Raw genomic sequence first — 121,896 nt, forward strand, 5'->3', positions numbered from 1 at the left:
CCCCACCCCCCACCACCACCACAGCTGCCCTGTCAATGATCCACATTCTGTGTTTGATATGATGCTGGTCGCGCAATGCGCGCGAGCGAAATTTTGGGGCCTTTATTTGAGTGCATAATAGTTTTTGGAGCATAAACAAAATATGTAAAATAAACAGCCATTTTCCAATTGGTAAAACCTTGTCTAGTGAAGGTGATGTATTTTTGTCTCTTAATTTTTCAGCCCCATCCTTACGTTTCTTAGCATGGTTTTCCAAATTAATTATAAACATTTAAAACTGAAAGCTTGCAGCCAAGGAGCTCTCCACCTTTATTACTCATTTAAAAACTATTTGATCAATCGAATATAAAAGCATCATAGAATGTACAGTAAAGTAACATCTAGCTGGCGTCAGTTATTTCAAATGCATAGATAATGTTTAACAGTAAAATCTAAATTTAGTTTGCACCTAACATATTTAAGTGTGCTAAAATTAGCAATAACGTCAGCTAGTTCGAGGTGTATGCATAGGCTAACTATAAGTTAGCAGCACATTTCCCGTATTTAACAAAAATTAAACATGGACTTACCTGAAAGTGATGCACGGGCATCATCTTGCAGTTTATTTGTTTTTCTGCCCCTGACTCCTGTTGTCTTTTTGAGGCCATTTTCGAAAAGTTTACCTAGCCTACTGTCAACGTTCGTCAGGCCACTGAGATAGGAAAGGGCACCCACGGCGAGCTTGGAAAGTTGAATGTGTATTTGATTTTTTGTGGGGTGGGGTGGGGAGGGGCACCATCGTAACATTTTTGAGCAATTAAATATATCTCTTGTTTTGCCTGTTTTGTGATATACATGCCTAAAACGTGCGTAATATTTATATAGGCCTACTGAAATAATATCGGCATTATAATTAGGCTATAATAACTATGATGATTTTTCAGGACTTGGTGCCCTACGCACAGCGCGTAGTGCGCGTTATGGGAGCGGCGGCACTGAGAATATCTGTTGAATATCGAACTTCAAACCAACTTTACCACGGTCATTCACCAGCCTAAAATACAATACAATCAAATCAGCTCTGTCCATGACTGCACCTTTAGAGTGCTCTGGGTATGTGCCACACACTACCCGCATAGGCTACATCGTTATCCCCAAAATAGCATTTCGTGGGAACGATTTAGTATTTCGTGGGAACGATGTAGTATTTCGTGGGAACAATTTAATTAAAAAAATTTCGGATGTCATGTCTGGGGCTCCGTACTTAACAGCATTCTCACAATAATAAATATAGTTGCAAGCAGCAATGGCAGATTCCTCCTTGAAAGTTGCCAAATGTTGTAAAATTGACATAATAGATAGTTACACTGGGATTAACCAGAAGACTTGAATTTCTGTCAGAATTCTTTTTTTTTTTGTACCTCTGACTGGATTTGAACCCGTCACCCTTCACACACACTGCGTCTCATTCTACTAAGCCATTCACAGACTTAGACTTTTTATCAATTTGTTTTTGTATCAGAAAAAGACATTTCTCCAATAGCACCCATTGTCAGATTTAATTAATGTTCAAACAGCTGTTATTTTGTCCGATTTATATATGGGACATAAAAATGGGACTGGGTTGCTGTTTACTCGTAGTGCTTTAAAAAGGTGGCTTGGGGTGCCAAAACTTGTCATGTAAGGGAATTTCAAATCAACAGCCAACAGGCTGAACAATCAATATACTTCATTCAAGCTAATTCGGGTCCGTATTAAGAACTGCTTGCGTCAGGGCCAGGGGCGTGGTTGCTGTGACCAACAAGAGAACAGAATCATACATTCTCTGACAGAATCCTTTGACCGCCATTGTTGTAAGTTTTTATAATTCATATGTCAGCTTAACAGTACATGTAAATCAGCATCTGAATTAAATGTGACGAGAAATGGGCAGAGCAGTTGCTGATTTTATTGATGAAACGGTTAATTTGTACATTTGCTCCGACTTTTCGATAGCCTAGCTAGCATTGCAGTACAGCGCCATCTACTGTTCTGGCGGGGAAGTGCTTTCAGCACGCAGAGCCGTCGGAGTAGTAAAAATTCTACCAAATCGTCCAACTCCGTGCGTGCGTCTGTCCATAACGGAGGTGGAGAGGTATAAATCGGCCTTTATTGATGCATAGTGGACATTACATAAATACACCCCTTTCAGCCATTTTGTATTTGATTCAACTGTCTTAAGTACCATTTTTAAATATGTCAATGATACATATCTGTACAAAATGTCAAGTCTATTTGACCTTCTTTGTAAGAAGAGATCTATTTTGAAGGTTTTCCCAATTTATCACTGTACAGGAAAATCCATCATGGTGGACCTTATGGGTCCTGAGGCTGTTCCTCATGAAAAACCAGGCATGCACCCCAAGTTTCAGAATAATTGGAGCAATGTGGTGGAATGTAATAACTCTGAAAAGTGGACATTTGGGCGTGGCCTGTGGCGCCCCCTATAGTCTGATGTGGGCCAGTCTGTGTTTGGGCCGTAGTTTTGGCATGTTGTATCAATATGCCAAATTTCATGTTCATGAGATAAATTACAAGAATAACTAGAGAAGGTACAATTTCTGGGGAAATTGTAGGTTGTTCTTGCTTGCGTCGGTTGCAGGTGGGTCCGTTTCCCTTCTGGTGATATTTTCAAGCATTTAGCCTACTCAATATTGCATAATTCATTAAGACCACCCTTTGAAACAAGGAACCCCCTTTGAAACAAGCTACTGTAACAACGTTGTCACTGGCAGTATTTCAGATGGAATTGCGATTCAAATAGTACCGTCTGCTAAGTAAGGGATAATGTATAGAACGCCGGTCATTATCGGGAAAATAAGCCCTTTGCGTCGGGTGCTGTTCGCCCTGTCGGGGCTTATTTTCCCGATAATGACCAACGTTCTATACATTATCCCGCTTATTACACGGCTACTTGCCAACCAAAATTACTTAACACAGTGTGTCTTCAAATCAGCTGACGTCGCTAAGCAACGGAGTATGCCGGGGTTGAAAAGTTACCAGACTACTTGCGGAGTGCTACAAAAGACGTGAATCTGAGGCAAAAAGTCCACTTGTCTTGACAGCGGTCAGTTATTAATAACTGAAAATACTACTATTACTCTTTCTAGCATGGCTGCCGCCTAAAAGACTAGGCGGTCTCACGGGCAACCCGCACTGGCTCAAATTACCAAGACTTTAACGACCTAAATAAAAAATCAGAGATTGCCAAATGGTTGGGATTTTTGGGGGGTGGTATTTTTCACTCGTAATACAAGCTCCAATTTGCATGCTAGAACGTCTGTCACGTTGTATCCATGCGTCGTTGCTAACGTGTGTTGACGTGGTGACGTAGCTAGCGCAGATTACCCTTCGTTGACTAAAGGCACTTTGTTGCTACAAAAACGTTGTAACCTCCTACACTGTGCAATGGAACGTAAATCCCAATGCAACCAACTCAATCGCTACCAAGACGAAACTTTTGACACCTACATTGTCTATGTAGTCCAAATATTGACTGATTCTTAGGGGTGGGAAAATAAACAATAATAATAAATAAATATATATGAGAGAGAACAATGGTTTGTGCTCGCCGAACGCAAGAACACCCCATTAATAATCATAATAATAATACCAACAACTACAATAGGGTTCCTCCTGACGGAGGAAGCCTTATAAGATATATGCGAGAGAACAAAGGTTGTGCTCTCGCTGAAGGCATGAGCACACCCAATTACATTTTAAACAAACACTTTTTTAAAGTTTAGCGGTTGTCAACATTTCTAAAGCAGCTAATAGCAGCACTATTCTTGCACTCTCAGAAGTTAAGTGAATATAACTACTTCTTGGTTGAATGAACGATGAGAAATATAATACGATGAATGTGATTTGTTCTTGTGAATGTTGAATTTGATCTTAACATGATATAGTTAGGTTAGATTATTAGGAGGATTGTTAGGAGACAAGCCACCATGCAGGCAAAATATCTACAGGAAGGGAAGACAGAAGACAGGACTGCTTACAATATGGTACCCACCACTGATTTGGCATGCAATGCTGATGATGGTACACAGTGACAAAGTCTGGTGAGGGTACAAATTACAAAAAGTAAGTGACTGACTGCCTTACAGTAAGGGGTCACGCTAGACTGGTTTCTACATTACAATGAATGATGTGACACCACAGAACACAACAGATCAAGGGCAAAGTGGTGTGGTTAACCTGTTCGTCAACCTGCGCCGTCAGGGGGAGGTGATCGAACAGGTCTGTGATGTATTTCCACACGTTGGCATTGCCATATTGCGCCTAAGGCACTCGTCATAGAAGCCGTAAACTTGAGTGATCTGTCTGCTCTCGTGGTTCCCCCGCAATATTGTGATGGGTTTTTGGTACCGCACCTGTTGAACCTAAGAAAATACTTAAATGGGCGTCAAACCTTGTTCTTGACAAGCTATGTCAAAAAAAGCCATGCTGCCATTGGAAGACATTTTGATGAAGAGAAAACAAACACAAAAGAACAGGCAAGTTCTGAATTAAGAATGGCTGGAGTAAGCATGTTTGAAATATAGTTTGGCTTTTGGTCACTTGACAATTTTTTTTAATTATAGCTTGAAGCAGGAATGGTATTGAGGATTATAGGGGCCAAAAATAAATACATAAATAATTAAATGCTTAAATACATGAATAAATATAATATATATAATTATATATTACAATGCTTCAATAAATGCTTCATTAAATGACTCATTTTGACTCAACTAAATGCCTAATTGACATTCAACATGTACAATTAAATACATAAATGTTACATATATTTATGTATTAATTTGTTCAAATGTATTTATTTATGCTTTCATTTATCCACGGTGTAACTTGCAGCATTAATCTGTCATCATCTATCAAAAGTCAGGGGGTGGGTCAAAGTCTCTGATTGGTCAATAGTAGTTGCAATACTATCTCTGTGAGGATAGTGAAGTCTCATAAATGTCTGTGTCAGTCAGGGTTGATGTCATTCCTCTTCTTTCAGGGACCACCTCAATCTTATCTAAGAAAGCATGGGAAATGGAATTTGTCTCTGTCTGTTCAGCTACATCCAAGGAAGTATGCAAGGAAGTATATGCTAATCAAAGCTCCACACAGAGCCATTTGTAAGGAGCACATTTGCATAATTTGCACAATTGTCACAGCTGCTGTGTGGGAGAGAGGAATAGCATTGTTGGAGACAAAAAGTAAAAACACACTAAATGTGTTTCGAGCTACAAATTAATTTTCTTCTGTTGGGTGTTTAGGCATTGACAAAAGCCATCAAATCTTAATGACTTTAAAGCTTTGTTTATACCCACATTAGGCTACATCAATTATGTATTTGTGTGTCAGTGAAGAAACGTTTACATTTATATATATATGAATGTAAAGCATTTATTTTGCTCTGTAAGCCAGGGCGGGAACAACGGTGGCGAGCGCATGCATGATTCATTTGCAGTCTGGATGCGGACTGTGTGGGTGTGCAGCTGGGACTGCTGCTTGAGTCTATTGTGAGACTGACCACCTGTGAGTGCTTTGGGACGCTGTGGAGCTCACGGCAGCACCCGGTGTTCATTGAGGACAGTACTTCAAAACGATACGTGTTTTCATATCAGTCTCCAAAATACCAGCAAGTCTCCAACAACACTTGAAAAAGTTGCAAGATAACAACTGAGCAACACTGAAGAGCAGAGGCAAAAGCAGTAGATTTTTTTGGATGCAGAAAGTTACACCGTGGATATTAAAGTATAAATAAATAAATGTTAACAAATAAATACAAACAGTGCCTTGCAAAAGTAATGACCGCCCTTAGTATTTTACCTATTTTGTTGCCTTTTAACCTGGAATTTAAATGGATTTTTTTGGGGTTTGTATCATTTGATTTACACAACATGCCTAACACTCTGAAGATGCAAAATATTATTTATTGTGAAACAAACAAGAAATAAGACAAAAAAACCCTGAAAACTTGAGCTTGCATAACTACTCCCCCCCCAGGGAATATTTTGTATAGACCCACCTTTTGCAGCAATTTCAGCTGCAAGTCTCTTGGGGTATGTATCTATAAACTTGGCACATCTAGCCACTGGGATTTTTGCCCATTCTTCGAGGCGAAAACTGCTCCATCTCCTTCAATTTGGATGGGTTCGTCCGGGTTTGTCCGCTTGTTTACAGCAATCTTTAAGTCATACCACAGATTCTCAAATGGATTGAGGTCTCCTTAAATTTTGACCAATTTCCCAGTCCCTGTCGATGGAAAACATCCCCACAGCATGATACTGCCACCAGCATGCTGCACTGTGGGGATGGTGTTCTCAGGGTGATGAGCAGTGTTGGGTTTGCGCCGGACATAGCGTTTTCCTTGATGGCCAAAAAGCTAAATTTTAGTCTCATCTCACCGGAGTACCTTCTTACATATGTTTGGGGAGTCTCCCAAATGCCTTTTGGTGAACACCAAACGTGTTTGCTTATTTTTTTCTTTAAGCAATGGCTTTGTTTGGCCACTCTTCCGTAAAGCCCAGCTCTGTGGAGTGTACGGCTTAAAGTGGTCCTATGGACAGATACTCCAATCTCAGCAGTGGAGCTTTGCAGCTCCTTCAGGGTTAACTTTGGTCTCTTTGTTGCCTCTCTGATTAATGTCCTCCTTGCTTGGTCTGTGAGTTTTGGTGGGCGGCCCTCTCTTGCCAGGTTTGTTGTGGTGCCATATTTTTTCCATTTTTTAATAATGGCTTTAATGGTGTTCTGTGGGATGTTCAAGTTTTGGATATTTTTTTATAACCCAACCTTGATCTTTACTTCTCCACAACTTTGTCCCTGACCTGTTTGGAGAGCTCCTTGGTCTTCATGGTGCCCCTTGCTTAGTGGCACCCTTTGCTTATGCTGGGGACACACGAAACAATTTTTTAAATCTTATAAGATTTTCAAACTGAGAGACCACAAGCATGAGGACAAAAAATCCTAGATTTAGCCGTTTTGCTCCTACAGTGTGTGGTGTGCCATGATTTGACAAAGACAGCACACCACACACAAACAGATTTCCAACCAGTGTCCCGACTGTTAGCACAACTAATCTCGTGAAACCTGTCGAGATTTAACAATAAGCATGGCGGACGATATGCAGGAATAAATTGCGATGATAGTGTTTGGAATGATTTTCACAGAAAATTCACGGCAAAAAAGAATAGGGTTTGCTGTTGCCAAAAATAAATTCCATTTCACTTTGTGCTGCGCCGTGACTCTGTTTGTTATGCTTCCGTCTTCTCTCAGCTTGCTTTCTGATTGGATATTGTTTCGTTTCACGTGATAAACTCGGCGTATGTCGTCAGGGTTCCCCCCACACATCAGGATTTCTGATCGTAAATATTCAACATGTTGAATCAACATGTTAAATATTTAGGATTCGCGATCGAGGCGCCTTCGACGTCCTAAAATAATCTGTAGAACCGTCAAGATAATCGGGACGTTACCTAGGATTGTCGGTAGGGGCGAAATAGGCCCAATTATCCTGTAGTGTGTCCCCAGCATTAGTGGTGTTACAGACTCTGGAGCCTTTCAGAACAGGTGTATGCACTGAGATCATGTGACACTTAGATTGGTGGACTTTATTTAACTAATAATGTGACTTCTGAAGGTAATTGGTTGCACCAGATCTTATTTAGAGGCTTAATTGCAAAGGGGGTGAATACATATCAGGCATAAAAACGGGTCAGGGGTGAAAAAGATGAGAAGGATATTACCACTGTAAGGTGCATGCTCCCCCATAAAAAAGATTTAAATATACCATATTTTAAATCTGATGCATTTTGAGATACTTTTCTGATCTGATGCATTTTGAGATACTTTTTTGCCAACCTGGGGGGAGCTGGAGAAACGTAACTTAAGTCAAAAATGATTATTGCCTCCTTTCTAAGTATTATGCAAGCCATGTCATGCTAGCCTGTCACTGGGTCTAACATTTACAGTATATGAGGCACAATGTGGTAAGGGCACCACAAATGGCTTAATGCATAACCCCCACAAGAGACGGCGGACATGCTGGAACTTAACTTGTTTGCTCTTCCATCATGATTGACAGCCAATACAAGTACCAGCGTACTTTGAAGTCAAAATGGGTATCTGCTACACAAATTGCGTACAGGTTGGCAGGTCTGCTTATTGATAGAACAGCAGGGACGGACTGGGAGTAAAATAGGCCCTGCACTTTGATCCAGACCGGCCCACCAGAACCGGTCCCGTGCACGCCACCACAGCGAGCGCCCTGCAAATGCATGCAAATTCTGTGCCTGTTGTGATGCTAGTTAAGGACTTCCATGGTTAATGCGAGTGCACAAGCGAATATTTGGGCAAAAAATCGTTTTGGGAGCTTGAAACAAACAAACAAACATAGCCGTTTGTCCAATTGGTAAAACATTGTCGAGTGAAGGTAATTACTAGCTTTCGATCTGTCAGTGTCACTGTTATGTGTAAGCAGCACTAAGGGCTGCATACGTTCATTTGGAACTTTCCACCGGAGCTTTAACTAGTTGGCTAACGTTGCGTTCTCTCCTGCTGTGTTTAATGACTCAATTCATCAAGCTGTAGCTAACGTTAACTAAGTCTATGTCAACAGATCTCCTGGGTAACTTAACTTAGATATACCAGAAAATCTAAAAATGATTGAAACCATCATTCACCATATTCAGTCAGGTAAATTGCGGAGGCCAGGAGTGCTTTCAGCTTATGATGGTGGTCTGCACTGGTAATGCATTAAGGCCCTTTGCATTAATATTTCCATGCACTCGCGCTCCCATCTGACACGAGCAGCTGTTCGCAGTTCATTGAATAAGAATACCAGCCCCCCACCCCCCCAAAACTATTTCTCATCGAATCTACACGATTCACGTAGGTCACCTGTTTTGGTTTCAAAACAGCAAATTTCGCCGAAAGGTGAGGGATTTTCATGTCTGACATATGCACGCACCACTTTTACGTTATGTATTTTTTTGATATTTTTTTTTCACTTCACCAATTTGAACTATTTTGTGTATGTCCATTACAGGAAATCCAAGTAGAAATCCATTTTAATTCCAGGTTGTAAAGGCAACAAAATAGGAAAAACGCCATGGGGGGTCAATACTTTTGCAAGGAACTGTATATTTATACACACAAATACATGTAACATCTATATATTTAAAGTCTCATTTAATTTACAATTTATAAGTCAATTAGGCATTCAATTATATAATTTGTCATGTATTTATATATTTAGAATTTCAAACTCGATACCAATAACCAGAAAAATACTCAATACAATTTTCGATACCACAGGGGAAAAATGACCAAACATGAGGCATCTAGTTTTTATATACACATTAGAACAATACAACCGATAACATCAATGACAACACTATTTTTAGGTTGTCTAACGTAGTGCAAGAAAAAATACAGTAACATAACTAAGGTATATGACAAAAATATATAGATTAAAAAAGGCAACAATTTTTAGGTAAGAACCACCTAAACTAGTGAAAATACGTTTGACGTTTATTACCTAATGTTTTCAGAGTAAATTGTTGGATTTTTAGACGAGGCCCTCATTCATCAACATCACCTAGGCCTACATGTAAATGTTCAGAGGCCTGTTCCATAAAGCGAGTTTACCGAATAAGCCAGACTTATGTCAGTTTGTCGGACTCATTTCTTGTTCATTCGGTTCCATAAAGCTAGCTCAACGTAGTTCGAACTCGGTTACTATGGCAACTTAGGCTACGAAACTAGTCTGGTCAGGGTCAGACTAACTGTCAAGCTTAGCGTGACTTGGTGCTTAACCAGACGTCCCTGTAACACTGACCCAACGGGAAGACAATGATTTACCACGTATATTCTCATTTTCTTATTCTCATCAGTTCAACATTGATAGAAAATCAACGTAAATAGCCTACATAGGCTACAACATTTAGCCTAACGCATTAAACAATGATGAATAATGCTTTGATAGGCTACACACCATAGCCGTTAAATGTATGGATGTTAGTTTGTGATTTCAAATGTTTAGGCATCAGGCATAGGCCTACATCTCAATCTAAATTATCTGAGTATAATTATCATAGCAATATAATTGTTAACAGTAGCCTACAATTGCAAAACAAACCTAAATCCGCCCCCCATTTCCCCGACACAAAACCCATGTTAAAAAGTTAGCACTAGGCTCTGGATAATGTTTTAATTAATAGTAGGCTATTTATTTTAAACAATGTCAAAAAAGTCAATTAGATTAGTTTAGAGGGTATTTTTTAATCAACGAAGGTCTACGTTCACAATGTCAATCATGGCGTGTCATTTTACATTGATTGAAGCGGTGGATGAGGGAGCTGTCATAGTACAAGGCTTAAAGGGGACGTTCTTTCTGGAAGAAGTCATGTGGCAGTGTGCATTGCTTTTGCCGTGGTGGATTGTATGATCCATGTTTTACCTCTCGGGCTGTTAAAAAATAGGGTGCACGCGCAATTAGCTTGACTACGTAAATCTGATTTGAATTAGTAGGACTGCGTGAGCTGAAATTGGCCTTTATGGAACCGCTTAAGCCCCGCTTGACTAATTAAACTTATTCAAGTCTGGTTTATGACTTTAAGTCTAGTTTTTTTGAGCGGCCTTTATGGAATAGGCCCCAGGTGTCACTCAATATAATAACATGTTTAGGATCACTAAATTAAAAAGATTATTGTTGAGTTGTGGGCATGTCACGCATGATGTGATCTGCATCACGGTGCAGCCGGTTTTCCCAAGGCTACTTATAGCGCGGATGGGGGGTTAATGGTCCCTTAATGATTGCTAGATGCCACTTCTAACACAAAGCCAAGGCAAGGTCGGAAACTGAAGTGTCTTTCGTCCAACTGTCATTCATTTCTGTGTTGATAGTTGATGACCATTCCATTAGAATGGTTGTTGTCCAGCCCTTAAATCATTCAGCAACATTTTATTTATTATAAAGGATGTCACACACATTAAGGGTTGGACTGCAGTTGGTCTCTAAATGCAGTGTTTCCCACACAGACTAATTTGTGGCGGTGCGCCACAGAATCAACACTGGCCGCCACATATTGCGTTTCGTCAAAACAATTTTTTAAACACAATTTAGGTTTAAACACTAAACTTATTCGTTCATTTTCTTTCCATGCTCTCCCTCCGTCTCTCACGCTTCTTTCTCACATACACACACAGTTACAACTTTAGCACACGTTAGCAACGATGCATACATACGTCGTTCTAGTAAGACAGCTATATCAGCGAGTCACTTACCCAGCGTCATGGAGCAGTTTAATTAGTTATTTAGCACTAGTGTTGATACTTGCATATGCAGAATGTGAAATGAAACCACCGTGAGAAGACTACTTCAGCTGCCAAGAACAGACACGAGGGAGCAACAACACTTTCAGACAATTCAGTGAGTGAGGATTAGCCCACGGATGTAAGGTCTGATTAAGATATTTTCCTTAGCCAATTTAAAAGGAATATTTATTGCATCAATACATTAGCGATGAAGAGAGAAATGGACATTGCAATTAGATTACAATAACATGTGTATTTTTTTTGACAGTTTAATTAATTTACTATTGTGGTTTCCTGAGCTTGCATTCAACTTATATTTCAATGGCATTGTTTCTAATTAGGCCATAGGTAAGACAAAGAACAACGCATAGCTGCTATTAATGCGGACTTAGAAATACATAAAATAAAGAGCCAGAAGCCAGCTTCTGACACTGAACAAGCAGTGAGGCGATCGGAAAGAGAGAAACATCCAACTGAAAAGGGGCTTGAGTACATAAAAGTGCTAAAAAGCAAAGAAGGTTTATGCTCATAAGTTGATAAAGGTTTTGATGCAGATGCAATAAAAGAAACACTCTTGAAGTTGCTCCGGAAAGAAGATGCCAGGTCAATTTATGGGTCAACTGTATCAAGAGCTGGCGTGGATAGCTTACCAGGTAGTCAGGTGTCAATAAAGAAGGCAGAAGTTGCGGCACGCTTGGCATCTAGACGTGCTGAAATAAGCAGAGAAACAGAAATAGCCACACAAAGGAAAGAAGTGCTAGCCCAGCAAGAGAAACGATGGAAGATCAGAGGGATCTTGAAGCTATGGAGGCTGAATACAATGTTTATGCTGAAGAGGAATCAAAACTGATTGCTGAAATAGGAGGAAATAGAGAAAACCCCACTTTGTCTCCACATCAGCTTCCAATACCGCATAACAAAGCACCGTATGCCTATGTCTCGACAGTCATTTTATCATCTGAAAGAAAATTTGAGCCAAAAATGAATTAAGTTTTGCTAGTTCAAGCCTTAAAAGAATCTCTGGTAATGACAAGACTTCCTGCAACATGAAGAAAGTCCTGCCCAAGTACTATCAGCACATTGGGCCTCATTCACCAATATCTTCCTAAGTTATTTCTTAAATTGTTTCTTAAAGTTCCTAAGGCCCCGTTTACACGGAAGAAAAACGCAAATATTTTCATGCGGTTTGGCCTTTCATTCACACGAAAACAGAGTTTTTATCACGGAAAACGATCATTTCTAAAATCTCCGGCCAAAGTGGAGATTTCTGAAAACGCCGTTTTTGTGTTTGCGTGTGCACTAGCTTAAACACCTTTTTAGGTTCTCAAATGTCACAGTATGGGACTAAAAAAGCATCACATCATGTGAGCGTCCTGTTTAGTCAGTCTGACTAAAATTAGACTAAAATGCTCAGACTTATAGTTGACTGAAACTTCACTAGACTAAAAAGAGTATGAACGTGACTAAAACTAATAAAAACTAAAATGACAGCTTGACACAAAGACTAAAACTCAACTTAAAACAGGCCGTGAACGTACGCTGGAGAGGAAAAAACTTGGAAGGACTGTTTTGGATCCCATGTCTGCGTCGCCGAACTGGCACTCCCACTCGCTTTCCCCTTCTACGGCGTTTCACTGCATGAGCAAAGCCTAGCGCGGCACTGGCTAGAATACCTACTAAATCTGCCGCTGGAAGCAGAAAAGTGGGACATAAGTCCACAGGAGTTGTGGTCCTTATGTTTAGAAGTCCCGCTCTTGTTAGAGAACCCCGGGATTCTTGGCATAACACTCATTTAACAGACAAAACGAGACAAAACAGAGTGCACCTAACACCTGGCATTTTGACTCATGGTTTTCAAACCTTATTGGGTTCAAGATGACATCACTCTGAAGTACCATCAACAATTTCACCTTGTGTTACGCACTACCCCCGTTAGGGAGGGGAAGCTACGCCCCACTGCTCAAGAACCCCCAGTGGTCAGAAAAAGAGGCATGGAGTCGCGGTGCAAGCAAGGGCACAGACACAATGTCACCGTTCAGAAAAAAGGGCATTTATTGGCCACGGCGATAGTAGGGAGAAGGGGCTGGACGGGACCAAAGCAAAGAAAATAATATATAGTCCACCCTTACCTGTCCTGACTACCAACCAAACAATACTGACTAGCTGGCGCTCGAGCAGAACGCCCTAAACAAAATACAGGGGGGTGGTCCGCCCAGATCTAACCTGGTGTGTTTAGACAAGGAAGTTAACCTGCGGGTGATGTAAGCCCAGGGCGTCTTGCCTAAAACACAAGGTGCCTCCCCTCCTCCCTGGGAAGACAAAAGAAATAACAAAAAAAAGATTATCAAACAATCAAACAACAGTGAATTACAGTACAACACAAAACAGTTATCATCTAACGGGTCTCTCAGGTTTCCACAACCTTCACAACCAGCGCAGCCAAACACACCAAGAAAGAGTTCTCCAAAAGACAAAAAGGCCGCCCATTGTCGAGACAAACAGTGATAGATATACAGCTGAGGGGACGACGGGATTGGACAACGGACAACAAGAACCAGCTGGACAATGGGTAACGGGAGGGAGGAGTCGTTGGTTGATGAGCGGTAATGAGGGCGATGGGCGCCACCTGTAGAGACTGGAAACAGAGCAAAACAAACACACACAAAACACATGACAGGACTGGGGACGTAACACCTTGGTATGTCAAAATATGATTGAATTTGAGTAGTTTAAACTTTGGCTGAATCTAACAACTCTTACCACAGAAGAAACAACTTACTTTTTTATACAGTAACTGAACATGACAACATGCAACACTGAGAATTGCTCAATGGACTGGGACAATGACCTGCAAAGTATAAGGTTGTAGGTTTGAATCCAGTCTTAAATTTGATCTGTTTTGTTAAATAGGACGACATCATTATGAAATACCATGCACAATTTCATGGAATTCCACTTTGAAATGTCAACCGTTTCTTAACCTTTGTCCCAAAGCTAATACTCTGCCCTTTCTACTCATACATTCTCAACAGTCGGTGTGTGGCAGAGAGGATAGAGAGGCTCCCCTGTAACCTTATGCTCATGAGTTCAAATCCCCATTCAGCCTATTGTAGTTGGCCCAACATTAAGTCGTTTTTCTCTCGTTGTCCAACTCTTGACCTTCTATAATGTAAATTGTTATAATCTTTTTTGCGGAGGAACCCGCATCACTGCTTGCAGCTATATTTAGGATTCCTCCATGAGGAGGAAACCTATTGTTAATGTAGGTTTTATTATTATTCTAGTACCATGGGAGTCAATGGAAGCCCTTAGAACCATATGGTAACTTATTGTGAAATTTAGCACACTCATTAAGGACAGTCCCTTCTTTATTCACACCAAGTTTCATGTCTCCCATTAGACCACTCTAGCGCCACCAATGGGTCAAAGTTGGACTGGTGTTTACACATGCAACTTTTGAACCATATGACCGATTTTCAAAAAATGAGGTACCATTGGATTACCTGGAGTTCAACACACCCTATGGCGTCAATTTCCGGTTATAAAGATTTTCCACCATTTCAGGTTTTATCAAAAACCTTTGAAAGCCTACACCTACAATTTCTCCCAATCTTCCCCAGAATTGGCACACACCATCATCAGAGCAACCCTCACTCAAAAATTACTTTTATATTGGATTTTCAAAACAGTTTGTCCGGTACAGCCAATCAAAATCTGCAACAAAGCAACCAAACAGGAAATTGGATCAAATCTCTGCAAATCTTTGTGATGTCAACACCAAACTTGGTAAGAAGACTCGGAACCCTCTTCTGAGGATGTCCACACAATTTGGTGTCACCTGATCACTGGGCGTGGCCGCAGGAAGCAAAAATTTGTTTTGGCCAATAACTATTGATTTGTTTGCCTTTATAAAGTGATTCCTTTGTCTCATGATATCTTGGGACATCCCGTGTGTGACTCTTAATAATTTGTGATACTAGCCGAATTGATGTGGCTGCTGCTTGTAGCTATATTTAGGGTTCCTCCGGTAGGAGGAAACCTATTGTTTTTGTTAGTTTTATTATTAGGGTTCCTCCGGTAGGAGGGAACCTATTGTTATTGTTGGAATTCTTATTATTATTTTTGTTCTCCTTGCGCCCCAATATCTCAAAAAGTCCCCAGTCATAAATGTTCTAATTTGGCACATTGATTCTACATCCAAGTGGGTACCCCCACACCAAATATGGGCCACATCAGACCATGGGGGGCGCAACAGGCCACGCCCAAAAGTAAAATTTTCAAAGTGATGGCATTTCCACCATATTGCTCCAATTCTTCTGAAACGTGGTGTGCATACCTAATTTTTCATGAGGAACCATGAAACCAAAACCCTCAAGGACCCATAAGGTCTGCCATGATGGATTTTCCTGTACAGTGATCATTTTGAAAAACATTCAAAATTCCTCTTCTCTTGAACCAAAGGTCTAATTGACTTGACATTTTGTACAGATATGTATCTGTACAAATCATTGACGTATTTAAAAATGTTACTTAAGGCAATTGAATCAAGTACAAAATGGCTGAAAGGGGTGTATTTATGTAAATGTCCACATTGCCTCAATATGTTTGTGTCACTAAATCAAATGTCATTTTGACTGATGGTTTTTCAAACTTTATTGGCTTTGAGATTACATCATTCTGAAGTAGTATCATGTGCAATTTCATGCAATTTGACATTGAAATGTAGACAGTTTCTTAACCTTTGTCCCAAAGCTGACCAAAGGTAATATTCTGCCCTTTCTATTCATAAAATGTCAGGACCAAATCTGACAATGCTTGCCATTGGAGAAACGGCTTCTTTTATTATTCAGTTATTGAAATTTGTGTATTCCATGCCTGGGAATGGCTCAGTTGGCTGAGATGTTGTGCTGGTAAGCAAAGGTTTGAAAGTTCAAAACCAGTCAGAGGCATAGTTTTTTATTGTGACAAAATGGTTTCTAGTCTTCCGATCAATCCTCCGGTTGTAAAACATAGTAATGCGTGTTTATTCGAGCCCATCACAACACTCTGATCATTTGTTTAGCGAGACTGTGTAAACCACTGCAAAATAAGCCAGGTTCACCACAGTAGCTAGCTACTTGTAGTCTATGCATGGAAGTGTCAGATTCACAACCGAGAAATCTCTAATGAAGTAAATGGATTGTTCAGGTGGATCCCTTGCCTGTTGCGCAAATTCATTTCAGTAACCTGAGCCAGGACACATCGCCACTGTTGCTAGGCTTGATTTGAAATTCCCTTCCATGACTAGTTATGGCACTCCAAACAACCGTTTTTTTTTACTATGAGAAAGTTATTCTATACTGCAGCAACCCAGTCATCCTGTTGTCCCGTTTTAATAGGAAATTTACAAGACAATATGGCTATTCATAAACACTCCGCAATTGATTCCGCAATTGATTCCGCAATTGTAGCAGAGAGACTGACTTGCAACCTCATGCTCTTGAGTTTGAATCTCCATTCAGCCTGTTGTTGTTGGTCAAACATGAAGTAATTTTGCTCTCTTGTTGTCAAACTCTTGATCTTCTACAATGTACATTTGTATTATTATTTTGCCGTTTTGCGGAGGAACCCGCATCGCTGCTTGCAGCTATATTTGTTGCTTGCTTTTTCCACAGGTACACTCTTGCACGTTTGAGGTTCTTGCTGTTTAATTGTAAATTGTCTAACTACATGCTCTTATTGTTCTTCCCTTTGGGACTTATTTGATTTCACAATGTATGCTACATGTTTTGCTACCCGCAATGTTTTATATGTCATTGTTATGATCAGTGACCTGCGCACTTTTGTAAAACTCTCTCTTGGAAGTCGCTTTGGATAAAAGCGTCTGCTAAATGCGTAAATTCAATCTAAATGAATATTGTATATTATTTGTATATTAGGAGGTTTACTATATTTTAGTTTATCATAGATGTAATCTATGTTCTGTGTACTTCTAATCTGTGTAATCTATGTTATATTATGCCAGGTTGCTTTGCGTTGTCTTGTCCTAAGAATTTCAAATCAAATATATTTGTATAGCCCTTTTTAGACGCAAGCATGTCACAGAGGACTTCACATACGCTCATAGAACTGCCCCTCAACCAACCTAAACCCTCAAGGAAGACAAGGAAAAACTCCCAACGGGAGAAAAAATGGAAGAAACCTTGGGAGGAGCAATTCAGAGAGGGATCCCCTCCTCCAGAGACGGTTGGTAAGAGAGAGGAGCAGAACACAAGCTAAACATAGTCATACAATTTCAATGGGTTTTGAAACACAAAAATCCATTGTTCGGCTTTATAGACGTTGGATGGGACCGGTGTTGGCCGTCATGGAACCTGGGTTCTGGTAGACGACCTGGCCCAGCGTTGGTAGACCAACGACCAGGCAGCTCCTGACAGCTCAAACCCCCCACACCACAGGGGATGTGTGGGGGGAGGGACAGAGAGAGGAGAGCAGGGATTAGAAAATGCCAGGCGCAGCTAACAGTTACAGTCGTAATAGAATGAGATCCCCACCGGTCAAGTGTGGACTAGTGCAGCAATTTAACAAAGCTAAGAGGGAATTTGATGCAGCCCCACACACCAAGACAGCGACAGCCCCCCTCGTTTGGAACATGAAATCTGTTCCGGGGGAAACAACTCTAAAATAGGTTATATTTATACGAATAAGGATGAAAACAACCAGTCCCCCGTTGTCTCCAACAATTAAACTATAACAATATACAGCAACGGAACTATAACAGTAACAATATATAATAACAGGTTTACTTTATTTGTAACATCTAAATGGGCAGTGTGAACATAAGCTAAAATTACAATTTAAAAGTTACATGTGATACACACAATCAATTCATCATAACAATTTCAGTGCCCAGTCTGACCCTGTGTTGTTCTGTGCATCAAACAATAAATACTTGAACTTGAACGTATCCCAGTTTGTGTTCCAATTTCCACTGAGCTTCATAACGGCGGCAGGGGGAATGTTCGCTGCCATGTCTAACCGACGCTGGCAACACTGAAGCTAACTAGCAAACTCACTCGAGCTAGGCTCAAGTCTGGTGAAATTATATACTTTTTTTTTTTTTGTAAACTAGGTGACACCAACAGTTGACTCTAATCAGTGCCGCGGCTAGCCATTTTGGTGCTCTACGCATAATTCCTTTATGATGCCCCCCCCCCACCACCACCACCACAGCTGCCCTGTCAATGCATCCACATTCTGTGTTTGATATGATGCTGGTTACGGAGTTAATGCGAGCGCGCAATGCGCGTGAGCGAAATTTTGGGGCCTTTATTTGAGTGCACAATAGTTTTTGGAGCATGAACAAAATATGTAAAATAAACAGCCATTTTCCAATTGGTAAAACCTTGTGTAGTGAAGGTGATGTATTTTTGTCTCAATTTTTCAGACCCATCCTTACGTTTCTGAGCATGGTTTTCCAAATTAATTATTAACATTCAAAACTGAAAGCATGCAGCAAAGGAGCTCTCCACCTTTATTACTCATTTAAAAACTATTTGATCAATCGAATATAAAAGCATCATAGAATGTACAGTAAAGTAACATCTAGCTGGCGTCAGTTATTTCAAATGCATAGATAATGTTTAACAGTAAAATCTAAATTTAGTTTGCACCTAACATATTTGAGTGTGCTAAAATTAGCAATAATGTCAGCTACTTCGAGGTGTATGCATAGGTTAACTATAAGTTAGCTGCACATTTCCCGTATTTAACAATAATTAAAATGGACTTACCTGAAAGTGATGCACGGGCATCATCTTGCAGTTTATTTATTTTTCTGCCCCTGACTCCCCTGACTCCTGCCCCTGACGCCATTTTCGAAAAGTTTACCTAGCCTACTGTCAAAGTTCATCAGGCCACTGAGATAGTAAAGGGCACCCACGGCGAGCTTGGAAAGTTGAATGTGTATTTGTTTTTTTTGTGGGCTGGGTGGGGGGGCACCATCGTAACGTTTTTTGAGCAATTAAATATAACTCTTGTTTTGCCTGTTTTGTGATATACATGCCTAAAAGGTGCGTAATATTTATATAGGCCTACTGAAATAATATCGGCATTAAAATTATAATAACTATGATGATTTTTCAGTTGGTAATTTTTTGGTGCCCCCTCAGGACTTGGTGCCCTACGCACAGCGCGTAGTGCGCGTTATGGGAGCGGCGGCACTGACTCTAATTTGCGGAAAGCATGGTTAGTTATCCGACTCTGACACCATGTTTGAACGTTAAATGATGAGACAGAGGCATTGATGCGAGTTCCCAGTCTTATTCAGCACATTGCCGACATCCGGGTATCTGAAGCACACAGCTAAAACACAGGAGTTGCAGTAATTAACATTTACCAACGGATGATATCACTTACCATCTTACACCCATAACAAGAACCTCCAAGTCGATTTTTAAAATCAGGGAGAAATTCAAGGAGATGGACGACATCAAATTAATTCTCAAAGTTGAAAAGCACAGGGAGTTGTATGACCCCCAGCATAAATTTTGACAAAGACAACTGTTACAAACCCTCCCCAGATGTAAGCGGCCTAGGGCGGGGAGAGGATGCAACGCTGCAACCCCAATAGGTATCTGGGAAGTGAGACCGGGTAACAGGGAACACTGGACACAGGGATAAATAAATGTTCAAAGGTTTATTGGCCGAGACACAACCCCGACAAGGGTACAAAGGGGACGGAGAGCGTTGCCAAAGAAAAGAACAAAGTAAAACCACCCTGTCTGCCTATCCACGAACTAACTAAACTAACTAACTGAACAGAAGTACAAGGGGTGGCACCCGCTCCTTACCTAAAGTTTCTCCAACAGGTAACTTCCTACGTGAGGGGAAATGTAAACCCATGGTTAGCTTGCCTGTCCCCTTTGTTCCCTGCCAGGGGGCCAAAAGAAAAGCTACACCGAGTGTAGACTGAAACTAAACTAATTCTGATGTACAAACCAAACAAGAGAGAACCAACACGAACGAACTGAAGTCAGAAACAGCACACAGACACGACATCAAACAGTACACTGGCACGGGGTCTGGCAGCCTCTCCCTTTCCCAGTCAAACAGCGCGGCCTCTTAAGCGGTCCCTCGATTGGCTGCGTGGAGGATGATAGGTCGTGAGCGGGGTACGGGACTGGCCAATCAGCACGCGCCTGAAAGGAGGAGGGAGAGGGGAGGGGACAAAAAGAGACAACAAACAGAATCACAGAACAGTACACAACAGGGGACGTAACAACAACTTAGAGAAATATCAATGCTGGGATGTTGTTGGGGCGGCTGTTGGAATAACACGTTTCCTAAATAAAGCCTATGCCATGTTTATGTACCATGTCAGCATTATATGTGCATGTACATGTACTTATAATAATTTTGGAAGATTATGCTGAGAAGTACATGACCTTATTAAGCTGTCATTTTAATTTTATGTATATGCATGTCTGTATATTTATATATTTAATTTTTTACATGTTCAAATAAACTACTACTAACTAAATACACTACTACTAACTAACATTGAAAACGAAAAGCTCAGAGTAGCTGAAAGGCTTGGTGACCGGCGCAGAGAAATGCACGTCTGGTGTGAACAGCCTTGAGCCAGTCGTAGCCGATCGTGATGCTTCCAGGCGCTTCGCAGCCAGTGTGCCTCAGGCGTAAGACTGTTGCACAGCAAGTATTGAATCGTGCTGTGGTGTGCATCATACATTTAAGCAATTTAAGACTTACATGTAGAGTGCAAATTATACAATGACAAACCGGGGGGTCAACTTTCCCCGACCTGTTGTTTTTACCTCTTTTGGGGGGTCCAAGTCTGAATTAGGGGGGTTGACCCCCCGTAATTAGCACCCTGCTTGCATGTACAGTAAAGGTCGGTGTACGTGAGTTTAGTTCCTTATCCCATCAAAACGGAACAAGCAGGTATAAGAAATGTTTGTGAATCGTTTTGTTGTTATTTTGTTATCTCGTTTTTTACACATAAACCGTAAAACGACTTGATATTTCGATTTTTCTCACGTGGGTGGAGCTAAACGTGAAATGCATGTCATCGGCCAAATGTATTGTCAGCACTACTTCCTTTTAAGTAGAAGTTTCCCCTTTAACTTGATCAATTACACAACCCCAATTCCCAAAAAGTTGGGACGTTGTGAAAAGTAAAATAAAACAACCTTTGGTGCCTTTCCAGATGTGCAAGCTGACCCTTCTATAGGCCCTAATGCATCCCCATACCAGAAATTAAGGCAAAGTGGGTTCTTCTTTGCATCATAGAGCTTTAACCTGCTTTTGTGGATGGCACGACAAACTGTGTTCACAGACAATGAGTTCTGGAGGTGTTTCTGTGCCCATGCAATAATTTCCATTACAGAATCATGCCTGTTTTTTATGCAGTGCCTGAAGATCACAGGAATGCAGTATTTATTTTTCCCCTTGTCCCTTACATAGATATGTCTCCAGATTCTCAGAATTATTTAAGTATGTGCAACTCCACACCTATGTCTCCACAGCCCAATTCCCTTGACTGTAGGAGATTTACCCTGGTGTATGGGTTTCGGTCATATACCTTTCACCGCCACACAGAGAAAAAATCTTCAATTGGGTTGAGAAAAGGGCTGTATGGTGGAAGGTAAACATTTACAGTAAAAAATGCTGGTTGATGTTGAACGATTCTTGTATATAGACACTACTGTGAAAGCTGACATTGTCCCAAACCACCATTAGAAACAATTGTGAACAGTTTGGATTCATTGTGTTTTACAGATGACAACTGTGTTGTAGTTGTGTTTACTGTTTGCCCCTTGTGTTTACCATTTTGCAGCACAAGTGCATCACAGTGCAAAATGTGTTTAGTGAATGAAAATGTGTTTAGAGTTTTGCCAAAAGAGTGTCTCATTTGACAAATTGGTTTAGTTCACTGAACATTTGATTTAGAGAATGGGGTTAGTGTTTTAGCAATTGTGAAAAAGGGTTAGGGTTAGAAAACTGTAAACTGCATGTTTAAATAGAAAAAATAGAGACATTGCTTATTTTGGGACGGTGTAAAAAAGATACGAAAGGTAGTGTGACAAAAGGTGTGTACGTGTGTGTGTGGATGTGCCTCAAGATAATTGTTCCTCTCCCAGTCAACATTTTGTTCACACACACACTACTCTGACCGGTGATGTCAGCTGCGGGGGAGGGGCTTGCTTTATGTGATTTGTTTGCACAATACCTCACTTCCTTAGTAGCTGCCATTGCTGCGAGAGAGGGAAATACTGAGAAAATAAAAGGGAGAGAGAGATTGTGTCTGTAAAGACTGTGTGTGAGAAAGCTGGGAAGGAGGCAGGGAAATAAGAACATTTTGAGGAGCTAGGAGTGAAGTGAAGATATCTGTTGTCGGGACTTCAACTAGAGAAGGCAGTCCCAATTCCAGCCATATGGCTCAGTCAGCTAACAGTGTGGACCAGGATCCGGCCAGCAAGAGGCTCCACTCAAGGTAGGACCTGAGGGGGATGGTAGAGTGGGAGGCAGAGGCTTAGCCCAAATGGAAGTGGGGATAAGCATAGGGTTAGCAGAGGAGAGGGAGACAGGGAGTGGCTAAGGGAAACGTGGCTGCTGGCTACCTGCCTTAGTAGTCAGTTGGCTAAGGAAGCTAGCAAAGTCAGAAATCACTGTCTGGGACATACAATATAACAGCCACAGCTTAAGACCCAGGTATTGCTCCAGCCATATTCCTGATTTAAAGGATCCTTTCTGGCCTTGGTCCCAGGGATTTCTGACTTTCTGCCTGTGGCTGGGCTTCCTAAGTGAATGTGCAGACTGGTGGAAGCAATGTAGAAGGCTGACATGGCTGGGATACTGAACAGAGCCTCTCAGCTGGCTGCAGTTTCATGAAAAGGCTTTCAAGATTTGATAGACATTCACATATTAACAGATGTACGAAGCATACATGGATACACACACTCATGGGTTCTTCACACATTGTGTGGACACAGACACATAACCTCCCATTCCCCCACCCCACACGCATATCCACACAGACACAAAGTTCACAAAGTGAGAGGACCACAGCAACAGTGTGTGAATTGGAGGATTGTATAGGTTACACTCTGTGTCCTGCTTTTCGATCTGTCTTCAGACTTACCTCAAACTTCTTATTGTGGGTATTGCTAAAGTTAACACAAACCCAGAATACGCTAAAAGCTTTTATCGTACTGCTGTACTTAGGTTAATATCATACTGTCTAAATTGACATTTGACAAAACAATGTCCAGGTCCGAATGAATTACACTTTTATTGACATAATTAGACAAAGTCAGTAATGTTTATCTTTGGGTGCCATTTCAATACCAGTAATGACTTAAAAACAGTCGTTAATTGACAAATCACTCATAACATATTAACCATTCTCATGATTTAATAGCAGCAGCAGGAATGTTAATGACATTTTACAGTATATTTCATATACAGTATGTTCCATAAAGCAAGTTTACCGAAAAAGCCAAGCTTATGTTAGTCAGTCTGACTCATTTCCAGTTGATTCTGTTCCATAAAGGCAGTTCAATTTAGTTAAAATTCAGTTACCATGGAAACTTATGCTGTGAAACTGTCAGGCTTAGCCCGTGTTGGTGCTTAACCAGACCTTCCTCTAACACTGACCTACACTATATGGATATATATATATATATATATATATTTTGTATCAGTTTAATATAGAAAAATAAAATAAATAAATAAAAAATGTAATACATTAAACAGTGATGAACAATCATTTCAAAATTATACAAACCTACATTAGACATTGTTACAAAGCCTACGTTAAACTTATGGTTGGTAGTTTGTGTAGGGTTGCCAACCGTCCCGAATTGTCCGGGACATCCCGAATTATGGGTGATTTTGATGTGTCCCGTCAGGGACAGCTCCAGTCCCGTATTCCAATCACAGCCTCGCCAGCCAATAATAGGCTACTGTACACGTGTCAAAACTCACACAAACGTTGCTATAGGACACGTTGCTTGTTGGTGACAATAGTTGGTTTAGGCATAAAGGTTTTCAGTGTCTGTGGCATATGGTTAGAGTCTAATGCTATTTCAAGAAAACAACATGAATTTGGAGAGAAACTTGTAATAATTGTCTTGACTATTACTATGAACAATACATACAAGCAAGTACAGTAGTGGTTTGCTAAAATTACACTGAAATGAGTAGGTTTATGGTATGGCTAATGAAACATTGCGATTTCCTTTATTGTCGGTCAGCTGTTGGCGCAGGCGCATAGAAAGTGTCCCTCATTTGGGATTGAGGAAGTTGGCAACCCTAAGTTTGTGACAGCGTTGTAGTTATGACCACCTAAACCGAGACCAAGTGATGACCATGACCAGAGTGTATCGAGACCGAGACAAGACCAAGACTTTGAGGGGTCGAGACCGAGTCAAGACCAAGGGCGAGACTGGGTCAAGACCAGACCACTCAAAATACACAATCAGTAGGGTTTGTAGTGTGCTTATGGCCAGGCATATGTTTTTTCTTCTTCTTTATCTTAGAGGCGCATTAGTACTCGGTTTCTGCTTTCACATCTCTCTTTCACCCAGGTGAAGGAGCGAGGTACTGCAGCGTTTAACTTATCATTATGAAGTCGGGAGATGTATGCAGCTGACATGAGTAAACGTTGATAACTTTATATTCATCAATAGCTACATTGCTTTATGTGGCCTGGCTTTTATGACAAACTAAATCTGGCAAGCAAATGAAATTAACGGCTGTCGACCATGCGAAGTTGACGTCACGCCGCGTTGAATTCTGGGTAAATGGCAAGACCGTTTTGTTTGGGCACCATCTCATGAGGTCAACGGACATACAACATACATCAGTGGGCATCCTGATCAGCACATTTAGAGGCATCAAACATTTCCGCGGAGGGCCCCTCTGTATTGATCCGAATGAGGTCATCGGTGGAGGATGGGTTCAAACCTTCAGTTTTTTTTACAGTCAATGGTTCAAACTAATCATTCATGGAAAATGTAGTTTTTATGTCATATTCGCAACGGTCGGCGCTCTTGGTTTTCAGCATGCCCTGCGGCAGACAGAAGGGACTTAGTTGGGGGTTTAATTTTGTTCACGGAAGCATTGTTTAAGTTTCTATTGTTGAACTCTTGTATTTATTTTGATATGTGTAGTGTTGAAAGGTAGTTTGCTTAGTTTGATTGTTCACAGTGAGGGTGAAGGTTAGCTAGCTAGATTGTTAGCCAGGCTGTTACAGCGCAGGGCAGATGCAGTAGGCTATCGCAGGATGCAGCTTATGAGGTTTATTGTTAGTTGAAAGGAATAAACGTTTCCCATTGCAAATAATGGTTCGAGTATTTTCAACTGACAGATGCAATACATACATTTTTTTTTAACTTGCTCGCACCCGTGCGCCTAAATATTTTACTGTGCTTGCACACATATTTTTGGGCGCACTGTAGTAGAGCCAATATGTATGATTATTTAAGGGAAATCATGAGAAAACATTTCACACACATTTCATGCATCAAGGTTTACAATAATCTCTGTCCGTAGGCTACATCTTCATTTTCAACCACTTTTATTACAAGATAGAGGACAACTTAGTGCATATGAAATATACATAATTGTGGCCAATGTAGAACAGCACCGAGATTATAAATATATTATTTGGATAGAAAGATATGACCCTTCTAGTGATTAGTGGATAAACCGTAATTCTCCATAACTAAAAAGGTTTGACTTTCTTTGACAATCCAATTGTCCAAACAAGATATTTAGCTTAAAGGATAGCCTACATGTAGTGTAGCTAGCTAATGTTTATTTAGCAAGTTTCACATAAATCTGCAAACAACGAGGCATACAGGCTGTATGGCTCGACGCTAAAATGTTTAGGCAGATGCTACATCTCTCTCAATTTGAATTATCCCAGTACAATTATCATAGCTACATAATAGTTAAGAGCAGCCTACAATTGCAAAACAAACCTAAATCCATACATCTATCCTCCATTTTCCCAACAATAAAACCATGTTAAAAAGTTAGGCTACTGGATAATGTATTGGTTAATAGTAGGCTATTTATAAAACAATGTCAAAAAAGTCCATTTATATATGTTTAGAAGGTGCATGTTTTTTAATCAATAATTGAATCAATGGTTTGTAAGGACTTCGACCTACGTAGCCTATCGTTAATGTCAATCATAGCGTGTCATTTTATTTTGATGAATTATTTTGATGAAGTGGTGGAGCTGTCATACTATGGGCTTAAAGAAAACATTCTTTCGGGAATGTGGTCGTGAACATTGTGTTTTGCCGTGGTGGATCAATAAGATCCATGTTTAACCTCTCTAGCTGCTTAAGAATAGGGTGCACCCGCAATTATGTTGACTTCTTGAATCTGACTTAAATTAGTTGCAGTGGCGACTGGTGAAAATTATTTGAGGTGGGGCTGTGAAATATTCAGTCAATTCAGTAACCATCCTAATACAATTGAACACAAACTGCAGGATACAAGTGCTCTGTGATATAGTAATTATTTAAGTAATGCACACAGCTATAGGCAAATGTCCACATTTGTGGACAATAAATATTATTGTTACACTCAGTTCAGAAATATTAAAAACCACAGACATCTGGGCTAGGGTTGCCAACCGTCCCGAATTGTCCCGGACATCTCAAATTATGGGTGATTTTGATTTAGCAACGGGACAGCTCCAGTCCCGTATTCCAATCACAGCCTCGCCGGCCAATAACAGGCTACTGTAAATGCGCCAAAACTCACGCAAACATTGCTATGGGATTTATACGGTTGTTGCTTATTGGTGACAGTGTGTGTGAACTGGCCACTGGTGAGCATTGTCCAATTTTGTTTTGAAACATTAATGTTAATAATAATTAATGTTGTAATATTAGGAAACATAACACAACTATTACTGTAAGACTAAATATTAATGATGTATAGGTGAATTTAACACAATCAATTATCTTTGATAGAATTTTCGCTCGCCTGTTGAGTAATTTTGATGTCAGGTTGATCTGGGCCAAGACCTTTTAATACTATTTCCTCCACTAAAGTTCTCCTCTCAAAAGGACTTTGGAGAAGATATCTGACAGAATTTGAGAATGGCTGAAGTCCGGTGTCTTGAGTCATTATTTTCAATAACGTATCGTAGGCCCTTGCACAATCACTGTAGTATCTACTTGGGGCAATTATTTCAGCGCCCTTTAGGCATCATTTTCGAGAACGTTGATTGGCTAAATATGTGTTGCTATGGTATATCTTGCCAGCAACGGTCAGCAATTCACTTATCGCCAGCAGGTTGGTTGGCGCTCGATGGGCGATTTTTCTATCGCCCAAGATGTTTGAGCATAAAGAAAATTTATCCCAGAACAGAATGTTTATATAAATATATACAACACGTTACTGTGTCTTTTTTTTCTTTTTTTAAACACTTTATTTATTGTGATTTTTACCACTTTACAGACAATACATTTTAGAAGTTATATGATCTAAAATTATATTACAACAACAATTGACATCTCACATGACAAATGACAGCCATACCTAAGGGAACAAGAAAAAAAAAAAAAAAGGACAAAACAAAACAGCATTCCAGTATTTCGGTATATGAGTAGGGCAGATCAATAGTGACAAGATATACTACAGTGACAAGATATACTACAGTGACAAGATATAATACTATATATATTTACAGTTCTAGGCCAGGTAACATATTTACATGTTGTATAAAAGGATCCCATGTTTTATGAAATTTCTTCATTGAGCCATTCAGTGTACATCTTATTTTTTCAAGTTTTATGTTTTGCATCATGTCTCTTATCCATTGACTGTGTTGGAGGCTTTGGATCTTTCCATTTAAAAAGAATGGCACGCTTAGCCAATAATGAGGAGAAAGCAATGACCCGTTGTAGGTTTGCTGGTGGATTGGATTCTTCTGAACACGGTGTGATACCAAAGATGGCAGTTGCAGATGATGGCTGAATATGATACTTATATATTTAGGAAATTGTTTTGTAATAGGAATCCCAGAACTCCGTAGGTTTTGGGCAAGACCATAACATATGGCCGTTGGTCGCAGGGGCCTGTTTGCATCGGACACACAAAGGGTTTACATCTGGAAATATTCTTGCAAGTCTAACTTTTGAATAGTGTAGACGGTGCAAGACTTTAAACTGTATTAAGGCATGTCTTGAGCAAATAGACGTGGCATGTACCCTAAAAAGAGCCATCTCCCATTCTTCATCAGAAAGTGTTACCCCAATATCATTTACCCATTCCTCCCTTATATGTGATACGGAGGGACTCAGTATGTTCATGATCTCTGCATAAATCATTGATACTCTACCTCTTTTTAACAAATTAACCTTTAACAATGAGTCCAAGCAGGATAAGGGAGGGAGGTTTGGAAAGTTAGGAAATTTCTTACGCACAAAATCTCTGATTGTAAGTAGCGAAAGAAGTGAGCATGTCAGTTCATATTTTGCGGATAGCTGTTCAAAGCTGGCAAAAGTGTTTTCAAAATAAGGGACCTTCCCTTATGCTATGTATACCTTTGTCATGCCAGATCTTGAAGCCATTATCTAACATAGAGGGCTGGAAAAGATGATTATTTGTTATTGGAGAGTGGATAAAGATGTTTTGGATGCCTAAGCATTTTTTGAATTGTTTGAGGATGCGCAAAGATTGATTCACAATTACATTCACATTATTCACTATTGTTGGTAAAGATGCACAAAGTAAAGCAGGAAGTGAGTGTGGCCTACTTGTAGCAAGTTCAATTTGAAGCCACGCAGGGGCTGTGTCATCCCACTCCTTAAGCCATAAATAGATAGCATTTAAATTAGCAGCCCAGTAATATGAACGGAGATTTGGCAGGGACAATCCACCACAGGCTTTAGGTCTCTCCATAAATTATTTTCTTATACGTGCAGCTTTACTATTCTAAATAAAAGAAGATACTGACTGGATGAAGGCTTTAAAAATGACATTGGTATGAATATAGGTATAGCTTGAAATAAATAAAGGTATTTTGGTACTACATTCATCTTTATAGAATTTACTCTCCCAATAAGGGATAATGGTAGAGTGGACCACCGCTGAATATCTTTTTTGGTCGGTTCCAGAACAGAAGCAAAGTTGTTTTTAAATAAGTGATGATAGGACTTGGTAACTTTTACAGCTAGGTATGTAAATGAGTTAGCTGAGAGCTTAAAGGGTAAGTTGGGATATATTTCAGCAGTTTTATTAATAGAAAAATATTCACTTTTGTTATAATTAAGCTTGTACCCTGATATTTTTCCAAAATGTTCAAGAACATCAAGGACTTCCGGTATACTGGTAACAGGATTGGTGACATTTAATAATAAATCATCAGCATATAATGAGACAGTATGTGTTAGGCCCCCACGCACAATACCCTCTATTTTACCATTGTTTCTTAATGCAATTGAAAGTGGCTCTATAGCTAGAACAAAAAGTAGTGGACTTAAGGGGTCACCTTGTTTGGTTCCTCTGTGTAGACCAAAGTAATCAGAGGAGATTGAATTGGTAAAAACTGAAGCAGTAGGGTCAGTGTATATTAATTTGATTAGCTTAATGAAATTTTGGACAAACCCAAATCTATGTAGTGTATAAAAGAGATAGTCCCACTCGACCCTATCAAATGCCTTTTCTGCGTCAAGAGACTGCTTCAGGGACTATTTTATCAGACTTGGTGTAAATGATTTTAAACAGGCGTCTCAAATTAAAATAAGACTGCCTGTCTTGAACAAATCCAGTCTGATCATATGAGACCAAATCCGGTAGGACTGACTCAAGACGGAGGGCAATTACTTTGGAAAACACTTTACCATCACAGTTTCTCAAACTGATGGGTCTATAAGATGAGCAGTCAAGTGGATCTTTGTTTTTCTTAACCCTTGTGCTGCCTTCGGGTCACATGACCAAAAGGTTCATAACGAACCATCGTTGTGTTTACTCAATTTTACCCAAAACAAAAGCAAATAAAAATAATTTTATTTTAACCTTCGCAATGTGGGGGGTCTGAGACAGCCCAACGGTTAAAAGAAAATGTTTCACTTTGTTTTTGTATGCGGTAAAGTTGTTGCAAACGACGGTGGGTCCCAATGACTTTGGGTCAGAATGAGGGTTAAGTAGTAGCGTAATGGATGCTTGTCGGAGTGTGGGTGGGAGGACTTTGGTTTCTAATGCTTCCTCATACACTGAAAGAAGGAGAGGTGCTAGTTGATCCTGGAATTTTTTATAGAACTCCGTACAAAACCCGTCTGGGCCAGAAACCTTCCCACTTTGTAAAGACATTATTGCAGTGATGATTTCTTTCTGTGTGAGGGGCTGATCTAAGTGTGCCTTATAGTCGGGATCAACTGTGGGTATGTTTAAATTGGAGAAAAAGGCATCAAATTGGTGTTGATCTGGTTTTAAATTTGATGAATATAGTTTTGAGTAAAACTCTTTAAATTGGTTGTTTATAGCTTGGTGGTCTTCGCTTAGTAAACCATCAGACAGTCTAATTTGTGGTATGATATGAAATGCTGCTTTCTGACGAAGCTGGCCTATAGTTTAGAAGGTTTATCCCCCTCTTCATAAAATCGAATACGGGACCTTGAATATCAGCCTTTCTGCCTCATTGGTAGATAGAAGATCTGCTTCAGTTTGTAAGCTGATTCTTGTTTTGACCAAGTCAGGGGTGGGGGACGTTGATATCTGGTTATCCAAAGTCTTAATTCTGGAGGATACATCTATAATAGTATTATGGTGTTTTTTTCTAGTGCGTGCATTGTGAGAAATGATCTGTCCTCTAAAATATGCCTTAAGTGCTTCCCACAGAGTTGAGGCTGATATGTCATCTGTTCTGTTGGTTTGCAGGTAGAAATCTATTTGTTCTGATACAAACTCAACAAAGTCAGAGTCAGCCAGCAAGAGTGGATCAAGTCGCCATGACCGCCTGGACCTCTGAGATAGAAGTTTTACTGTCATACCTACAGGGGCATGATCAGAGATCATAATTGAGTGATATTTGCATTCGGTGATAACATTTAGAGGAAAAGGATCAACTAGAAAAAAGTATATTCTTGAAAATGATTTGTGTACATTGGAAAATAAAGAATATTCCCTTTTAGAGGGATTTTTAAATCTCCATGGGTCGATCAGTTTATGTGAATCTATGAACGCTTGCACTGTTTGAGCTGACCCATGTTGCGTCCATTACTAGATTGTAATCACCAGACAAAATAAGATGATGACTGTCAAGATTGTCAAGAGCTAAACATCCTCTCAAAAAAACAATGGTCATCAAAATTAGTAGCATATATACAAACTAATATGACGGGGATATGAAATAGCTTTCCCACAACCATTACATATCTACCATTTGGATCAGAGGTGGTGCTTGTTGCATCAAATTGAATATTCTTATGAATAAGTATGGCTGCTCCTCTACTTCTGCCATCAAATTTTGAATGAAACATTTGTCCCAGTCTCTATGAATCCTAATATGATCCCTGTTGCGTAGATGAGTTTCCTGTAGCATTGCTATGCCTACCTCCAGATGTTGCAAGTGTGAGAAAACCTTCTTCCTTTTAACATTGTGATTAAGACCCTTTACATTCCAACTTGTAATGTTTACATCCCTGTTGCCTAGAATTGCATTGGAGGTATTACGTGTCATTGCAAGTAAACTTATCAAATATACCTGTGTCTATCCTACTCGAATGGTATAAGATAATGGATGCACAAAAAAATACATATATACACACACAATTACACTTAACACATAGTAAACAGAGCCCTAAAGCCTGACAATGGCATCCCCCCCTGAAACACATTAACTTTTCGCAAACTCTCATTAGCAACTCTCCTGCTATTAAACAAGCAGTCTAAAGTTTGTGAACCTTTATGTTTGTAAAAAAAATTAGGTAATGCCCTCAGACATACTATGAACATGAAACTATACGGTGTAGAGGGAAAAGGACTGTCCATCATATATTGTATAGATACATTAATGGCGGATAGGTCATTGAACGTATAGTTAGAAAAAGGGACTCTAGTGGTTCTTTCGCCCTTATGCAAGTTGGTCAGATATAGTTCATAATCATTCTGGATTTGACTCGTCACCTTGATTATCCTCGCCCGGAGTGGAGCGTGAAGGAGATTGGGCAGCGATGTGATCGTTGATGTATGTGTGCCTCTATGGGGTCGGTGAACTTCATACGCTTCTTGTCGTGGATGAACTGCAGTGTGGCTGGAAAGTACAAACCAAATTTGATGTGTGCTGCATGGAGCATCTGCTTGCAATCGGAGAAGGCTGCAGGACGTTTGTTGATGTCCGGGCTGAATATATGAATTATTGATCCATTGTAGGTAAGCGCACCTTTCTCTCGCGCAAGGCGCAGGATCTGCTCTTTGGTCTGGAAGTGATGTAGCTTTACAATGAATGGTCGGGGTTTGTCGCCATCTCGCGGTTTAGAAGCAATAGACGCCCTGTTTTCTTCTCGGAATGAGTTGATGGAACCCTGGATTATTACACCAACAGCTTTTGCTAGCGCATCCAGTTTTGGAATTAGGATCCTACGAGTTCGTCGTGTTTCTTGAGGTTGACCGACTTTCTCTGGAGTCTTTAGGAGTCTTGTACGGCATTATATAGATATCAAAAGTTTGGTGTACAAAATATTCGAGTCTAAGTATTTGTAAGGTTCACAAAATATTAATTACATTTAGGATTTTGCAGGAGCTGCGGAAGACACGTCTACTCTCGAGGCATGCTCAACAGCGCCCCCGTTGCTGTGTATTTTTAACAGTCATGCTTAAGGATCCTGTAAAGTAGATTTGAAAATGAGTTTTAAGTTCATCACACCACAGAAGAATGCGTTGTTACAGTTTTTCACAATTGTTAACACACGTTTCTCAAAACAATAATGTCTTTCTCAAAACTGCACACACAAAACTGAAAACCTCACACACAAAATGCTAAACCTGACACTCCCTTTGCAAGATGACTCTTTGCCATCAAATCTCGCAAAACAATTGTGAAAAATTTAAATTACTATGTCTTTGCATTGTACCAGCTGAGTAACAGAATGCAACCGTCTGTGATCTGATGGAGGTCGCTGTGATGTAGATGGGTCAGGTTTTAGCTCCGCCTATACAAAACCTGAGCTGAAAACGGAAGAGAAACTGTACAATGGCAGAGAATGTCTAATATAGAGAGAACTGCCACTCTCGGGAAACTTCCAGGTTCTGAACTGGTTGAAATTCCATGTGAGGGCGCTAACGAGCGAGTGCAGAATAAATGGAGGTCTATGGAGCGGTACCCCTCAAAATCCACTTTTCTCAGGATATAATTTTTTGTCCAGTAATTTGAATTCTGAATTCGAAAGGGGAGGCCAAAAAAATACACACTGCCGGGTTTTAGATTTTTTGAAAGTCGCCTTTCTGTTCTAAAAAGCTTTTGAAAATGTCATTGACGTCATACACATCATACGACCAGAGCTATTGCTTGACGGCAAGCTCTGGTCACTTACATTTTTCTCTCAGGGCATCGACAACACAGCTGACAGGTTAGGCTCTCTCTGTCAATACACATGCTTGAAAGAGTTTTGGCTTGCTAATGTTGTTGCTAATGTTGCTAATGCTCCGACATTCTGATTCCGCTTCGGATGCCATCAAGCGGGAGCTCTGGTCGTATCAGTCCTTTACTAACAAATCAGCATTCAGTAGCAGAATGCTAGCGTGTTATGGGCAACAACGACTCACCATGTAAGAAATCAAAAGGACATAAGTACTCGTTCATTGAATTTTCGACCTATAATCCATGTTGAACATGCACAAACTACAATCAAATCTGAGATTTTTTAACGACACTCAGGCGAAAGACACAAATTTAGCCGTTTAGCTCCATAGACTCCCATTCAACATGCACTCGCTCGCGATCACTCCCAGTGGAACTCTGGTGGACTTGCAGCCAAATTCGGTACAATGGGGTTTAATAGGGAGTGGCAAGGCTCTCCTTAAACAGGCTCTGACAATGGTCTCCACACTTCAGTGCGACCAAGTTTTCGTGCTTTGCACATGCTTTCAGGAACTAATTTCACACATGTGTAATGTACTGAGAAGCCAACCATGGAATTTGCTTTGCAGGATCTTTAAAATTAATAGTTATTGTATATTACATGAAAAACAAAAATGTAAAACACTTTTCACCAGGGAGGGCGGCGCCCTTGCGCCCTCTATTGACCAGCCGCCACTGATTGGATTTTGTGAACAAGAATTTGCCTTTATGGAACCGCTTTAGCCCCGACTGACTTATTAGGTTAATTCAAGTAAGCTTTGGGACTTTGTTCAGCTTTTTTTGAGCGGCCTTCATGGAACAGGCCTCAGGGATAACTCCCCATTCCTTGAGCCTGTATAATGATGACATGGAAGGGACTTGCTAGGAATGTTAATGGATGCTGAGTTGTAAATGAACATTCACAGGGGCCTGCAAGGTCGTCACACTTTAGGGACTCGCTCACCTTGAAGCAAACTAACTGAAGTTTGTTTCCATCACATGGACTTTTGTGATATCCATACTTTCTGTTTGTTTGAGTGTGTTTGTGTGCAAGTGCAGGTCAGTCCTTCACAACATCAGCAAGGTGAGTAAACATCAGGGTATTGTCTGAAGCAATATTTTCCTCTCAATATTCAATAAATGCTGCATTTCTTTCATGTATGTGCCGTTTCTGTGAGACTGACTGACTGTTCCACATCTATCTTTCTTTGTTGTCAGCACACATCAGACACAACAATACCAGAGGACAGAGATACAACTCTAAAGAGCTGCTTCAACCATTTTCTGTCATTAAGACAATACTGCAGATCACTATTTCTTAACCTAAGTAGTCTGGATGTATTTGTGATGGAGAATAACAAATGATATCCATCTACAGTTAGTTATTCCGTTTGGATACTGATGCAACTGAATTACAACATAAAATGTCCCATTGATGTTCAGTAATATATTGAAATGGAATTGGCAGAAAATCATAAAATAATTAGATTTTGTTTTAGATAACATATTATTTCATGTTGAATATACTACCAAATATTGATGCCACCTGCTATTGCTTTTCATAGCTTTACTTCAAGAGACAATTTTCAAAGGCATTGAAAATGTAATATCGACATGTACAGGGCTGGACTGGGACAACAAATCGTCCCTGGCATTTTTGGCCCAGGCAGCCCACACCCACCGTGATTGGTCAGACACATTCCCTGCAGACAGTCCTCTTATAATATGCGTGCATTCTATGATACGACTTGTCTAGTGTTCTGTGTTGACGTGATCGTTTTGGATCCTCCAAGAAGGGTCTCAAGACTTATCTGTCGATCTTACACTTAAATAATTAATTCATTCGTAGAGTTATGATTTGTATATTAATGTAATTTAATGGTATCTTATTTTATTAGGGTTCCTCTGGTAGGAGGGAACCTATTGTTATTGTTGGTATTCTTCTTATTATTTTTCTTCTCCTTGCGCCCCAATATCTCAAAATGTCCTCGGTCATAAATTTTCTAATTTGGCACATTCATTCTACATCCAAGTGGGTACCCCCACACCAAATATGGGCCACATCAGACGATAGGGGGCACCACAGGCCACGCCCAAAAGTCAAATATTCAAAGTGATGGCATTTCCACCCCATTGCTCCAATTCTTCTGAAACGTGGTGTGCTACATGCCTCATTTTTCATGAGGAACAAAAAAGCCTCAAGGACCCATAAGGTCTGCCATGATGGATTTTCCTGTACAGTGATCATTTTGGAAAACATTCAAAATTCCTCTTCTCTTGAACCAAAGGTCTAATTGACTTGAAACGTTGTACAGATAAGTAGCATTGACATATTTAAAAATGTTACTTAAGGCAATTGAATCAAGTACAAAATGGCTGAAAGGGGTGTATTTATGTAAATGTACACATTGCCTCAATATGTTTGTGTCACTAAATCAAATGTATTTTTGAAGGATGGTTCAAACCTAATACGCTTTAAGGTGACATGCCTCTGAAGTACCATGCAAAGTTTCACCTTGATATGTCCAAATATGACTGAATTACAGCTGTTTGAACTTGGACCAAATGTGAAAATGCTCGCCATTGGAGAAACAGCTTTTTTTATTATCCAGTTATTGAACTTTTAAAATCCATGCCTGGGAATGGCTCAATTGGCTAAGATGTTGTGCTGGTAAGCAAAGGGTTGTAGGTCCAAAACCAGTCGGAGGCATAGTTTTTTATTTTTTATTCTGACAAAATAGTTTCTAGTCTTCCGATCAATCCTCCGGTTGTAAAACATAGCAATGCGTGTTTATTTGAGCCCATCAAAACACTCCAATCATCTGTTTAGCGAGACTGTGTAAACCACTGCAAAACAAGCCAGGTTCACCACAGTAGTTACTTGTAGTCTACGAATGGTAGAGATAACTTTAATGGTTATCTTTAATGAAGTAAATTGATTGTTCAGGTGGATCCCTTGTCTGTTGCACACATTCATTTCAGTAACCTAAGCCAGGACACATCCCCACTGATGCTAAGCATGATTTGAAATTCCCTTTCATAACAAGTTATGGCACTCCAAACAACCCAGTCATCCCGTTGTCCCATTTTCATAGGAAATGTACAAGAAGTTTCAACTTTGGCTGAATCTAACAACGCTTACCACAGGAGAAACAGCTTACTTTTTAATACAGTTACTGAACATGACACTATTCAACACTGAGAATAGCTCAATGGGCTGGGATGGTGACCTGTAAAGTATAAGGTAGTAGGTTGGAATCCAGCCATTATCTTTTGGCCTGTCATCATTTTGATTATCTGTTTAGTTAAACAGGATGACATCATTCTGAAATACCATGCACAATTTCATGCAATTTCACCTTGAAATGTCAACCGTTTCTTAACCTTTGTCCCAAAGCTGACCAAAGCTAATACTCTGTCCTTTCTATTTCATACAATCTCAACAGTTAGTGTGTAGCAGAGAGGATACAGAGACTGACTTATAACCTTATGCTCATGAGTTCAAATCCCCATTCAGCCTGTTGTTGGCCAAAGATTAAGTAGTTTTGCTCTTTTGTTGTCCAACTCTCGATCTTCTACAGTGTACATGTTTATAATATTTTGCAAAGGAACCCGCATCGCTGCTTGCAGCTATATTTATTATTGATATTGTATTGCCATTATTGTTGTTATTATTAGGGTTCCTCCGTCAGGAGGACCCTATTGTAATTGTTGGTATTATAATTATTATTATTATTCTTGTAATTTATCTCATGAACACATTGGTAAAAAGTTTTGCAATTTGGCATATTGATACAACATGCCACAACTACGGCCCAAACACAGCCTGGCCCACATCAGACCTTAGGGGGCGCCACAGGCCACGCCCAAATGTCCACTTTTCAGAGTGATCGCATTTCCACCCCATTGCTCCAATGGATTTTCCTGTACAGTGATAATTTGGGAAAACCAAAGTTGAACCAAAGTTCTAATTGACTTGAAATTTGGTACATATATGTATCACTGACTTATTTAAAAATGTTACTTAAGGCAATTGAATAAAGTACAAAATGGCTGAAAGGGGTGTATTTATGTAAATGTACACATTTACTCAATATGTTTGTGTCACTAAATCAAATGTCATTTTTGAATGATGGTTTTTCAAACCTAATTGGCTTTAAGGTGACATCACTCTGACGTACCGTACACAAATTTACCTTGGTATGTCAAAATATGATTGAATTAGAGCTGTTTCAACTTTCGCTTACCACAGGAGAAACAGCGTACTTTTTTTATACAGTAACTGAACATAAAATATATTTAACATTGAGATTAGCTCACTGGGCTGGGATGGCGACCTGCAAAGTAAAAGGTCGTAGGATCGAATCCAACCACGGTCATTTAGGCAGTCTTAAATTTGAATGTCTGTTTAGTTAAACAGGATGATATCGTTCTGAAGTATTATGCGCAATTTCACCTTGATATGTCAAAAGATCATTGAATTACAGTTGTTTAAACTTTGGCCGAATCGAGCAATCCATGCTGCAGAAGAAACAGATTTCTTTTTTTATACAGAAACTGACCTACCTTGCAGGTAGCTCAATGGTTTGAAACATTGTGCTGCAAAGTTCAAGGTCACAAATTCGAAACTAGACACAGTCTTTTGGCCTGTCATAATTTTGATTACTTGTTTAGTTAAACAGGCAGACATCATTCTGAAATACCACGCGCAATTTCACCTTGAAATGTCAAAAGATCATTGAATTATAGCTGTTTAAACTTTGGCCAAATCGACCAATCCATGCTACAGGAGAAACGTCTTTCTTTTTTATACAGGAACTGACCAGAATTTCTCAGTTCTGCGGGTGGCTCATTAGGTTGAGATGTTGTCGTGCAAAGTGGAAGGTCACAGGTTCGAATCCAGGCAGTTTTTTGGCCTGTCATAATTTTGATTACTTGTTTAGTTAAACAGGCAGACATCATTCTGAAATACAATGTGCAATTTCATGCAATTTCACTTTGAAATGTCAACCGTTTCTTAACCTTTGTTCCAAGCTGACCAAAAACTAATACTCATATAACGCAGTCGATGCACAGCTAGATAATCAGCGTCAGCCACTTGGGTACCCAGCATGCAGTGCGGTATGTCCACAAACGCAAAGACTTTTGGAAAATAGTTCGGTTACAGCCTTGCGGGGGATTTCAGTTGTTGTGTTCCTTCAGTTAGATGTTTGTAATGTTATTGTTTGTTAGTTAATATAATCTTGTTGGTCACCCTGATTGTGCATGTTGTGTATTTAAATCGGACCAGAGAGTCGGCTGCTGTACTCTCACAATTTATTCTCGCAAGCAGCTGAACATGAGCTCTGCCCAGCCCAGCCCAGCCCAGCCCAGCCGACCACATGACTACTGTTAATTGTGCATTGCCTGAGATTCAGGAAAGAGATCAACTCAAGAAGACTTTCAATATCCTATAAAAGGCTAATACTGTGCCCTTTCTGTTCATAACATTTCAGCAGTTGGTGTATAGCAGAGAGGATAGAGAGACTGACATGTGACCTCATGCTCATGAGTTCTAATCCCCGATCAGCCTATTGTTGTTGGCCAAACATGAAGTAGTTTTGCTCTATTGTTGTCCAAGTCTCGATCTTCTACAGTGTACATGTTTATAATATTTTGCCATTTTGCGGAGGAACCCGCATCGCTGCTTGCAGCTATATTTACTATTTTGCTTATTATTGACTTAGCAACTTTCAAAAACTGTTATTTTAACTATAGTAAGATTTGTATGGGGCACAGATATAACACACACACACAGCCTCCCTCCCTTGCTGAGAGTCCCTGTTAATTTGCCTACTCCTTACCACATCGTCAACTACTCTTTCTCCATCTTTTCCTCACTCGCTCCCATGGCCCTGTCATGGTCACTCTCCTTCTCCTCGGTTTCTTCCCTGACCCTGTCGATACATTTCTGCCTCTCTGAGCCAGCCACTTCTCCTCCTTCTTCTACAGGTAATGCTGAAGTAGAAGCAGCTAAAGCCCCCCTCAAACATGTTCGAAATGTTTGCACATTTTGTGGCATTCGCCTGTAGATTTTAATCTTTTTCTCCCATTGCTTTTCTGCAGCTCCCTTGCGCTTTGGTGGTCGTTTCTCCATTTTAGCAATGCTAAACTTAAACGATGCTAAACCAGCATACGCATTAGCCAACAGCCAGGGTTGCCAGGTCCGTGTGACAGAACCAGCCCAATGGACAATCAAAACCAGCCCAAAACCAACCCAATGGCCAATAAAACCAGCCCAAAAACCTGTCCAATATCAGAACCCAAAATATGCCTCTGCCAAACCCTGTTTTTAAATTAAAAACCGTTTTCAGGAGGTTTTCTCAGGAGACTGAGGGCCTCATTTACTAACATTGCGACCACAGCTTAATCTGCGCCTTAGCCAAACCGCAAATAGTGCACGGTATATTTGCACATTTGGCGAGGTATTTATCAAACCAGATCGTCATCGGGCAATCAGCGCCCATTAGTGTTAATTAGCGCACCGTTAAAAGTCGGGAAAAATCGCCTGCATGTTACTGCCACCATGGGTGATTCTAGGAAAAGAAAAACTAAAAGTTCAGCGATCAGGAGCTAGAAATATACACACCCACTTTCCCTTATTCCCTCCCAGCAGCGGTAATCTGCGTTTTTACTCAAGTGCGCTGTCTTTGTAAATACGGTGTTTTTTTGTGTATTTACCCGCTATTTCACGCCTGAAATGGGCGCAATCCTGTTAGTAAATAAGGCCCTGAGAGCATTAGGCACGTATGCACATGCACAGTGCGTGTGTGTATGTGGGTGTGTCCCATGTCCATGTGTGTTTGTGCTGATCTAGAGTCAGTTTGGTTGGATTTGTGTATAAATAAATTATTTCATTTAAAATATGGATTTTTATTTAAAGATATTCATGTAATTTGCATGCAAAATAGGTCTACCCGATCCAGCGGACAAAAAAATCAACCTGCGGCAACACTTCAAAAGTAGCCCAATTCCGTGGGAAAACCGCGGACCTGGCAACACTACCAACAGCTCGTGTCTCAGGGCCAGGGGGAGGCGATATTATGGCTGTTTATCAATCCGAAGAACGCTAAGAACCCAAGTACATACTTTTGAAGAACGTTCTTGCAAGCGTCCTTGCGAGAATGGTCTTGCAAGGACGCAAGGATGGAGAATGAATTGAGATGGTTAGGGTTTTCCTGGACTCGCAGCATTGCGATAACACTGACTGACTAAAAAAAACAAGATAACAAAGCTGAAAAATGGTCCGTCTACCTGTCATTTTACGTTTTCTGTAGCCCTTGCTAACTTACAGTAACGCTACCTAAGTGCACTGCACTGAGATGCTAGCTAGGTTATCGAAAAGTCGGAGCAAATTTACAAATTACTTGTTTCATCAATAAAATAAGAACATTTTCAGCGACTACAGTGCCTATTTCTCGTCACATTTTAATTTAGATGCTGATTTACACGTACCGTTTAGCTGAAATATGAAAAGTAAAAACTTACAGTTGTGAGGTTTGTCCGCCTCGCTTGACATCTTGCAATGACTTCTGGGGAATCAGAAGCGCTCTCGCAGGTCAAGTCACCATGCATCCTCGATAAAAGGGGCGGATCAAGAACATTTCCGGGTATTTTTGGGGTTCTTGGTGACTTGTGTTCTTTGGATTGGAACAGGCCAGTGCCAATAAAGAAATCTAACCAATGGGCTGCTGTCAGTTCTCTATGGGCCAACCCGACCCAAAAAATTTACCAATTGGCCGCTGTCAGTTCTTTATGGGCTGGCCCGACCAAAAAATTATAATATTGGCGATTCGGCCCTAAAGTGCGTCGGCCAGCGGTATGCCAGATGGCCAGTCCACCCCTGCACATGTAACATGGCTGATCTTCTCCTTTTTTCCCTTAAAACATAAGTTATATAATGTTGTGCTGCAAGTAATCTGATAGAGATATATTTTAGATCACTAAGAGATAATATAGAGTGAAGATCAAGAAGTAGACAGAAAAACTAAAATAGAAGGAGAAGAAAAGGGCGGGAGGGGTCAGGCCAAAGTGAAAGCAACAAAAGAATAGAAAAACATTCCTGGAGAGTCTGTCTTTATTTGTCCTGACAACAGGCCTTTCCTCCCTGTAATTATGGCTAGATAAGTACCCTGGGCACAGAGCTGTCGAAAGCAAGAAAGCTCTCAGTCAGTAAAACAGTAGGCCAACAAATAACTCAGCAAGAAACACATTGAACTTATTGGCACTGGACAGATCTACACTTTGCTTTGTTGTACTGAGCTGTGCAGTGTTGCTTTATCTCATCTAGGTGGTAAAGTTGTAACTTAATTTATGTTTACGTTTTGTTAATGTTCTTGGCTCCGTTGTTTTGGGGTAATGCTTCCTTTATTGGTTTAGTAAAGTTAATCATTTAGACTTCTGCTGTTGCATCAGTTTCTATGAGACTGTATTTTGTTTTGGTTCAGCTGTTGAAGTTATGTGACAGATAGATAGATGAGTAATCAGAGGAGAGACTGGCAGACTATGCCACAGACAGACATTAGTCTATGGCTAATCACAGTGAACTCTGTAAGAAGACAGGGTTGTACTGTAAAACTGTATGTATTGCTTTGTCCTTTGTTGTCCACTCATGTCTTATGTTGCACCATTTGAGGCTGCCTCTTGTCCTTTTATCCCTGTCCTTTTCTTTCTTTTCCTCTATATTCCATGTTTAGTTTTTCTGACTTTCTCACTTGTCATTCCCACATTTGTTATGTTACTTTGACCCCCCCATCTTCAAGGAATCTAATTTATGCTTTCTTACACAAATGTTCTACTCTTGTTCCCGAACCTATTCTGTCTCTTTCCACCAATTCCATTTCCTCTTCTCTTCCCAATTCAATTTTCTCTTCCCTTCCTGTCTGTCCAGATCAATCTCTCTGCCTATCTTTACCACAGCTTCAACTTGTTCAACTCATCTTTTTCTTTGCAGACTGCAGAGTGGTAGTGTGAACTACAATCTAAATGAATTACTTTTACAAAAAGCTAATTATCATGGTTTTGGATTACATACTACTTACTTATTTAGAGCAACATTACGTTATTTTCCTGTTGCTCTGTATAATTAACTGAAGCCAATATAACTCACACAACGAATGCAAGATCCATGTATAGTGCAAATGCTGCTTCATGATTCTGGATTCTGGAACTTGTGACGTCACAGTTGCAGCATCAACTTTGTCATGCCCCAAAATGTACATTTACCCACCCTCTGGTTTTCTGGTCCAAAGAAGGGGAGGGGGAGGGACCATAGAGTTAATATAACTAGAGACAGCTACTTCTGTCTTCCAAGATGGCGTCCCCATTCATTTCTATGAAAAGTGCTCAGTGGGGCAGTGAGGCAAGCGAGACTGTTTACAGTTATGATAACACTGACTAACTAAAAAAAACTATAACAAAGCTGAAAAATGGTCCGTCTACCTGTAATTTTATGTTTTCTGTAGCCCTTGCTAACTTACAGTAACGCTACCTAATGTAAACTAGTGTCTGCACTGCACTGAGATGCTAGCTAGGTTATCGAAAAGTCGGAGCAAATTTACAAATTACCCGTTTCATCAATAAAATAAGAACATTTTCAGCGACAACAGTGTCTATTTCTCGTCACATTTTAATTTAGATGCTGATTTACACGTACCGTTTAGCTGAAATATGAAAAGTAAAAACTTACAGTTGTGAGGTTTGTCCGCCTCGCTTGACATCTTGCAATGACTTCTGGGGAATCAGAAGCGTTCTCGCAGGTCAAGTCACCATGCATCCTCAATAAAAGGGGCGGATCAAGAACATTTCCGGGTATTTTTGGCGTTCTTGGTGACTTGTGTTCTTTGGTTTGGAACAGGCCAGTGCCAATAAAGAAATCTAACCAATGGGCTGCTGTCAGTTCTCTATGGGCCAACCCGACCCAAAAAGTTTACCAATTGGCCGCTGTCAGTTCTTTATGGGCTGGCCCGACCAAAAAATTATAATATTGGCAATTAGGCCCTAAAGTGCGTCGGCCACGGTATGTCAGATGGCCAGTCCACCCCTGCACATGTAACATGGCTGATCTTCTCCTTTTTTCCCTTAAAACATAAGTTATATAATGTTGTGCTGCAGGTAATCTGATAGAGATATATTTTAAATCACAAAGAAAGGGAGGGGGAGGGACCATAGAGTTAATATAACTAGAGACAGCTACTTCTGTCTTCCAAGATGGCGTCCCCATTCATTTCTATGAAAAGTGCTCAGTGGCGCAGTGAGGCAAGCGAGACTGCGCCATCTTTCCAGACCAACGCGTCCGGTCTTGCGCAGAACGTTGTTCCTAGCTCCAAAACTTGTGCATGCTTGCTTTTTTTTTTTTTTTTTTTTTAAACCTTTATTTAACCAGGCAAATTGCTTGAGGTCAAATGACCTCTTTTTCGAGCAAGGCCTGGCCAAAATGGCAGCAGCTAGAATTAATCAAATACAAGACAAACATAAAAAGAAAGCAGACATGAGAAAACAGAGACAAAAGCACAGACATGAAAAAACAGAGACCAATACATTCCAATGGGTGAAAGAAAAACTATTTTGAGGAAAAAATACTACACAGTGAAACATTTACACACTCCAAAATTCGCCATTAAGAAACACGTAATTCGAGTTTTAAAATCATTCATGGTGATGAGTTCCTGTAATTTGAGTGTTTTTTGTACAGTGTTCCAGGCGGAGGGAGCAGAGTACATGAAAGCCCTCTTCCAAAACTCAGTACAGGTTCTGGGGACAGAGGTGGAAAGAAAGACCAGAGAGCGTAAACTGTATGATGAGTCTGAATTAAAAGTGAGGTATGTGCAGAGATATGAGGGGAGTAGTCCAGTAATTGCTTTGTAAATGAAGGTGTACCAGTGAAGAAGCCTGCGAGCTGACAGGGACAGCCAGCCTACTTTGGAATACAGGGTACAATGATGGGTGAGTGATTTATAGCCGGTGATGAATCTTAAAGCACAATGATATGAAGCATCAAGCATATGAAGTGAAGTGGAGCAGGCATTCATGTACAGTACGTCACCATAATCTAATAATGGAATAAAAGTAGCCGCAATTAGCCTTTTTTTAGAAACAAAAGAAAAACAGGATTTATGCCTGAAGTAAAAGCCCAGTCTCACTTTGAGTTTCTTTGTCAGGTTCTCAATATGGGGTTTAAAAGACAATTTATTGTCAAGGATAATACCAAGATATTTATAAGTGGTAACAGTCTCAATCAGTGTACCTTGAGCTGTAAATAAAATGGGCCAACAGTTAGTTGTATCCCTGGATTTAGTGAAGATCATCATTTTAGTTTTGTCTACATTAAGTACTAGTCTTAAAGACAGGAGTTGGGCTTCCATTTCTTTGAAAGCAGCTTGCAAGTGTTCAACAGCCATTAACACAGATTCTCCAAAACAATAAATAATAGTATCGTCACACTTTGCGACAACCAGTCGCGAGCCTGTGAGCTGTAGCTAAGGCATTGCAGAAAACTGTCAGAAGGTGGTACAAGTCCGATCAAGAAAGAGATGGCCTACATGCAAACTTCACGAAAGTCAATACTATTAGTATGGTAATATTATACGTGCAGGTCCTAGACGTTGTTCTTTTTTGCTTTGTGTTTATAGTTTAACTGCTTATGTATTGTTTAAACTGTAAACTTGAATATATATGGCTCCGTCGTTGTTATAGCTTTGCAAAGCAATCTAAATTAAGCATTTACCTTTGTTACTATTATAATGATGATGTGTTGTTTACTATTACTATCTTATTGTTAATGCCATCGTTGTGGTGTTAACTGACAAAGTTCTAACAATAAAACAACCATAACAATATTAAGGTTATTAGACATGATTTATTAATCTTTGTCTTTGCCTCAGAATAACATGTCAACAATATGTAATGACGCCGTAACATGCCACGGTATTATAACTAATTATATTAGGCTATAATTACATTTGTCATGCCATGAGCATAACAGGGTTCATTACAAAATGGTTAAGTCTGCTTTAAAATAACTGAAATTAACTTTACAAACAACCGTCATGTATGTGCAACCATCTGTAAAACGTGCTACAATAAAGGCAGGCACCTGTAGATTATCAAGTCATTTCTCCTTGTTCTCATTCAGCTCAGGTAAATCAGTGATTTGCTGATGCTCCCTTTTGTGCTCGTCCCTTGTTCATCCGCGAGCACGTTTCCAGGCAACTTTTCTTGACTTAAGCAAATAAATGGGGTGCAAGTGTAGCCATTTCGGGTTGGTTTCAAACTCAGCAAAAATCTGGAAAAAAGATTCTATGAAAAAGCTAGTAGTATGAGCCAGGTTCCAGAAACGAACAAAAATAAATGGGGGAGATGGTTTTAGATATGTTGACTGGAGTTGATAGAATAAAAACGACCGGACGAGTCAGGTAGCAAATCGGAAATGCAATACCACCTACATCCACTGGGGCCGTTGCCTCAAGCCGAGGGGCAAGGGGTGGGGGCCTGGGAGGGACGGTGGGATTTAGGGAGAGGGGAGCAAGATAGGTCTGTGTTATGGTTAGTAATTTTGTTTTCCTATCTCTGTTGAAACTCCCCCTCCCCCCCCATCATGTAAATATGTTCTTATTTATTTACTTTATTCTGTTTGTACTGACCCAGAGGTAGTCTGTTTCCTTTTGTTGTTGTGGTCTGTTATATCGCGTAGGACTACTGGAATGCAATATAAAAATGTACCCTTAAATTCTCTCCTGTGAAAATTGAGTTTATATCCACAACCCTATATTATAACTCTAAATTCCAATAAAAGATTGATTACAAATTTGTTTTTTGTTTTTTACTATTATCCAGGTAGTGTATAAACATGGGAGATCTCATAAAAATCCCACTTGGATTGCTCACAATACTATTGATGCAGTTCTTCACTAAAACCGTCAACAGAAACGAGAAATCTGTTCCTCCATTTCTCTTATGTTTCACTTTTCTTTACTGCAATGCTGGTTTGTTTGGTTCACCTACCGACCTCCGCTGCACTCATGCATGATGTAAGAGCTAATTGAGGTTCTGCTGGTGTTAGCAGATAGATGAATTAGGCCAGGATGTGCCCTTCAGGTCATTGGATTAAACAATGGCTTGGGAGATACTGCTGTGAGATGATTATGCCAATCCGTCATCATCCGCATACCCGCTACTTCACCCAGCATCACATCATTCACCCAGGATGCTCTCTCTCTCTCTCTCTCTCTCTCTCTCTCTCTCTCTCTCTCTCTCTCTCTCTCTCTCTCTCTCTCTCTCTCTGTGCAAGCATGACTCTATTTAGATGCCGAAAAGCAGATTTGTACCTGCTGAATCACAGCACTCTATGTACCTGTCTTCCAAGTTGTTAGGAGACTTGAAAATATATATTTTTGGCCAGGACCAGAGGCCTTACGATATCAGATTCTTGGTGATTCCAGTTGTTGTTTCAGATCCTCAAGCGTTTCATAATTTAAATCTGGAGAGCTACTCTTGGAATTAACAGATTGCACCCAAGTCAACAGCTGGATTGATGACTTTGTATATTTCGCAGTGTGTTTCTCAGTCAGATGCATCTGACAATTGAGACTGCTATAGATGCATTGACTTGGTCACTGACCAATGTTCTACATCTTCTACAGACATTCGTAATATTGTTTAACATAAGCAAAGCGCTTATGGGACTTTAACATAATATTCCCACCACCATTGTCTGGAGTTGACATTATCAAAATCAAGGGGTTTGTCCTTTGTTGAGCTTGGCTCAGATGGCATCTAAGTCATGTCCTCTTACGGGAGCTGAGCGAGCTGTTTGCAGGCTCGTCCACCACGGACCTCGACCCCAGGCTGCACTAAAGCCCCTACAGTTGGAGCTTGGGGACTACGTGGAGAAAACTCTCACCAAGCAGAAACAAAGGTACTGGTAGGGTTTGACAAGTGCAATGCTGTTTTAGTTGTGAAAAGGTCATGTATGAGCCCAAGCATATTCTTTATCAGCATGTTCTTTCATTTGGCAGAGTTTTTCTTACAAAAATGTCATGTGCAAATTGTAAGTACTATGAAAATGGGACTATTTACACAATATTGCAATTCTTTCAATTAATGAAACAGAAGTATGCAGTTTATCAGTCATATTTTGTCATTTTAAGATTCGATGAAGACTGCTGCTAGTTTTAAGTCACGCATTATATAATTTATACATTAGAGTCAGTAGTTTGATCCAAATTGGCGGGTTAAAGAAATCCAGTTTATTTTTCACGCCACGAATGTCTGATTGTCTTAGGTCTTTGAAACCACTTAAGTACAGGACTCACTGACTGTGTGATTATACCGGACGCTGGGATAGGTAAAGCAAAAATCTGGTAGAAAAAAATACAATAAAACATACTGTGAGCCAAGCACACATTGTTTTTCTGAAAAGAAAGTTATTGAAATATGTAAGTTAAGACTTTGTCTGAAGTTGTGGGAGGGATTCTTTTGAATGGCTCTGAGTATATTCTGAGGTGAGGTTTTGTTAACATGTTCTTTTTTTTAAATCATTTTTGTCAAGTAAATAACACAGCTTTGAAGTGCTATAAATGTATTATTGAGCCCTTTTATCAAATGAGTGAACAGGAGCTTGTGATTTTTATCACAAATGTTTTGTGTAAAGATCATGTGCATTGTTTAAAATGCTGTAATCTATCATCGTGATCCAAGCTGTCCTATTTTGAAGAAGCTCCTACATGCAGTACTCACAAAAGGTTGATCTTTCACTTTCCAGATAGAAAGATGGAAGTCATTTGAGGACATGGCAAACAACTTATCTAGTGACAAGGCAGTTGCCATGCAAGGCATTCTGGCAGGGGCGGTTTTGGCTAATTGGAGCTAGCCTGACGTTGTCATACTCATAATTCTAGTCAGAATATGAGTCTGAAAACACTCCGTTGGGCTTTGAGTACGGAGCGTGTTTCAACCGAAGTCGTAAAACAAATGCCTCTACGCTCAATTGGATAGACCTACAACCGATCAGAGCAACGTATTATGTTGTTTGTTGAAAACGAATTCAACCCAAGGGCTCTTTCGTGACGTTGTTGATTACGTTACTGTTGATCATCTGTCCATCATCGTAGAAAGCCCACCCTGGCAATTTCATTGGTCTGTCCCGATTCTGGGTTTTCTGTAGTTGTCCCCAATACAAGACCCTCCAGACCCAACTTCCCAAACAATTTTTTTTGTGGGCAGGAGAAGTTGGGCTGGCAGCCAACCTAAATTGGAACAATTTCAAGGCCCACCATAAGCCGCACCCTCCAGACTAAGCACTTTGAATGTAAATCGGAGTACAAGCCACACTTTATAAATAACGTAAATAACGTCACCGTTGCGCCGGCTAACGTTGAGCGGACCTTGTCCCACGATTAATTACTTGCCCACACACACTGTGGTAGCGGACAACTTGGATACCGATCTAATTAGACAACATTACCAATTAAGGTGAACACTCAAATTATCTAAACTATAGACCATAGCATTACACATATTAAAACAGAACGAACACAACAATAGAACTCCAAACAACGCTTATTTAACTAAGCTAATGCCCTTAACTTAGTATCTTTTCATCTTGCCACAGGGCATTCTGGGTACCAAGATTAATGCACATTGTGTAACACACTTTGGTTGTGGATAGTATGTCCAGACATAAAGCCATGTCACTCCTTTAGTGGCAGAATCACTTGTTATGTCTACAAAATTATTTTAGATATAGTATAAGTTTAGCTAGCTTGCAAATCCTGAGGATAGCCTACTGTAGCAGACCTTTCTATGTGACAACGGACATGGGTGTTTTGTCCCTCGCGAGTTGCCGTAGGCTTGATGCTGAAAGCATTACCTGAGCCTGTTTAAGGAGAGCCTTGCCACTCCCTATCAAGCCCCATTGTACCAAATTTGGCTGCAGTTCCACCAGAGTTCCACTGGGGGTGATTGCGAGCGAGTGCATATTGAATGGGAGTCTATGGAGCTAAACGGCTAAATTTGTCTCTTTCGCCTGACTGTTGTTGAGAAATCTCCGATTTGATTGTAGTTTGTGCATTTTCAACATGGATTATAGGTCGAAAGTTGAATGAACGAGTACTTATGTCCTTTTGATATCTTGGCTGTTAGATTGTTTTGAAGTCGCCTTTCTGTTCTAAAAAGCTTTTGAAAATGTAATTGACGTCATACACATCGTACAACCAGAGCTACTGCTTTACGGCAAGCTCTGGTCACTTACTTTTTTCTCTCAGGGCATCGACAACACAGCTGGCAGTTTAGGCCCTCCCTGTCAATACACATGCTAGAAAGAGTTTTAGCTTGCTAATGTTGTTGCTAATGTTGCTAATGCTCTGACATTCTAGTTGTGTTTCGGATGCCATCAAGCAGGATCTCTGGTCGTAGTCAGGCCTTCACTAACCAATCAGCATTCATTAGCAGAATGCTAGCGTATTATGGGCAACAACGACTCACCCTGTGAGAAATCAAAAGGACATAAGTACTCGTTCATTCAACTTTCGACCTATAATCCATGTTGAAAATGTTTTCTTTTATAACACCTCAATTGTTATCATTTGTATAATATTACAGCTCATCTTTGTTGATCAAAGGCACAATTTACCCGGACGTAACTTTTGTGCATGGAAAAGTGAAACGTAAACAGGCTATGTAGTGCCTCAAAAAGTAATGTCAGGCTCTGAATGATCACTAGATATAAAGAAAACGTTACTTCCACTCAGTGCTATTCACTGACAGTAAAAATAAATTGTATATGTGCACTGTTGTTCGTAGACGAGCTCCAGAGGTCGTTGCTGCGTTGATAAATGATAGCAACTCACCAGGAGGACACTTCATCAACTCTCCACTCATTCCTCTCAATACAATGAACAATCCATTTATTTGGCTTTGACGGCCGGCTGCGGGCCATCATATACAATAGTGGTTCTTGCCACCTCTTCTTCATCCCGGTCAGTCGCCATAGTTCTAGTACTAGACTGAGGCTACTCACCTCCATGACCCCCCAACGTGATGTCATGGTCGAAGAGCGCTAATATGCTAAGGATAACACAAAAAATGACAACTGGTCTTAAACACCATTTTGAGACACCATTTCTTGAATAATATACATATCTTGAGTGCTTTATGTACCCATTAATCGTCAGTGGTGGTTAACCTGTCATGTGTCCTTTAAATATAATGTTTCTCAAGTAGTTTGTGTCAACTTTCAAGCATGCCTTCTGCGTGTTTGGCGTACATTTGTCATATGTTCGTTTTAGCCTACATCCACGGACTAAAAAGAATGAATATGCTAATCTCTGGTGTCAAGGTAGCTTTATTTCGTACCCGTAGGTAAAATTGTTTTACAGATGAATAGAATTTCGTTGTCCAGAAAAAAACACATATAAGACACAACAAATATACCGATTTATAAATTCATGACAGGCTACACCAAACACATGCATATCCCTTCTTGTATTTAATTAACTGCATACTAAAACATTTCTCCTCTTATTATTATTTAAAACCTCAATTGCTGCAGGAACAAAAGTATCTCGGGACCACAAACCCGAGGGAAGTAACTGAAACCCGTTACTTAAGGGATGCAGCTCATCACTTAAAATAATACTTGCCTTCCTGTACAACAGGAGTTTTAGAAATGTATTCTAGAGTCCGTTGATTAACTCCTCCTATTATCTTACTCGCCCACTTGAAAATTTGGTATAAGGAGTTTTTGTTCTTCACTGACAGACTCCCATACCAAACCACAATGGAAAATGACATAGTAGATTCAATAAAAGCAAAACAAAACAATGACAGCATGTGTCTGTCAATGTGAAATTTGGCAAGCTTCCTAAGGCAACTCAGACGCTGATGACCTTTCTTACATACCATTTCACAATTCAAATCAAATGTCAGTTTGGAATCAATGACTATACCTAGGTATTTGTAACTCTCCACACGATCCACAACCTGTCCTTTAATAGTTGTGGTAACGTGATCTGCAGTAGAAGTTCTAAAATCAATAATCATATATTTTGTTTTAGTAGAATTTAACTGCAGATAGGAATCATCAGACCTAGTCACAAAATCCTCCACAACTGGACCATGGCCAGACTCATCCCCTTGTAACAGGCTCAGTATGACTGTATCATCAGCAAACTTAATAAAAATGATATTTTCATGTAGGGTTTGACACAAGTTAGTATACAAAATGTATAATAAAGGTGAAAGAACACAACCTTGTGGGGATCCAGTTGATACACTTAATACATCAGAAAAACTACCGTTTACTTTTACCTTATGCATTCTGTTAGTTAAAAAGTCCAATAACCATCCTACTAAGTTATGGTTCAGCTTGTAATACTGAAGCAGTCTTCTTGCTAATATGTGGGGTTGAATAGTATTAAAAGCAGAAGAAAAATCAATGAACAACAGTTTTGCATGTGTATTCTTTCCCTCCAAGTGCTTAGTCAGTAAATTTAATAAAACAAGCATCCTCAACACTTCTCTCTGCTATATATGCAAATTGCATATAGAGGACTTGTCTAGTCTTACTCAATAACTCAGTCTTCACAAGTTTCTCAAATGATTTCATAACTTAAGAGGTGAGGGCGACTGGTCTCAGATCATTAAGCACTTAAGGATTATTACGTTTAGGGACAGAAGTAATAATTGCCTCTTTCCACAGGCTCGGTACCTTTTGTGTCTGTAATGACAAATTAAAAATATCAGAAAAATGTAACTTAATTGCTTTGCACAGTGCTTTAAGGTTCTACCACATATGTAGTCTGGACCCGGGATCTTGTTCACCTTAGTGGAGAGAAACATTTTCTCTACTGCTGCTTGTTCCATAACTAAGTGGGAATCGTCATCTTTACACAGGCATCACAATTCATCTACTTCATCTTTAAAATTAAAACATTCAAATCTTGAATAAAACCTGTTAAGAGCATTAGCAAGATCAACATTGGATTTAAAACCCTCTGTACATACACTGCCCTTATTTAGATTGTGCTGTAATCCCACAATTTTCTTCATGCCTGACCAAGCTGAACCTAAATTATTGTCTGCCGAATTTTTATCTAACTTAACCTTATATACTTGTTTAGCTTTAAAAATCTCTGTTCTGACTTCTCTCCTTGCAATGCCTCTCTCTGAACCTTCCCCTGCTTGTAGGCTACCTTCTTATTCTGCAAACCATTTTTGACTGATTTTGACATCCATGGTTTACTATTTGGAAAAATAATAATTTTACGTGTAGGCACAATCAAATCTTCACAAAAGGTTATATGAACATACAACATCAGTCAATTCACCAATTTGTTCACAGGAGTCTTTAAACGCCTCCAGTCTGTACAATCGAAGTACCCTTGCAGGCGGGCGATAGTCTTCAGACCACATTTTTTTTACTTCTCTCACCTGAGGTTTTTCCCTTTTAAATAAAGGTTTATATATCGGAAGGAGCTGCACACAATTGTGGTCGGCAGATCCTAATGCTTACAATGGTAACGACTTGTATGCCCCCTTTATATTCCCATAACAGAGGTCCAGCATCTTGTTATGTCTCGTTGGGTATGTAATGTATTGGTGGAAGTTTGACAGGACCTTTTTGGGTGACACATGATTAAAGTCTCCCAAAATAAAATTTGGCGCTTCTGGAGAAATGTTCTGAAGTCCTTGAACAGTATCAGATACAATATTTGTTGCATCGATGTTGTTAGCTTTCGGATGAATGTACACAACAGTTATAAAAACTTGTGGAAATTCCTGTGGCAAATAAAATGGACGAAGAGCTACTGACAATAGCTCAATATCGGGTGTACAGATTTGCTCCCGGATAGTCACCGCAGAACAGTAGCGCCTATTAACACAGAGGCACGCACCCCCACCGCGGGATTTACCTGTGATTTCTCCGCTCCTATCCATGTGAAATGGAATACCAAATCCATCAATACATAATTCATTGTTGAAGTCCTGCTCTGTTGGCCAGGATTTCCGTGAATGTCATCACACAGCTACTAAGAAAACAAACGTTCCAGTGCAACTCATCCAGTTTGTTACGTAATGACTGAACATTCACCAGAATCATTGAGCGCAGGGGGATACGATGCTGTTTACGCTGTAGTTGCTGACGAACACCTCCCTTTTCCCCACGCTTCCTCTTTTTAACCCTTGTGCTGCCTTCTGGGTCACATGACCCAAAGGTTCATAACGAACCATCGTTGTGTTTACCCAATTTTACCCAATACAAAAGCAAATAAAAATAATTGTCTTTTAACCTTCACAATGTGGGGTTGGGGTCTGAGACAGCCCAACGGTTAAAAGAAAATGCATCACTTTGTTTTTGTATGCGGTAAAGTTGTCGCAAACGACGGTGGGTCACAATGACTGATGGGTCAGAATGACCCGAAGAGAACACAACGATTAATTTTCCCCGCTTGGTTCCCGATGCAAATTTACGGTTCTTCCTCCAAAGTATGCCATCGAGAAGCTGAGAAAGTGCAGCCTGGCTCTGCCCTCCTACGTACTTCAGCTCAATTTGAATTTTGCTTCTGACTAGGTCTGGCCATTCGGTACGTAAGTCAGATTTTTAAGGTTGATTTTCTACCGGCAAATCGGCGAACAGAGCGAGTGGCTGAGAATGATGACATTGATGTTGTGCGCTAGTTTGTGTTGTAGTTCCGTAATGGTGGCGGAAAAAGATGCGAGCGAAGCCATTCGGTCCGTTGTGGCAACACTGCCGAATATCTATAAACTAAAGCCGGAGCAAGAACAAATTTTGCTGAGTTTTGTTGGTGGCCATGATGTTGTGGCCCTCCTCCCCACGGGGTTCGGGAACAGTTTGATTTTCCAGGTACGGCAGCTAACTGTTAGTGGTGAAGGAATTGTCTAAGGCGAACGCTAGCGATTGGTTATGGCAGATCAGAGTGGCTCTGGGCAGATCCAATAGTTTTAAACTTCAACAGAGTACCCGCCTACAAAGAAGTCAACGCTTGTCAATGGAGCGAGGCCAGACTATCTGTACAAATGAAATGTACGAGAGTCTGGTTAGGACCAGGCTAGAAAAAATGAGCACTGACCATCAAACAAACTCGGCGTGTTCCAAGCCAATAATTGATCCCTGGTGTAGTGAATCCTTGAGGTCGGAACTACGGTTCTACGGCAAGCGAGGTTCAAGTAAAAAAATATCCACAACGAAATTAACATAATCAGTTCCGTAAGTCCTAGTGAATAGTTTGTGTTTGAACAAACTCAGTCATGAGAACATTAAGTATTAAACCATTAACTATTAAACATAAAACATATACACAAACTCTCTTAAAAGTAAAACACAAAGGACACTGAAATTCCTACTGCTGGTTGCCGCATGCGCAAGCGCCCTGACTCAATGCATTGCATTGTACACAGGATGAATTGTTCTTTGTTTGACCTGGTAAACCGTGAATAAATCTTTCATGCTGTTGTCGGAAGATGTAATTTGCACCAACAAGTTAACACGTAACTTAACCATAATCAGGCCAGGTAGCTACAGTGCAATGTCAGTACAAAAATACTGGGTGTTAAAACACACATGTAGGATAAGTCAAGAAAGCAGGATCCTGGAATTTGAGTGTGAATATTGCGGTGAAATAACCGGTGCTCAACCAGTGACGGTCAATAGTGGGCGCAAGTGTGCCGCCCCCCTTAACATTTTGAGATGAAAACATGTCCAAATAAGAAAAGTACGGTGTTTACACGTTATATGTGTGTGGGAGACCGTAAGCCCCTGACAACAACCACTTAAATGTGACCAAATATAATATATTGCCATTCGTCATTACTGAAAAAAGCCCCTCCTTCAGGTGAAGGGCGCCGGTAACAGCAAAGTCTATGGAAGCTAGTTAACTTTTACGGGACAGCTTTTCATTGGCGGATTGAAAGTTCGATTCTGGGGCGCAAATCTTTGCGCCCTAACCAATGACATGGTTTCCTAACGTTCTTACTTCCACGGGATTGGACTGATTCGGTGAATCAGCGACCTTTAAAATTCCCTTAGTTACCAGAACAAGCGTCTACGAGAGCAGCATAGCTAGCAGAAACTTTGGTTTTGTTAATCAGTGGCAGTGCGTCAAAACAAATTCTGTCATTGATTTACAAAAAACCCTTTCACAAGACGTTCGCTGGAAGAAAAAAAGCGGATAAAGGATCTCGGACCAACACGATTTACAAATCCAGCAGCAGGCTAGTGACCGAGGACGAAGCCACAACCAGAGCTACTGTGCTGTAGCCTGGTCCTAACCAGACCCTCGTACTTTTCATTTGTGCAGAGGGTCTGGGATCTCTCCATTGACAAACGTTAACTTCCTTGAAGGCGGGTCCTCTGTTGAAGTTTAAAACTATTGGATCCGCCCAGAGCCACTCTGATTTGCCATAACCAATCGCAAGCGTTCGCCTTAGCCAACTCCTTCACCACTACTGTAACGGAGCTAGCTGCCGTAGCTGGAAAACCAAACTTTTCCCGAACCCCGTGGGGAGGAGGGCCACAACATCATGGCCACCAACAAAACTCAGCAAGGAATGTTCTTGCTCTGGCTTTAATCTATGGATATTTGGCAGCGTTGCCACAACCGCAGAATAGTTTCGCTCGCATCTTTCTCCGCCGCCATTACTGAACTACTCAAACTAGAGCACAACATTAACGTCAGTGTTCTCAGCCACTTCCTCTGTTCGCTGATTGGACCTACAAAAAATGTGTTTCTGGAAACCGACTTCAGAGCCAAGCTCCCAGACCTAGTACAGAAGCAAAATCCAAATTGAGCGGAAGTATGTAGGAGGGCAGAGCCAGGCTAACTGTGCTGTACAACCACCTGTCCTTTATGCAAAACAGTTGGCTGACTGGATGTTCAAGTAGCTAGCTAGTTAACATGCTTTTTGGTAGTGCATTCGAGGATATAGTAAAAAAAACGATATCCTCACTATCTTGTAATGTGTGTAACTTGTATTTCATATTGTATTGTCTTACTCTTCTTAAATACATAGTTGTTAGATAAAGTAGTGTAGTTGTTTTGCCCAATTTCGAAGTGTTTTTTTTTACCAGCCGCTACTGCACTCAAAGCTTCTAATGATTAACCTGTTAAGAATCCAGTCCAATTCGGCTAAAACGCCTAAACAAGGCATACCCAAATTAAATTGAAAGCTGTTCTTAAACTATTTGGAGTACAAGCATGGTTGAGGTCTCTTTGAAAGGTGACACTGAAGTTCCTACCCCTGTAGTCAGGATCCATGTGTCAGGATCCCTGTAAGTCCTACTGGTTTTGAGTAATAGAAACTTGAGCACAATGAGTGGGGGGCAGATTTTGGGAACCACCTGGTCGGCTTTAGACATGGCATAGAAGCTGTTATTGGGTAAGACTGCAGTGGCCATTTTGACATCAAGATATTGTAAATATTCCGAAGCAAACCCAAGTTATGACCAATTTTACATGAACCAATTGTTTCTTCAGTCGGCCAAGTTTGAATGAAGCAACAAGAGTTCATGGCTATTTATGGATGTAATACATGTTTTTTGACATAACACTTTACTTGGTTAGATAGTTTGGGCCTTTGGGACTGTAACCAGACCATTTCTGTTGGGAGTTTTTGCATAACTGGACAACTCTGAGCCTTAACGTTGAGTGAACGTTAAGTGAATAGTCTGTGCTTACTTTCACGTTGTTGACAAGTTTGTGGTCGGATAAAGACGTTAATTGTACCTGCTGTTGCGAATCAATCTTGAAATGGCTCATGTCAATAGAATCACAAGATTCGTAGTTTTCCAATGATATATGGCATGTGTAGCAGTCTACAATTTTTTGTGTGTGTGTGGGGGGGGCGGGCAGGGACGTTTTAACACAAAACAATCACACCTCTCGTAAGGCGTGGTAAGGTCTAAAATCTTTGAAGCCGAATATCTGGGCTAGAAATGTCCTGGTTTATCAACATTCAGATTCGTGTATCTTGGTGTACAGGAGAAAATAGTTAGCTGACAACCGCCGCTTTTCAACAGTGTGTCACAAATGTATGTTGATTGCTTTTTAATCTATGCAAACTTTATAAATAATAAGTAGCAAAGGACTACTTATTTAAAATAAACAAAAATATCAATTGTAAAGTTCAACGCACCATGATATTTCTTAAAATGTTTGGATGTTTGATATCAATTTAAACAATGGGTAATTGCAGGTGATATAGTAACAAGTATATATTTATATATAAAACAGCCCCAGCTGAAACTGACGCAGACACAACTCACAATTTCCCAAGAAATGGTACCCTTTCTAGTTGTGCATGGACTTTCTCTCTTTTATGCATAAGTACCTTCATACATTTGACCCCTGGTTTACTGTAGTTTGGCTATTAGTATTTCAACGGATAAGTATTCAGTTTTTTAATTTTAGTGTGAGAGTGAAGACCCCAAAGCTGAATATGGATATGATCAAATTGAGCGGTAGTAGAGGAACATTCTGTGCTTGAATAAGTAGAAACACACAGTCACATCCTGGAGATGTTACCAGTGTTAGTGTTATGGTTTCCCTTACTTTGTTGCCAAAGTAAGAGCGCATTGTCTTCGTGACATTATTTTTGATATTGATACTACTGATATGTCACAGGGATGTTGTTGACATTATGCTTTGCATGTTGGTGTAATGTGTATCCATTTGTTTTCTCTCCCTTGTGTGTGTGTTTGTATATTTGTGTGTATTTAGGATGGAAGCCTCATGTCTGGAGTTGGCTTTGGAAGGCGAAAGGCTGTGTAAGACCGGGGACTTTAAAGGTGGGACAGCGTTCTTCGAGGCGGCCGTGCAGGTTGGCACGGAGGACCTGAAGACACTCAGTGCCATCTACAGCCAGCTGGGCAATGCCTATTTCTACCTCAAGGAGTATGGCAAAGCCTTAGAGTATCATAAGCACGACCTGACACTGGCAATGTGAGGACATGAGAATACCATTAACTATGCTAGTTTATACAGTTGGATAAAATTTGACATGAAAGTATTTCATTGTATATTAAATTTAACATGATGCATACATGTTATTCATTGAATAAAACTTGCCTTAAATGTACCATCAACTGTTTTGGGTTAATAACATTTAAAAAGTTTGATTTTCTTAGTTTACTTTGATGAACCAATAACTAGCCTGGCTAATCTAGTCTCCTGCTGTGAAGTGTGCAGTTGTCGAGCTGGCAGGGGAGCGTTTAAATCTCTGGCAAGGATATGGAGGGGCACTGTTACATTACAGAACCAGCAGGAACTCTGGTCAGACCTGCGTTTTGGCGTGGGGACAGGTCAAATCAAATAAAAAAATATTTATATAGCCCTTTTTACAAGCAATGTCACAGAAGGTTTCACATACACTCATAGGACTGCCCCTCAACCAACCTAAACCCTCAAGGAAGACAAGGAAAAACTCAGAGAAAAACTCACTAATGGAGAAAAAATGGAAGAAACCTTTGGAGGAGCAATTCAATGAGAGATCCCCCTCCAGAGACGGTTGGTGAAGGAGAGGTGCAGAACACAGGCTTAACATAGTCATACAGCAGGGAAGTGTCAATGGGTGTTGAAACACCAAAATCCAGTATTCAACTTGGGTCAGTTGGTAAATGTCAGTATAAGCAGAGGTAGCCACAGGGCTGGGGACTGTGATCGGTGCAGCATCTCAGGCCGGGGACTGAGGAAAGGGACCAGGAACTCGCTGTCGTCCGTCTCGGAGACTGGTTTCCGGTTGGCAACTAGATCCAGGTGGAGCCAGAAATGCAGCTACAGGGAGGGAAAAATGTTTTGATCCCCTGCTGCCCACTGACAAAGAAATTATCAGTCTATAATTTTAATGGTGGGTTCATTTGACAGAAATTTGACAGAACAAAAATATCCAGAGAAACGCATGTCAAAATTGTTAAAATATGCATTTTCATGAGTGAAATTACAATTTGACCTCTACAAAATATTACTTAGTACTTGGTGGCAAAACCCTTGTTGGCAATCACAGATGTTTCTTATAGTTGGACACCAGGTTTCCACACATCTCAGGAGGGATTGTGTCCCACTCCTCTTTGCAGATCTTCAATTCATTAAGGTTTGAGGCTGACGTTTGGCAACTCGAACCTTCAGCTCCCTCCACAGATTTTCTATGGGATTAATGTCTGGAGACTGGCTCGGCCACTCCAGGACCTTAATGTGCTTCTTCTTGAATATCTCCTTTGTTGCCTTGGCCTGTTGGCCGTGTGTTTTGGGTCATTGTCATGCTGGAATACCCATCCACGATCCACTTTCAATGCCCTCGCTGAGGGAAGGAGGTTCTCACCCAAGATTTGACGGTACATGGCCCCGTCCATTGTCCCTTTGATGCGGTGAAATTGTCCTGTCCCCTTAGCAGAAAAACACCCCAAAGCATAATATTTCCACTTTTGTGTTTGATGGTGGGTATGGTGTTCTTGGGGTCATAGGTAGCATTCCTCCTCCTCCAAACACGGCGAGTTGAGTTGATGGCAAAGAGGTCGATTTTGGTCACATCTGACCACAACACTTTCACCCAGTTGATCATTGATTACTCATATGATCATTTACAAACTTAAGACTGGCCTATACATGTTTTCTTGAGCAGGGGGACCTGCGCTGCAGAATTTTAGTCCTTCACGGCATAGTGTATTACCAATTGTTTTCTTGGTGACCATGGTCCCAGCTGCCTTGAGATCATTAACAAGATCTTCCTGTGTAGTTCTGGGCTGATTCCTCACCGTTCTCATTATCATTGCAACTGGAGCCCCAGACCGAGGGAGATTGACAGTTATTTTGTGTTTCTTCCATTTGCTAATTATCTCACCAACTGTTGTCAACTTCTCACCAAGCAGCTTGGCGATGGTCTTGTAGCCCATTCATGCCTTGTGTAGGTCTACAATCTTGTCCCTGACATCCTTGGACAGCTCTTTGGTCTTGGCCATGGTGGAGTTTGGAATCTGATTGATTGATTGCTTCTGTGGACAGGTGTCTTTTATACAGGTAACAAACTGAGATTAGGAGCACTCCCTTTAAGACTGTACCTGTATAAAAGACACCTGGGAGCCAGAATTTTTTTTGATTTAGAAAGGGTCAAATGCTTTTCACTCATTAAAATGCAAAACAATTTATACAAATTTAGAAATTTTTGATTGTTATTCTGTCTCTCACTGTTCAAATAAACCTACCATTAAAATGATAGACTGATCATTTCTTTGTCAGTGGGCATACGTACAAAATCAGCAGGGGATAAAAAAAATGTTTCACTCACTATACATTGGCTGGTATATAAATGAATTAGTATGCTTTTCTTACTGTACCTTACAGAACGCATGACTCAATATTTGTCCTTGACCATATAAGTTAGTTCGTTTAACCATCAGTGGAATATTATCAAACTGGGATAAATACAGCCCACCCACACCATTAAAAAGCATGTTTTGGTGATGTAGGTTGCTGAAGTGGATTTCATGGGCATGGCCGTAGGTGTTTGTTATTGCTCACCCAGTTCAAGCTCAGGAAGGTGTAATAGTCACTGGATGAGGTCCACAAGGTTTTAGTAATTTTCCATAAAGTAGACATTTTTGGCATCAGTTTGGCCTTGAGTTTGTCTAGGTAAGATAACACAACAAATAGCATGGCTGCATTATTGCCAATTATTTATATAATTAAAGATAATCTAATATGAAATGAGCTCAATGATTTGTTATTTTACATTTTCAGGACTATAGGAGACAGAATAGGAGAGGGAAAAGCCAGCGGTAACCTTGGAAACACCCTAAAGGTGTTAGGCCGTTTCGATGAAGCAGCAGTGTGCTGTAAAAGACACCTGGACATCTCTCAAGAGCAAGGGGATAAGGTAACACACACATTCACTTTCATTTTCCACCTCTTCACTAACAATTTGTTGCATTTGTCATTATGTGGTTTCTCTCTACCTTCTCTTGTTCTCTTTCTTTTTGAACAGGTTGGAGAGACGAGGGCCCTGTATAACATAGGTAATGTGTTTCATGCGAAGGGGAAGCAGCAGCTCTGGGGCTGCACCCAGGAGCCTGGGGATCTGCTTCCAGATGTCAGAGACACACTACAGAAGGCTACTGGGTTCTATGAGTAGGTGTCATGGCTTACACTGTTAAGCGCACATGTACACATACAGTAGACTACTACACACAAACACACTGTACACTTAAACACCATACACACACTGAATGATTTGCACATTTTGTCTCCTCCTTTGTGAAGAGGGATAGTATGACAGAGGGTTCGGAACAGATGTCATATGAAAGAATTATTGCCTTTATAGTTAAAGCAATTACTGCAATAAACATACCCAGGGGACACTAAGAGCTTCTGTTTGAAATGACAACATTGTGACAAGCCATTCAGAAAATCTGTTAAATAAATAAAGCAGTAAATACAGTCTAAATACAAAATACAGCTCAAATAACCTGTGGTGTTCAACTGTATGGGCAGAGAAGAATAAAAAATAAAATAAGAGATTCCACAGTCGCATGACTTAAACAAACTTTGAAGCTTTCCTACCATTTTAGGACATTTTAACTGGAGGTGGGAAAGAATTTGAATTTAATCAAAAATTGTCCCTCCATTCACAATACTCACTTAACAGTTTTAATTTACGTTTTGGGTCCTGTGTGATTTCAAAATCTATTCAAACTGAAATATAGGGTACTGTGTTTTCGAGTAAGTATGGTGGTGAGGGTGTTCTTTCTTGCTTTCTTTCTTTCAAGGATGAACTTGTGTCTGGTCAAAGAACTGGGTGATCGAGCTGCCCAGGGAAGGGCCTTTGGTAACCTAGGCAACACCCACTATCTGCTGGGAAACTTTGTGGAGGCCATCAAGTTCCACAGACAGGTAAATAATCCAGTCAGTCAAGAGACAGAGTTTAGCATCAAAAGGACATCATAGGAGACATAGGATTCTGGACCTAGTAAATTATTTATCCCATTTCTGTGTGATGTAGAGAAACAGCCATGGAAGTGTATGATACATTTGTCAGTTCTTATGTAAAGTAATTTAGCTTCAAAACGATAAACACAGACTGAAAGTAGTACTTGTGATATTCTCATGCAGAAAGAGGAAACAGATACAGGTAGGTAAACACATTTTACAGAGTACCAAAGCTTTTTGTCTGTCATTCACAGCGTCTTTCCATTGCCAAAGAGTTTGGTGACAAAGCGGCTGAGAGAAGAGCTTATAGTAACCTTGGCAATGCTTTAATTTTCTTGGGCCAATTCAACACTGCTACAGATTACTACAGGTGGGAAGATATCATATACTGCTATCTAGTAGTCAAGATAGGCATTGACCTATGTGTTTCAGTATGACAACGTTTTTATCCATTATACATTTTAGTCAGGTACCTCTGTTGTTTTTTTAACCTATCTGTCCGCGCATCTAACCCACTATTTTTGTCTTCATCTCTCCCGCTTTCACTTTCTTGACTCTATTTCTGTCCATGCCACCATCATCAGAAAAACTTTGCAGCTGTCTCATCAACTGAAGGACCAGGTGATGGAGGCCCAGGCTTGCTACAGTCTGGGAAACACCTACACTCTTCTACAGCAGTATGAAAGAGCTATTGACTACCACTTAAAACACCTTCTTATAGCCCAGGAGCTTACAGACAGGTACAGGCACACATACACACTTGTGAAAAACACACACTCGCACACTCACAAGTTAATTTACATACACTCATCATACTGTACACTCATGCATACACAGACACATAATATGCACTTAAGTGAAATACATGTTCCTGTCTATGTGTAATAGAGTGGGTGAGGGCCGTGCCTGCTGGAGCCTGGGGAATGCGTATGTGTCTTTAGGGAACCATCGTCAGGCACTGCATTATGCTCATAAACACCTGGACATCTCCAGCGAGGTAAACAAGTTAGTTGTTTTTTTTTACCATAAGGTAAATAAAGATTAAAACCCATACAAATCAAATTAAGAAAAGTATTATGGTTCAGTGTTCACTCGACACAAAGAACATCTTGTTATAAGTCCAGACCCTTTTCTATTCAGCAATCTAATTGCCGAGGGGGATAAATTACTTTCCAGCTCTCTTACTTTTGATGATTACTTACTTTGGTGTTTAGAAATGGTGCTTATACGTCATCTGTTCAAAGTAGCAAATTAGGGGTTGACCTGGACAGACATCAATGTCATCTGCCTTTCTCTTCGTGTGCAACACTGAAGCTGGTACTGCACTATACTGTACATGTAGTACTCTAACTCACATCAACTGCAGCTGGCCATAGTTTAGAATAGAGTAATACATATCAACTATATTAGGGATAATGTGAATCCCTTGTTGACAGATATTTTAAAAAGGCACAGTACATCCCTCTCAAGGTCTGTCTTTCTTTTTTCTATCACCTCCTATTCTATCTGTCTCTCAGATCGGAGACAGGAATGGAGAGCTGACTGCCAGGATGAATGTGGAGCAGTTGATGGAGGCTCTGGGGGTCAGCGAGAGTGACCTTACATCCTGCGGGTCTGAGTTTGAGAAGCAAGGTGAAAGGGGAAGCAGTGTGTGTGCGTGTGTGGGGGGGGTTAGTTTGTGTCTCTCCAACACTCTTGGTCTTTTAGAGTTGCTTGCACTGCCCAGTACTTTCTCGTTCTCCCCATCCCCCCTCCACACTACGTAGAAAAACCCATACAAAGAAGGAAAACAAAGAAGGAAAACTTTCCTTCACAGTGAGCCAGCCAGACTGAGCATGTAATGGTATCTAATTAAACAACTACCAGTTATGTCTATGGGAGCAAAACAACTGCAATCATCATTTTTTATAAACTTGACACATTTGTAACTTGACAAGAATCACCATATCTACCTAATAATACTAGGAATCTCTATTTGTGTGTGTTTGTGTGTCCCACTTTAGTTTCACATGATTATCTGCAGAACCGAGCACTCTTCAAAGTTTGAAATGTCGCAGGTTTCCTCTTTATAATTCAACAGAGTGTAGTGCCAGCACTCAGTGGCGATCCTAGAACATTTGGCCCCCCGGGCAAGGTTTTCCCCTGCCAGCAGATGCGCCAAACACCCAAATTCCGGAAAATGCTGCCCCGGTTTGCCCGTGCCTAGAACCGCTACTGTCAGCACCTTCACTCTGATTGGTCCTCTGGTCATCCCTTGCACCATACGCTTCTCGAGCAGGTGAACTAGGAGGCTGTATAATAACTTCAGTGAATTTAGTTTTGTTAATAAACCAATACGATTAACACAGACATTGTCAATTAAATGAAAGCGGTTTATGCACCAGAGTTCGTACAAAGGAAAATAGGAAAATTCAGTTTAGTTATTTAGAAGCAAATTAGCTTTTACAACAAGTATGGCTAGGTTTTTGCTGACTACTGGCATAGCGCTTAAAAGGGTGATTGACTGGGTTTTTGGGGTATTTCACACTGTTCCTTAAGGTCTCCGAATAAGGTATGTAACATTGGTTGGGCCGAAAATGGCTTGGGTGCTGTTCTATTAGCCCTGATGCATCTTGTGAAATAGCCGAAGAATGAAACGCTTGGTTTTCTCCTTTTATGGTATGCTCATGAATATATAGATGAGCTGTGCGCTGATTGGTTGGTTTACAACGATTGAAGCTGTGGAGCAAAGACGCTACACGGCCAACAGCACTCACTGAAACATCAAAGGTGTAAATCTATTGTGTCTACACAACACTCAACAGATTGACGACATATCATTTGAAATAGTAACGTTAGTTGCACTTCTGTTGTCAAAGCAAACAGGATCGACTTAGGTGGGTAATGTTGGCACTATAGCTTAGCAAACAAACTATCGTGATTCAACTCAGCTTCAGTTAGCTCTAGCTATCTTGCTGAAAAATAGATCTGGACAAACATGTATCTTGAATTGTAGATTTACATGACAACACGGTTTATTTATTTGAATGAAAGACAGTCAGGAACATGAAATAACGCCCCATTGCCAATACACTAAATCATCACACATCCAACCGATGCAAGATATAGGCAGGATACGTTAGCATTGCAAATAATAAAAAAGGGTTAGGGTTAGAAAACATCATACTACAGGTTGCGGTTGTGATGAACATAAGGTCGGAACAGCACCTTTTTTCAGCAACAGCTTCATAGCAAATCCTGCTTTACATTGTCCCAGGTTTTCAAAACTGTCCTGGTTCGAGTAAATGTGTAATTGAGGGTCAAACAGGGATATTCTCATAGACAAACATCACAGCCCGTCGAGTGTTTGGTTCCTTAGGAAGACTCTAAAAAGTGTCAGCATTGCCTGTGCAGCCTGGAACACTGCATTTACGATGGTCCATATTCAATGTCCTTTAAAAACTTCTAAACTTTCTCCTTTGTAATTATCGTGGAAGTACACAGGGCAGGGCGCAGCTAAACTAGTGTCTGAGATCCTGGGCCAGAACACCAGAAGACTGGTCTGTATGTAAATGTTGGGGCGAGACAAAGGTGATGCTACATTTGTGACGTCACAAATTCAGCTTTTTCGAAAGCGATCGTTTTACAGCTGCAGTTTCAATTTGTGAGATTTAGATAGGAAAGAGGTGTCAATGGACTTTCAGGTTCACTGTATGTTCATTTTACCCACCGAACTGTGGTTATTCAACTATGACAAGGTAAATTCGGCTCTGCAATCAATGACCCCTTTAACGCACCGGAGTTCGTAGTAAGGGAAATAGGAAAATTAATTATTTGTGACACGCTCTGATGAAAAGGGGCGGTTGTCGGCAGAGATAATTTCTTAATATTAAAGCTTTCAAATGATGCGTCAAAATCTGCAAATAGTTGAAGATATGTAAGGGATAATGCCCAACGAGATGTCCAATATCAGCTGATAATGGACGACACGGAGGCGTGAACCGTCCGACGCGGAGCGGAGTCCATTATCAGCTGATATTGGACACCTCGAAGGGCCCGCTTATACCATGGTCACTTGCCAACATTTTTTTTTACAAACATTAATTTATGTTTTCAGGCGTTTTGCAAAAGAAATGTAATGTTTTTTTACATTAGCTAATTCTTGATACTTGATAGTCCACTCAGCTCATGGAACCAGCATTGGCTTTCCCTTGGCTGAGATATTAGCCCGAAAGCTAACGTTAATGCTAGCAAGATTTAAAGGCAATAACATTGTGTACGGTTGACAAACAGTAAATATAATTTTACAGTATGTTTGACAATAAGATTTGCTAGCTAACCAGCCATGTCACTGTCCCAAAATCAATATCAAGATTTTCACGAACAAAGTAGCCTAGCCTATACCGGCCATAGTCTTGGCCACTGTCGCCGACCGCAGCCTGTAGCGAGTTGAACATCAAGACTAGCTAGCTATCCAGCCGTGTCATTGTCCCCAAATAAAAAATTTAAAAGATGTTTAAGAAGAAAATAATCGGCCATGTGTAGAGTTGCTGCTACTGTCGTGTTGGCCGCAGCCTGTCTGAAGTAGATTGACTAGTGAGGTGAACAGCGAATGGGATGTGAGATAAGCGGTTACGTGACACTGACACACTACATTCAGAAAAGAAATATTTGAGGTTAAAATAAATATTGAAGTCACTCTTTGTTGTAACTACAAGTTACAGTAGCTTGTTAAAGTCTTTCAAAATTGTAAATGGAGGTTTTGACTCCCTCACTGTTTTTATGGTTACTTATTTCAGATATTTTGTACAGGCTCCTGTGTAGCCAGCAGAATAATTCAGAATGGTGAAAAGACAGTTTTGCTGCAATGACGCAGTAGGTATCCGTTATCACCTGAGATCGGACACCCCTGCAGCCAATCAGAATCGAGTATTCACCCAGACCATGGTATAGAGGGTTTTCACGACGCGTCATCGGACCGGAAGTCGCCATCTTGGAGGCACTCCGCATCACAACAAAGCACTGGCACTGAAGTATATCCCGAACGTCGTCAAGGAAAATGTTGAATTATTGCCGTGTTTCAGGTTGTACCAATAGGACAGAACGAGAAAAACATTTGGTATAGTATTGACTTCCAAAAGTTATTAAAAACCAGGGAGAGGAATGCCAAATATTATCTGAGTAAAGGAGGCGCTTGTGGTTGGCAAAGCTCAACCAAGATCTACGAGGGAAAAATCTGGACAACATCTGTATTTGTTAGGCACATTTCTTGTCAGGTATTGTGAAATGTTTATTTCAGCGGCTCATAACAAATGTTCTATTGTAATGATAATTTTTAATAGTAAAAACAATTACTGTTTTTACTGTGCTTATTTTACTGTAAAGCTGACATTGACATAATATAATTCATATCAAACTACTGCATGTGTATGGGTTCGGCAAGAAAGGTAGTTAACAATATTGGGATATCCAACTAAAGGCAGAATCACTGGGTCGTCACAAATCCAAGTAGAGGGAGCTAGGTTAACTGGTAGGGATCTGCACCGGCAATACATCCTAATTTCTCAAACTATCAACCCTTTTCTTGTGGTGCAAGTCCTTCCCTATATGCCTTTGGATCTTGGACGCGTTTTGATGACCATTTTGGTCGTTTAGACACGGCTACAGTTGTACCAAAGAGTATAGAATATACGTTCTTTGGTTGTACTCCGTTCAGTTGTTTACACAGAGTGCCTCCAATATGGCCGCGCATCAGGTTTACCGCCCAGAATGTAATGTCGGTGAAAACCCTCTATAAGCGTATATGAATGTCGGTAAACCTGGAATGCTCTCGCAGAGAAATCCCCCTTGAAAGATTCAAGATTCTTTAAGCGCCGAGCACCCTTCATTTTACCACAGTGAAGAGGAAAATATATCAAATTCCATGATCCTGCTTTCTTGACTTATCTTAGATATGGGTGTATAAGTGTTTTCTCATCCAGTATCTATATATGTATTTATATATATACTTTTTTATCACACAGGGAAAAGCTAGTTTAAAGCTTTATGCATATTCGCTATTTGTTTACGAGATTCATATGTAAGAGGCTGACAATCAGCCTACAATCAGTCTACAATTTAAAATCTTTACTTGAAAATAGCAAAGAAAATATTTTTTTAACATATTGCGAAATAATACCTTGTTCTACAATATATATATGATTAAATCATTGACAGAGATCCATCCCCTATCAGCCAATCAATGGGCATATAGTTAGTAAGCTTGTTGACATTATCCATAGCAACAAGGTCAACCCCGCCCTTTCTCTTAGATTAATATTTCTCCACATTTCTACGTAAAAGTTGCTCAGCAGCTTCAAATCAAAATCAAATGATAGCCCTTTTTACAAGCAATGTCACAGAGGGCTTCACATACGCCCATAGCATCATCACAGGACAGCCATGTAGATGGATGGACAGAAAGGGACCAGAAACTCCTTGTTGTCCGTCAAAGGAGTCAGTCTCCTTTGTCCACTTGGCGACTAAGTCCAACGTTGGTAGACCGTCATAGACCAATATCCACTGGCAAACAGGTCCAACGTTGGCAGACCGGTGACCATGCAGATGTTGACAACACAACCCCCCACACCACAGGGGAGGTGTGGAGGTGGGACAGAGAGAAGAGACCAGGAATTAGAGAATGCAAAGGAGCAACTGACAGTTACAATAACAGTAAGGGTGAGGTCCCCAACGGTCAAGTGTGAACTAGTGTAGCAGTTTAGCAGACAAAAAGGGGTATTTGATGTAGCCCTAGACACCAAGTGCCTGCTCCCCAAGATTGGAACATGAAATCTGTTCCAGGGAAGAGAAACTTGAAATAAGAATGCCCTGTCCCCCGTGGTCTACAACTAGCAATAACGATCAAGTTTGGGTTCACTTTATTCGTAAATTCAAGTTACAGTATATGATACCTATGCAGACATAAATGCTTTGTTTGTAATTTAAAGTTAAATGATACATATACAGACAAACACACACTTCACTTCAGCTTCCTGAATATATTTTAGGAGGTAACTCTTAGTTAAGAACTTTTACTGCTATTTAGGAGAACTCTAAATATAAGATGTTTTGTGAATACGGCCCCAGATCAATATTACAGTTCATTCCAAACCACCAACTTGGCAGTGATGAGAGGTGGAAAGGGTTGAGTCTGGTGGGAAAAGCCTAGTTGTGTGTCTGTGTGAGGAATAGAGAGTATGTGTTTTGGAAGGAAAGAGAAAAGGATATTGAGAGGAAGTGAATAAAGTGTCCACTGTTTGTGTGCATTTAGTTGAAACAGGGAGCATCTGTTTGAGAACATCCACTCGTACAACATAAGATGGAAAGACTCTAAAGGGTGCAACCCTTTTTAAGTTCAAAATGTTGCCCAATAAATACAATTAAACATTTAAAAGTTAAACTAGAAAGGGTACAATTTCTGGGAAAATTGTGAGGTGTGCTTGCTTCGATTGCAATTGGGTCAATTTTTTTACTGGCATTTAAAAACTGATATTTCAAGTATGCATACTTATTATTTAAGAAGATGGCATATATTAAAAAGCATACTTTTTTTTCTGCTCATTTACCCTTCAAAATACTAAATATGGAATGAAACAGGGTTCTGTTGCCATTTCCGTTAGTGCAAGGGAATGGTGATAGGCTATGTTGCAGCCTCACATAGTTCAAACAGTTGTGACATACGTCATTAGTATACTTTTATTACTCGACCCCAACCAATCGGGCTTCAAGACTGGCCACCACTGTCAGTCACCACTGCCCTCCAGTCTGTCAGAGCGGCTTCAAGGTCATCCGTCATCAATCTGCTGGACCTTTCTGCAGCGTTTGATACAGTTAACCATCAGATCCTGCTCTCCAGACTTTCTGAGATGGGCATCACTGGCACTGCGCTCCAGTGGATCTCATCCTACCTGTTGGAAAGATCCAACCAGATCTCCTGGGCAGGCAAACTGTCAGGCCCTCGCCTGTGCCACTGGTGTCCCACAGGGCTCCGTCCTTGGAATCCTCCTCTCCTCTCTGTACACTACCTCACTTGAACCAATCATCACCTCCCATGGCTTCTCCTACTACTTTTACACTGACGACACGCAGCTGTACCTGTCATTCCCCCCGACCGATCCAGCTAGGATTGAGGCCTGCCTCACAGACATCTCCGCCTGGATGACCAAGCACCACTTCCAGCTGAACCTTGCCAAAACAGAACTTCTCATCATCCCGGCCAAACCCTCCATCTCCCACGACCTCTCAATCACCCTGGGATCTGTGACGGTGACCCCTTCATCCTCTGCCAGGAACCTTGGGGTGACCATGGATGACGAGCTCTCCCTCACACCCCACATTGCTGCAGTCTCCCGGTCGTGTAGATTCACCCTTTACAACATCCGGAAGATCAGGAGATACTTGTCTCAGCACTCCACTCGCTGTGAAATATTTTTTACTGTTGCTTGCTTTTCTACAGGTACACTTGCACTTATAGCGATTTATGTTGTTTAATTGTAACTTGTTTAACTACATCTTATGGTTCTTCCCTTTGGCACTTATTTTGTTTGTTCAAAATATGTGCTTCATGTTTTGGCTACCTGCAATGTTTTTGGGGCTATCTTGTTATTATCAGTGACCTATGCACTTTGTAAAGCTCTCTCTTGGAAGTCGCTTTGGATAAAAGCGTCTGCTAAATGAATAAATGTAAATGTATTACTACTCGTAGTTAGCTGACTCTCTACCTACCTCTGACATGGAGCGGAGCACTATGATTTCATTCATTCTCGTCCACATTTAGGAAATTATACCTGCTAGGTTGTGCTATCCAGTTCTCTAAAGCACAGGATGCTGCTGTGTTAGCCAGCTACAGTACTAGCTTCCAAACACACTTTCAAGCACTTAGTTAGTTTTGTTTTCCCTGTATTTGCGCTGTTGAGGTAGTATTGTGGTGGGACTGATAGATTATTAAAGCAATTAGGCAGAACAGGGGTATCAAACGATGATCATAAGTCCTGTAGAGCAATCGATGCCATTCAAAATCCGATAGGAGTGGATAACCGCAAGGCGGTTTTCCCTAGTTACAGTGTGGACAGTCGGTCACATGACCCTTGTCTTCAGACAAGAAAGTTGTTACGTAAGGGATAGTGCCCGACGAGGTGTACAATATCACACAATAATGGATGATGCGGAGGCTGGTGTATTGACCAATAACCCATGGGTTGTCTGGTCAATGGCACTTGGCATGACTGCAGCACACCCATGGGGGAATTGGGCGATGTACCACACCCTCTCATGCTTTATTGCTTCAACAATAAACTCTTATGAGTGGAGTACTTCTCAACAAAAAAACAATTATGTGTGTCTTTTCCACCATAGGAGCAAGACCTAAATTTGCCAAGAGAAACAGCATGGACAGTGTAGAGCTGTGGAAGTATTCATCAGATAAGGTAATCATACAAAACACAACATACTAATTGTTATCATTTTTTTAATCTATTTCTATCTATTTAACCTACGAATAATATTCTACTGTTTCATATACTTTTTTCTATTCATAATGGGCTTTCTTTTGTTGTACTTGTAAATGTATTTTGTGCAGCAATAAAGTTCACATTTTACCCGGTTCAGATACTTTAATGCGAATTATATCACATAATGCCACATCATATTTCACATGTAGTGTCTGGATGCTGCTTTGTATTATCAATGATCTGTACAACAATTCTTCAAGTGTCATTAGTTAACAAAGGGACTACATTTACATGTATTCATTTAGCAGACGCTTTTATCCAAAGCGACTTCCAAGAAAGCGCTTTAAAAGTGCATAGGTCACTGATAATAACAACAAGATACCCCCAAAAACATTGCGGGTAGGCAAATGAAGCACATATTGTAAACTACCAAAATAAGTGGCAAAGGGAAAACCCATAAGAGCATGTATTTAAACAAGTTACAATTAAACATGAATCGCTATAAGTGCAAGTGTACCTGTCGAAAAGCAAGCAACAGCAGATTAAGATTTGTTTGTCTACAGCCCCACCAACAAATAAAAGGTTTGCCATCAGACCATAGACCTAATATTAAGTAGACCAAGCATCAAACCTCTTTAAAGATGGCGCCTTGTTGATTCCAAGTGCTAGTGATATACAGTGAGGGGATTTTTGATATACAGTTAGGTTTATTTGAACAGTGAGAGACAACAAACAAACAAAAAGATCCAACTTGTTATAAATTGATTTGCATTTTAATGAGTGAAATAAATATTTGACCCCCTCTCAAATAAAACGATTTCTGGCTCCCAGGTGTCTTTTATACAGGTAAGAAACTGAGATGAGGAGGACACTCTTGACAAACATTGTGAGTGCTCCTAATCTCAGTTTGTTACCTGTATAAAAGACACCTGTCCACAGAAGCAATCGATCAATCAGATTCCAAACTCTCCATCATGGCCAAGACCAAAGAGCTGTCCAAGGATGTCAGGGACAAGATTGTATACCTAGACAAGGCAGGTATGGGCTACAAGACCATAGAGAAGGTGACAACAGTTGGTGTGATCATTCGCAAATGGAATAAACACAAAAGAACATTCAATCTCCCTCGGCCTTGGGCTGTCTATATCTGTCAATGATCTCAAAGCAGCTGGGACCATGGTCACCAAGAACACAATTGGTAACACGCTACGCCGTGAAAGACTGAAAGTGAAGGTCCCCCTGCTCAAGAAAACACATGTACAGGCCCGTTTGTCAATGAACACCTGAATTATTCAGAGTAGAACTGGGTGAAAGTGTTGTGGTCAGATGAGACCAAAATCGAGCTCTTTGGCATCAACTCAACTTGCTATGTTTGGAGGAGGAGGAATGCTACCTATGACCCCAACAACACCATCCCCACCGTCAAACACGGAGGTGGAAACATGCTTTGGGGGTGTTTTTCTGCCAAGGGGACAGGACAATTTCACCGCATCAAAGGGACGATGGACGGGGCCATGTACCTTTAAATCTTGGGTGAGAACCTCCTTCCCTCAGCCAGGGCATTGAAAATGGGTTGTGGATGGGTATTCCAGCATGACAATGACTCAAAACACACGGCCAACAGGCCAAGGCAACAAAGGAGTTACTCAAGAAGAAGCACATTAAGGTCCTGCAGTGTCCAAGCCAGTCTCCAGACATGAATCCCATAGAAAATCTGAAGGTTCGAGTTGCCAAACGTCAGCCTCGAAACTTTAATGAATTGAAGATCTGCAAAGAGGAGTGGGACAAAATTCCTCCTGAGATGTGTGCAACTGATACAATACAAGAAATGTCTGACCTCTGTGATTGCCAACAAGGGTTTTGCAACCAAGTACTTAGTCATGTTTTGCAAAGGGGTCAAATACCTATTTCACTCATTAAAATGCAAATCAATTTATAACAATTTTGACATACTTTTTCTGGATTTTGTTATCCAGTTATTGGATTCTGTTATTTTGTTATTCTGTAAACCTACCATTCAAATTATAGACTGATCATTTCTTTGTCAGTGGGTAAACACACAAAAACACAGAACATACAAAATCAGCAGGGAATCAAATCTTTTTTTCCCTTACTGTACATTTCTTTTTTTAAGTATGATTGTATGTAATGTGTCGTATTAAGGTAACAGTAAACTTGAATACCTGGCTCCGTCATTGTTCTGGCTGGGCATAAAAAGTCTAACCACACCATCTATCTTGTAGTGAAATAAGTATAACTAGAGAGGGTAAAATTTCAGGGGAAATTGTGAAGTGTGCTTGCATCCGTTGCAGACGGGTCCGTTTTTTATACTATAAGTATGGCTACTTATTATTTATGAATATCGCATAGATTAAAAAGCTTACATTTGTTGCTGCTCATTTACACTTCAAAATAATAAGAGGTGATATGGTGATAGACTATGTGGCAGCAACAGTTGAAACAGTTTCATGAAAATTGAAGAAATTGGGCAATCCTGTGTAAAAATGGTCTTAACCTATATAACTTAAACTTGCCCTTAAGTTTTCCCCTCCTTGTGATATTTTTTGGCATAAATATTACATTCATTCATTAATAAAGAACCCACTTTGAAACAAGCTGATTCTAACAACGTTGTCACTGGCAGTATCTCAGCTGGAATCCCTATTACAACATTTCCGTTTGCAAGCTGAAAATATACCCAAAAAACATAAATAAGCTTGAAAAATGTTTTGGGAAAACTGGTTAATTTAACAAAGTTAAGCGATTGTCAGTAACAACGTCTCTGTCTGAAAACGCTGGGCTCATGTTAGCGGCTATCCGCATTGTAAGTAGGGAAAAGCGCATTCAACTTTGTCAGCTTCTCTAATACTCTCTCTATACCAGCCTCTCTCATAAGTGCACTTCCCCCACCTGTCACTGAAGGTCAGTCACTGCTGCTGTTGCTAACCAACCTTCACTGAGGGGATTGTTTGAATGCGCCCAAATTGAAAAATGTTTCTTTATGTATACAGGAGACCACACATTCATAGATATAGGCTTACGTTTCAACTATATAGAAACGGATTATACAAATCTAATATATAACATCCCCACCCCTAAGCTGTCCTAACTCCTTCGCACAACACTCTTAAACTAATCTGGCACACAATCAAGGTGCCCTAAACAAAAAACAAGGGGGGGGGGGTCGGCCCAGTGTCTTAATTAGGGTGTACAGACAAGGGTGTAAGTATTCCTAAGGGTGGAATGTAAGCCCATGGACGTCTTACCTATAGAACAATTATCACCCTACGTCACACGACTGTCAAGCAGGCTCAACTGCGCATGTCGGTTGCAAAATACGAACTTCTCCAGAGTCTATTACACTTGGTGTGTCGATCAGGTCACAGACATCCCAACCTGCAGAGACTAATTTCAGGGAGGTGGCTTCTCCAGCCCCCCCCCCCCGAGACACAATCCGGACGCATGATGTACCCCCTTAACCAGCACGTATCGCTATTCCCCCCCCGAGACGCAATCACGACGCGCGCTATGCTCCTGTCTCTACCAGAAATGACCACTGGACAGTCTCCCGCTCGCTCTAAATAGCTCTAAATACAAAATCCCCGATTTCCAGTATATTGTATAGCATTTGCGGGTGTCATGGAGCCGCTATTAAAATGCAGGAGACTCCCGGAACTTCCGGGAGACTTGGGATGTCTGACCAAAAAGACACTAGTATGAGTAAGCACAGTAAGTATATTTGGGGATTACCTGCATGAGTAAGTTTGGTGAGTGGGGGGTGCATTGCACAAGATGGGGCTAGTATGAGTAACCACAGTAAGTTTTAGGCATTTGACACTTTTCTAGTGAGAGTTGGGGGGGGGGGGGGGGCTTTTCATGGCAAGAAGGAATACAACAAACCTGTCGTGAAATGCACCCCCCCTCTATTGTCTGTTCTGTATATCCCAGCATCAAATAATTCTTACTGTACACTGAGGGCACTAGTATGAGTAACCACAGTAAGTTTCAGGCATGTCACACTGTCCTAGTCAAGGTTAACAGGGGGTGCATTGTACTTACATGTAATGGAAAACCTGCCATGAAATGCTCTCCCCCCGCATAAGTTTATATCCTTCTACGCCAGCATTATGTACATTTAATAGCATAAATTGAATACCAATACATGTGTATGTAAAGGGTGGACAGGTCTGAAAACAGAACAGTCCATGGTAGTTGAGGGATTATTATGTTTTATTTTTTCATTTATTTCATTGATTTAAACAATAAGAATAATATTTCCTTTCTTAAAAATTTGATTTGATGGTTCTTTTGATGTTAATACATGGTTGATACATTGTTTTTAGTACTTGTCTTTTGTAGGCTAGGCATGTGAACCTTTGGTCCCTTTTCAGGACAGCTGATTCTGGATCAGAAGGCTGTTGTTTTCGACCTGTCTGAGTAACCCACCCTACGCACAGGCTAACTGCATTAAAATCGCATTCCTTTGAACCTATACATTAGTATGAAGAACCGTGCCATGTGAAATACTTTGAACTACAACAACAATCATGATCATACTGGGGTATATTTCCTCAGAATGCGATATCGTGGAGCAAGAATGTTGGTTCGCGTTCTTTACTATACCGTTTGAATGACGAATTTTAAGGATTTTGTGTTGAAAATAGCATCTGATATTTACACAGATAAGACATCCTTCTCTTGAATTCAACAACAAAGACGGTATAATGTGAGACTTCTGTCTCCCCTTCTTTTGGATGCAATATCAAGACGAAATCCTTCACTCTTTGAATCGCGCGCGCTCCCGCGAGGGGATTCCAATCCAGAGAGTCATGCATCGGGTGATACAACACAGGCACTAATGATTGGGAGGCATTCGGACCGAATACAATGACTTGACAGGGTACTTGTCTGTCTACCTACTTAGTAGTAGGTAGTAGGCAGTAGTCAGCCAGCGTGTTCATGTGTTTTAGAGGAGTGTTTTTGAAGGAAGGGGTAGGAGATTTGAATTTGAATTGTTCGAAAAACGTACCTATCCTGCCTTTAAAGGTTAAATAAATTAAAAAGGGGGAAACTAGCACCCCATCTTTTGGCCTACGTCAAAGGTGACATAAACCTATAAACTGGTTGCCATAAACAAGTCACTGTATTGCACAAGACCAAACGAGCAATTAATGCAAATTCAACATGGTGCTGACCATATCTCAGTATTGCAAGCTTCATTGGGTCAGTGAGCACTTGTCATAGAAACTAATGGCCATCTTTAAATAGATTTTATGATTGGTCTACTTAGTAATAGGTCTATGGCTCCACTGTACAGTCATCGAAGTAAACCCACCCCATATCAAAAAAATGGTTGTGATCGGACCAGCAGTTTTCGCAGCTCAGGGGAATGGCAGGGAAGCCAGACCCCGAGCCATTCGTTTTTTTCCCAGGCTAATGTTGTGTAGTGTAACTAGATGAAATGCTGAAATGTTAGTCATGAGTTACACCTTCTTGAAGAACTTGCATCCAAAAGTGTGTTGTCTAAATGCATACAATTTTTATTTTTTTGCCATGTCATGGAAACCTTCAGTATCAACAAAGTATAGCCTACATCTAAGGGTTAAATGTTCTCTTTGTGATAAAGCTAAAGGCAGCAAACTCTAACATATACAGTATCTATGACCTAGGATCATGAAAAATTGCTCAACTTCCAACTTTGTATGAATAGAATGGTGACAGCCAGGACATGGACAGCCTATCCAAGAGACCTAACATTCAGCAGTCACAGCCTATCAGAAGGAAAGGCTACACAGACAGCCAATCCTCTGAGGAGAGGCAGTGGCTGGATTCTCCTGTAGACACCGACGACATCACAGTCCATCTGCCACCTCCAGTGAGTATTCACATCTCCTTCATTGCCATTTTGGAATTATCTTTACATATCCTGGTTATGAGCTTAATTTATACATAGCAAACCCAAGCACTGTAATCAAAAGGATATTCAAATATAGCTGCAAGCAGCAATGAGGGGGCCAAGCAGGTCAAATGACAAGAAAAAAACTTTTTAGACATCCTCAGAACAAGGTTCCAAGTACATATAGCAGGTTTTGTGTGAATCCATCAAAGATTTGCTGAGATACGACCCAACTTCCTGTTTGTTGGGTCTCCTGCCGATTTTGATCGGCTGTACCAAAAAACGGTTTTGATAATCAAAAAACCATGGAGGCTTGTGAAAGCTCATGGAAACTTGTGAGGCTTGGTCTGAAGATAATCTGGGCCAAATCTGGTGAAGACTGGACAAAGATTTTAGGAGGAGTCGCGATTGGATTGCTCCAATAGGTTGCATGAAACTTGGTGAAAATTTGAGATGCTCTGATCAGGTTTTTTGGTGCCGATCACCAATCACTGAAATCAGTATCTGCCAATCCGATAATACCGATCACGGTGTCGATTACAGCATTCTATTTATTGTGTAGCATTATTTATGAAATTAGTTATTCTTAACAACATTGGTATTGTATTTTAAGTATTTAAATTACAAGACGAGAGTATCATGAATTGACAACCATCCATTATTTTGCAGGGAATGTGCAACATTCCAGTGTAGAAGCTCTCTCACTTACTATAAAATGTGTAAATAATACTAAATATTAAAATAATAATAAAGATATTCATCTTTAAATAAAAATCACAACTATAGAATCACATGTGCAACATTCCACTCTCTAGACTCTAAGTTTGTAAATAAAAAATATATTTTTTAAGCTCCAAGTTCTCTTGAGAGCCTCTAGACTCTAGAGCTTAAAAAATAAATAAAAAATACTAACTTAACTCAATTCCACAGTTACTCTTTTTTTTTTTATAAAAAAACAAAAAAAAACATCAGAACAACATAAAAAAATTAAAAATCCACAGTTCCTCAAGCAGAATTCACCTGCCATAAACTTAGAGCCTAAAGTAGATCAACTCAGAGTTCAGGGTTAGGCTCACAGTTTTTTAAACCCGCTAGCTGGAATACCCTGGGGCAGGGGTTCCCAATCCTGGTCCTCGGGCCTCCCTGCCCTGCATGTTTTAGATGTTTCCTTGTTCCAATGTACCTGATTCCAATGAATGGTCGTTAGCAGGTTTCTGCATAACTAGATAATGACCCATTCATTGGAATCAGGTGTGTTGGAGCAGGGAAACATATAAAACATGCAGGGCAGGGAGGCCCGAGGACTGATTTGGGAACCCCTGCCCCGAGGTATTACATCCCGTCTAATGCCGAATAACAGTTAGTCTAATAGGTAACGTCACAGTGTCCAATCCCGATCGCCATAAGCTCTTATTGTCCAATCCCCATTTCTCCGACGTGACGCAGTTTCTGGTCTTTTTGAAAGCATTTTCACCCGCGATCACCAGCAAAGTGTAAGTAGTATTACTTTATGCATATCAAACAATCTATGTGTCAAATTTCATGAACATGTATGAACGTTTACATGTCTAAATACTATAGAAAAGTTACTTTGATGAGAGAAAGCAGAAAGACCACTCGGCGACACTCGGGCAACGATCTTTACTCTGAAAAGTGTTTCTGTATTGTCATCGTACTGCTACTATGGGTTGGCATATGAGTGTATTTCAACGCTAGCTCAACACTACTTTGTCTAGCCAATGAAAATACACCGTCACGTGTGACGTGATCTGTAGTCAAGGGGAGGGAGGGGGCAGGCAAACAAGTTTGATGTCTGAAAAAAAAGTTGTGACTGCGGGAAAAACTTATAAATAATCGGAGCACTATCATGTTTGTTTTGTAGATCTGAAACGTAAAGACAGACATAATCAAATGTTTTTTTGTTTTTCATAAGCCAGGCTACATCAAGTATTTTCATGCACAATGATAATGAATTACTAATAAATTATGCAAATAATGTTGATGAGTGTGTGTGTGATTGAGAGTGAGAAAGACTGTCTGTACATTTGTTGAAAGTCAGCAGTGACTCTTAAGATTAGAAACATTGTTTGTGTAGATAAACAATATAATACAGTGCTAGGTTATATAATATTGTTGAGTCAATTTCTCTCTTGTGTGTTTTACGTTCCTGCCTAAAAAGATAGAGAACAGAGACAGAACAAAGGAAGAGAGGAGAGAGAGAGAAAATGAGGAAAAGAGGGAGCAGAAAAGACGTGAAAGATAGCAAGGAGAAAAAAAGAAGCAAGAAAAAAAAAGACAGCAAGGAGAACAGAAGAAGCAGAAGCAGGAAAGAAAAGAAAGATAGCCAGGAGAAGAGAAGAAGCAGAAGCAGGAAAGAAAATAAAGATAGCAAGGAGAAGAGAAGAGGCAGGAAAGACGTAAAAGAAAAGAAAGATAGCAAAGAGAAGAGAAGAAGCAGAAAAGAAAGGTAGGTAAAGTGTCAGTATAAGAGTTTTTTCCTTTACACGAGGATCAAGAAAAGAAAAGATGGATATACAAATTGTAAATCTGCAATGGTTTAAGGTAAATATATATACATATATGGCTATGCATGTGGCAAATATGCATGTGCCTATACATGGCAATTTATAGAATTCATCAGCATTCTTCAGACATTTTAAACTACTTTTGAATTTCTGACTGTACCAAAATAAATGTGTATTAGCAGATGCCAAACATCCGGAAAATGCGGAAGAGGGAGAGGATGACGAGGCCATGGCGCAGGCCCTACAGGAGGTGAAAGCAGGCAGGCTTAATCCACGGCAGGCAGCCCAGGAGTTTGGGGTCCCAAAAACCAGCCTGAGTGACCGAGTCAGTGGAAGGGTGTCCTCTGATTGTGTTCCGGGTCAGAGGACTCTCCTCACCCCTGCAGATGAGGATTCCCCGGTGGAGTACCTCTTGTACTCTGCCAGTCATGGGTTTCCACTGATGAAGTCTCAGGTCCTGGCCAACGCTCTGGCCATCTTTAACCTCCACCACCAGGCAGCCCCCAAGACCAGGCTTTGCCAGACGTGGTGGGTCAACTTAAGGGAGCGGCACCACCATCGCCTGACTGCCCGGACCCCAGACATCATTGACCGTGGGAGGGCATCCTGCGCCAAGAGGGGGCCAATAGAGGAGTATTTTAAGCTCCTCACCACCACCCTGGAGGAAAACGGGTTGAGGGAGAAACCCCATCAGGTTTACAACTTTGACGAGACGGAGTTTCAGGTGGACTCTACAAGAAGGAAGGTCATAGTGCCCCGGGGGACTAAACATGCTTACAGGAAGGCCCAGGGACCACATCACCGTCCTGGCCGGCCTCAACTCGGCTGGCGAGGATGTCCCCCCTTTCATCATCTACAAGGGAGGATATCCAGGGGGGCCCTATAATAAAGAAGGGGTTCCCGATGCCCTCTACGGGAAGTTGCCAGCAGGATACATTGACAGTGAAGTCTTTAGGAAGTGGTTTGTCGGGCACTTCCTGAAGATTGCCACTCAGGAGCACCCGCTGCTACTCATAATGGATGGACATCAGTCCCATCTGGATACAGAGCTGGTCCGGGCGGCACAAAGGGAGGGTGTCATTCTCCTGTGCCTGACACCACATCTCACATCCTTCAGCCTTTGGATGTGAGTTTCTTCAGACCCTTGAAGGCAGATTTCTCTGGTGTTACAGGAGATCTGTCGGCAGTGAGCCACTCCTTCTTGGTTTCTAAGATGGCCATTGACTTGTCATGCCGTCCGGGCCAGGGTGCGGGCCCTCCTCACGACCTCCGCCAACCCCATCGGCATCTTCCTGGGCTATACCTGATGTTGCACTTTCCTCCCAACATCCCCTTTTCCCAGCCCAACCCCCACCTGCTCCACCTGCATCTCCACCTCCCCCCACCCCAAATCCTTACATCACCCATCCCCTGGTAACTTCAGGCCGGATTACAGTTGACCTGGCCCACCTCCTGGCCGAAATATAATATAACCGCCACACCAGTAAGGTCGGGAGGAATGTCACCAAGGCCAAGTTACTGATAGCCCAGGAGATGTCCGACGTCATCGAGGAGGCGGAAGACCAAGCTGTGAGGAGGGAAGCTCAAGCTCTGGCCAGAGAAGACAGAGAGCAGCAGCGGGCCAAAGACACCGGCTTGGCAGCCACTTCCTCCATCCTGTCTGGCGGCTCCCGCCCCAGCCGCAAAAGACAAGTGTCCCCTGGGGCTACTTCCGCCTTCAGGTCCGGACTTTCCATCGCAGGTCCCTCATCCCACTCTGTCCCCCCTTCTGCCTCCCACGGTCCCCGGCTGCCTGCCTGCACAACATCGCTCCAGAGCCTGCCTGCTGAGGAACACGGCCACCTTTCCCCATCTCCTGGTCAGCACACACCTATTTACCATTTTAATTTGCGTATAGATTTCAATGCATTAACTATTGTGACACTTAGAAATTAGTATGTATTTTAGTATTATTAATTATTTATTTTTTTGCCTTCAACATTGGCAGGGGGATGTGGCCTCCAGGGGACTCAAAGTCATTCCTCCCCCTCCCACTGAAAATGCTTTATGTAACCTGAAAAAATACAATATTACAAGATGATGGTGACATTAGCCTTGATGAATACTAAACAAAACATGGTTATGCTTTTTCTGTAATTCATACAACCTCCAAACCTGCAGACGCCGGACCATCATCCAGCTCTTCGTTTGCTAGACCCACGACATCCACCGGTAGTGTACTTCATGTCAACTTTCTTTGAATGCCAACTCATGAAAATCTGATAATTGTTTTTAGTTCAAAGTTGTTTTTTATTCTGTGAATAGGTCACACTCCTGAAGACATGGAGACAAAAGTTTGGGAGTGTGGCCGGTGCAGGGAACTTGACCCTCCTGAGAGCTGGGAGGGATTGGTGTCGTGGGTTCAGTGTGACAGCTGCCACACATGGTATCACGCCATGTGTGTGGGTTGGGATGAGGAGCTGGATGACGAGGATTATTTAAAATGTTATTAGTGTCCATATTAATTTTGTATTTTTCTGTTTTGCATTTCAATAAATGTTCATATTTTCAAAGATTTGCACAAGTCATTTGTCTTTTGCTAACCGTCCTGTCATCCCATCTTTGACCCCATTCAATGTTTAACGTCTCTAAATATATGATTGACTTTTGCTTCATATTTCATGACTTCCTAATTTAATGGGGACAACTGAATAAACGTTAAATTAACATATGTTTTCAATGTTCTGTACACATGTGGTATGCATTGGTGTTCTTTGGATGAAAGATATTTGTACATTTGAAGGTAACAGGAGGGTTTTAACAATGTAGCTTCTCGATCATGAATACTGGTGTTTTTATTTTATAATATAACTCTTACTCTGCAGTGTGTGTTATGATAGTAATTGTTATATACAACCAGTGTTGGGTGTAACGCGGTGTAACGCGTTACTGTAATTAAATTACGTATCCACTAAAAAAGTTAAGGTATTACTGTTCATTTTTAGGTAATTTAATTACAGTTACTTGTAATGTACTTGCGTTACATACCTACTGTAAATTAGTCAAACAGTTCTGTATAAATCAATATTGAATTAAGATCTAAATGTATCGTTTTAGGGTAAAAGTGAACGCTGCCTCTTTAAAATTGTTAGCTGTAGTGCAGTTGCACGGGAGACACAAGTTTTTGCTGCATAAGCGCGGGCTCTAGCGTTTTGAAGTGGAAGATTTTGGACTCGGTGGAAGCAAGTAGCTCTAGCTGTTTTACCAAATGGAAATATTCCAAGTACTTTACCTTTTTGTCACAGATTAACAAGAACATTAATTTCAATTGCAAGCTATGTTCTGGGGAGAAAAAACGATACCCGGCTGCGGCTAGCACAAGTAATGTACTGAAGCACCTCACAAGGCAGCATCGACGAACAGGCTAAGCTAACTCTAAGGGCCCTATTTTAACGATCTGAAACACAAGTATCAAAACGCAAAGCGAAAGTAACTTTGTGGGCGGGACTCCTGCGCGGTTGCTATTTTGCCAGCGGGATAAATGACTTTGCATCTGGCGCAAATCTAAAATGGGTTTGTCCGAAGTAGCTACATTACTAATGGGTGTGGTTTGGGCGTAACGTGCAATAAAGCAATCAGATCGTCATCTTTTTAGAGCAGCGCTCTCAGCCATGGTGGATTGCTATTATAACGGCGGATTTGCCAGGCGCACGCCGGAGCGGTTCACAGCCGAGGAGACCGTCGTTCTAGTCAGGGCTGTAACAGTGAGGTGACATTGTAAAGCAGTTTTCTCATTGCACAAAATTGCCCGAATGCTGCTCATTCAAATTCTTATTTTAAATATAATTGTTTCAATTGTTATATTTTTTAATTGTTTAGTTCTTAGAATTAGTTTAACTATTGTATTTTTTTAACTTAATTCAAGACCCGGATGTGTTTATTGTTAGCACCTTCCTGCCGCAGTAAATTCCGTGTTTGTGTAACATAGGCTACATGGCAAATAAACCCAATTCTGAATCTAAATTTTGGGGCGTGACAAAGGCACAGACCAGATCCAAAAAAGGTGTAGCAACATTTCGCCGGCTTTTTGGAAATCGACCGTTTTACTGCTACATTTTTTAATTGTGAGATGTTTATAGGAAAGAGGTGTCAGTGGGACTTGAGGTTCACTGTATGTCCATTTTACCCACCAAACTGTCGTTATTCAACTACGACAAGGTAAAATCGGTTTTGCAGTCAATGACTCCTTTAAGTTCTTAACACTGCACAATTCTCGTTAGAGCCCATAATGGCAAATTGTTATTGACTGTCTTAGTTGATGGGAAAGCTGTAACCTTGTTTGCGTTAACTTTGGGCCGATATGATCAACAGGTTGTAGCGTCATCTCCATGTATAAAGGGCACATCCTTGAGGGGAGTTCATCAGACTCCGACAGACTACCCTATATACGCAACTTTGTCTGGTACTTCTGCAGAAAGCAATTTTATAAAAAGGACATGGACAGCTTGAGGTTTGATTCTCAGGTTTCCATCACAGAAAGATTCTTGCCTTTGAAGATAAAATACACAAGTCACAATTTGTAGAATACAAATTTCATTTTATTTTAACTTGAAGATGCCTTTTGGATGAGTTGGCATACAGTTAATTGTGTGTCAAAAAACAGATATATTTTAGTTGAGAGGCAGTTCTATGGGCGTATGTATGATATTGGTTGTAAAAAGTTATTTACAAATCAAATTTGATTTGATGTGTGTGCAGATGCGCTTGTCTTGATTATGGCATTCATACTTGCCCCTTTCTCCAGTTATTGGATTGCCAATTCCATCTTCTGCATCTTAATTTTTTTGTATTCCATTTCCACATCAAGTGCATAATCTTTTTTGGGGAGGTATCTCTTGTAGACACTTTTTACATTTAATCCTTTTTGAAGAGTTGGAATTTTTTTGAATGCCCTTATGTTTCATTCAGTAGTATTATACTCACTTTGTCACCAGTGTCAGTGCGTAAAAAAACCTGTACTTTATTTCCAGCCTTTCTCTCTGGTTTTGTTTATTGTTGCTGTATTGGCTTTTTTAGTAATTGGTGTCCAAACCGCAAAACCACCTAAAGTGTTTCTACGTATTCTTATTGGGTGTGCTTTGCCTTCGGCAAGGGCACAACCATTGTTATCTCACATATATATATTTTTTCCCCCCTAAGGCTCAGTCAATATTTGGACTACATAGACAACAGCTGTGTCAAAATGTTTGTCTTGGTCTCGATTGAGTTGCTTATATTGGGAGTTCCGTTCCGTTGCACAGTTTAGGAGGTTACAACGTTTTTGTGGCGAAAAGTGCCTTTAGTCGACGAAGGGTACTCTGTGCTAGCTACGTCACCACGTCAACACACGTTAGCAACGACGCATGGATAGCGTAAGGGGTCCCATTATCGTCCACCTAGCTCTCGACGCTCGTTAGCAATGTTACCAAAATGTCATTATAATACAAATTAAAAACGTTATGTCACAACATTGTACTTTAATATATAGATACACACCTATATTATAACATTCCGGTTTTGAAATCCAATCAGGATATGCCTAGAAATGTTACTTTCCTGACTTTAGCAGTTAGTCAGGGGGTCCCATTATCGTCCACCCAACCACTTTCAATGGAGAAATGTCAGTTTGACGCTGCGGAAGGCAGATGCTACACATACGGTTTGAGAAGGTATTTACATACTCAAATCTCAAAGTAAGAAGCTGTAATTTGGTGTGCAGCAATATAAGATGGATACATATCGATGAGTTACTTTCTTTTGTTGCTGCTGTATATCTTCTTTAAGAAATTAACGGAAGAAACGGTTGTGGACGATAATGGGGCCCCGAACGTTGGAGATTTAGAGTGGACGATAATAGGGCCCTTTACACTACAACATGATAGAGACGTTCTAGCATACAAGTTGGAGCTTGGATTATGAGTGAAAAATACCACCCCCAAAAATGTCCAACCATTGGACTTTGTTGAGAAAGCGATTTTGAGTGGAACTGCAATCTCGGACTTTTGATTTAAGTCGTGAAAGTCTTTGTAATTTGAGTGAGTGCGGGTTGCCCGTGAGACCGCCTAGTCTTTTAGGCGGCAGTCATGGTAGAAAGTGTCATAGTAGTATTTTCTAGGGCTGTCCCCATTTAGTTGACTAGTCGATTTTCTGGTCAATATGCTCTTGGTCTACTAAGATTTTTTTAGTCGATCTGCCATATGGCAGTGTGAGATCTGATTCCCGCTTGTGTCATCGTTGCTGAATTAACGAAATGTTCAACAGAAATTGTAGATTATATTATTTAAGACAAATAATCAAACACAAACAATATATAATTTAAAAGATAAGGTGTTACTGTTTTCCCTTTCGTTAATCTGCGCTTTGTTTTGGTTTGGTATTTTGCACACGGCACAAACACAATTGGCTGCAGAACTTCAAACTCTGCCATAGCCTACTTTGTCGGTGTTATTAAGTCAAAATGGCAAAGAAATATGTGGTATGGCAGCATTTCATTAAAGTACATTTACAAAGTACCGGGTGACTCAAAAAACATTGAATGCAAACTCTGCCAACAACGGTTTATTTTTCATAGTTCTATGTCAAATATGATGTAGCCTACCACCTGAAGTTGGTCTAGCCCAACTTCGCTCATGCTAACGCCCTGGGTTGAAAAATGAATATGCCTATTATAAGAATCACATCCAAATCGAATGACATTATCTTCTCCGGCCAAGACAACAAAATCTTTCTCTGTTGCAACGTTCCCCACTCAGCGTCTACGTAAGTTCGCATGCTGCAAGTTCAGGAAGTGATAAGCGCGCTCTGATGATTTGCATGTGAAACAAACAATGTTTTTAATTTGTAGTACATTGTAAGAGATACTTTATACCATCGGCATTTGGTTACAACAGGACTGGTGATACGAGTCTTATTATTAGTAGGCTATTAGCGGCTGAATCTGCAATGTCCAGCAGCTATTGAGTCAGATCGCGAAAATGTTTGTACGTTTTTTTTTACAAGCCTTTCAAAGTTTGATTAGTTGAATTCCAGTCGTTTTGGCCAGTCTTGGTCGACCAAAGAAAATCTTACACGAAAAAACAGAAAGAGGGAAATTTTATGATGATATGACTATTGTGAAGACAGCCAGGTGGTGAGATTTTAATGTAGGTGGCCAGGGCCGGAGTGGGGCCACTTTTCAGCCCGGGAGTGTCAGGCCCATGACCGGCCCACTTTTTTTTAAATACCAAACAGGAACTGATGCAGCCTGCTTTAACTGGGGGGTGCAGTGAACTTTTCTGGGGGGTATTATGATTACAGAAAGGGATCGCATTGTTTTTTTTTATATTGATAACATTTTTTAGACTGCTAAGATCCGAGTGTTAATCAGGCACGTAGCCAGACTTTGTAAACATTCTGGCCTTAGCGCAAAGCTTGGACGTATGGGTTTGATGGGATGCAAGATAAGGATTTCTACACGTAATGCGAAAAGTTTGGGTCATAATTTGGGCACAAAATAGTTTAATTGTCAGACGTTTTTCAAGTGGTAAAACCTTGTCTAGCGATGCCATCACTCCGGCCCTGCTCCCATCCATCCTCGCTGACGAGTTACGGTAGGGCTAGGGTGACCAGACGTCCTCTTTTACCCGGAGATGTCCTCTTTTTGAGACCTAAAGAATGCGTCCGGCAGGGATTCCAAAATCGTCTGTGATTTTACCTCGTCGGATATTTGTGTTTCTCTGGGTCTTTCACAAACTAGTTATTACGCCCTTACAAGTGTTGGAAAGGGTATGTCCGTTATGTTCCACCTTCCTGCGCGAGCTCTGACTGTAGAGAACCCCCCCCGAAGCGACAAAGTGTCCTCTTTTTCACAAACTCAAATCTGGTCAAATCCCTGGAGAACTCCCTCATATGGTACAACCCATGCAGACGCTGAGGTGTCAGAATGCGGAACGTGTGTAGCCTACTTTTAGAGAAGATAATACTAACGTGACAAATGTCAACATCAAAAAATACGGTCGAAAAGTGAAGTGGCCCACTGGCCCAAAAGTGAAGCTCTCCTGATTCTCCCGATTACCCACCCCGGCCCTGTAGGTTGCTGTAAAAACTTTGATTTGTTTGCTACGTAAGAGCCCCGTCCGCCTCCATTGACGATTGCGGCAGCAACACCAGTGTTGACACTCGCCGACAACAGTGTTGTCGGTCTGCTTCTGAGTATTTTCATAATTTTGTACCAGGGTCAATTCTACATCAAAATGTAGAGCAGTGTTTTAAAGATACGGCAATTGCGAAGACAGGCAGCGGGTCAGCATATTTTTGATTTGTGTAAAACTTGGAATTTGAGTGAGACCACGTCTTGTTTCGACGTTAGCCGTCAGACTCGGCTCGCCCACTGGCAGTGTGTAGTAGTGGGTACTGTACTGCCTTCAATGCCACAGCTATAGCTAAACTTTATTGTCAAAAGAAACGTTCTCATTTCCGGCACTTTCAAACAATTGGTAAAGTGTGGCTAGCAACAGCAGCCAGCTTGCCTCTAGCAAACTTCTTTTGAATTAACTATGTCCCCCTAAATTAACGTCAAACGTATTAACGTTTTGGGGGGCATATTTTCAGTTAACAGACGGTACTGTTGGAATCGCAATTCCATCTGAAATACTGCCAGTGACAACGTTGTAACAGAAGCTTGTTCCAAAGGGGGTTTGCTTGTTAATGCATGAAAATATCACTAGAAGGGAAAACCCACCTGCAACCGACGCAAGCAAGCACACCCTATAATTTCCCCAGAAATTATACCCTCTGTAGTTATAATACATCTTCTTCTGCCATAGGAGTCTATGGCAGCCCCTAGAACCATATTGTCAGAAGTTGTGAAATTTGGCACACTCTTTGGGGCCAGTCCCCTCATCAATTTCACCAAGTTTCTATCCATTTCAGTCTCCATTTCAAACCATCTAGCGCCACCAATGGGTCAAAGTTGAAGGTGTATTTACACACTTTACTTTTGAACCACGTCTCATTTTCGAAAATGAGGTATCGTTGTATACTCAAGACGAGTCCAATGACGTCATACTCAGTTATATAGATTCTCCGCTATTTTGAATGTTAAGGAAAAGCTTTTTTTCTTATCTCCTCCTACAGTTTTTGTTGAATCTTCTTCAAAATTGCCACGGATGATCTTCAGACCAAGCCTCACAAAAGTTATCATATGGGTTTTTGATTTTCCAAATCGTTTGTTAGTTACAGTCACACATCAAATTGATGTGGCCGAATTGACAACGTTGCCGCCATTTTGATTGAATGAATATGACGTTTTTTCGCTACCCCTCCTATAAAGTTTGTCCAATCTTCACCAAATTTGGCACATATTCTATTCAGACCAAGCCTCACTAAAGACAATACATGTTTTTTTGATTTTCTAAACCTTTTGACTGGAACAGCCAATCAAAGTTGTCAACCAAGCCACCATAAAAGAAGTGAGGTCATATCTCAGCACCTCTTTACTGCATTTACACCAAACTTTGCATAAGGAGTAGGGACCCTGTTCTAAAGAGGTCCAATAGTTTAGCCAGCTAGAGGTGAAATGGCAATCCTCACTTGGGATGGGTATCGAGGACCGGTTCTTGTTTAGAATCGGTCAGTTTATGGTATGGCGACTGTATCGAGCGATGGAAGGAATCAAATTACGTCAAGTCCTCGAGACGTCAGTCTCACAATCGTCATTGACAACTTGATAAATAAAGGTTGTGACAATTTTTCAATTTTCAAGTGTCAAATAATTTACCATATATCTTCTTGTATTATAAACAACGTAACGTCTTTGCTACTTTGCCTTCATAACATTTATTTTTAGGTTCTTATAATATTAATTACACGACTGGGTCAACTGAGTATGTCTTAGTGGTAAGAACGCTGCCCCTCACCCAGACACAGTGAGATGGCATACGAGCAACACGTTTTAGTGGAAGTATATGCTAAATAAATATATTATATGATAATGTAGGCTAGCGGTTAAAGTTTTGGAACATGCTTTTGCAACCGGGAAAGGGATGGCCACATTTTAAGGCTGGTAAAACTAGAGAAAGATGTAGGCTATGTGCTTGTGTACCTACTATCTCACATTTATTTATTTTTATATATCATTACGAAGGGTGCGCTAGCCACAAATCGTTCGCAAAAGTGATGAAGAACATAAAAAAAACACAACCTTATATACAGTTTAGATCAAATGGCATTCTGTAAGGTCAATCAATCAATGTTGCAAACTCTGTGATTGGTTCACTCAACTTAGTGACATCTCCACATCAATTGTCTCACAGCTCTTTGATGTGGCATCTCTCTCCAGGGCAGTAGATAATAAAGTCACGGGAGTTGACCAGTCAAATGGTCAACTGTCCTTTGTGTGACCATCTTCAAACAAGAATTTTAATTAACAAATTAAAACAATATACTGATTGGAAAGCACAAGTAGGTTATCTGTACTCCATAGCCTAGTATTTGTTTCTGCAATGTATTTTCCTATAGATTACATTTTGTATTACCTTGCACATCAAACAAATGAACTAAGCATTCAACATTGTCAGCTTCTCATACACTCCGTCTAGGCCTGTATCATACTACATATCTTAAGTAGTTCAAACATATAGTTTGAACTACTTAATGAACCTTAGCGCAAGTTCAGTTAGGCAGGACCGACCCCTGCACTCGGGCATTCTCGATAATGTTTCACTATTTCCCCCCCCCCCGCTAAGAACGCTCTACTTTCCCTCTTCCTATGTCGGCTGTCCTCTGGGTTTCAGTTTGAATAATTATGGCATAAAGGGGGGTCGAGCCAGTTACTTAAATTTTCAAAACACTATTTTGTGATCATGTTCTGCGTACATAACGCTAGCCACAATGCTAATTTGTTATGTTAATGCTATGCTATGCAATGCTATGTTAAACCATATTGGTTTATGAAAACGCCATGGGAAATCTAAAATCTTAATTTCACGGATTTCAGGAGTTTCCCTTTGGATTATTCATTAGCACTTTTTGTATGAGAGAATATCTTTAGGGGTATGATACAAGTAAAATAGCTTTTGTTGCAATTTGTGTGAGGTCAGATTATAGTATTACTGGACTTAGAACGCATCAGGACCAGTAGTATTTTGTATTTACTCTCTTAAAAAAGGCTGTGAGATATTCCTGGGCAGTAGGCAGAGACGGACAGGCAATGAAAATGGCCCTGGACTTTTTGACAACAACCCACTGTTTATCGAAAATTAAGGCTGTAATGTATAGCTTGAGGAAGAACTTGAGCTTGAGCAAGAACAAGAACACGGACACAATAATCATCGGGGACCAGATGCTGGAAGATGTCGACAAATTCACCTACCTGGGAAGTGTGATAGCTGTTGATGGTGGGACAGAGGAAGACGTGAAGACAAGAATTGGGAAAGCAAGAACAGCATTTAACATCTTAAACAAAATTTGGAAAAGTAAAAACATCTCTCTCAAGACGAAGCTCCAAATCTTCAACTCCAACGGTAAAACCGTGCTGCTCTATGGCTCCGAAACCTGGAGAACCACCACTAACACCACAAACAAACTACAAACCTTCATAAACCACTGTCTAAGACCCATCCTTGGAGTCTTCTGGCCTAACACAATTAGCAACATCAACCTGTGGGTATGCACAAAACAGGAAACAGTAGATATACAGCTGTTAAGGAAAAAATGGAGCTGGATTGGACACACACTACGAAGAAACACAACAGCAATAACAAAACAGGCATTGACATGGAACCCACAAGGCAAACGGGGTAGGGGACGACCCAAAAACACCTGGAGAAGGAGCACAGAGCAGGAATTCATAAAGAAGGGGCTGACGAGGAAACAGCTGGAAAGGATGGCTCAAGACAGACGAGGGTGGAAACGATTCATCAATGGCCTATGTTCCGTGGGAAATATAAAGGCCTAACTAACTAACTAATTTAGGTTGAGATGGAATCTGCTTGAGACTTAGACTGAAGTCCCCAAAACTTATGATCTGATGCCTTGACTTTGACATAAGCAATGCAAGGCAGTATTGAGATGAGTAAATTATGTTTTTGTTTTGAACTTTGTTTTCTTTTCCACAATATTTTCTATTGCAGCACAAAGTAGTACTGGAACACAACAATCGCATAAACTGGGCCACCTTTCATTGCAGTCATTGCAACAAGAAGTGGCAGTTTTGTTTTAACTTGTAGTGTAACGTCGATGTTAGATGATGGACAATGTAACCATACTTGAATTCTCAAGGCCCACTCCTTTTTTCTTCCCATTCTCTTTATCTGTTCTAATTAAGCAATGGAATAATGCATAGTCAAAGAGAGAGGTTTCAAACAGTCAGAGAGACTGTGAAGAGAAAACAAAGAACACAAGAAATAACAGTTAATTGTGCTTTTAGGAAAATATTTTAGACTGTGTTTAAGACATATGTAAGATGTAAGCTCATTTCAACAGTTTGATATTAATTCTAGGGAAATTGAAATTTCAGAAGAACATAATTTTATCAATTTTGTGAAGCGTTTGTAAGAAGGTGTTGGCTTTGATGAATGTGTTATTAATTATTAATATTAACACAGCACAGTATGATATTTAGGGTGTCTGAGTAAAGAAACATTCTCGTGATTTGTTGGTAACTTGGTTCTATCCAGTGGTTTTGCACTGGCATGCAATGTCCCCCTGCACCCCACTTTTCTGATTCCCTTATCCTCCCTCGTCTTTTACCCTGATCCACTGCCTTTGCTGTGCTAACAATGTGACCTTGATCAGAGGACCCCCTCTCCCCATAATGAGTTGTTTTCCCACAGTGGAAGCACAGGCTACAGCTGGGGTAAAATATGGGGGGGGGGGTCTATAGGGAAACAAAGGGGGATAGTGAGAGAGATTGTATGTGTGTTGGAAAGATAGAGGTGTAGAATATGGTGGAGCTGAAGTGGATGGGAGGATATAGATAGGGAGGGGGAGCCACAAGGAGGAGCAGAGTAAAAGTGCAGGGTGGAAAAGAGGAGAGTGGTAAGTGGAGAGGGAGAAAGGGATGTGCAAGTTAGACCTTTGGACCGAGAAAGAAGGGTTCTGTGAGAACGAAAGAAAGGGTGAAAATAGGGAGAGGCTTTTGTGGTAAGAATAATAATCATTTATATATCTAATTAAGAATAAAAATGCTTGATATTTTTACCTGTGCTTTCACCTAGCTTTCATAATTTGTCTTCAATTACTTGTTGCTGTTTTTGGTTTTTTTTGCTGCTAGGATGAGATACATCTAGAAGCAATTAAGTGCTTATAGGACCATCAGTAAAACGGTCAAGTTTGATGTGCTCAAAACTAAATTGCAATGTCAGGTTCCCCTGCAAACAGCAAACCATTATTACTCGTTCCAAATCGCTTTTTAATTTGTCTAGACAAATCCCATCAATGAAAGGATTGTAGAAAAAAATGTGCAAAAACAAATTAATGTGTACCTATTGGCTTATGGAGATAGGTCCGCCATATTACATAAGGGTACTTTTCTCTTTATGGAGCACTAATGCTAGGTGTTCATTAGTTAGTAGTGCAAAATATAGCAAAACTGTCGATCCGAAGCACAGTTTTGAGTCACGGATCACAGATTGGATAATTTAGTAAAACAGTTTCACACTATTAAACTATTAAACTTTGCAAATGATCCACAATTCACATGCGTGCCGAACCGTGGAGGTTGATCCATACGGATCATGGATCAACTACGGTCCGTTACAGGTTACACCACTATCATTAGTCCATTATCACTTCAGCAAATGGCTGACATTGGAAGGAGGGAATTGTTTGACACTACCCAATGCTATTGATGGGTAATGTGTTCTGTGTTTTATGTACTTTGATGCCCCCTGTCTCCAGCCAACCTGCCCTGGTCCATAGGTCTTGACATGAAGAGCTCACACAGAGACTTTAATTTGTGTAGCTGATTACTCCAGGGTTATGGATGTATGTACAATCCTGAGGATTTCAGATTCTAAGATGCATATCCATAGTTTGGGGTTACTTGTTTGTGTGTGAAACTCTTTTCTCAATAACAGTTGTATGCAGAATATATGTATATATAAACACAAATGTGTGTGTGTATTTATATTAAAGCATCCTTTATGTAGGTTTGTGAGCTTTAGGATAGGTTTTGATCTCCCTTGTCCTCGTTTCAGGGTTATAAGCTTATTTTTACTCTTTGTATCCATTAGAGAGACAAAACCACCTTGGAAATCTAGGCCAAGGTGCAAACTGTTGGCAGCCCATTCCAAGTATTGGCCAAAGTGTATTTTCTGTTATTAGTGTTCTGCTGCAAGCAGAAACACTATTGTTATTCTCAGTACTGTAACGGAAACACAAGGCCCCCCCGCAGAATAACCCTGAGAGCCCCCCCCCCTCAAACAGAGAACAAATGTATTCCAACAGAAAAAAACATAGGCTAGGGCCTATCAAACAGCTCAAACAGAACATGACTGGCTCCGTCGTTGTTCTAGCTCGGCTAAGCAAGCTAAATTAAGCCTATACCTATGTTACTATTATAATGATCATGAGTGTTGCTTACTATTAGATTATTGTTAATGCCATTGTTGTGGTGTTAACTGACATAAATGTCCAAGAATATAACGACCATAACAATATTGTCGTTATCAGACATGATTTATACATCTTCGTCTTTGCTCCAAAATAAAATGTCAACAATCTATAATGACTCCGTAACCACGATATTAGAACTAATTATATTAGGCTATATGTTTGTCATGCCATGAGCATAACAGCCTTCATTAGCCTACAACATGTTTAAATCTGCTTTAAAATAACGGAAATAAACTCTACAAACAACCGTCATGTATGTGTGCAACCATTTGTAAGATTCTCTGTGGATTATCAAGCCTTTTCTCCTTGTTATAATTCAGCTAAGGTAAATCAGCGATTTGCTGATGTTCCCTCATGTGCTCGTCCCCTGTTTGTATCCGCGGGCACGTTTACAGGCAACTTTTCTTGACGTAAGCAAATAAATGGGGTGCTAGTTTACTCATTTCGGATTGGTTTCGAATTTAGCAAAAATCAGGAAAAATTATTCCGTAAAAAAAAACTAGTAGTATGAGCCAGGTTCAAGGATCAAACTAAAATTATTGGGGGAGATAGTTTTAGATATGTTGACTGGAGTTAATAGAATAAAAACGACTGGACTAGTCGGGTAGCAAATCGGAAAATGCAATACCACTAGTGATGGAAAGTTCGGTTCATTTTATTGATTCAGTTCTTAGAATCTCGTTCAGTAAAATGAACAAATCTTTTTTCAAGTCATTCGTTCATTTCAACCGGGGGTATCATATTCTCATGTAGGTTAGTGCATAACATGTGCACCAGCAGATACTATTTCAAAAGAAATTCCTGCATTAAAATAATGTATCATGAGTTTGTATGATTTGGTCATGTATTATCACACTAGCATTTAATTATCACGTCAAACAATTACACTGCACTAAACTGTAAGTGTAAATGTAAAGTGAAAATAACAAAACCAGTCAGTATGATGACTTGAGCGAATATCATTCACGTCTTACTAAAACAGCGGCCACGTGAAAGGGAATAAGGAAACCTTATTTTTCGTTTCCTCTACTAAAAAATACAATGCGGGTCACATGAAAAAAGGATCCAAAGACTCGTAGAAAGACCGAGTCAGGAAATGAACGAATCGTTCGTTTCCTCTAGCTACAGAGCCTATGCAGGTCACGTGAAAAATGATCCAAAGACTCGTAGAAAGACCGAGTTGGGAAATGAACGAATCGTTCGTTTCCTCTAGCTACAGAGCCTATGCAGGTCACGTGAAAAATGATCCAAAGACTCGTAGAAAGACCGAGTCGGGAAATGAACAAATCGTTCGTTTCCTCTAGCTACAGAGCCTATGCAAGTCACGTGAAAAATGATCCAAAGACTCGTAGAAAGACCGAGTTGGGAAATGAACGAATCGTTCGTTTCCTCTAGCTACAGAGCCTATGCAGATCACGTGAAAAATGATCCAAAGACTCGTAGAAAGACAGAGTCGGGAAATGAACGAATCACTCGTTGAGAGGACTCGTTACTTCCGTGTCCTTATAAGGATTCGTTCAAAATGAACGAATCGTTCACGAACGACCCCATCACTAAATACCTCCTACATCCACCGGTGCCGTTGCCTCAAGCCGAGGGGTGGAGGTCTGGCTTTACAGCGTGCATTGACCATAAACTACATCTCTCACAATGCATTTCGATGTTACGGCAAAGTGACGACATCCTGCCTCGAGAAAGCAGTGTATACACATCAGTGTTTTTAATGCAAAGTTTAACTAGGTGAAGGCGAGCATGGTTTGACAGCACTCCAATGCAGCCGGTTCTGCAAGCGTATTTTCAGCCTAGGTCCTTGGGCATTCAACCAAAGATCAAGATTAAGTTAAGTTTCATATTCGACATTCGTCTCACATTCGGCAGATGCTACTTTGCAGCGTCGAGTTAGGGACCGGGTGAAAACAAAACCATACAATTTAGAAAATGTATGTGTTTCATTACATTTCTATGGATATAAAACCTCAAACTGTCACCAGAATATTTTAATAATGTCTGGCCTACTTCCACACCCTTTACTTTTTCAATGTGTTTTTTTAAGTGATATAAAATTGCTAATCTCTGAAAATAGCATGAAATCCTTGCTAATCTTAATAATCTTTTCAAAATTGTACTGAAAAATCTCAAATATAGACCAGATTATTCTAATAATGGCTTGCCTACTTCCACATCCTTTACTTACCAGTATCCTTACCAGGTGCCCAAACCACCTCAACTGGCTCCTTTTGACGTAAATGAGCAGGAGCTCTACTCCTAGCTCCTCAAGGATGACCTCACCCTATCTCTAAGGGAGACACCAGTCACCCTCCTGAGGAAACCCATTTCAGCCACTTGTACTCTCAACATAGTTCTTTTGGTTATGACCCAATTTTCATGACCATAGGTGAGGGTAGGAACTAAACTTGACCGGTAGATTGAGAGGTTTGCCTTCCGGATCAATGGTGCGATAGTGGGAATGCATGCCCCTGCTGTCTTGATTCTCCGGCCAACCTCCCGCTCCATGCTCTCCTCACTCGCGAACAAGACCCTGAGGTACTTGAACTCCTTCACTTGGAGTAAGAACTCATTCCCTACACGGAGTAAGCACTCCATCGGTTTCCTGAGAACCATGGCCTCAGATTTAGAGGTGCTGATCCTCATCCGAGCCGCTTCACACTCAACTGCGAAATGATCCAGTGAGTGCTGAAGGTCACGGACCGATGATGACAGGAAGACCACATAATCCGCAAAAAGTAGCGACGGAATCGACGGAATCCCCAGCCCACCGAACCGCAACCCTTCCCCACCCCGAATACTGCTCAATATCCTGTTCATTAATATCACAAACAGGATTGGTGATAAGGCACAACCCTTGCGGAGACCAACCCCCACATGGAACAAACAACTTTGTGCCGAGGACCCAGACACAACTCTCGCTTTGGATGTACAGGGATTGGATCGCCCAAGAAGAGCATGAATCCCCGGGCTTTGCCACTGTGGAATTGTTTGACTACCTCAGTGACTACCTCAGAGGCTGCATTTCTCCACCGCGGCTTCAGCAATGGAGGCTTTGAACATTGCCCAGTCTGGTTCAATTCCCCCAACCTCCGCAGGGATACCTGAGAAACTCCGCTGGAGGAGTGAGTTGAAAATCTTGCGAAAAGGGGCCTCCTCCAAATGGTCCCATCTCACCCGTACTACTCACTTGGGTTTACCAGGTCTGTCAGAGTCTTCCCCACCCCCTTATCCAACTCACCACAACATGGTGATCAGTTGTCAACTCCAAAACATACAACCTCAGATCCGACGACATGATTACAAAATCAATCATCGACCTTTGGTCTAGGGTGCTCTGGTACCACATACACGTATGAGCATCCTTATGTTCGACCACAGTGTTTGTTGTAGATAATGCATGACTAGCACAGATATACAACAAACACCCATTCGGGTTCAGATCAGGGAGGCCTTTCCTCCCAATCATGCCTCTCCGGGTGTCCCTGTCATTTTCCACATACTCATTGAAGTCTCCCAGCAGCACTATGGAGTTCCCCACTGGGGCCCTAAAGAGGCAAAATACTCTGATCTTATGTTCGGTCCATATGCACAGACAATGGTCCGAATGTTCCCCCCCACAACCCATAGGCGTACAAGAGGGTCGCCCCCTGTTGTCCATCGGGGTCACCTCCCACCTCCAACTCCGACAAATGCATCAGGTTACTGAGCATTCGTGTATACAGGTTCTCTTCCCTGGAACATACTTAATTTTCTAAACTGTCTTGGCATTTAGGGCTACGTCAAAAACTCTTTAATTTGCTTAACTATTGTACTCAAACACACTTGACTGGTGGGGACCTCACCCATACTGTTATTGTAACTTATTTGTCGCATTGCATTCTCTAGTTATACATTCTTCTCTCTGTTGTCCATCTAACCTCCCCTGTGGTGTGGGGAGGTTGAGCTGTCAACATCGGCCTCGTTGCTGGTGTGACAATGTTGGACTTAGTCCCCAAGAGGACTTTGGTCTCCTAAGACGGACCACACAGAGTTCCTGGTCCCTTCCTGTCCATCTCCCTGGCTTTCCTCTGATGCATTTGGTGGAAAGAATATTGGAGCAAATACACGTTGGTTATGCTGTCACAATCAAACCACAGACTAGCTCCTGGTTAAGCTGCAGCTGTGTGACCATTGGTCATAATAAAATAAAATAAAGATTTAAAAGTAAAGGGTGTGCAAGTATACCAGACATTATTAGAGTAATCTAGTATATATTTGACAATTTTTTTGTAGATTTTTGAAAAAGTTTGAAAGATTATCTAACATGCTATTTTCAGAGATAAGCGATTTTCTATCATTTTTCTAAAAACTGAATTGAAAAAATATAGCTGCAAGCAGCAAAGAGGTGTCCAAGCCGGTTAAGCAGGTAAAATGAACAAAAAACATTTTAGACATCCTTACAACAGGGTTCTGAGTAAATGCAGCTGTGAATCCATCAAAGATTTGCTGACATATGACCCAGCTTCCTGATTGCCGGAGATTTTGATTGGCTGTACCAATCAAACCGTTTCGAAAATGTAAAATAATTTAGATTGTTTGTGTGAGGATTAAGGATGACATAAGATTAAAAAAATTCTGATTCCTTATCAATTTGATTCCTTATTGATTCTCTTATCGATTCTTAGTGGGCAGGGGGGGGGGGAGGGCACAAACGGGTTTAATGTTGGAATACTGCTTCAGCATTCCATGTATTGTACTTTGAATCTTTATTCAACTTCTTCTATTTCTTCCGTGACACCCTTCAGCACCTTTAAATCAACTATCAAAAAATTCAGCAGTTTCAGGCTATGACTGCCATGACTTTTCAGCTTTATACCTCTTATGTTGGAATTAATATAAATTAATATTCATAATATTTTTTACATGGTTTTCCAATGGAGTTCTTTTTCCTCTTAAACTTCAACTTTCAAATCCTTCTTCTTCCTCAATATTTTAGCTACAGCCACCATTTAAACTTTAAAATGTTGACAAAACTCTAAACTATTTTTTTTATTCAGCTTTTTGATATCTATTCAACTTTGTTCAATATCACTGATTATGTTTCATGAATTTTTCAAATAATTTCTGAGATTTACATGGGTGTGTATATGGAGAGCCTAGAGTGCTGACTGAAAGGCTTAGAGCTTTGAAATCTGTTTCAAAAAGTATTTCTACTAATTTACCAGCATTGCAACCATTTACACTCTTCATGCTTCATTTTTGGATCAATAAATAGCTAATTATGTGTTAGTTGTAGACAGTTGTCTGTGGAATCCAACAGACTTACACATTTTTTCAGAGCCCCACGAAAGCGAGACAAAGTGCAACTTTTGCCCCATAGAGACCAATGCAAATCTGATGTCAAATTCGTCAGAGAAAGCAGAAGGAACACGTTTTTGAAACTGCCGGTAGAGTAGTATTTCTGTTTCTATAATTTCAGCCACTAAAACGAATATTCTACTTCTACTACTACAGTTTAACAGTTCGGCTTTCAGCTTCTCCCGCATTGTATTTCAGCTCATAGCATTGATAGATGATGCAGTTCAGCTTCCACACTGCTTCTTGGGTGTGACTCACACATTTTGTAAGTTTATTTAAGCTTGCGCGTATTTTCTCATTTCTGTATTTTCAGCATTTAAAAAAAAATTAATTTCAGCTTTCAGAATTCCAACTCACTTTCTGTTGGAAATGCACTTTCTAGTTTACATGAATTTTCTTTTATATCATTTTCTAAAATGCTGCACACCATATACAGTACGTATACATACACATTAAAACATTTCCATTGCTCTTCTTCTACACTACTATTAGCTACGCTAGCTTAGCTATAGAATCTTTCATTTTCAGCCAAGATCAAATCATATAATATGACAGTGTCAAACATCGGCCATTCTGTTAACAATTAAAATGCAAAGTTTAATGATAGAATAAAAATCGATGTGCTCAGTTTAATAATGGGTTAACACGTCAACGCAAACGTTTGCTGATAACACACGCCCTCCGATAATTAACGTGTAGTGATCAATAATGGGAGACGAATGCCGGAGCTAAAATGTTTGCTTCAAACGACGGGACAGAAGATAACTTGATCGACTATACACAATAAAGCCAAATTGCTTCACACAGTGACAAGTGGTTGTGATCACATCATTCTTTTAAAAACATTGACAAAATAAAGGGTGTGGAATTAGGTCAGACATTAAGGCATTAGTAAAATTGGGTAAACATAACGATGGTTTGTTATGAACCTTTGAGTCATGTGACCCGAAGGCACCACAAGGCTTAGAGTACAATCTCCGTTGGCATTTTCAAATTCATCCTTCAGAAAAACAAGATAGTCCAAGAATTAAAAGGCGGAGACTGCAATTGCAGCAGAATAGGCCTATGTTCACAAAAGCTTACATCAGTAAGCTTTTTACAGCAGTAACTTACATCGTAAGTTACAACTGGCCCTTTGAGGGCAACCATAATACTGATGTAGCCCTCGGTGAAAATGAGTTTGACACCCCTGCCTGAGATCATTGTGAGAATAGTGTAGGAAACTCATTTTTACAGATGTTAAATATAACAAATTTAGCATGCAATGTTAAGTCCCCTTTACTTCCCTTCAGTGCACTAACTCACAAAGCAGGCTGCAAACAAGCTGAACAAAGAACAATATAAAAGGATGTAGCTCTCTTCACGACAATTATATATTTACTATGAATTTGCGTTAATTATGCATCCTAAAAACAGCACATATTTAAACAGCACTTACAAAGGATACGGTATCAGACACAAGTAGGTCAGTATGTAAGTATCTGATGATAGGAGCCCACAGGGGGGTTTGCTTTTCTGACCTAACAGTCCTTTTCCTTCTCTTTCAGAAACTAGGTTGTGACCCTTCTGATGAGGACTGCTTCTTTGATCTCCTCAGCAAGTTTCAGAGCAGCCGCATGGATGACCAGCGCTGCAACTTAGATGAGACACAGAATGGGGAGAACGGCAAAAATGGAGGCGGTGCAGCAGACATCCTATCCTTCAATGAAATGCTAGGTACAGGGAGATAGCATAATAACTGTCTTCAATAGTTGTGCAAAGCTCCTGTCAGTTGAAATTAATGTTTTTCTTTAATTATGGACTTTAAACATTCAACTTAAAACATTAGTAACTGAACTTATAAGATTTGTGGATGGTATTGTCTTATTTACTAAAACTAAATTATATTTTACCTTCCGGTTTATGTACTAGTCCCTTAAACTTTTGAATATAAAAATGTATATTCTTTAAATCGTCAACTCTTTCTGTTGCCCAGATACTGCAATCCTCACTTCCCCACAGACTGAGGAGCTGTTTGACTTGATTGCCAGTTCTCAGAGTCGTCGCCTGGATGACCAGCGGGTCAACGTTAGCAACTTGCCAGGTCTCAGAATTACCCACAACAACATGAGCCATCTGTGTGGTGAGGCAGATCCCCAGGAGCCCAGCGATGACTTCTTCAACATGCTCATCAAGTGCCAGGTACTAGGATGACATGGAGATGACATGGTCAAACTATTATACCAATAGAACAGGGTTAGGGTTAGGGTTGAAATGCCAGATCTACCAAATGGGCAATCTGGGCATAAGCCCGGTGGCCCCGAGCACCAAAGGGCCCTCGGTGAAAGGAGAAAATAATAAGACCACACATGGAATGTTCCAAGTTCTGTGAACGTGAACTAGACAGTGTCTGTATGTCCTTACTCCATGCCTCCTCCCCCCTATAAGTTAGTGTTAGGGGTCAAATGACCCCATAGTCTTCAGACAGGGTTGTTGTTATTGACATGTAATGGTCTGTAGATGGCAATTTGTGGACAAAACAAACTCACGGTCGGAAAATGAACGTGCCTTTGTCAATCTGTCATTTATTTCCGTGTTATTAGTCAGTGATTATTTAATTAGAGCATTTGTCTAGCCCTTCAATCATTCAGCAAAATGTATTTTATTGGATAAAGGTCAAACACGTTGTGGCTTAGGCTGCAGTTGTTCTATAGTACCTTAACATTTTATAGTCGGCTGACAAGATTGCATTGTTGTCCCCAGTCAAAAGTATAAACACACAGGGACATCATAAACATTCAATGGTCTAGACTCTAGAGTTAAGACAAGAAAGTGTGGCCAGTACATGTGTAGTACATGTACTCCTAAATGAAAAAAGATTGGAGCCCACAAAGAAATGCTGGAGCGCAGTGAAAAAATGTACACAGAACAATACATAACACGTGGAATATGGAAAGATGCCAACCAATTGGAAGCATAGAAGGTCCAAACGTCTTTAATGTATGTGTTTAGAGGGCAATTTTATCCTATGTCATCCTAAAATGACCAAATAAGTCGTCTTAACGCGAACGCTAAATTACAGATTTTGGCATATTGCTTTGTGGAACAGCACATAACATACCACCAAAATCACACATTGACCCCTACTTTAGAATTTTGTTTGGCATTAATTTGAGCACTACATACAGTTTTTTTCTTTGTGTAACATAAGATGGCCGACGGTCAGCAGCGTCGGTGTGCTGTGGGAATGTTTGCCCGCATTAAACCTATGATTTATCACACTACGGATGGAGAAATAATAGTTGAATTTTCTACTGATAAAGTCGAGAACACTTGATCAAGAAAATATCATAAAAATAGTTAAGTCTAGTTTCAGTTCTCAAAGGATTGAAGCCTTGAAAGCTGTAATGGCAGAGCTGTTTCCTGATAGCAAACGATGGTCCTCTCACAGAGGAGAGAAGAAAGATTAAATCTACGTCAAAATGTGTTTTGGAGGTGTGCTGGAGGTATCAGGTTCCCTAAATGAGCGACTAGTAGTGATGGAAAACCCCAATGTAACTGGTCCCCCACCAGGCAACGGTTCCTTTCATTTTCGGCCTGCGGAGGACACACTGGGCAACGAGAATGCTGCACCGGGACCAAACTTGCGCTTGGCTATGGCGGAGACTGTGGTAAAGACAGGTGAATCCCCGGGCTTGTCCCCTGCTCAGTGGAGTGAAAGAGCACCAGAGAAGACTGAGCACCCTAGCTGGAGTACTATGGTGAGGGACGGCCGCAAACGGAAGGCAGTGTCGGAGAACTCAGCTCACCGGTTTACTGCAAAGTCTTGTGCTGTGAAACCCCAAGCCAGACATGCAAGGAAAAAGTGTGTTCGCCACAAAATTTAAGATGGACCTTAATTCTGATACTCTGTCTCTTCCTACAAGGGAATATGAACCGCGAGGTGAAGTGCAAGAAAATCAAAACGCCACACAGCAGATTCAGTTCCTTCTGTGTTACAGCTGAATGGAACAATTGGAAGGAGTTGTACGACCCCCAGTTCTGGTCAGATGGGTCAGTTGTCAGACAATACTTTGAGTATCGCCGCCCAAGAGGAGCAACAGGTGAGGAAATTCACCTGAGAGATCTGCATTACTTGCCCTGCATCGAGTCTGCCAGGCCCTGGTGCTGGCGTGTCAGGCTCCGTGGGCAAGTCAATGGAGAAGCCCAAGGAAACTCGCAGTCCAAATGGGACAAGGCAAGGCGGCTGGTTGTGGATACACTGTTTGAGAATTGGGATGTTTTGTGTATTCAGGAGACCCGGATGGCTAAATAGGATTTGGACAAATTAAACTCTCTCCATCCTAACTTTCATGGTGTGGGTGAATTCACCATGGACTTCAGCACAAGAATCGTCCGAGGTAGGATTGCTGGAGGAGTAGCGATTCTATGGAATGTAAAATACGACTCCATGGTTAAGATTTTACGTTTAAATGTGGATTGGGCCATTGGGCTAGAGTTTAATTGTAATGGAAATATTTTTTTTATTCTCAATATTTATACTCCATATGAATTTAATGATCATATTGATGAATTTGTGAGCAGGCTTGCATTTGTTCAATCCTTCATCGAGGATCCCTTACGGAAGGAAAATATATTGCAGTATATTGGAAAATATAATGTGATACATTAGGCAATATATGTCCATATATGGGATTTAATATTTATATTGTACGGAAATACATGGGATAATATCATGATGATAAATGTATTACTAATATATTATAAACTATAATATATATTCATGTAATATATCGCAATATATTGCAGAATACAGCAATGATTGCCGTTTTCCATATATTGCAACATATTCAACATGAATATATAATATGTGTTTATATATCCCAAAATGTATGCAATTTCATATCTATAAATACCACCATAATGTATTACGATTTATATGGTAAAATGTTTAGGTAATATATGTAAAGATATAGTGTCACATTTATGTTTAATATATGGTATAATTCAAATGTAATGTAAAAAAAATATAGCTGCAAGCAGCAATGGCGAATTCCTCCTTCAAAATGGCAAAATAATGTAAAATTGACATAATAGATAGTTACACCGGGATAACCCAGAAAACTAGAAACTGTTTTGTAAAAAAAAAAAAAAAAGCATATGTCTGGAGTTGAATTTCGAACTCTTCGTTTACTAGCACAACCTCTCATCCAATTGAGCCATTCCAAGATCTGTACTTTTTTAGTGTTCAGTTAATGAATAATAAAATAAGATGTTTCTCCTATGGCAATCATAGTCACATTTGGTCCAAGCTCAAACAGCTCTAATTCAGTCGTATTTTCACATATTAAGGTGAACCTTTGCAGGCTACTTTAGGGGGAAGTCACCTTAAAGCCTATTCCTGACGGGGAATCCTAATTATATGAAAGACATACATGAAATAAATGTACAGATATGTGTTCAATATATTGTGGAATATATTTAAATATAGGTCAAATTATATGGAAAAATATTTGAAATATATACTGACAATGATCGCTTCCAGCAAACTTCTTTTGAATTAGCCATTTCCCCTTAAATAAATGTAAATCTTAACGGTATTTACGTTTTTGGGGGCACATTTTCAGTTAGCAGGTGGTACTGTTTGAATCGGGAATCCTTTCTAAATACTGCCATTGACAACCTTATTAGAATACCTTCTAGATGGCTGAGCGGTTAGGGAATCAGGATATTAATCAGAAGGTTGCCCTACTTCACCCTACTTGCCTCGGGATATGTCCTTGTACCTTCTGTAACTTACTGTAAGTCACTCTGGATAAGATTGTCTGCTAAATGTATATATCACCATATATGTCTGTACATTGTATGGGCATGTTGTCATATATGTACACATGCATTGTAAAATATATCTTTCAATATAATTGTATGTATATTTAGAATATATTCTACCATATGATGAAGCATACATGTGACACTATATCTTTACATATATTACCCATACATTTTCCCATATAAAGCAGCATACATTATGGTGGTTATTTATGAATACTGTTTTTACAAAACAGTTTCTAGTTTTCTGGGTAATCCGGGTGTAACTATCTATTATGTCTATTTTACAATATTTTGCCATTTTGAAGGAGGAATTCTCCATTGCTGCTTGCAGCTATATTTTTTTTACATATAATTCAAATATATTCTACCATATATTATATATACATGTGACACTATATTTACATATATTACATATACATTTTCCCATATAAATCGGAATACATTATGGTGGTATTTATAGATATAAAATTGCATATATTTTGGGATATATAAACACATATATTATATTCATGTTGCAATATGTTGCAATATGTTGAATATGTTGCAATATATGGAAAACGGCAATCATTGCTGTATTCTGCAATATATTGCAATATATTACATGAATATATATTATAGTTTATAATATATTAGTAATCTATAATAATAATAATATATCATCAATACATTATCCCATGTATTTCCGTACAATATAATTATTAAATCCCATATATGGACATATATTGCCTAATATATCACATCATATTTTCCAATATACTGCAATATATTTTCCTTCCGTAAGGGGCAAGCTGGTTAAGCATGAGGACAACAGCGATGTAAAGATAGAGTGGGATAAATTATCTAATGATGTTGTCCGCAAATATTGCTTCAGGTCTGATGAACTTTTGAATAAAGTATATCTGCCTATGAATACCATGTGCTGTACTAATGTTGACTGTGATGACTTCTTACATAGTGCAAGTTTGTGTGATATGTACAACAATATAGTTAGAGCTCTTCTTGAGGCTAGCAGGTGTCTATTTACTCATCCCAGTAAGGCCAAGATCATCAAGCCAGGGTGGAATACATTTGTAGCTAGCCATCAAACCGAGGCCAATGCAGCCCATAGGGCTTGGGTAATAGCTGGTTGGCCCAGGCAGGGACCGGACCTTAATCCAAAAAAAAGAAAAAGAATGCTAAGTATAAATACGCTCTGTGCTATATAAACAGACAAGAGCAGGTGCTGAGTGCTCATTCTATTGCTGATAATAAGAATGACATCACTAGTTTCTGGAAAGAGGTAAAAACCCTTAATAGGGCTAAAGCAGCACTTCCATGCAGCATAGAGGGGGTAACTGATGTAGTGGCAATAGCTGACCTATGGAGGCAGCATTATGCAGAACTGTTCAATTGTATTAAATATGAGCCTTATCATGTTTGCAAAATAGATGAGGAAAGTATTTGTTTTCATCTCAATTATGTTCTCAGTGTCATTGGGCAACTTGCAGGAAAGAAAGCTAGTGGCCTGGACAACATCACAGCAGAGCACCTAAAGTTAGCTGGCCCCAGGTTGGCAGTGCTATTGTCTGTCTGCTTTACTAGGATGGTGACTCATGGTATTTTGCCAGACTCCATTCTGTAAGTAGTTCTTGTCCCAGTTATCAGGTTATTAAAGACAAGGCTGGAAAAATTGTAAGTATTGATAACTATAAACTAGTGCTGTCAAACGATTAAAATATTTAATCGCGATTAATCGCATTAATGTCATAGTTAACTCGCGATTAATCACAATTAATCGCACATTTTTATCTATTCTAAATGTCCCTGATTTCTTTTTGTCCCAATCTTTTTTCAAATTTTAATGCTCTTATCAACATAGAAAAGTGGTTCGGATTGCTTTGTGCAAATATTTTTTTTATTGAAAACAACATTGCAATCGCCTGGCTTTGACGAGGGGGCAGAGAATTCGCATCAGCTGTGTGCTTGGCCATCAAGTGGTATTTCAGACTGGACGTGCTGCGATGATAGTTCAGTTTACAACGACAAAACACAGATCACTGGTCTTGTCAATAGAACCATTTGGCAACTTTTTAAAAGCAAACTTTCCATTCAGAATCTTATTGGCATCCATTTCGGCATCTCGCGCTCGTCATCCACTCAAAACGTAACGTTAGCCTACTACCAGAGAATGTCTAATATCCGTAAACGGGCTCTGCTACTACTCTTTAGCCAGCTCGCAAGCCAAACGAGTGTTTGGCGTGCCTGTTGTTTTGTTTCCGGTCTAGCTAGATCCGGTGTGGTGTTGTAGTTTTTCTAACGTCGGTAGTTGTTTCAACAGCATGTGAAAAAAACTACAAAGTTTGCTAGGCCAAAAAGAGCGTTAATCGCGCGATAAAATAATTGACGCCGTTAATTTGGGTTTGCGTTAACGCCGTTAATAACGCGTTAAACTGACAGCACTACTATAAACCCATAGCACTTGCTGGTATTCTCTCTAAAGTGCTAGAAAGATTAATCCTTGACAGACTGAGTGAATACATAACCACCACTGACAATCAGTTTGACTTTAAGCCCAAGCATAGTACCAACCTATGTATTTATCCTCTTAAAGAGGTAGTTGACACATATAGAAGGCAGGGCTCTACTATGCTTGTAGGGTTTATTGATGCATCCAAAGCATTTGACCGCGTCCACCACTTTAAGCTGTTTAATAAGCTCAAGATTAGAGGTGTGCCCAGTATCTTAGTACGCATCCTAGCTTACTGGTACGCAAACCAGAGCATGAGAGTAAGATGGAGGAGCATCTTATCTACCCCTTTTAAAGTTGGTAACGGGGTCCGGCAAGGCAGTATATACTCCCCAGTCCTGTTTAAGATCTATATGGACGACCTTTCCAGGCAGCTGGGGGGATGCAGAACAGGTTGTGTGATAGGTGGTCCCTGGTCAACCACTTTATGTATGTGCTGATGACCTAGCTTTACTATCCCGTAGCAGCAGAGGGTTTCAACAGCTGCTTAACATCTGCTCTAATTATGGGGTTGATTTAGATGTTCAATATAATGCCAAGAAGAGTGTGGTAATGGTCTGTAGAACTAAGGATGACAAGGATAATAAGTTCCCTGCCTTTCAACTTTCTGGGCAAACTCTGGGGGTGTCCAATAGTACCAAATACTTGCACATTATTACAGACACATTGGAGGATGATGCCGACATGTTCAGACAGAGGAGGTTGCTCTATGTCCAAGCTAACATGCTGGTTAGAAAATTCCACCACTGTTCACTTGACGTTAACATTAATTTGTTTAGAGCCTACTGCACCCCTCTCTATACAGCTCCACAGGGTGAATTACAAGAAAGAGAGCTTATGTAAATTGAAAGTGGCCTATAATGACTGTCTTAGGATACTTACTAATTTGTCAGTTTGTTACATGTCTGGTTCGTTTACTATGCAATTCAGTGGGGAATGATCCTCATCATGGCTCCAACCTAGACAACTTTGTAATGGTTAGTTAGCAAGCTAGCTCTGATTAGACAGAACAGTTTACACTTAACTACAATTTGGCATTTAACGTAAACTATTATAATATCAACAGATAGCCTGCTCTGTTTCATAAGATGTGAATTACATTTCAAAAACATAAAAGTTTGCGTTGTGAACTAAAATACAAATATTACAGTGACTGCGAGGGTGCGTAGACTGCGTGCGCCGAAAATGACAACTTAAATTAATTTAACCTAACAGATTCAGATTCAACCTAACAAATTCAGAGCTAGCTTCTGCAGCTGAGGATCAGACCGCCCATGACCCCTCCTGCGGGATGGTGAGCCCACTGGAAGAGGGTCCCACGTTGTCTCTTCGGGCTGTGCCCGACCGGGCCCCATGGGAAAAGGCCCGGCCACCAGGCGCTCGCCATCGAGTCCCACCCGAGGCCTGGCTCCAGGGGGGGGGCCCGGTGACCCGCTTCCGGGCAGGGGCAACTGAGAACCATTGTTATTTTTCTTCATGGTAGGTTTTTGAGACACTCTTTGTCTGGTCCTTCGCCTGGAACCTGTTTGCCTTGGGTGACCTTACCAGGGGCATAAAGCTAAATTCAACTACGATTAATTTGAATATTGTGGAATGCAGTTTTTATGAAACAGCCAAAGTTTCTCTCTGAGCAGCTTGTTTTTGTAGGAAATAGACACCTATATTCCACCAGGCAGGCACTAGGTGGTGACATAAAACTTCCACTTCGCAGGACAAATTTTCTATTTGGAATCGACTCTGTCTCATCACGCAGAATTCAGAACAAATATACATTTAAGAGGACAGTAACCCAGGAATTGCTACAAATTACCTCTTGAAAGCTGAAATTCTCATGTTCTTTCACTTGGTAATATTTTGAATGTAATTGCAATGTTTGAATTCTTTTGATTGTAATTTGTGTTGTTATTGCTTTGTGTAATTTTATGTGGTGAATATTTTATAGAGGATCCCAGGAAGATTATCTGCCATTAAATGGGCCACTAATGGGGATCCTAATAAAAATTAAATGAAATAAAGCCACCGACAACATATCTTCCAGGATCACAAGGACACACAAACATCTCCACTGCGGTAAGGTGGTGATTCAGGGAGGGGCACGTGGAACGTCAGTTCCCTGGCGGGAAATGAGCCTGAGCTGGTGCACGAGGTAAAGAGATTCTGGTTAGATATAGTCGGCCTCGCCTCGACGCACAGCATAGGCTCCGGATCCAGTCTCATGGAGGACCCTCCCGTAGGCCTACGCACATTTTGAAAACAGTTGGAATTTTCGACGTAGATGACCGTACTGTAGTCAGACTGCAGAAATTGAATGTGGGAAGAACATTACTCGTAATATTTATATATTTTGTTTTCCTCACACACGTTTTTTTCATTCAATTTCATGATTGTCATGAAGATTACATCCAGCAGTGTTATTTGCGCTTGTACTGAGTGATTCTTGTTCCATAAACACCTTGTACAATCCAACTCAAATGTTTAAAAAAAATTCAGCGCTTCCTCACCATCAGATTGTCCACTACGGGAGTTCAGGAGGGGGAGATTCCCCAACTGCATGGAATACAGGATAACATCACATATCCTACCTTTAGATAACTGCAGAACACAGTGTATAACTAAATATATGTATTTAATACAGTGCAAATATCCTCATATGTCAAAAACTGGAAATACAGTCGTTAAGCTCCCGCAATCGCTACACTCTACGTCCTCGTTATCAGTCCAGACTTTAATAGATTACTGTTCATAACAAAACGCTTTTGTTTTCAAATTGTATCTCGACTCGCAGTATCACTGGCACAGTTGACGCCACTCGCACAGTTTTTTTTAAATTGGTGATCTACTGGCCACCACATTTTCTGAGTTTTCGGGCTCCACCAATAGGCTAACAGTGTCTGAGAAGTTGTCATGCGCTATGATTCACCGTAAAGAACAATCGTATGCCAGAGTCATGATGAGATACTAGATTAGCATTCATGAGGTGCTTTGCATTGACTATATATGGTAAAAAATTGGCGTGTTCAGGGCGGGGTACAATGCTGATTCACATACGCACACTTGTGGGTAATCTGTGATTTATAAAGGGAAAATTGCGTACAGGTGTGCGTACGCATGGTTTTATAAATCAGAATTTTTGTGTGCGTATGCCATTTTAGGATTTTGGGCGTACGTACACTTTTAGTAAGAATCCTACGCACAGTTTTATAAATGAGACCCCTGGACTCTCTTCCACTCTGGAGTTGCCCTTGGTGAGAGGCGTCGAGCTGGGGTGGGAATACTTGTTTCCCTTTGGTTCGACGCCTGTACATTGGGGTTCACCCCGGTGGACGAGAGGGTAGCCTCCCTCCACCTTCGGGTGGGGGGGACAGGTCCTCACTGTTGTTTGTGCTTACGCACCAAACGGCAGCTCAGAGTACCCACCCTTTTTGAAGTCTCTGGGGGGGGGTGCTGGAAAGCGCTCCTTCCGGGGATTCCCTCGTCCTCCTGGGGGACTTCAATGCTCATGTGGGCAATGACAGTGAGACCTGGAGGGGCGTGATTGGGCGGAACAGCCCCCCCCGACCTGAACCCGAGCGGTGTTTTGTTGTTGGACTTCTGTGCTAAACACGGCTTGTCCATAACGAACACCATGTTCAAGCAAAAGGGTGTCCATATGTGCACCTGGCACCAGGACACCCGAGGTCTCAGTTCGATGATCGACTTTGTAGTTGTGTCGTCGGACTTGGGGCCGCATGTCTTGGACACTAGGGTGAGGAGAGGGGTGGAGCTGTCAACTGATCACCACCTGGTGGTGAGTTGGCTTCGATGGTGGGGCAGGATGCCGGTTAGGCCTGGCAGGTCCAAACGTAATGGGAGGGTCTGCTGGGAATGGCTGGCAGAACCCTCTGTCAGAAGGAGCTTCAACTTCCACCTCCGGGAGAGCTTCAATCATGTCTCAGCTGACCGGAGCTGCGGCCGCAAGGCGGTTGGTGTACGTTGCGGCGGTAACCCTCAAACCCGGTGGTGGACTCCGGAGGTGAGGGAAGCCGTCAAGCTGAAGAAAGAGGCCTATCGGACTTTATTGGCTGGTAGGACTCCAGAGGCAGCTGATGTGTACCGGCAGGCCAAGCGGAACGCGGCTTTGGCGGTCGCGGAGGAAAAAACCCGGGCATGGGAGGAGTTCGGCGAGGCCATGTGAGGGAAGAATGGAGCGCGTCATCCGGGAGGGGCTCAGAGTAGAACCGCTGCTCCTCCGCGTCGAGAGGAGCCAGCTGAGGTGGCTCGGGCATCTGACCAGGATGCCTCCTGGACGCCTCCCTGGTGAGGTGTTCTGGGCACGTCCCACTGGGAAGATACTCTTTTCCAGCGTTGTTCACCCCTCTGTCTATGATAAGTCTCTAACTGTTTAAGACTTTGTGATCAATGTTTATGTTCTTCAGAGCACTTATCTGCCCAAGTACCAAGTACAAAATCTTTAATGTGTGCCAAAATGATGTCCCCTGACAAGCCATGCTGATCAATTTAATCTAGTAAGGCTGGCATGCCATCTCTGACACCAGTTGTCTTCCATCATCTCTCAAATCCAGGTGTCTCTATCTGCCTTCGATCTTGCGCAGCTGCTTTGGTCTGAAGATAACCACGCCCCTCTCGCTTGCATGTAGGATTGGAAATAAATACAGCACAGAAATAAATGTGGTGTTAGGAAATATATGTGGCATTAGGAAATAAAAGTCAAAATAAATAAATGTGGCATTAGGAAATAAAAGTCCCATTAAATAAATAAATTGTCTTAACAAAAACGTCATTTTGAAATGAGTAAATGTATTAATTAATATATTTAGGTAAATGGATTCAGATATATATATTTATAGGATGCTATATTTATATATTTATTGCCATCTTTTTTTTTTTTTCAGGGTATATTTCATAGCCATATTTATTTATGTATTTACCTATTTATTTATTAGATTTTGAAAAATACGGCATTCCATATGAGGAGAGCTGGTACTTCTGCTCGTCCTTTTTGTTGTTAAGTGACTGAAGACTAGAAGGCAGAGGTGGGTGGGTCGCTCGTCATCTAACGCACAAGCACTCCTTCACTTTTGTTTTTCATATTAATTTATTAAAGAAAGAAAAGAATCCTGATCACCAAACCCAGTTGGCTAGGGGCCATCAAACATTTTTGTGCCCAGGGGTCTGATAATTCGGGCAGGAGCAATGTTACGAATTTTGACTCCTCCATCTGTTGTCTGTCTTAGCAATACAGAAAATACAATACTATTTTACAGCACTGCATAGTACAAAGTACAAAATACAAATGTTAACATAAACAAAGCACCCTTAGACAGAACTGCACATGCAACTCTATGTGCTGAAACAGGCCTACAATTATGACAACCGGCTCAGCCATTGTGTATGTATGACTTATGTAATAAAATAAATGTCTAAATGTTTTTAGGGGTGATACTATTTAACAGGGAACCAATATAATAAATGTAGATTTACATGGCATAAACAGTTGATAATGTAGGAAACAGCTGACAATTGTATTGCTACATAATCATTTGCATGTCTGTACCAGAGCATTGGCAATTTGGTCAAAATAATCGGAATTTTGATCAAAGGAAGTAGGCACCAAAGCCACTGAGAAAATTACTAGCTGCATCAGGGGGACTGCACTATATTTCTAATAATGCCAGGAATCTTTGTGTGTCTGTCTGTGTATTTTTTATAATGGGATTATATGGAAGTTTCCCACGATTATCTCGAAAACCGGGCACTCTGCAAAGTTATTTGCAGTCAACCGTACACAACCGTACGGTTGAAAAGACAGTTTTGCTGCAATGACGCAGTAGGTGTCCGTTATCACCCGATATCGGACACCCCTGCAGCCAATCAGAATCGATAATTCACCCAGACCATGGTATAAGCGTGGTTAACACACGGGGGCGTCTTAATACTTCCCCCCCCCCTTCCTTCCAAACATGTCAAGCGTAGCTTTAAATCAACCGTACACAACCAGTCAACCGTACACAATGTTCTCGCCTTTAAATCTTGCTAGCATTAACGTTAGCTTTCGGGCTAATATCTCAGCCAAGGGAAAGCCAGTGCTGGTTCCATGAGCTGAGCGGACTATAAAATATCAGAGTTGGTTAACGTTAAAAAACGTTACATTTCTTTTGTAAAACGCCTGAAAACATAAATTAATGTTTGTAAAAAAAAATCGTTGGTAAGTGACCATGGTATAAGCAGGATAATGCACTTCGAGGTGTCCAATATTAGCTGATAATGGACTCCGCTTCGCGTCGGACGGTTCACGCGTCCGCATCGTCCATTATCAGCTGTTATTGGACAACTCGTCGGGCATTATCCCTTACGTAATTAACGCCGACTTTGCATGCAAAGACGGCGTCCATTGCGCCAACTTCCATACAAAGTCGGCGTCTTTTTCGCCTCAAATTGAACCGTGACCATGTTCAAAGCACGCGTCTACATAAACACGTGCTTTTTGAGACGTGTCTAGCAAACCACATGAAATTAACGCCTGGTTTGGCTCAATCAGCGTCTGGTTCTCCAAAGTCTGCTTGCTTGAATCTCCGATGGGAAATTACACAACATGTAACATTATTACGTAAGTAAAGTAGGTCTTAGGATGCTCGTGCGAGCTACAATCAAATACAATGTTGGTTAACTAGTTAGCTATTAGTATGAAGTTGGTGGTCACAATTGCAATACTGTCTGGCTTGGAGCTTTGTGAACTTCCCTTGCACTACGATTGCGTTGGCTCAGTATTGTGCGCAATTTGGTTTCACTGCCAACATCCTTAATGAAAGAGGCAAATGCGCAAACTTAGTTGGTGGCAGCGTTAAACAAGCACTGGTTAGCTACACACCTCATGCCGGCCTTATACAAATGTGTGGAATGTTGGCAGTGAAACCAAATTGCGCGCAATACTGAGGCAACGCAATCTAATTAAATCCAATTAACTAATTAGAATCAAATCCTAAGGGTTTTCTTTATGGATGAAATGCTTGGCTTGCTAACAGAATGACAATATAAAGTCAATACTTTCAGTATAGATCAGTTAATTTTGTTACATATATTAATGTGTTTACTGATGTCAGAAACTCTTAACACAAAATCAGCTACGACATTATAATCATCTAACCCAGTCTCATACTTCTGTGTATCTATGACACGGCTTTACATTTATATTCTGCGTGCCATATATATGCCAAATCCCTGTTTTACGTGCAGTTTATATGCAAATTCCTCCCATTCATTTTTATTAACAGAAAATACATCACTATCACGCAGAACGTCATCAACTCTTTATCAATTATACGTCATCATCCGGACTCTGATTTTACGGAGATTCACAATCTCGAAGCTTCCAAATGTATACATTTGTATATTTTTTGTGGGGAAATTTTCACCTCAAACACTATAATAATAATAATAACAAACATTAATTATTATTTGACACCAACACCAAGTAGCATTCTTGTAAATAAAAATAGGAAAAAAGATATAACACACACAGGCAACATATAGGCTGTATACAGGCCCGGTTCTTGCCAGCTCTGGAAGAGTGGGCTGGCAGATATCTTGAGCGGGCAATTATGGTGATAAATGATCCTTTTTATTTATTTTTATTCTGATTTAACTCTGTATAACTCGAGACAACTATCATCTCAATATTTACCACACACGTTAATATCGATTAGTGACCTTCGTAAAATCTGTCACGATGATGACGTAAAAGGATAAGCATTGACAAAGTTCTGCATGTAATATATATATTTTCTGTTGATAGAAATGATTGGGAAGATTTGGCGTAGTATAAACCGCATGCAAAATAGGGATTTGGCGTATATATGGCACGCGTAATAGGTGAAAATTGAGACGCTAGTTCAGGTCTACACTTCTATTTCGCGTGCCATATATACGCCAAATCCCTGTTTTGCCTGCAGTTTATATGCAAATTCCTCCCACCCTGAACCCTGTGTAAGCTGAAAGCTAATGATAGCTAACATGGATAGCTATCATTAGCTCCTGGAGACATCAGTCATCGTAGCTAGGGGCTTGACTTAGAGCCAGGTCTGTCCAAACTTGTTGATGATGTTACTGATGCTTTTTTGTTACAGTCAAAGTAACATGAATCCCACCATCTTCTCACCTTCTTTTAACTCAGACAGTGAAAGAGTTGCAGAACGAACAGGGTGACATCACAGATGTAGCTTGGTGGCCGATACTTTCCATTACAAGTTAGAAACTCTTTTACTACTGGATGGCCTCAATGGCATCACTTCAGAACATGTTTCTCTAAAAACCAGTTCCAGTGATGAAGCAATAAACCAAAAGATAGTGTGGTAATTGTCTTTGACACAACACCCCCCAAGCCATGTCAAGATTCCATGGAAAGGGGAAGTTCACATGTGAAGCCCTTTTCTTTGGTATCAATGAGTCTTTAACTACTGGATGGCCTCAATTTCTGAAGTTCTGCCATCTTAGCTTTTAGCCCTATATTTCAGGGATAAATGATTACTTTTATGATGTGCATGAGTGATTAGAATAGATTATGTGGAGAAATACTTCAGCAATGACTGATAATTTCAATTGTGATCTGAGAAATGTAGGTACTAAAGCCACTGATAAGAACGGTTATCACCAGCTGCAGCACTGCACTATCTATAATTTCAGGAATCTGTGTGTGTGTGTGTATGTCGCCGACTTCATCACGGACACTGTGCACTATCTATCTATAGTTACAGGAATATGTAAGTGTATGTTATGATCACATAAACAGATTAATTTTCTTCACTGTTCTTGGACCCTGGACATCCAGCTTTATCTTCAGCTTTTCCACAACTAATACAATTACGCTTTACTTATTAGACAACAACTTGTCCTTTAGTCCACTTGTAACATTCTAGTACATTTTTATACAAATAATGCAATAGACAGAAATGAGTATCTCAATGAAGAGACCTTTCTCTCAATCTCACTCTATATTTCTCCTCTATTTCCTTGTCCTGTCCTCCAGTCCTCCAGGATAAATGACCAACGGTGCTCCCCTCCAGATGCAGGCCCTAGGGCCCCCACAGTGCCTGACGAGGACTTCTTCAGCCTCATCCAGAGGGTGCAGGCCAAGCGCATGGACGAGCAACGTGTCCAGCTCCCCTCAGATGAACAAGATGGGCCCTGCTCCCATGAGGCCCAACCGTCCTCCAGTGACAACAACTAGGGGTCAAAGAACACATCCATTGGGAACTCTATTTTAAAAAGAAATGTACACAATTCTATCTAGAAAATTGTTGACTATTCAAGGAGGGGTGTGACGAGAAGTGAATTAGGTTGAATGTGCAATAGGTGATGCTATTCCAGTTGTCAATACATGTTTTAGCTTACATTTAGATGTGTGTAAATCCAATTGGAAGTTTGACTTGAGGGAAACATTTTGACAGGGATGAGACATGTAAAAACACATAAGACACATATTTACCCTGTCAACTGCCTTAATCAATTTGTCTCAGGCTTACATTATATTCCCAAGTGTCAGACATTCTGTGGTCTTGAGTTGCATGATAAGTATTTTAATATTTGTAAATGAGTGTTTGAAGGTTTGTGTAAATGAATGATTATTGTTGAAATCGTTGTATTGTATGTTATAACAGTGTTAGGTACAGTATGGTTATTGGTGACAAACTGGAACTCAATGTTAAACCATCTGTTTCCATTACTTTAATGAATCTAGGAACTGCAGTGGATCATCTTTTTTTCTCAAACACTAGGCTAGATTTTACATTTAAAACAATAAAGCTATTAATTAGAATGTATCCAGACAAATACAGTGATTATTGGTAAAGTACATTATGCACAATATGTACCATACATATTAAACTGCAATTTGGTCTTAATCTGAGAATTTCAAACAACCTAAAATAACTACACATACACTACAAATACTTTTTGATAGTGAAGCTTATCAAACTCAAATATGAGTGCATCATCACATCAGCTAGGCCATGTTACTGTAGTGCCAACCACATACAACATCAGCCAAGAAAATACTGTATTCAGCCATCGTATATGATATTGCCATTTCAATGTTTACGGTTGTTTCTGAATTGTATGTGGCCTGCTACAATATTTGAGTAAGACTGTCAGCTTTGAAGTTTAATTTCTACTAGAAAATGCTACATTTTCCACTAGCGCACTGCCTCTATGATCACAGCTGTGTATTACAGCTGTCCTATGTATACCCGTCTAATTTTTGGATGTGAAAAATGTTATTCATTACTTCATTAAGTACAATGTGCTAATAAGTAATGTGCTCAAAGTAAAAGGATTTAAGCACTTTTTGTTAAACCAGTTACAAGCTGTATTTAAGTTGTGACGCCACGAGAGGCTACACAGCCCTCAGCGGGACAGCTCAAAGTAGTGCGAGGACACTGAGGTCGAACAAAATCAAAGAGTTTATTAAAGATCTTCAGAATTAACAAAAAAACGTCCAAACTCACAAAGATTTTCATAAAATGCACACGCCTCTTCTTGGCGCAGGAATCCTCCTCCTCTCCAAACCCCACACACCATCTAACTGTGGCTCTCCATCTTAAAACAAAACCCTCAGGTCATCAGGGTCTGATCAATCCCAGGTGCACGGGAATGCCCCGCTTTGAGGGAGGAATGGAGCTCCCGACTCCCCCAGCAGAGGAAGCCACAGCTGCTCAGGGCTGCAGCCACTTCCGGGGAATGTAGCCTCTTGTGACGTCACAAAGTGTACAGTAATTACTTTGCATAGTTTTACTGATTATTTTGTCAAATCTAGAGTGTCTGTTTTTTAGTGCTTGTTGTGTATTTATGTGGTTATTAGACAGTCGCCTGTAACATAACCAGAGGACCAAAGAAAGGTATTGTTGAACATACACAAAAGTTGTTAAAAGAGCGATTGTAACTTTAAGACAGTTTGTCTAATTGATAATACGTCATGCTTTTAGCTTATGGGTTCCTTTAGTACTTTATCTTGATACAGTGCTCAGCGTAAATGAGTACACCCCCTTTGAAAAGCAACATTTTAAATAATATCTCAATGAACACAAAAACAATTGTCTCCATGATTATTAATGACAGCACCAAGTCCTCGGCGCATGGAATGAACAAGCTGGCGACATTTTGCAACATCCATCTTTTTCCATTCTTCAAGAATTACCTCTTGAAGAGATTAGAGATCATGCAGCCCCACATAAGGATACTGCCACCACCATGTTTCACTGTAGGCACCATGCATTTTTCTTTGTATTCCTCACCTTTGCAATGCCATACAGTTTTGAAGCCATCAGTTACAAAAACATGTATCTTTGTCTCATCACTCCAGAGTATAGAGTCCCAGTAGTCTTCATCTTTGTCAGTATGGGCCCTGGCAGACTCAAGGCGGGCTTTTTTGTGCCTGGCCTTGAGGAAAGGCTTCTTTTGTGGACGGCACCCATGCATGCCATTCCTCTATACGCCGTATTGTGTCACTGGAAATAGTCACCCCAGTTTAGCTCTCTACTTCTTTAGATAACTGCAGTGAACATGTATGCCGATTTTCTTCAACCCTTCTCATCAGAAGATGGTCCTGTCGAGGTGTTAACTTCCATGGATGACCTGGACGTCTCTGTGAGTTAGTTGAAGTTCTACCTTTTTACAATTGTCGTACCACTTTTGCTACAGTATTCTGACTGATAAGAAAAGCTTTGCTGATTTTCTTGTAGCCATCACCTTTCTGGTGTACGACGTGCTAGTAAGACAGACAGCGATATCAGCGAGTCCTCAGCATCAGTCCCGTAGCTAAAAGTCTAGGAAAGTTGAGGCTACTTTTTGCTAGGTACCTACGAACATGTCTTAATCTGCTAGACAAGTGGGCTCCCCTTCGTTTTTTTTGGTGAGCAGTCTCATAAGCCCTACTTAACCAGCATCATAGAGCCGAGCAGTTATTAAGAACTAGCGTTGTTAGGTATAGCTGTATCCCTGTGTTTGAGTTGTTGCTCAGCAAGTATCGTGCCGTGGTGTAGGAGGACTGATAGAGAAGCACAACATACATTAGAGCAATTTTAGACTTGCATGTACAATAAGTAATGTAACATTAAATAATGTATTTAAACTCAAACTTGTGTGGTGCGTCGTTGTAACACTGCTGTAGCATCAAGAATCATTGCATGGTTTACGATTATATTACAGTAAGTAACGATTATATTACAGTCTCTAATACAAGACTGGTTCCATACATAAGTGAAGTGAATACCATTTTGCTACCTGCATATACCTACAGCTGACAAAAATACAGCCCAGGGTGATGTTAGCGCAGGAAACATGGTTGAAATGCAAAACTAGGACTTCCTGTGATGTCATGGACGAGCTTACAACACTGTAGCTTGGCTCCACTGGACGTTATAAAAAATAAAAGTGACAACTATAACAATTTGACGCTGAAACATAAAAATTCACTCAAAACATGAGTTCCTCCGCTGGGCAAAGGAGACAGGAGAAACTTGACCCCTCATGAGGGAAAGATGATAATAAGCTGAATCTACCGAGCCCAACTTGCAAAAACACAGCGGTCAGTGGTCAAAAAACATCAAGACGGTCACAACCACACTTAACTGGCCCTTGTGGAACAATCTATTTTGGAAATTGTAATGTGTGTTAAAAACTCTTATTAATGGAATGCCGAATGTCCACACTGAGCGTTATGTTAACGTTGCTTTACTCCACTCCTGTAAGTATCATGTGATGACGTATCAACATATTCTTAATGTGATCTTTCCATGACAGACAGAAAAGACCAGCAGGTAGAACATGAAGAAAGAATGGGAAGAATGGAGGAGA

General features: G+C 40.5%; 2 protein-coding genes across 5 annotated transcripts; both read left to right on the forward strand.

Annotated features, from left to right (window-relative positions):
* The first annotated feature begins 22,557 nt into the window (after nucleotides 1–22,557).
* Nucleotides 22,558–118,865, forward strand: gpsm1b (G protein signaling modulator 1b). The gene is made up of 14 exons (XM_084693671.1): nucleotides 22,558–22,822; nucleotides 58,690–58,911; nucleotides 61,702–61,837; nucleotides 61,946–62,088; nucleotides 62,727–62,850; nucleotides 63,141–63,256; nucleotides 63,471–63,626; nucleotides 63,775–63,883; nucleotides 64,404–64,518; nucleotides 72,259–72,329; nucleotides 78,064–78,228; nucleotides 102,281–102,449; nucleotides 102,709–102,914; nucleotides 118,073–118,865. Exons 1-14 carry the CDS (start codon nucleotides 22,764–22,766, stop codon nucleotides 118,271–118,273), a joined length of 1,992 nt encoding a protein of 663 aa, XP_084549797.1. The 5' UTR covers nucleotides 22,558–22,763; the 3' UTR covers nucleotides 118,274–118,865.
* On the forward strand, nucleotides 81,312–83,327 carry LOC146220797 (uncharacterized). Of its 4 annotated transcripts, none has more exons than XR_014750882.1 (3): nucleotides 81,312–82,632; nucleotides 82,762–82,985; nucleotides 83,079–83,327. XR_014750882.1 is itself a non-coding variant. In XM_084693670.1 (3 exons), exons 1-3 carry the CDS (start codon nucleotides 82,308–82,310, stop codon nucleotides 83,076–83,078), a joined length of 405 nt encoding a protein of 134 aa, XP_084549796.1. In that variant the 5' UTR covers nucleotides 81,312–82,307; the 3' UTR covers nucleotides 83,079–83,327. The 4 variants fall into 4 exon arrangements, 2 of the variants coding, with proteins under 2 accessions (XP_084549796.1, XP_084549795.1); XM_084693670.1 differs by having other exon boundaries at nucleotides 82,935–82,985; nucleotides 83,050–83,327; XM_084693669.1 differs by having other exon boundaries at nucleotides 82,935–82,985.
* Nucleotides 118,866–121,896: the final 3,031 nt, after the last annotated feature.

The sequence above is a fragment of the Hypomesus nipponensis genome, chromosome 27 (genome assembly GCF_054491055.1).
Source record: "Hypomesus nipponensis isolate SF chromosome 27, ASM5449105v1, whole genome shotgun sequence".
NCBI classification, from domain to species: domain Eukaryota; kingdom Metazoa; phylum Chordata; class Actinopteri; order Osmeriformes; family Osmeridae; genus Hypomesus; species Hypomesus nipponensis.

Coding starts and splice junctions, on each gene's coding strand:
- gpsm1b (XM_084693671.1), top strand. CDS start 22,764: ATGGCTCAGTCAGCTAACAGTGTGGACCAGGATCCGGCCAGCAAGAGG. Junction 72,330..78,063: donor GGAAGTATTCATCAGATAAG/GTAATCATACAA, acceptor TTGTATGAATAG/AATGGTGACAGCCAGGACAT. Junction 102,450..102,708: donor ATCCTTCAATGAAATGCTAG/GTACAGGGAGAT, acceptor TCTGTTGCCCAG/ATACTGCAATCCTCACTTCC.
- LOC146220797 (XM_084693669.1), top strand. CDS start 82,308: ATGTCCGACGTCATCGAGGAGGCGGAAGACCAAGCTGTGAGGAGGGAA. Junction 82,633..82,934: donor CCACCTTTCCCCATCTCCTG/GTCAGCACACAC, acceptor CCAAACCTGCAG/ACGCCGGACCATCATCCAGC. Junction 82,986..83,078: donor TAGACCCACGACATCCACCG/GTAGTGTACTTC, acceptor TTCTGTGAATAG/GTCACACTCCTGAAGACATG.